The sequence below is a fragment of the Phyllobates terribilis genome, unplaced genomic scaffold (genome assembly GCF_046119375.1).
Source record: "Phyllobates terribilis strain yellow unplaced genomic scaffold, ASM4611937v1 Scaffold_3__8_contigs__length_932513732, whole genome shotgun sequence".
NCBI lineage: Eukaryota > Metazoa > Chordata > Amphibia > Anura > Dendrobatidae > Phyllobates > Phyllobates terribilis.
In genome coordinates this window covers 248,552,710-248,672,923 of record NW_027362763.1, presented here as the reverse complement: position 1 = coordinate 248,672,923, position 120,214 = coordinate 248,552,710, and the positions used below count along the sequence as shown (strand labels likewise).

General features: G+C 43.8%; 2 protein-coding genes across 2 annotated transcripts; one reads left to right on the top strand and one right to left on the bottom strand.

Moving 5' to 3' along the window:
* Positions 1 to 4,611: 4,611 nt before the first annotated feature.
* ERICH6 (glutamate rich 6) lies at positions 4,612 to 92,792 on the top strand. The gene is made up of 14 exons (XM_073674713.1): positions 4,612 to 4,919; positions 10,194 to 10,263; positions 17,184 to 17,236; positions 18,293 to 18,346; positions 19,670 to 19,728; positions 20,246 to 20,371; positions 20,585 to 20,686; positions 42,442 to 42,602; positions 45,402 to 45,469; positions 54,975 to 55,126; positions 69,600 to 69,685; positions 70,784 to 70,939; positions 91,125 to 91,362; positions 92,410 to 92,792. Exons 1-14 carry the CDS (start codon positions 4,889 to 4,891, stop codon positions 92,686 to 92,688), a joined length of 1,635 nt encoding a protein of 544 aa, XP_073530814.1. The 5' UTR covers positions 4,612 to 4,888; the 3' UTR covers positions 92,689 to 92,792.
* A 5,445-nt stretch (positions 92,793 to 98,237) lies between these two features.
* On the bottom strand, positions 98,238 to 101,376 carry GPR119 (G protein-coupled receptor 119). Its single transcript, XM_073673062.1, has one exon. The coding sequence runs from the start codon at positions 100,978 to 100,980 to the stop codon at positions 99,937 to 99,939; it is 1,044 nt and encodes a 347-aa protein (XP_073529163.1). The 5' UTR covers positions 100,981 to 101,376; the 3' UTR covers positions 98,238 to 99,936.
* Positions 101,377 to 120,214: the final 18,838 nt, after the last annotated feature.

Sequence of the window (120,214 nt, the reverse complement as noted above, 5' to 3'; positions counted from 1 at the left end):
GAGCCCGGACCCCAATGTACTGACTGGCCGTGGGGCTCCCAACCTGAGCATGACTGCTTCATATCATTCTATGAGGCTGTGACACTTAGGTCAGGAGACCCTCGGCCAGACCTTTGCATTGAAGTCTTTGCTTGGAAAGTGTTGCATGGACGTCTGCATGAGCCCTAATACAGAGGTCACATTTATTTCTATACTGTGAAAAAGGAAAGCATTTTATTCTTCATCTTCAACTTCTTCTTATCTTATTAAGGAGACAAATCTGAAATATTCCAGGATTGAAAAGGAAAATAATCATGTAAAGATTCAAACCAGAGTTTAGACCTAACCCTGGCCTTTATAGATTATGACATTATGAAGATTGTCCGGTGCATACTGATACCACATTATGGATAATTTCCCACACCAAAGATAAATGGCTAATTACAGCTACTAAAATATAAGATTTCCTGCTGACGAGTAACGCAGCTCTGCACCAGTGTTCCTTACCATTGTCAGCACTTATATATAGATCTTCCATTTTTACCAAGCTGCTTACGAGTAGAAAATTATGACCTACTTATTAACTGGAGTAATTTTACACAAATTAAATTAGAGAACTGTATAATGTTCCTCAGCACAAAGTATCAGTACATCGACAAAACAAACTGTAAATACTGCTTCTGCTTGTAAAAATGATTCTTATATGAACATTGTATTGTCTAAAAAGATCACAACATTAGGAATATAATGTAAGTAACTGTGCAACAATGGAATTGAGACATTCAATGGTGCCTGAAAGTTCTACATCAGATTTTCCCATAAAGTTGTCAGTATGGTGATGTGGAGTGGTCAGTCTGTTGAATGACAGTTCAACTGTCCAATCAGGGTTGGGATGTGCCGGGGCTTCCTCCATGTGTCTGCTATTCGTATGTTAACCTGGCTATTTAGCTGGCTCTCTGCCTCCAATTAATGCCAGTAGTAGTTTAGCTCAAATGGTGCGAGCTTGCTCTGTTCTCGGTGTTCCTGTATTTGATCTTTGTTGCCTCACCTTGGACCTTGCCTTCGACCACCCGTTTGCCTTGCCCTTTTGTCTTGATCCGCTACCTTCCCAGAATTCTGACCTTGAACTGTGACCTGACTATGCCATTGCTTTACCCCTTTGTTTATGATGAGCCCTCTTGGCAACTGACCCCGGACCTCTTGACTACACAGCTTCACAGCTTGTCCCTGAGTAATGAATAGCATCACAAAAAGGTTACAAAACCATTTCTAAAGCGTTCGGACTTCACCAATCTACATTCAGGCAGATTGTATACAAATGGAAGAAATTCAAACCCACGATTACCCTGCCCAAAGTGGTTGACCAACAAAGATCACTCCAAGAGCAATGCGTAAGATAGTCCACAAGGTCATAAAGGAACCGAAGGTAAGTAACAAAAGTTGTCTCTCACATTAGCTAGTGTTAATAATGTTAATGAGTCCACCATCAGGAAGATAATGAACATCAGTGGTGTGCATGGTAGGATTGTAGGGAGAAAGTCACTGCTTTCCAAAAAGAACATTGCTGCCTGCCTGCAGTTTGCTAATGATCACCTGGATAAGCCTGAAGGCTATTGGAACAATGTTTTGTGGACATATGATGTCAAAATAGACCTTTTTCGCTTATATGAGAAGCTCCATCATTGGCCCCTTTCTGGTGTAATGTCCCCCATCCTGTGCCTCTTCCTGGTATAATGTCCCCTGTCTTTGGCCCCTGGCTGTAATAATATCCTCCATTCTGGCCCCTTCCTGTAGCACTGTCCCCATCCAGGTATAATGTCCGGCATTATGGGCCCCTTCTTGGTGTAATGTCCCCCATTCTGGCCCCTTCCTGTAGCAATGTCCCCATCCTGGTATAATGTCCCCCATTATGGGCCTTTTCCTGATATAATGTCTCCCATCCTATAAAAATGTCCCCCATCCTGGTATGATATCCCCCATTCTATAACAAAGTCCCCCATCATTGTATACTGTCCCCCTTCCTGGTATAATGACCCCCATCCTGGGCCCCTTCCTGGTGTAATGTCCTTGATTCCGGACCCCTTCTTGGTATAATAACCACCATCCTGGTATAATGCCCCCCTTCTGGGCCCCTTCCTTGTACAATGTCCCCCATCCTGGGTCCCTTCTTGATAAAATGTCTGTTCTGCCGCTCTTTTCCAACGCATTAAAAAAAAAAAGATTCTTCTTACCTTCTTCCTCTCTCAGACGTGCTCTGAGAGACGTGCCTCTTCTGTAGTCAGCACTGACTTTGACATGCTAGCGATTGGTGGCGCATGATATCACTTCCTCGTGCACTGCTCGTGATGGGCACGCCAACATCAAAGGCCTCCTCTGATTGGCCAGCGATGTGTGTTGCAGTGCAGGGACCCAGCGGGTCCCAGCACCGCAATACACTTCAGCTAAGTGTGCTTCCTCGGATGCACATCTAATTGAAATAGGTGCTGACATCAGCGGGGCCCCCTCCTGCACGAGCCTGATTGAGGTTGCACCCTTTGCAACCTCTATCGTTACACCCCTGGTTAAAGAATAATGAAGTTAAAGGGTTTTTGCCTTTTCATTGTATAGCAGCATATAATACACATGCTGTTTGGATTGCGCTTTCTCTCACACAGTGGTTGTCATATGACCGCTCATATGCGATTTGCATACTGTGGCCAGGCGACAAGCACTTGTGCTTCACTCAAGAGAAAGCACTTTATGCCTCCAGGAAGAGTCCAAACTTGCATAAATTTGTTTTTTTTCAATTCTAGTATTGAAAAAAAATCAGAAGTTTGTAAAATATATATATATATATATATATATATATATATATATATATATACTGTATTTACTGTACAGGTTAATTGTATATTTTGATCATTTTGATAGGCCAGACTTAGGAACGCTGCAATAACGAATACGTTTGTTTTTTTTAATTTCCTTATTATTACCAGGGAAGGAGGGGGGATTCAGATCATAATCCCCTTCTGAGCAGATGCTGGACGCTGACGCCACTGGTACAGCTGCAGTAACCATGGGATCAGCATGACGTGTAAATCCCTGTTAATGTCGGATAAATATATATTGGAGATGGAAGGGGTTAAGGGTGCGTTCACATGAGGTAAATTCAGGGGGGGAATTCCTCTGCTGATTATGCCCCAAATTTACAGCAAAATGCAAAAATGAGTCCCCCCAGGGGGACAGGTTGACATAGAGGTACAGGAAGGCAGAGAAGTACCATAGAGGAACAGGCTGGCATACAGTGACAGGCTGGCATAGAGGTACAGTCTGGCAGAGAGGGACAGGATGGCAGAGAGGGACAGGTGGACAGGCTGGCAGAGAGGGACTGGTTGATATAGAGAGACAGGCTGGCAGAGAGCTACCATAGAGGGACAGGCTGGTAGAGAGGGACAGGCTGGCATAGAGAGACAGGCTGGCAAAGAGGGACAAGTTGACATAGAGGGACAGGCTGGCAGAGAGGGACAGGCTGGCATAGAGCGACAGGCTGGCATAGAGCGACAGTCTGACAGAGAGGTACAGGCTGGCAGAGAGAGACAGGCTAGCAAAGAGGGACAGGTTGACATGGGACAGGCTGGCAGAGAGGGACAGGCTGGCAGAGGTACCATAGAGGTACAGGCTGGCATAGAGGGACAGGTTGACATAGGGGGACAGGCTGACATAGAGGTACCATAGAGGTACAGGCTGGCATACAGCGACAGGCTGGCAGAGAGGTACAGGCTGGTATAGAGTGACAAGCTGGCAGAGGGTCAGGCTGGCAAAGGTACTATAGAGGTACAGGCAGGCATAGAGGGACAGGCTGGTAGAGAGGGACAAGCTGGCAGAGAGAGACAAGCTGGCAAAGAGGGACAGGTTGACATAGAGGTACAGGCTGGCATAAAGGGACAGGCTTGGAGAGAGGGACAGGCTGACAGAGAGGTATCATAGAGGTACAGGCTGGCATAGAGCCACAGGCTGGCAGAGTGGGACCATAGAGGTACAGGCTGGCAGAGAGGGACAGGTTGACATAGAGGGACAGGCTGGCAGAGAGGTACCATAGAGGGACAAGCCGGTAGAGAAGGACTAGCTGGCAGAGATAGACAGGCTGGCAAAGAGGGACAGGTTGACATAGAAGGATAGGCAGGCAGAGAGGTGACATAGAGGGACAGGCTGGCAGAGAGGTACCATAGAGGGACAGGCTGGCATAGAGAGACAGGCTGGCAGAGAGGTACAGACTGGCGGAAAGAGACAGGCTGACATAGAGGTACCATAGAGGTACAGGCTGGCAGAGAAGTACCATAGAGGTACGGGTTGGCAGAGAACGACCATAGAGGTACAGGCTGGCAGAGAGGGACAGGTTGACATAGAGGGACAGGCTGGCAGAGAGGTACCATAGAGGGACAAGCCGGTAGAGAAGGACTAGCTGGCAGAGATAGACAGGCTGGCAAAGAGGGACAGGTTGACATAGAAGGATAGGCAGGCAGAGAGGTGACATAGAGGGACAGGCTGGCAGAGAGGTACCATAGAGGGACAGGCTGGCATAGAGAGACAGGCTGGCAGAGAGGTACAGACTGGCGGAAAGAGACAGGCTGACATAGAGGTACCATAGAGGTACAGGCTGGCAGAGAAGTACCATAGAGGTACGGGTTGGTAGAGAACGACCATAGAGGTACAGGCTGGCAGAAAGTTACCATAGAGGTACAGCCTACAGGCTGGTGGAGCACATATGCCCACACACTGGAGCACTGATCAGAAACACTGCGCACAATCCCTCTGACAACACTGCGGGGCACGGCTCAGGGTGACAGGAGGAGAGTGCGAGCTAGAAGAAGGTAGCGGAGTCTGCGCTGTAGCCGGTTGTCATGGAGACCGGGCGACAACAAATCGCAGCATGGAGGGAGCGGAGGAGGCCCGGGAGCCGGGTGAGTGCTAGCTGCCTCTTCCTGTGGGTCCCGTGTCCGGCTCCGGTCTGTGCAGCACCGGGGGATGCTGGCACCGTGCGGGTCGCGTTGTGTAGACGGCGGCTGGTCAGGATGGCGCCTGCACACAGGGCTGACATAGGCTTCACATCCACATTGTTACAGCTGCTCCTAGTGTCCGATTCAGGGCAGATCCGGGCACCTTTCCTGGGACTATGGGATTTGTTAGAAGACGCATGCGGCTCTGGTATCTCTGCTGACAGCTGCCCTCCAATGAGGAAAAGCACTGTTTATTTTTTTTCAGTCATTATGGACTTTTTGCAGTCATGTTGATTGTTTTTTTTAGCTGAGCATGAACACTATAAGGCAGTTGTGAGGTACACCGTGCACCTACATGGAGATCATGGGTAAACCGTGCACCTACATGGAGTTCAGGGGTAAACCGTGCACCTACATGGAGTTCAGGGGTAAACCGTGCACCTACATGGAGTTCAGGGGTAAACCATGCACCTACATGGAGTTCAGGGGTAAACCGCGCACCTACATGGAGTTCAGGGGTAAACCGTGCACCTACATGGAGCTCAGGGGTACACCGTGCACCTACAGGAGATCATGGGTAAACCGTGCACCTACATGGAGTTCAGGGGTACACCGTGCACCTACAGGAGATCATGGGTAAACCGTGCACCTACATGGAGTTCAGGGGTACACCGTGCACCTACATGGAGTTCAGGGGTAAACCATGCACCTACATGGAGCTCAGGGGTACACCGTGCACCTACATGGAGATCATGGGTAAACCGTGCACCTACATGGAGTTCAGGGGTATACCGTGCACCTACATGGAGTTCAGGGGTAAACCATGCACCTACATGGAGTTCATGGGTAAACCGTGCACCTACATGGAGATCATGGGTAAACCGTGCACCTACATGGAGTTCAGGGGTACACCGTGCACCTACATGGAGTTCAGGGGTAAACCATGCACCTACATGGAGCTCAGGGGTACACCGTGCACCTACATGGAGATCATGGGTAAACCGTGCACCTACATGGAGTTCATGGGTAAACCGTGCACCTACATGGAGTTCAGGGGTAAACCGTGCACCTACATGGAGTTCAGGGGTACACCGTGCACCTACATGGAGTTCAGGGGTAAACCATGCACCTACATGGAGCTCAGGGGTACACCGTGCACCTACATGGAGATCATGGGTAAACCGTGCACCTACATGGAGTTCAGGGGTACACCGTGCACCTACATGGAGTTCAGGGGTAAACCATGCACCTACATGGAGCTCAGGGGTACACCGTGCACCTACATGGAGATCATGGGTAAACCGTGCACCTACATGGAGTTCAGGGGTAAACCGTGCACCTACATGGAGTTCAGGGGTACACCGTGCACCTACATGGAGTTCAGGGGTAAACCATGCACCTACATGGAGCTCAGGGGTACACCGTGCACCTACATGGTGTTCAGGCGTACACCTACATGGAGTTCAGGGGTACACCGTGCACCTACATGGTGCTCAGGGATACGCTGTACAGGTACATGAAGTTCAGAGGTACACCATGGACCTACGTGAAGTTCAGGGGTACACCGTGCACCTACATGCAGTTTAGGGGTACCCAATGCACCTACATGCAGTTCAGGGGTGTTTACGCAGTTTTTTTTATTACATATTTTTTAACACCGATTACGCCCCAAATCCACTTTAAAAAAAAAAACTTCAGATCTGCTTGCAACAAGCTTTCAATCCGTTCAAATAAGAAATTGAACACAATCCTATAGTATACATGATGTTTTTTTCTGCAGGTTTTTTAACTCATATATACAGTTGTGCTTAAAAGTTTACTTACCCCGGCAGAATTTTTCCTTTCTTGGCCTTATTTCAGAGAATATGAATGATAACAAAAAAGCTTTTTCTTCACTCATGGTTATTGGTTCGGTGAAGCCATTTATTGTCAAAACTACTGTGTTTTCTCTTTTTAAATCTTAATGACAACCAAAAACATCCAAATGACCCTGACCAAAAGTTAACATACCCCAGTTCTTAATACCGTGTATTGCCCCTCTAACATCAATGACAGCTTGAAGTCTTTTGTGGTAGTTGTGGATGAGGTTCTTTATTTTCTCAGATGGTAAAGCTGCCCATTCTTCTTGGAAAAAAGCCTCCAGTTCCTGTAAATTCCTGGGCTGTCCAGCATGAACTGCGCGCTTGAGATCCCCCCAGAGTGCCTCAATGATATTGAGGTCAGGAGACTGAGATGGCCACTCCAGAACCTTCAATTTGTTCTGCTATAGCCAATGACAGGTCGACATGGCCTTGTGTTTTGGATCGTTGTCATGTTGGAACGTCCAAGTACGTCCCATGCGCAAGTTCCAGGCTGATGAGTGCAAATTTGCCTCCAGTATTTGCTGATAACGTGCTGCGTTCATCTTTCCTTCAACTTTTACCAAGTTTGCTGTGCCTTTGTAGCTCACACATCCCCAAAAGATCAGCGATCCACCACCGTGCTTTACTGTAGGAATGGTGTTCCTTTCATCATAGGCCTTATTGACCTCTCTCCAAATGTAACGTTTATGGTTGTGGCCAAAAAGTTCAATTTTGGTCTCATCACTCCAAATTACCTTGTTCCAGAAGTTTTGAGGCTTGTCTCTGTGCTGTTTGGCGTATTGTAGGCGAGATACTTTGTGGCATTTGCGCAGTAATGACTTTCTTCTGGCGACTCGAACATGCAGCACATTTTTCTTCAAGTATCTCCTTATTGTGCATCTTGAAACAGCCACACCGCTAGTTTTCATAGAGCCCTGAATTTCAGCTGATGTTATTTGTGGATTTTTCTTTGCATCCCAAACAAATTTCCTGGCAGTTGTGGCCGAAATTTTTGTTGGTCTACCTGATCATGGTTTGGTTTTTACAGAGCCCCTGATTTTCCATGTGTTAATCACAGTTTGAACGCTGCTTTGGATATTTTTTTGTATCCCTTTCCTGGTTTATACAGTTCAACTACCTTTTCCCATAGATCCGTTGACAATTATTTTGCTTTCCCCATGACTCACAATCCAGAAACGTCAGTGGCTGGATGAAAGATGCAAGAGTCTGTCTGGATCCCAGAAACTCACTCAGCTTTTATGTACACACACTGATTACAAGCAAGCAGATCACAGGTGAGGATGTTAACCTTTAGTAGCCATTCAAACCCATTTGTGTCAAATTCTGTGCATGTTATCAGGCCAAAATCACCAGGGTATGTGAACTTTTGATCAGGGTCACTTGGATATTTTTGGTTGTCATTAAGATTTAAAAAGAGAAAACAGTAGTTTGACAATAAACGGCTTCACCAAACCAATAACCATGACAGGAGAAAAAGCTTATTTGTTATGATTCATATTCTCTGAAACAAGGCCAAGAAAGGAAAAATTCTTCCAGGGTATGTAAACATTTGAGCATAACTGTAGGAATGTTCACACAGAGTTTTTTGGTTGTGGATTTTTATGGCTGAAAAAAAAAACACTTGTAATGTACATATGTTTTTTTTGCTGTCTTGTAAAAACATGCAGTTTTGATGCTGTATTGATGTGGTTTTTTATGCCTTTTTAATTGTAATACAAGGAGTAGCATCAGAGTGTGTTTTTGGCACGTTTCTGCTGCAAAAACCTAAACAAAAAATGTGATAAAAGCCGCTGCAAAAATGCACTATTTACACACGGAAAACACATCAAAGATTTGACATGGCTTTTTCTAATACACTTTACTAATGCAAGAACCCCAAACAGGCAATCTGGAAAAAATTCTTAGGATATGTTCACAATTAGTTTTTTGCAGGGTTTTTTGGGGGAAAAAACAACAAACAACAAATGAAGAATCGTTCAGAAAATGCTTGAAAGACTATTTCTATTAATTTCTGTTGTAAAAAGACTTGCTGATCATAAATTCAGGCTTTTGCGTGTCTTTTAAGCACTTTATCTTTCCAAACATGTCAAGCGGTTGAAAGAAGTGACCGGTCCGTTCTTCAGGTATCTTCCTCTCTGCAGGCACTCAATACATTGCAAAGTAAATCAATTGGGAGGAAAAAAAAAACTCTTGAAAGATGTCTTGATGTCTTTTTGTAATGCTATTATTTAATTCCTGACTTAATTGATGCTAAAAAAAAATCTCCAACACCACCCAAACCCACAAAAAGGCACTAAATGCTAAAAAAAAAAATGCTCAGAAAAATTGTTAACAAAACGCATCAGGACAAAATAGATACCAGCGTTTCATCAAGTGGTTTCCACTTGAAAATCTTATGATTTTTGACCACCACATAGATTTTTTACCAGATCCACTTCAAAAATGCCTGAAAAATTACTTCAAAAACTTTTAAAAAACTCTTCCTATTCATTTCTATTGTAAAACCACTTTACAACACGCTTTTTATATGTTCAGTCTTTTGAAATCCTTTTTCCACTTCAGGTTTTGAAAAACACCTGGTGGAAAAATAAGGGAGTACATGTCATTTTTTTTTAAGCGGCTTCTGACGGCATGCACTCGATATTAGGCACTGTCCAATCAGAAGGCTGCAAAAAACTCTTTCAACACGCTCCTAAAAAGCGATGTGCACACGGCGTCTTTTTCAGGTGGATTCTGCCCGGTATCCACCCGCGAAGGCTCCACATAAAATGAACATAGTGCACAGCAATGTCAAAGTGTCATTGCTGTGTACATCTTCCTTCTTTTAACCATTTCAGGGTTCAGAAACGTGTTAAAAGAAGCATCACGCTCATTCTTTGGGCGTCTTCTGCTCTGAAGCCACCTGCACCTGCACTTTATACAGAAAAGTATAGAGTGAAAGCCGCCAACTAAGCCATTCACGGCTGTGCCGGCGCCTGGATGTGTGCACATACCAAAATTTTTGAAAACTCCGTCAGTAAACCTTTCAGAAAAAGAAAAACTCTCGAAAGAAGGAGCGTTTCCTGAAGCTGTCTCCACTGGATAACTCGCCGTTTCTGAACACCTCACAATGACGCTATGTGCCCGTTCCCTTATCATATCACAGCACAAAACAGCGGGCACATCCCATTGGTTATGCTGTAGTCAATCTAGACCGCAGAAATGAAAGGGCTCAGTGGGCACACTCAGAGGTTTGGGAACTTTGCTCAGGTAGTACATACAAAGTATTGTGCGGAAAGTGGACCACCATCAGATGATCACGACTGCGTGTCATTTCATTGTCCTATAGAGATATAGCGCCAACTAATCACGTGGATTTGATGCATTTATTTTTCAGGAGCATCACATTTGACAGTAAGAAGAGAGGGACAATTGCCATCTGTGGAGATGAAGACCCCCCAGACTGAGTAAGAAAGACGTATTAATTCCAATACTCCAGCTGAAAACGGATCTAGGCATCGCTATATTGTAGTCAAATAAAATGTCTGAAAAGAAACACCGACCTCTAATACAGGTGTCTTAAAGAGTGATATATTTAGCTAAACCAGTAATCTGGTGATGTGCAGCCCCATGGTGGAGATGTGAGCTGCCGCCAATACTCCCACAACGTTAAATAGTATAAAAATTAAAATAAAAAAGGGGGTGATAAAAGAAGGTATTTCCTGTGGGTCTGTCATACTCAGCAGTGCTTTTATCACCCACTTTTTTATTTGTTTTTTTATTTGGTCAGTATTTTACCAGGAGTGGAATAGAAACACGTCAGCACTTCTGTATTTATCACCCGCTCTTGGTTTTGGCTTACAAATACTGATGTAAAATACTGACCAAATACTGAAGGTGGGAATGTGGCCTATGAACTATTTCTGCATTATGGAGTCTTTATTCTCATTATAGGTTCACAGTGTTGTATTGTCACCAATGCTAGAACTGATACAAAAATGTACCCTATCTCTTTCGCTAGGGGAATACTTAGCAGTAGAATTTGTTACAGAAATGTACGGGACTTGCAGAGATTTCTCTATGAATCTGAATTTCAGTTGTAGAAATTTCTGCAACCAAGCCATGTGTGAACATACCATAAAATAGCCCCATTTTAAACCTCTGTTGAGGAAGGTCAAGACATTTACAGTTGAGTAAAATTACTGCTTTTCAGCCCTCATTCACATGTCAGTGTCATGGCCAAAAGTATTGGCACCCTTGAAATATTTTTCCCAGAAAATTATTGCAATTACACATGTTTTGTTATACACATGTTTATTTCCTTTGTGTGTTTTGGAACAACACAAAAAAACAAAGAAAAGAGGCAAATTGGACATAATTTCACGCAAAACTCCAAAAATGGGTGTTTTGGCACCTTCAACTTAATATTTGGTTGCACACCCTTTGGAATAAATAACTGCAATCAATCGCTTCCTATAACCATCAACAAGCTTCTTACACCTCTCACCTGGAATTTTGGACCACTCTTCTTTTGCAAACTGCTCCAAGTCTCTCATGTTTGAAGGGTGCCGTCTCGCGACAGCAATTTTAAGATTTCTCCACAGGTGTTCAATGGGATTTAGATCCAGACTCACTGCTGGCCACTGCAGAGCTCTCCAGCGCTTTGTTTCCATCCATTTCTGGGTGCTTAATGAAGTATGTTTGGGCACATTGTCCTGCTAGAAGACCCATGACCTAGAAGGCAAAACCAACTTTCTGACACTGGCCACAACATTGCGACCCAAATCCTTTGGTAATTTTCATATTTCATGATGCCTTTCATACAGTCAAGGCACCCAGTACCAGAGGCAGCAAAACAACCCCAAAACATCTTTGAACCGCTACCACATTTGACTCTAGGTACTGTGTTCTTTTCATTGTAGGCCTCATTCAGTTTTCGGTAAAAGGTAGAATGATGTTCTTTACCAAAAAGCTCTATCTTGGTCTGATCTGTCCACCAGATGCTTATTCACGTACATTTTGGCAAACTGCAGTCTAGCTTTTTATGTCTCTGTCAGCAGTGGGGTCCTCCTGGGTCTCCTGCAACAGCATTTCATTTCATTCAAATGTCAACAGATAGTTCACGCTGACACGGATGCACCCTGAGCATGCAGGACAGCTTGAATTTCTTTGGAACTTGATTGGGGCTGCTTATCCACCATCCGGACTATCCTGCATTGCAATCTTTCATCAATTATTCTCTGCCGTCCACATCCAGGGAGATTAGCTACACTACCATGGGTTGTAAACTTCTTGATTACCGTTTTTGCGGATTATAAGACGCACCCCAAATTTTGGGGAGGAAAATAGGAAAAAAAATGTTTTTACTGAAATGATGGTGCGTCTTTTAATCCGCTTTTACGGTAGCTTACCTGGGGGTGGCGGCAGGAAATGCTACAGACTCTAGGCTGGTAGGAGGTAGTGTTCGATGAAAGTGGGAGTGGGGACTGAAGGAAAATGGCCGCCTGAGGCGGTGCATGCACAATTGAGAACTCAGGAGCTGAGATCTTGGGAGACGAGATCTCGGTGCCGAGATCTCAATCTGCACATGTGCTGCCTCCTGCGGCCATTTTCCTGGAGTCCACCTCATTCAAAATCATAGAATGTGCAGGGGCTCCGGCCTTTCACAAAATGTCGGCGGAGCCCACGCACTGCCGAACACCACCTTCTACCAGCCTGGGGCCCGCAGCATTGCCCCACTCCTTCCGCTGCCAGAAGCTTCCTGCAGCAGCGACTCTGTAACCCTGCTCCATGCAGCCGGGAAGCTACATTCAGATTATAAGACAAGTGAGTTTGAACTAGCATCACACGCTTGAAACAAAGTTACTTACCCACAATTTTGGAAAGGTGCCAACAATTTTTTTTCTGGCCTATTTTTGGGGTTTTGTGTGAAATGATGTCCAATTTGCCTTTTTTTCTCTATTTTTTTGTGTTGTTCCAATACACACAAAGAAAATAAACATCTGTATAACAAAACATGTGTAATTGCAATAAATTTGTGGGAGAAATACTTAATTTTCTGGAACAATTTCAAGGATGACAACATTTTTGGCCATGACTGTATGTCTGCCCTTCTCTGGCTCTATGAAGCAAGAGTTGTCCAATCAAAGAACAGTGTGGAGGTGTAGAGGGAAAACAAGTAGGTGAGAAGGTGCACTTTAATCTTTGATCCTGCCATGATGCACCGAGCGCCTGTACTTGGTTTGAGCAGTCATTCTGTGCTGACATAGTCCCTTTAATGGCTGTACGAACATCAGCTACTACTTTCCTGCCGATCACCACTTCAATCAAGTGTCATGACTCAGACATACAATTACTTGAATGATGAGAACAGATAGACTAGCGATGTGCCAATTATTCTTACATACTCTGTTCTCAGATCCTGCGTTATAAGGAGTAATTGAAAACAAAGTCAGGGCATAAACAAAACTATTAGGATCAGGATAAGTGAGCGTCCGCTGCACTTCGCACAGGACCACCTCTTTGATTTCCAGGAAACTTCTAACAGGGAACTTCAAGGTTGACTTTAGAAGAGCCAGGCTTCAAGCATAGTGATATGCAGAACATACTGTATCCCGCCATCTGTCCTGCCACTAGTACAGGCTCTTGTAACAATAAAACTCCTCAACTAAATAGTTACTAAAGTAAAAATAAATTATGTATGCATTTACTAAAAAGGCAACAACTATCTTCCGCTTTCATAATGTGACAAATAGTCCAAATAAAGAAAGTTAGTATCGGCACTTTAACCAAAAAACATTCCTCCCCGCACACTAGGGTGGTGCTCAGCACAATACATAAAGAGGTAAAAATCCAATATGAAAAGAGAGAATGAATATGCAGCTTAGTTGGTTTAGTTGGCTGTGTTGTAGATCAGGTCTTTGTCCTTTTGTGTGCAAAAGACCCAAAATATTTCCACATGTTCAGTATCAACCACTTTTTCCACTGTGTGCTCTCACCAGTTCAACTTAGTAATTATTATCAAAAAATATTATGATTATTTGTTTATTTGAACAAATTTGACATCCTTTTGATGATAACAGTTGAAACAATGTTTTTTTTTTCTGCAAATAAGAATGAATTGCTAACTAGGTCTCTGTTCACATTTCTCTTGGCTTTACATTCAGTTTACATGATTTTTCTATTCACATCAAGTTTTTTATTTATGTATACAGTAGGTACACTGAAAATTAGAGACGAGAGAATATTTTCGAGTAGAATTAAATTCTACTCGAATATTACAAAAATCCGCATTCAACAAAATGCTAAATTTTTGTAATTCGCTTCCAGGAGGATCAAGCGAAATGGCGGCCAATGGCCATCATTTTTCTGAACTGTAAAGAGCTATCAAAAAGGTTAAAAAATAAATAAGAAATCCTTATACTCACCTCACCTCTCATCTCTCCTGCCACTCCGCTCCTCACCATCACCTGTACTGTCCTCAGAGGCTGGAAAGATGAGCGGTGAGGTGAGTATTAGGATTTTTTTTTACATTAATAAGTTCTGGGGTCTGGAGAGACCCCAGAGCATAATAAGGGACATTACCTTCACCGAGAATAACTCCTCTGCAAATCCAATTTCCTGGGAAAATCTGCGTGAACAGGTGACTTCAAATGTGGCCTGATCTGCTCATCTCTATAGAAAATCTCTTACCATATGCACTGAACATAAAGCCCAAGCATAAAGCACCGTACACCATACAGTTACATATCTCATCCATGTCATCTAGAGACCATTAACTTGTGACCGATCTCAGGTACAGTACTTGCTGGGAGCATTTCCCACTGCATTCCTTTAACATACACACCGAACATCGTGTGAAGATAGTCTGCACAAAACAAGGCACGGGAGTGAGAATGCACAGAAGCAAGGAAGAAAGAAAACACCAAAATTGTCTGTATGCATAGGCTGAGGACACAACTGTATTTGTCTCTTTCATCAAGGCTTCCATTGATGGGGTCAATGAGGCAGATCTGCCACGCAGTCTTAGGCTGGTTTCACACGTCCGTATATTTCCTGTACCGGAAAGACAGGTACCGGAGATATCCTTTTCCCGTGTGTCACCCGTGTGGCAACCATGTGCCGCATCAGGATCACACGGACCGGCACCTGGGAATCAGCGCTACAGTCAGCACTGTTCCCAAGTGCCGGGTGCTGAACGCTGCCCTCATCATGGTTCCTTGCCAGCGCTGTGATCAGCACCAGCAGGGACAATGATGAGGGTAGTAGTAGTCTGCTCCTGCAGTGTCCACCCGTAAAAATAAGAATAAATCCATGTGACCGATCAGCAGAGGAGCTGGGAAGAATGACTTCTACAGAGAGCGGGCTCCGGATCTCTGCTAAGCTCAGGAGCGGTGTCCTGTCACTCACTCAGCACAGCTCCGGGGCCGCTCGCTGGAGCGGCTCATTCTCCCCGGCTCCTCTGCTGATCGGTCGCATGGATTACAGCGGGGGACAATTAGGTGAGTATATGGATTTTTTATTTTATTCTTATTTTTACAGGTGTAGGGCAGCTAGGGTATTTTAAAACATAACCTTTGATTAATTAGATTTGAGAATATACAACACTTAGTAAAACCAAAGTAGGACCTAAACCAAGGTCAATATAGAAGTATAACAATGTCCAAGACAAAAAGTATATGATAATACTCACAAATACAGGGACACTGTTGTACCAAAAAGGACTGAGAGTGAGACTCCAAGGTGAAGAGCAAATTAGCCTATGGAGCTGACTCCTTGTCCCAATAATGAATACTCATATGAACCATTCTCAAACCATTAAACAATGGAAGAGGCATCAATATGCATTTATCTATATATGGAAAAAATGATACAAGGAGTGTGTTTAGTGACCCCAATGTTCAGTGTATCTAACCATGTGCATATCAGTCACTAGACAGAGTAGATATACAGTCTGCATACTATTACCGTTAGGCAAGACAATACACTCCATATAAATCACCCCAATGGTGAATAAGACAAAAAATTAAATATAAAACGGAACGTCCTCACCCATTGTAGTAATCTCCGTGGTAGTTAGTCCTGGGGCTGTCTCAGTGGAGGGAGCCATCATCCATAAGGAAACACAGCAGCATATCAGTGAAGGCATATGGTTCTGCCCCTATTTAGCCCTAAAGGGGAATACTGCTCTGTCCTGTTCCCAAAGGCTCCCGCCCTGACAAGGACATTCCACAGCTACCACTACAATACACAGACCTTGCTTTTGCCCTCAATATGCCTCTCATGCTTCCCAACGCGTTTCATCCTTCACAGGAATCATCAGGGGACATACGTACATGATAAAGCTGGATGCTATGCTATTCTGCTATATTAGGAGTCAATGTGTACTCCACTACATGCTACAAGGGAGTGCTGGAAGGAGTCAGTAGAGGGGATATATATATGCCAACTAGGCAAATTCTGAGCTTTGGCGTAGTGATAGGCTGGCCTTAAGACATGATCTGGATAGCCCCTGTCTCTAAACAATTACCCTTGCTGCCCTACATATATACAGTACAGACCAAAAGTTTGGACACACCTTCTCATTTAAAGATTTTTCTGTATTTTCATGACTATGAAAATTGTACATTCACACTGAAGGCATCAAAACTATGAATTAACACGTGTGGAATTATATAATTAACAAAAAAGTGTGAAACAACTGAAAATATGTCTTATATTCTAGGTTCTTCAAAGTAGCCACCTTTTGCTTTGATGACTGCTTTGCACACTTTTGGCATTCTCTTGATGAGCTTCAAGAGGTAGTCACCGGAAATGGTTTTCACTTCACAGGTGTGCCCTGTCAGGTTTAATAAGTGGGATTTCTTGCCTTATAAATGGGGTTAGGACCATCAGTTGAAAAACCTAGAATATAAGACATATTTTCAGTTGTTTCACACTTTTTTGTTAAGTATATAATTCCTCATGTGTTAATTCATAGTTTTGATGCCTTCAGTGTGAATGTACAATTTTCAAAGTCATGAAAATACAGAAAAATCTTTAAATGAGAAGGTGTGTCCAAACTTTTGGTCTGTACTGTAAATAACGGGTCTTGAGATACTTTGGGGTTATTTACCCTCTTGCTGCAATTGTATTTTTACAGGTGGACACAGCAGGAGCAGACACTACTACTACCCTCATCATTGTCCCTGCTGGTGCAGAGCACAGCGCCGGCATTGAACTATGATGAGGGCAGCGTTCAGCTGAGGAAAGTCCTCATGTGAAAAAAAAATAGCTGCTGCGCGGCTGTCCTGTAGCGTCGGGGCTGCAGGCGGCTCCTGATGGTGGGCACATATTAAGTGTTGTATAACTGTTTTCTGAATCTTCTGATTTGTATCTTTTTCCACAGTACTGAAACAAGTAACACAGTCCAAAATCAAGAGTCCAATCCTGACAACAATGGTAAGTCATTTGACTGATATCTCTAATGAACTTTTAAAAAAAATCTTCTGTCAGCTGCTTTTGACCTAAAATAACAAATGTGCACATACTTTCCCTTTTCAATCATTAGCCGCTTTAGTACTGGCACTGCCATGGTTCCCCGACAGCCTCTGCTTAATTTGCTGGATCGATGACGTGCTGTAATGGCCAGTGCAAAGGATCACTGGCGTCATGTGCTGTCCATACTGACATCACTGTGGGTAGTGATTGACTGCAGTGGTCACAGATCATTGTTGCAAAGGTGTAAACTAAGACCAGCAGGGCATATTGGGGCCATCACCGCTGGACTAGCAGAGGATGTAAATGATTAGTGTCATAGTTTGTGCCTATGTGTTATCTTACACCATAAGCAGCTGATATAAGAGATTTTAAAACCTGGAAAATAGTAATGACAGTAAAATACTAAATACAGTATAGTGAAATTAATGTTTATCCTGTTTTCTAATATCTTCTTTCAAGAGCGCCCAAATATTGAGCTTCCCTTTAATGTAACTAAGAAGATGGAGTAACACAGATTTCTTAAAGCATTGTGTACCTGAACTTCTCTTCAGATGGAAGTAAATGTTGACAGTAGCTTCTTTCCAAGCAGGAAATCTGCTCTGTGTCAGGCAATCTAAGCAGAAGACATTTCTTCTATGTTCTGACATGTTATTAAATTCTATTGATGATCAACGGTATGGGAAGAAATCAGAGCTAAAAGCTAAAGGTGCACAACACTGCCGAATTCATCAGGCCCCTTTGTTATAGTGATCGATGAAGGGTCCCACCTTATGATCTTCTTCTGACACTATCTACTCTCTTAAAGGGAATTTGTCACCAGGTATTTCTACTTTATCTGACATGTTAGATAAAGCTTCGATATAAACCCTATCAAAATAAAAAAACACCAACTACAAAATACTAAAATACAACTGCTTCACAGCGTTAGAAACCTGTTGTCTTTGTTTTTTTTATCAATCTCATCTCGGCAGTTAATTCTGGCACACATGTAGCTTTAAGCATATTTTCCATTTTTAGAGGTTGCTTCCACTCAAACAGTAATTGAATCTGCTGTGACTGAGCAAGACGAAGGTAAGACAATCTAGAAAGTATTTTTTACAGTTTATTTGCAAAACTAGGCAATCTTTCTTAATTTTTTTTAATTAAAATTTCTTATCATTTTGTTGCTGTTGAGTCTGTGTAAATCTTCCACATAGCTGTCTGTTCTGGTGCTTTTGACGTAGATCTGACAGCAAGCTGCCCCTGTGTCAGTTTTCTCTTATCTCTATCTCCCTATTCCCTATATTTATGGTGGCCATACATATATGATAAATGACATTTGACCATCAGCTGTCCTCCCCGACTGCCCCATTTCAATGGGGAGAGCAGAGAAAGCTGCTGCCATTCGGCTCTGGAAGTGGCTTAATTCTCAAACTGTCTGACCCTTATCTTCTTTTATATCATCTGTCAGAGAGTCTGGAGGCTCCTATACACAATAATGGAACTAACTAAAAGGTGTGGCCAATCATTTAAATACACATTCCCACCTTCTTGTTTTCCCTCAATCTCCACCCCCTCTTATTTGATTGACAGCTCTGGGTTTATAGAGCCAGAGAAGGGTGGCGGTAGAGGAAAACAAACAAGGGGGGAGGATGCACCCAGCGCCTGTAATTGCTTGGAATCGGCATTCAGTGCTGACAGAGTCCCTTTACACAGGCGGCTGATTCTGCTAATATCGGTAGGTTCGGCTGACTGTAGATTCATGGGTATGGAGGCCCTTAGAGATAGTAGGGGGAAGGAGGTTGTACACAGCAGACCATGGTGTAGAGAGGAGGTTAGCAGAGGAGAGAGAAATCACATAGTGTAGAGAAATATTTAAAATAGGTGTAAAGATAGGTATTTAGAAAGGACATTTTAGGTACCGGACCAACCCCTTAAGGTTGACAGTTCAGAGCAGCAGCATGGTGGCTCTACCAGTCCAAGCTCAGTGCTCTCCCAGGCTGCTAATATTGGGCATCTTTTCCTCTGAAGCTCGGGAGAAGCGCTGGGGCACTTAGGCTGGGTATATCCAACGATCCTGCCCGCTTCACAGCAGCACTTTCTGGCTCTGAAGCAAAGGGCCTGCTAGCGGCAAACTAGATTAGGTAACCGGCCACTCTGAGACTGCAGGGTTGCCATTTACGTAGGCAATGGACTAACCTACAGAATTACAAATCCTTCTGTTTTTCAGAGCAGAGAGGATGTTTAATAAATGGTAAACTGCAAAGCGGCCTTTTTTTTTACTAGCATTTTGCAATTGTAACCAAGAATTTGTAAGAATTGAGACAGCTGTATTAACTCATGGTTGCCATTAACATTTGTAAAAATATTTTTCCATCAACATCCATAGCCTTTATTATCTTGGATTACTTGCAGACTTATACTCCTCAATATCAGAAGACCTGAGTGAGCTAAGCAATCTTTATGACATGGAGGTAATGGCATTTCATCCTTTCTTAACTTAAAGCACCACCCCAGCATTTGGATTTTTTTATTGCACCGCTGGAGTGGTGTTTTAAATGTAAGTCCCCTGCCCCCTGTCTGATACTCACCTGCCATCACCTTCATCGTTTCCAGCGTCGCTCCCGTCAGTCTTCGGCAAAAAAGGACCTGCCAGCAGCTCCAGTGTTTCAGGGAGCGCGTCGGAGGTCAGTTTTCAATACAAGTCTATGAGAGCCTCATTCTGGCCTCTTTCTGGCTCTCATAGACTTGCATTGAGAGCTTGTGACGTAAATTCTGACTTCTGGCCAGTCAGAAGCTACGCTCACGAGATGGCGCCACGGGACCGGAGCGATGCAGAAAAACGATGAAGACGCCGTCGGAGAGTGAGTATATGACCAGGGGTAGGGGGGCTTACATTTAAAGCACCATTCCACCACTGAAAAAAAACAAATGCCGTAGTGGTGCTTTAAACATTACTGAATCCTTTAATAATGTGATCTTTTCCTGTAGTTCTCTCATGATTATAGGGCGTATTTTGAGAACCACCTAAAGACTTTGCCCAGTGTTGGCCCTCCGACTATCCTGGCATACAAAAGAGAATCCTCAGAAGACAACCGGCTGCTGGCAATGATGAAGGTAGTTAATTAGATCCTTCTTGTATAACTTGCATAAAAAGGTCATGAGTGTGATAGTACTGTGGTGCAATCCTCCCTGGAATCAGGTAATAGAAAATCCTATTAGAACATTTCAGCAATATCTCAGTCGTTATGTGACACGTTATTCACAATGCACATTATACAGGGAGCGTGTTACACTTATTCTCTCCATTGTGCTTCTCTTTTGATGTAGATCCTGCGGGAGCAGTCTGGAAAGGAACTGTGTGAATTCTGTGGAAAACCATTGCAGCCATTTCATCAAGGATACACCATAGATAAAGCAATTTCTAATGAGGTACAATGTTAATATATGAAAGAGGCATTGGGCCACTGTGGGTCAAGGGCATTGTGGGGTTTTGTATTGAGCATCTGTGTTACTGTCTCAAATACTCTACATTTGGTTCAAATCTGTTGTACGTCTAAGCATAAATTGGATGCTTAAAGGGGTTGTCCATTACGTAGGTATTGATGGTCTATTCTTACTGATATGTCATCCATAGCAGATCGGTGACGGTCCGATCCCCAGCACATCCACTGATGAGCTGTTTGCAGCTCCAGTGGTGGGCAGATATAAAACATGTATGAAGCTCCGTATACTGTGGTCGGGTCCTGCGGCTTTAAATCTCACTTGAATAGGAGCGGAGCTGCAGCATTTGGGATCAGCCACTACAGAGTGAATGGAGCTGTGTTGTTCCGGCTCGGTACACTGTTTACATCCAGATGTCGCCGGAGCTGATAGCAGCTGATCGGAGGGGACTGCGGGATGTTGGACCCCTGAGTTCTGATATTGATGATATATCTTTTTAAATGAGTCTTTTTTAAGCAGTGAAGCACAGTACATAGTGAGTCCTTCCATAAATTGTTGACCCACCTCAAAGTGTAGGCCCGGCTACAAGCATTATATCATCATTGTTACCCACTGCCATGCTGCGAATAAAAAGCAACTGATGCAGTGGGCTGCAGAGACACCACCTTTAAAGGGAACCTGTCACGTGAAAAAAACGCTATTAACCTGCAGATATGGGGTTAATCTGCAGGTTAAAAGTGTTCTGAACCTGCCCGGCGCTGGCACTTAGAGCCCCGCTGTCAGGAGGAAATCAACTTTATTCCTCTTGTTTACCGTTCGTGTTGAAATCACGGGGGGCAGTGCCAGGGTTGGTTCAGTAACCACGCCCACAGCACTGACTGACAGCCGCTCAGCAGTAGGGCCGGCTGTCAGTCAATGTCAGGGGCGCGGTTACACCCGCCACTCTCTATACCCCGAGCATCCACAAAAACAATTAACATTATATCGAAAGTTCCGCCTTCACATAGTCCCCCGTGTAGCTGCAATTATTTGTTAGATCAAAAAGAAAAAAATATGTAATGGAATAAAACAGTAACACAACATTTCAGTTGGGCCCAAACGTCCATAAAACGTATTTGCTTTATCCCAAACTTGCTTTATTTGTGGGGATTGTGGGCTCCATTGGAGTACGAGCATAGGAAGAGTCACTGTAGTCAGTGCGCTGTTGATCTCTACATTATGTGGACAATTATTAGGTCATTTGTATTTTTGATGATTTATTTTAATATTGAACCACTTCAGTGCTGTCTGTCAATCCAAAAGGCGAATAAACCTGAATGTTTAGGAAAGTAAAAGAAAGGTTTTTTCTTTCTTAGGATGATATGTGTGCAGAATTATTGGGCAACTATTAACCCCTTCATGACTGGGCTATTTTCCGTAGGGTTTTTGTTTTGTTTCTATTCCTCCCCTTCTTCCAAAAGCCATAACCTTTTTTATTTTTCCGTTGAGAGCTTGTTTTTTGCGGGACGAGTTGTTCTTTTGAATGACACCATTTATTTTATCATGTGATGTACTGGAAAGCGGGAAAAAAATTTCAAGTACGTTGAAATTGCAAAAAAATTACACAAATGTTTTTAGTTTTTTTTATTTACCATGTTCACTATACGGTAAAACTGACCAGGCAATATGATTCTCCTGGTCAGTACGAGTACACAGATATCAAGCATGTAATTTTATTTTTATTTAAATGGTGAAAAAAAATTCAGAAATTTGTAAAAAAAAAAAAATTGTCACCATTTTCCGAGACCCGTGATTTTTTTAGTTTTTGGGATATTGGGCTGTGTGAGGGTTCATTTTTTGCACCCTGAGCAGACATTTTTATTGATACCATTTTTCGGTAGATCTGATGTCTTGATCGCCACTTATTGCATTTTATTGCAAAGTTGCAGCAGCGAAAGAAAACTAATTATGGCATTTCAATTTCTGTCTCGTTACGCCTTTTACCGATTGGATTAATTTATTTTAGATTTTGATAGAGTGGACTTTTACGAATGCAGCAATACAAAATATTTTATTTATTTTTGTTTAATTGTTTTATTTTTAATGGGGAAAAAGGCAGGTTATTTGAACTTTTGTATTTTTTTTTTCATATTAAACCTTTGAAAAATCTGTCTTCAGATATTTCTTTGCCCAGTCTTGATGTTTCAACTTCTGTGTCTTATTCAGTTGTGGTCGTGTTTCAGCCTTCCTTACCTTGGCCAGGTCTCTGAGCACTGAACCCCTTGTACTTCTGAGCTTTCCAAGGAGGTTGCAGTTCTGGAATATGACAGCACTGGAGGATAACTGCTTCCTGGTTCCTTCACGTTTGATTCTTAGCTTTAATATGCATCTTTTTTTATCAACACGTTTTTTGTGATCCTGTTGATTTGCGACCAAACTTTAAGAAGAGAAAGAGGTACAGATCATGTGGTGTGCATAGCGCACCGTGTCAAATTTTGGCCACGCCCCTGGCCACACCCCAATCCACACCCATTTACCATTTCTTTCTCCCCTGGCAGGAGGAGTTGTCAGAGGGGCGCTAGTAATGAGGGGCATTCAGCAGACACCCAAGACTGCAGGGTGCAGACCCAAATCCGGGACTGTCAGCTGTATCCAGGACAGTTGAGACTAGAGATGAGCGGATGGATTCTCGGGTCTCTGGTCCAGCGTCCAGATCAGCATTACCTGGCGTCTGGACAGGAGGCAGTGAATCTCTAATGTTCCGTTGTTCCCAGCGGCTTTTAATCAATCAGGGCAGCGCGACCTCAACTGCGCGCCCTGCTCATCTCTAATTCGGACCTGTGGATTATATTTTGTTCCTTCATTCACAGTCGGAGGCGCCAGAACTTTCTCATCTTTATGTAGCTTCACTATACGACATCTTGCCTTTTTGTGTCTGTAAGGCGTGTTCACATGTGCCAATCCTGGTATGCATGGCCCCCTCATCCCCAATCCTGGCATGTATGACCCACTCATCCCCAATTCTGGCATGCATGGCCCCCTCATCCCCAATCCTGGTATGCATGCCCCCCTCACCCCCAATCCTGGCATGCATGGCCCCCTCTTCCCCAATCCTGGCATGCATGGCCCCCTCATCCCCAATCCTGGCATGCATGGCCCCCTCATCCCCAGTCCTGGTATGCATGGCCCACTCATCCTAATCCTAGTATGCATGGCCCCCTCATCCTAATCCTGGTATGCATGGCCCCTGATCCCAATCCTGGTATGCATTGCCCCCTCATCCCCAATCCTGGCATGCATGGCCCCCTCATACCCAATCCTGGCATGCATGGAACCCTCGTCCCCAATCCAGGTATGCATGGCCCCCTCATTCCCAATCCTGGTATGCATGGCCCCCTTATCCCCAATCCTGGTATGCATGGCCCCCTCATCCCCAATCCTGGTATGCATGGCCCCCTCATTTCCAATCCTGGTATGCATGGCCCCCTCATTCCCAATCCTGGTATGCATGGCCCCCTCATTCCCAATCCGGGTATGCATGGCCCCCTCATTCCCAATCCGGGTATGCATGGCCCCCTCATTCCCAATCCGGGTATGCATGGCCGCCTCATCCCCAATCCTGGTATGCATGTCCCCCTCATCCCCAATCCCGGTATGCATAACCCCCTCATCCCCAATCCGTGATGCATGGCCCCCTCATCCCCAATCTTGGTATGCATGGCCCCCTCATCTCCAATCCTGGTATGCATGGCCTCCTCATCTCCAATCCTGGTATGCATGACCTCCTCATCACCAATCCTGGTATGCATGTCCCCCTCATCCCCAATCCTGGTATGCATGGCCTCCTTATTCCCAATCCTGGTATGGATGGCCCCCTCATCCCCAGTCCTGGTATGCATGGCCCCCTCATCCCCAGTCCTGGTATGCATGGCCCCCTCATCCTAATCTTGGTATGCATGGCCCCCTCATTCTAATCCTGGTATGCATGGCCCTCTCATCCTAATCCTGGCATGCATGACCTGTTATGATCTGCTACAAGAACTAAGGAAAGAAAGGAAATCTGTCCCTACAATAAGACTGAGCTGATTCCCTACGATGCAGCGGGCGACCTGTTCCTTGTGAACAGACCCGCCTTCGTCCTCAGCTAGTCTGAACGCAGACCTATAGAATAAAGGGAGGGGTCCCTAAAATAACTAAGGACTGGGACAAAATTGGACACCTCCTAGCAGATGTTGTAGCGGAGGAAAAAGACAAACAGACAAAAAGTACTTAGAGGTTCAAAGGACCAAACGAACTAGAGAGATAGGTACAAAAGCACCTGGCTAGATAGTCAAATAACACTGAAGTCCAGCAAAGCCAGAGAGTTCTAACAGTACCCCCTCTTCTATGAGGATCCTCCGGATCCTCCAGGCCCAGGCCTATCAGGAAACCTCCTGTGGAACGCTCTGACAAGTCTAGGAGCAGAGACATCATCTGCCCCTACCCTATCCTCGGGACCGAAACCTTTCCAAGCGACTGCAATCTCCCTCTATGTCTTCTGGAATTCAGGATACGAGAAATTTCATATTCGCCGTCCTCCACCACTGGAGGAACTCTGACAGTAGCATCCCTATCCGATACATCAGCCTTTTTCAACAAGGAAACATGAAAAACAGGATTAATCTTCCAGGAGATGGGGACCTCTAACCTAACAGCAGACTGATTAACCACCTGAAGCACCTTAAATGGCCCCACAAACTTCGGACCCAATTTTTTAGAGGGAATCCTCAACCGCAGATTCTTTGAAGACAGCCAAACCATTTCACCCACCGTAAACAAAACGTCTTTACGTTTCCTGTTAAAATACATCTTGGACTTTTTGTTAGCCTCTTGAAGGTTACAACGTACGTCAGTCCAAACTCTCTCCAAATCACCGGAAAAATTCTCCTCCTCCGGCACAGCCGACACCAATTTGGAGAACGAACCAAATGACGGATGTCTCCCAGTACAACAAAAAAAAGGAGAACACCCAGCAGAAGAGGATCTATGGTTGTTAAGAGCAAATTCAGCGAGTGGCAGAAACTCAGACCACCCCTCTTGATTGTCTGTCACAAAACAACGCAAAAACTGTTCAACATCTTGGTTCTTTCTTTCTGTCTGTCCATTAGACTCAGGATGATACCCAGATGAAAATGATAAATGGACTCCCAACCTGTCACAAAAGGCATGCCAAAAGCGAGCCACAAACTGAGGTCCCCTATCCGAAACAATGTCGGTGGAAACGCCATGGAGTCTGACAATTTCCTTAACAAACGCCTTAGCGAGTGTCTTAGCGCAGGGTAGTTTAATGAAAGGAACCAAATGACACATCTTGCTAAAATGGTCCACGACCACCCAGATGACAGTGAAACCCTCGGACACAGGAAGGTCAGTAATAAAATCCATTGCCAGATGCGTCCAAGGAGCACTAGGAACCTCCAGAGGACAAAGCAACCCCGCAGCAGGGGTATGCGAACCATTTGACCTAGCACACACCATACATTGACGCACCCACTTGATGACTTCCTTCTGCCACCCAGGCCACCAAAAACTGCGACTTATAAGTCTCTTAGTCTCAGAAATTCCTGGATGACCTGCCAACCGAGACTCATGATATTCAACAAACAAATCTTTCCTAAAGGTTCTAGGCACAAACAACCTCCCATGGGGAGTGTTAGATGGGGCATCCTCCTGGGCTTTCAGAATCCCATCATCCAAAATGGAGTCCAATGCTGCTACCACAACTCCTTTCTGTAAAATGCTCTCCTCATCCTCGGTACCAACCATAGGAGAAAAACTACGAGATAAAGCATCAGCTTTAACATTCTTGGTACCATGGATGTAAGTAACAGAAAAATTAAACCAAGAAAAAAAAAGTGCCCACCTAGCCTGACGGGCATTCAAGCGCTTGGCAGCATCCAGATAAATCAAATTTTTATGATCAGTGAAAACCTGAACCGGAAATTTAGCACCTTCCAAGAAATGCCGCCAATGTTCAAACGCGAGTTTAATAGCCAGCAATTCCCGATTACCAACATCGTAATTAAGTTCGGTTTCTGAAATTTTTTTCGAAAAAAAAGCACAGGGATATACTCCATCCTTGTTCTCCTGAGACAAAACCGCACCGACCCCCACCGAAGAAGCATCAGCCTCGACCAAAAAAGGCTTGGTCTCATCAGGCTGCATAAGGATAGGGGCAGAACTGAACCTCTCCTTGAGATACACAAAAGCTTCAATGGCCTCAGTAGTCCACTGGACAGAATTCGCACCTTTCCTGGTGAGATCGGTCAGCGGCTTAACAATTATAGAAAAATTCTTAATGAATTTTCTGTAATAATTGGCGAAACCCAAAAATCTCTGTATCGATTTCAAACCAATAGGCCTAGGCCATTCCTGCACAGCCTGAACCTTCACCGGGTCCATCTCAAAGCCCTCGCTGGAGATAATGTAGCCCAAAAAACTAATTTTCTGCACAGCGAACTCACTCCAGCTTAGCAAAAAGTGAATTGCCACTTAATAACTGCAATACCTCACCTATGCTCTGCCAATGAGACTCCAGATCTGGCGAAAAAATCAAAATGTCATCCAAATACACAACCACATTCTTACCAATCAAAGGTCTCAGGATGTCATTAATAAGGTTCTGAAAAAACGCGGGTGCATTGGTAAGACCAAAAGGCATCACCAGATTCTCAAAATGACCTACCGGAGTGTTAACAGCAGTTTTCCATTCATCACCCTCCTTTATGCGTAACAAATTATATGCCCCCCGGAGATCAATTTTAGAGAACCACTTGGCCCCCACTAACTGGTTAAACAAGTCAGGAATTAACGGCAATGGGTAGGGATTGTGTATGGTAATTTTATTAATTTCGCGAAAGTCCAGACATGGACGTAAACCGCCGTCCTTTTTTTCTTTACAAAAAAAAATCCAACAGCCACAGGTGACTTAGAAGGTCTAATGTGACCAGCTGCCAAGCTCGTCTGTATGTATTCATCCAAGGCCTTTCTCTCAGGGATAGTCAGATTAAATAAGCGACTCTTGGGAAGAGTAGCTCCAGGAACAAACTCAATGGTGCAATCATAGTCCCTATGAGGAGGTAAAACCTGCGACTCCTCCTCTGAAAAAACCTTCCAAAAATCCTGAATAGGTACAGGTAATTCCCCTTTTTCCACAGCCGCAATGCGACCATTACAACACTTACCATAGCACTTAGGACTCCATGACTTAATCTCATTAGTAGACCAGTCCAGTAAAGGATTGTGCAGTTTTAACCCAGGCAAACCTAACACTACTGGAGAAGTTAAATTATTTAATATCACCAAATCCAAATTTTCCTGGTGAATACCATTAATAGTGAGGGGAAATTCAACAACCTTGTGAGTAATACATTTCAAAGGAGTGTTGTCAATAGCAGTCACAGAAATAGGTGATGACAAAGGTTTGGACTCCAATTTAAGTTTTTCCAAAAACTCCTTATCAATCACATTAAGTGTTGAACCACAATCCACAAATACCTAAAATTCAATCAAATCTTCTTGCAATAAGGTACTTCCTGAAAGAAATACTCCCTTAGAATTCAAACAAGCAATACGGGCGTAACTGACCTTTTTTTTTTCTTTGCTTAAACGAAGCTCACAGTTCTTAATTAAATGGTCAGATTTACCACAGTAAAAACACAATCCCTTGGAAAACCTGCGGTTTCTCTCCTGAGAGCGGAGTGACATCGCCCCAACCTCCATCGGTTCTCCGCTGTCCGAGCAGACCCTCTGAGGACTAGTAACTGCCATTGCAGGAATTTTCTCATCATTAACCCTGGCACGCAGTCTCCTGTCCACACGTATAGCTAATTGCATAGCCTCTTGTAATGTCACAGGTGCAGGAAATGCAATCAGCAGATCTTTAACACTTTCACTTACACCGGCAAGAAACGAACATTTTAACGCCGAATCATTCCATTTCACTTCTGAAGACCGCCTTCTGAAGTATGTACAATAATTTTCAACATCACCTGACCCCTGCTTCAAATGTCTCAGTTCTGTCTCAGCAGATGAGACTCGATCAGGATCGTCATACAATAACCCCATAGCAGAAAAAAAATCCTCCACTGAATTAAAACACGGATCATTAGGTTGGAGAGAAAAGGCCCACCCCTGTGGTTCCTTGCGCAAAAGTGACATGATAAACCAGTGCGCTGTGATTCATTCTCAGAGGATCTGGGTCTCAAACGAAAATATAATAAACAAGCATTTTTAATGGAAAAAAAATCTTGTTGTTTACCATCAAAAATATCAGGCAGTCCTACCTTTGGTTCCACAAAATGCACTCCAGGACAGCTACTCACGTGTTGCTGGAGATCGGCCACCTCTAGAGACAATCCCTGCAGGCGTTGAGCCAACTCTTGGACAGACATCATGCTGATCCCAGGAATTCTTTCCAAGTTTAGTTTGGGCTGGACTTACTGTTATGATCTGCTACAAGAACTAAGGAAAGAAAGGAAATCTGTCCCTACAATAAGACTGAGCTGATTCCCTACGATGCAGCGGGCGACCTGTTCCTTGTGAACAGACCCGCCTTCGTCCTCAGCTAGTCTGAACGCAGACCTATAGAATAAAGGGAGGGGTCCCTAAAATAACTAAGGACTGGGACAAAATTAGACACCTCCTAGCAGATGTTGTAGCGGAGCAAAAAGACAAACAGACAAAAAGTACTTAGAGGTCCAAAGGACCAAACGAACTAGAGAGATAGGTACAAAAGCACCTGGCTAGAGAGTCAAATAACACTGAAGTCCAGCAAAGCCAGAAGGGCAGAGCTGGAATAAGTAGGCAGCAGGTCATGTGACCAAAATAGAAAAAAAACTAACAGGAGAGTTCTAACATGACCCACTCATCCCCAATCCTGGCATGCATGGCCCCCTCATCCCCAATCCTGGCATGCATGGCCCCCTCATCCCCAATCCTGGCATGCATGGCACCCTCATTTGCAGTCCTGGTATGCACGGCCCCTCATCCCCAATCCTGGTATGCATGGCCCCCTCATTCCCAATCCTACTATGCATGGCCCCCTCATTCCCAATCCTGCTATGCATGGCCCTCTCATTCCCAATCCGGGTATGCATGGCCCCCTCATTCCCAATCCTGGTATGCATGGACCCATCATCCCCAATCCTGGTATTCCTGGCCCCCTTATCCCCAATCCTGGTATGCATAGCCCCCTCATTTCCAATCCTGATAAGCATGGCACCTTCATCCCAAATCCTGGTATGCATGGCCCCCTCATCCCCAATCCTGGTATGCATGGCCCCCTCATCCCAATCCTGGTATGCCTGGCCCCCTCATCCCCAATCCTGTTATGCATGGCCCCCTCATCCCCAATCCTGGTATGCATAGCCCCCTCATCCCCAGTCGTGGTATGCATGGCCCCCTCATTTCCAATTCTGGTATGCATGGCCCCCCTCATCCCCAATCCTGGTATGCATGGCCCTCATCATTCCCAATCCTGGTTTGCATGGCCCCCATCATTCCCAATCCTGGTATGCATGGCCCCCTCATTCCCAATCCTGGTATGCATGGCCCCCTCATCCCCAATCCGGGTATGCATGGCCTCCTCATCCCCAATCCTGATATGCATGGCCCCCCTATCCTGGTATACATGGCCCCTCATCACTGCACACATGAAAAAAAAAAACACTTCTACTCACCTTCCTTTCCTCTGCTCCAGCTACGCTCTGTTCTGCCAGCAGCAGCTCACTTCATCATCTGAGCAGCGCATGACATCACTGTCATGCTTCCTCAGATGCTGATGTGAGCTGCCGGGATATTCACTCCTCTCCACGCCAGGACTATGGGAGTGGAGAGGACTGAGTAGTCATTCTTAGCGCGCACTTTCAGCACGGCCGCGGCTCCTGCTGCTGCTCAGCTATCCTGTGTGCCCGCTACTAAAGAGAATGAATATTCACTCTTCTCCATGTCTATGTGAGTGGGGAAGCGTGAATATTCATTTTCTCTAATAGCGGGCACACAGGATTGCTGAGCTGCAGCAGGAAGCCAGCGGCTGCTATTGACAGTGTGCGCGATTAACTAGAATGAATATTCACTCCTCCCCGCTCCCATGGGTGTGGAGAAGAGTGAATATTCAATTACCCCCCACCCTCCACAGCCAGAATGTATAGAAGCCGTGAGAACAGCTAAGCCGTGATGGGACGTGGGACTGAGCCCTCAAAGCTGGACAGTCCCGCCGAAAACGGGACGGTTGGGAGCTATGGATCTTAGCAATTACCAGAATGGTTCATCCCTCTGTAACAATTTTTGATTTTTCACAGTCAGTTAAATCTTTTTTTTTTTTTGCCTATTTTACCTGAAGATTTAACCTCACATATCCCTTGGTTATCCCATTTTCTTCATTTAAAGCCATTTACACAGGACGATAAATGGAAAATGAGTGTTGTTAGGACTTTCATTCCTATTCCTATTTGTAAACATATGGAATTTTCAGCCAATGAACACTTAGGTCACATGCACACATTGAGTACTGGGTGAGTGTTTTGCTGTTTCAATACAATCAGTGTTTTATCAGCAGAAAATTATCACCAGAGGCCAAGCTGCCTTGTGCAAGGTAGTCCATCCCTGCCCCCAGCACTGATTAGCAGCTCTTTGTCACTATACAATGTACTATACAATGTACACAGAAAACTGTGGTGTGCGCTTGGTTAACAACTGAGCTCTACTAGATCTACAGTAGAAAAATTCCATCATAACTACTTGTTACAGTACTTGTGTAGCTCTGCTGGAATCCAGTGGCTGGAGGAGCACTAGCAAGAGATGACAGGCAGTAGTAGAAGTTCTTGCAAGTAGCAGTAGGACTTGTAGTAACAATCCGTAGAGAAGTGGGAACAGTCTGGGTAAGATAGTTCTCAGAACAAGGACCTGGAGACTGATCTAGACTAAATAGCTGGACACAATACTCAAGCAATGAGTGAGGGATCCATGTGGCTTTCAGTAGGTCCAAACAGGAAACAAGAAGGATTCCACAGGTTCAGAATCTGCCATCTTAGTAAACTGCAATTGAAGGAGACATCAGCAGCCTCTGGTGGTAAGAGGTGAAATTGCAACATAATATCAAGATGAACAATAGCAGCCACTAGTGGTCAAACTGTAGAAGGACAAGAGGAATCCTGACGATACTCCCCCCTTTCAACAGCAACCTCCGGACGATGCTTGACTTGGTTTATGTGGGTATTTTTGGTGTAACACTTTAAGCAGTCGAGGAACATTGATATTTTCTACAGGTTCCCAGGAGATATCTTCAGGGCCGTACCCTTGCCACTTTATTAAGTGTTGCAACTTGTTTCTGAATATTCGGGAGTCCAGAACCTTTTCAACTGTGTAATGTTCTTGTCCATCCACTTCAATAGAATCAGGAGGAGGTAGACGACGCCCTGGAAAAAGATGTGGGCAGTTGAAGGCAAAAAGCTACTGAACTAACTTGTCCAATGATTTTGAAAGGACTAATACATATTTATCCTAGTTTTGGTGAGGGAATATGAAGTTTCATATTCTTGGTGGAAAGTCATACTTCATCACCCACTTGGAAGCTTGGAGAAGGTCTGTAAGATTTATCCGCTGCTTCCTTATCTTTATCCTGGACAATTTTCAAAGTATCTTTTAGTATTTCCAGATTCTGTTGCAGGGATTGTATTCTGTTGGTGACAGCAGGGATAGGCATTTCTCTGGGAAAATTAGGAAGAATACTTGGATGGTAACCCAAATTTGCGAAGAATGATGTTTGTTTGGTTGAAGCATTTTGAGAATTGTTGTATGAAAATTTTGCCATAGGAAGCAAATCAATCCAATCATCCTGGAGATGACAAATGTAGCAGCATAATAATAATAATAATAATAATTACTACTATTATTATTATTATCTTTATTTATATAGCGCCAACATATTCCACAGCTCTTTACAATTCAGAGGTTCATATACAACAGTCATATGTAACATAGCTAAAGATAGTACAATAATTAAAGCAAAAATGATGACGACCCTGCTCGTAAGAGCTTACAATCTACAATGAGGTGGGGGTGACACAAAGTACAATGGCTTATTTACAATGATGGTCCAGCCAACTTGAGGGGATGAGGGATAGATAAAGGCTTCATGAGCTCATCACCAGCCAGTATCTGTAGTGATTTTGGGTTCGGTGGAGACTTATGTTTGGAGAAATAAGGGATGATCTATAAGAATATTAAAGGACTTCGATTAGGGAATGTGATATGCCGCCCTAAACAGGTGTGTTTTTAGGGAGCGCTTAAAACTGTGTAAGTTGTGGTTCGTCCTAATTTCTTGGAGTAGAGCATTCCAAAGAATGGGTGCTGCTCGGGAGAAGTCTTGAAGCCGGGAGTGGGAGGTACGGATTAGTGCGGATGTTAGTCGAAAGTCGCTTGCGGAGCGTAGAGAACGGGTAGGCCGATAAACAGAAATGAGGGAAGAGATGTAGGGGGGTGCCACAATGTGGAGAGCTTTTATGGGTGAAAACAAGCAATTTAAAATTTATCCTATAATTCATGGGCAGACAGTGCAATGACTGGCACAGAGCAGAAGCATCTGAGTAACAGTTAGCCAAATAGATGACACTGGCTGCAGCATTAAGGATGGACTGGAGAGGGGAAAGTCGAGTGAGGGGGAGGCCAATTAATAGAGAGTTACAGTAGTCGAGGAGGGAGTGGACCAGGGCAACAGTGAGGGTTTTTGTTGTTTCCAAGGTGAGAAAGGGGCGGATTCTAGAGATGTTCTTCAGGTGCAAGCGACAAGAGCGGGTAAGAGATTGTATATGGAAGGTGAAGGAGAGATTAGTGTCAAACACAACGCCCAGACAACGCGCCTGCTGGCTCGGCATTATTGTGGTGCCACACACGGAGAGAGAGATGTCAGATTTAGGGAGGTGAGTAGACAGCGGGAGTAGAAGAAGTTCAGTTTTGGAAAGGTTGAGTTTCAGGTAGAAAGCAGACATGATGTTAGAAACTGCGGCCAGTCACTGGTGTTCTGTAGTACAGTGGGGGTAAGGTCAGGGGATGAGTTGTATAGTTGTCTTTCATCAGCATAAAGATAGTACTGAAAACCAAATTTGCTGATGGTCAGTCCAATTGGGGCTGTGTAGAGAAGAGAAGAGGGCCAAGGACTGAACCTTGAGGAACCCCAATAGTGAGAGGAAGAGGGGAAGAAGTGGAGCCAGCATACGATGCACTGAAAGAGCGGTCAGATAGGTAGGAGGAGAACCAGGAGAGAGCAGTGTCCTTTATGCCGATTGAGTGGAGCATAGAGAGTAGGAGGTGGTGGTCAACGGTGTCAAAAGCTGCAGAGAGGTCATGAAGAATGAGCAGAGAGTAGTCACCATTACGTTTTGCTGTCAGAAGGTCATTAGTTACTTTGATGAGTGCAGTTTCTGTAGAATGTAGGGGGCGGAAGCCAGACTGTGATGGGTCTAGAAGAGAGTGAGTGGAGAGGTAACTGGTAAGGCTGGAGTAGACCAGGCGCTCCAAGAGTTTATAGATGAAGGGGAGATTGGAGACTGGTCTGTAGTTGTTTGTGCAGGAAGGGTCAAGGAAGGGTTTTTTAATAATGGAGTAATGATGGAGTGTTTGAAGGAGGAGGGGAAGATACCAGAAGAGAGGGAGAGGTTGAAGATTTTAGTTAGGTGAGTAGTGACAACTGAAGAAAGAGACGGGAGTAGATGTAAAGGGATGGGGTCAGTGGTGCACGTAGTGGGATGAGAAGAATAGAGGAGCCTGGAGACTTCTTCTTCTGTGACTAGGTCAAATGTGAAGAGTGATCCAGAGGGGATGTGGGGAGGGATGGGAGTCACGGCACTTGGTGGCTGGGAGCTGATTTCCTGACGGATGGTGTCTATTTTCTCTGTGAAGTAGGAGGCCAAGTCCTCAGCACAAATGTCCGTGATGGGGGCCTGGGCTTTAGGACTGAGGAGGGAGTGAAAGGTGTCGAAGAGTTTTTTGGGGTTGTTGGATAGTGAAGAGATCAGGGTGGTGAAGGAGGTCTGTTTGGCGAGGTGAAGGGCACAGTTATATGTTTTTAACATGAATTTATAGTGGATAAAGTTTTCTAGTGTGCGAGTTTTCCTCCATAGGCGGTTGGCACTTCTAGAGCATCGCTGGAGAAATCGGGTTTGCGGTGTGAGCCAGGGTTGTTTTACTCTGTGTTTGGAGGTTCTGAGGGTGAGGGGCGCTACTTGGTCCAGTGTGCTTCTGAGAGTGTCATTGTAGTGGTTTACAGCCAGATCAGGACAGGACAGAGAGGAGATTGGAGACAGTGATGAGTGAAGTAAGTCTGTAAGTGTAAGAGGGTTAATGACTTGTAGATTTCTGAATGTGTGATAGGTAGGAGTGTGCTGGGGCGGGGGAGGATTTGTGAGCGTGAAGGAGAGAATGTTATGATCAGAGAGGGGAAGAGGAGAGTTATTTAGGTGGGGGGATTGAACAAAGCCGGACAAAAACCAGATCAAGGGTGTTTCCGTCTTTGTGTGTCTCAGAGGTTGAAAGCTGTGAGAGGCCAAGAGAAGTGGTTAAAGATAGAAGCTGGGATGCAGATGAGGAGGTGGTGCTGTTTATGGGGATGTTGAAGTCTCCCAGGATAAGGGTTGGGAAATCTGAGGACATGAAGTGCAGCAGCCAGGCAGAAAAATGGTCAAGGAACTAGGTGGTGAGCCTTGGGGACGGTATGCGACCGCTAATCTGAGGGAGAGGGGGTGGAAGAGCCTGATGGTGTGGACCTCAAAAGAAGGGAAGGAGAGTGATGGAACTGGGGGGATGACCTGGAAGGTGCATTGTGGGGACAGGAGTATGCCGACTCCACCATCAAATCTGTTCGCAGGTCTCGGGGAATGGGAAAAATGCAAGCCGCCTTGAGAAATATTGGCAGGGGAGACAGTGTCAGAATCGTGAATCCAGGTTTCAGTGAGGGCCAGCAGATTGAGAGAGTTGGTCAGAAAGTAATTGTGCAGGAAAGGAAGCTTGTTGCATACAGACCGTGGATTACACAGTGCACAATTGAAGGAGAGAGATGAAGGAGTACAACTGATGTTAATAAGTTTAGCAGGGTTTCGATGTGAGGTGGGGGAGAGGTTGAGGTTGGTGGAGGGTGGACCGGGGTTAGGAGAGATATCTCTTGAAATGAGTAGTAGCATTAAAAAGAGAAAGTACAGATAGTTTTGGAATTTGTGACATGGTTTCTTGTGAAATACTTTTGGATAAGTTAGAGTGAGATTTTTCTGGAAGTTCAGAAGAGCATAGGAGCTGTACATGGGAGAGGGAAGGAGAGAGGGGCAGATATGGATGAATGGTGATAGAGAGGGGATGGGGCGGTGAACGTGGATGAAAAAAGCACTCAGAAATATGGACGCAGGAATAAAATACATAGTTAGCAGAGAGTACAAAGTGTGGGTTACCTGACTCCTGCCCTGAATGACTGCCATTGAAATGACTGTCAGACACTTGTCAAATAGGACACTTTGCTGAAGGGGACACGTGCATGCACCCCACACCACGTCTGAGATATTGCTCTATGCAGGGCTGCCACCATAAATTTCAGGGCCCAATACTGGCAAAATTTTCGGGCCCCCTTGAGGCTCCGCCCAGGCTCCATCCCAGTTCTGCCTCCACCCCTCGAACCTTCCACAGTCCCACCCCCACTCTTGGAAAAACTCCACTTCTGCACCAATCACACATTAACAGTTCCCATCGAACACCATATCACACACATAGCCATCAGCTTTTGTTTTGGCCAAAAGATTTTTTAAGCTGCCACCACAACAAGGTAGACTCTTCTGGTCGGGCCCACTCTACTCTACCTTTTAAACATTTCTTAAAATATCCAATACTTTTTTGAGGTATATTTTTATTTATTTTTCTTTTAGGGAATGTGTCACATACATTTTTAAAAATGACCAATAATATCATATACAAGGGACAAACATCGGCACACCATGACCAGACCACATATTACCACCACATAGTGACTGAATAATACCACATACAAGGGACAAATACCACCACACCGTGACCAGACCACATACTACCACCACATAGCATAGTGACCAAATACTACAATACTGATCATTAATAAAAATACACAATACTAATATTACCACAAGGGCCATTATACACAGGAGCTCTGTACATAGTATACAGTGTATAGTGTCAGTATACAGGTAATACAGTGATCACCAGTGACATTATACACAGGAGCTCTGTACATACTGTCTGTGTACAGATAACACACTGACTCACCAGTGACGTCTCTAGTTGAAGTCCTTCATTTTCGCTTTTCTTCTTCATCTAGCGCAGACCACCATCACTTCTTCCAGCCAGGACTCCTCTCTGCATAAAATAACACGGTAATCTAGAGCACATTCCCCAACTTCTACACTACGCAGCGGAATACAGACGTGCACCCACCATTGATATATAATAAGTTATTATACAGCCCACCATTCCAAATACAAATTGTAATCCTCCACTGTGCCCCCACTAACTGTAAATAGCCACTTTCCCCACCTAATAAATATATAAATTAATTAGAACCTGTACTCTTTCCCCCAATTCATTACCAGTCACACTCCGTCATCCTCAACGCCCTCCACTCTCCCCATTCATTATATTTACATTCCCCCCTCTGCCCTAATTCATTTTGTCATGTCCTCTGTCTCTCCCATCCCCACTTCATCATCACTCTCCCTCACCCCCAATTCATCATCATTTGCACTAGCCCACCCTCAATTCATTATTTGCTCTTCCCACCCCGCATTCATCATTTGCTCTCCCCCCACTCCCAATTGTCATTTGCACCACCCACTCCCAATTCATGATTTGCTCCCCCCACTTCCAATTCGTCATTTGCTCCCACCACCCCCCACTCCCAGTTCATCATGTGCTCTCTCCACTCCCAGTTCATCATGTGCTCTCCCCACCCCTACAAGACCATTTAATTAGTTATATTAAAGAGGTGAAATTGCAACATAATATCAAGTGAACAATAGCAGCCAATAGTGGTCAAACTGTAGAAGGACGACAGGAATCTTGACACTACTGCACCAAGTAAACTAAGTGATACATTGCTGGAGTCAGGGTCTCTGTCCCTACCCAATGCTGCTGTCGGATTACAAAGCAAAAACCTGCAGTCAAATTCCATTTAACAACCTACAACGTATGGCCACCTTGGAAATATACATTTGAAAGGTCAAATTGAACAAAAACCCGCTATTTTATTCATTCCGAAATTTGCCTGAAGTGTTACTTAATGCAACTGTGTTACAACATTGCAAACAATTATGTTTAACTGTGCAACATTTCATAACAGTTTTCACTAAGAATTTAATGTTTACCTAAAGCCAAACACCTGGAGAACCCAGAGGAAACTCACGCAAACAAGGGGAGAACATACAAACTCCTTGCAGATGTCCTGGGTGGGATTTGAACCCAGGACCCCAGTGCTGCAAGGCTGCAGTGCTAACCACTGAACCATCTGACCTACTGTTTTTATGTTTTTTACTTTTTCTTTAGAAAGGCCTCCCACATGCTAAAATGATGTATAAACAACTCTTTATTAGCTAATAGAAACTGAAGGACAACATCAAAAAACTTCAGAACAATAATTTGTTGTAATAAAGACTTCAAGGGGTTGTTCCATAAAGACAACCCTGACCATATTCCCGTCTATGAGACAGACCCGGGAGCGGCTATGTAAGTGCAATGCCCGCTCCAATAGGTTATTTGGGAAATATGGTGTACGGACGCCCTGTGCTGGTTCTTGCATAGATAATCCACATGTAAGAAAAGAGTATAATCTACAACAACAAAAAGATAACTATGCAAACTTCTGCTTTATTTGAACTCCAATAAAAAAAGTATGTTTTAATTTTTATTTTTGTTGGTGCTGGGTTATATTTTTTTCTTACATGTGATATATTTAAAAATCCCAGAATATAATGCTACAACCCCTGGCAAAAATTATGGAATCACCGGGCTCGGAGGATGTTCATTCCGCTGTTTAATGTTGTTATAAAAAAGCAGATCACAGACATGGCACAAAACTAAAGTAATTTTAAATGGCAACTTTAGGGCTTTAAGAAACACTAAAAGAAATCAAGATTAAAAATATGGTACTCAGTAAGGGTAATTATTTTCAGACCAAGCAGAGGGAAAAAATGATGGAATCACTCAATTCTGAGGAAAAAGTTATGGAATCATGAAAAACACACAAAAGAACACTACAATACATCACTAGTATTTTGTTGCACCACCTCTGGCTTTAATAACAGCTTGCAGTCTCTGAAGCATGGACTTAATGAGTGACAAACAGTACTCTTCATCAATCTGGCTCCAACTTTCTCTGATTGCGGTTGCCAGATCAGCTTTGCAGGTTGGAGCCTTGTCATGGACCAGTTTCTTCAACTTCCACCAAAAATTTTCAATAGGATTGAGATCCGGACTATTTGCAGGCCATGACATTGACCTTATGTGTCTTCTTTCAAGGAATGTTTTCACTGTTTATACTCTATGGCAGGATGCATTATCATCTTGAAAAATTATGTCATCATCCCCAAACATCCTTTCAATTGATGGGAAAGGAAAACTGTCCAAAATATCAATGTAAACTTGGGCATTTATTGAAGATGTAATGACAGCCATCTCCCCAGTGCCTTTACCTGACATGCGGCCCCATATCATCAATGACTGTGAAAATTTGCATGTTCTCTTCATGCAGTCATCTTTATAAATCTCATTGGAACGGCACCAAACAAAAGTTCCAGCATCATCACCTTGCCCAATGCCGGTTCGCGATTCATCACTGAATATGACTTTCATCCAGTCATCCACAGTTGCTTTTCCTTAGTCCATTGTAACCTTGTTTTTTCTGTTTAGGTGTTAATGATGGCTTATGTTTAGCTTTTCTGTATGTAAATCCCATTTCCTTTAGGCGGTTTCTTACAGTTCGGTCACAGACATTGACTCCAGTTTCCTCCCATTCGTTCCTCATTTGTTTTGTTGTGCATTTCCTGTTTTGGAGACATATTGCTTTAAGTTTCCAGTCTTGACGCTTTGATGTCTTCCTTGGTCTACCAGTATGTATGCCTTTAACAACCTTCCCCTGTTGTTTGTATTTGGTCCATATTTTAGACACAGCTGACTGTGAACAACCAACATCTTTTGCAACATTACGTGATGATTTTCCTTCTTTTAAGAGTTTTATAATCCTCTCCTTTGTTTCAATTGACATCTCTCGTGTTGGAGCCATGATTCATGTCAGTCTACTTGGTGCAACAGCTCTCCATGGTGTGATCACTCATTTTTAGATGCAGACTAGCGAGCAGATCTAATTTGATGCAGGTGTTCGTTTTGGAAATTAAAATTTACAGGGTGATTCCATAATTTTTTCCTCAGAATTGAGTGATTCCATAATTTTTTCCCTCTGCTTGGTCTGAAAAAAATTACCCTTACTGAGTACCACATTTTTAATCTTGATTTTTTTTTAGTGTTTCTTAAAGCCCTAAAGTTGCCATTTGAAATTACTTTAGTTTTGGGCCATGTCTGTGATCTGCTTTTTTTCAACAACATTAAACAACTGAATGAACATCCTCCGAGCCCGGTGATTCCATAATTTTTGTCAGGGGTTGTATATTCCTATATGTTCAACCAGCTGGAGCTTCCCCATGCAGTCACAGCTATTAGTCAATGAATCTAGGAGCCTGACTCCTGGCAACTGTTTACTGTCAGATATCCTTAGACAATTAACCATTTAATGCAGTTTTAAATGCTTTCTCTTTTCAGTATTCTGTTTACTCAGTTTCTGTTGTTTTCCATTTGAGTTCTACCCTAGCAACGTGTCTTTGCTGTCAAAGAGTTTGAAATATGAGCAGGGCTGAACTAGCCCTCTGGCAATTCTGGCAAAAGCTAGGCGGGCCTGTTCGGCATTGTTATGCTTCAGCCAGCAACAGTTTTAACACAATTGGCATCCTCAGGGCGCCGATACTGTTAACAAGTATAGTGGAGCTAGGAGTCATCGGCTCACTGCTCCGCCTCTTTAGTCTGGCAGGCCACCTAGAAAGAGGCCGGCGCCACACCGGGGACATCAGGCGGCATGATGGCATCAAGTCACTGTATGCCTGCATCGGCCCAGAGACTGAAGTGGACAAAGAGAAGGATAGCATCAACATTCAGCATGAGAGTATTAGTGTATTTGTATATCATTTGGCAGGCACAGTGTGGTACACAATGAGGAGTTAGTATTTAAAGGAGACATGATATGGGGTGATTTTGTAATAAAGGCATAATGAGAGGTGATTATTAAAAAAGAGATACAATTTGGGGGCCATTAAAAAAAGAGGCAAAATGGCAGAAATGATTAAAAGGAGGCACAATGAGGGGTCAATATTAAATAGAGGCACAATAATAATCGCACCGATTATGAAAAGGAGGCAAATGGGAGATGATTTTTACAAAAGAGGTACAACAGGGTGATATTTAAAAGGAGACACAATGGGCAAGGAATCATTATTATAAAAAGGCACAATGGGAAATCATTATTATAAGGAAGCACAATGGTGGGGTTATTAATTATAATGAGGCACAATGGGGGGTCATTATAAGGAAGCACAGTGGTGTGGTTACTAATTATAAGGAAGTGAAATGGGAGTCATTATTATAAGTAGGCATAATGAAGGGTCAGTATTAAATAGAGGCACAATAGGTGTGATTATTAAAAGAGGCAAATGGGAGGTGATTTTTACATAGGAGGCACAATGGGGGAATGTTTATTAAAAGGAGGTACAACAGGGTGATATTTAAAAGGAGACACAATGGGTAAGGAATCATTATTATAAAAAGGCACAATGGGGGATCATTATTATAAAGAAGCACAACAGTGCGGTTACTAATTATAAGGAGGCAAAATGGGAGTCATTATTATAAGGAGGCACAATGGTGGGGTTACTAATTATAAGGAAGCACAATGAGGGGTCATTATTATAAGACAGAGAGAAGGATTATTGTTATTTAATATATATTATTCAAGGAAGCACTGAAGGACATTATTACTATAGGCTGTAAATCTGAAAGGAGACACAGGGGTAATTCCTACTATAAGGAGGCACGGGGGAGGGGGAGCATTATACAGTTAACTATAAGAAGGCACAGGGGGCACAACTACTATAAGGAGGCAAAAAACTGATTATTACTATGAGGAAGCCCTGATATCTACCATTACATGGTCACTGTGTGGTGGAAATATCAGTACTAGTATAGTGGTTTTACTTAGTGATCAAATAAAACCTAGTATATCAAAAGATATACTGGGCATAGCATGTAGCCCCTGCATACACCTTCCAGGAGAGGGCAGGCTACGTGATGGGGAAATGCGGTGTCTACTGTATGCAGATTTTAAAAACATTTTTAAAGCTGTTATAAAGTATTCTAATTTACTGAGATAATGACTTTTGTGTTTTCATTGGCTGTAAACCATAATGATCAACATTAATAGAAATAAACACTTGAAATAGATCACTCTGTTTGTAATGACTCTATATAATATATGAGTTTCAGTTTTTGTATTGAAGAACTGAAAAAAATAACTTTTTGATGATATTCTAATTTAGTGAGATGCACCTGTATATTTTTTTCCGGAAATACAGGGGCACAGTCAGTTTCAAGCCAATAAAACTAATACAAGACACTTTCAGATTTTTTGCTGCAGGCAATTTATAAACATGTTCCAGTATCTGCTAAAAGAAGAGAAGCGACTGCTTCAAAAAGATGAAATCCAGTTAATCTCGGTGGCGCCTCATGGACCTTATGGAAGTGAAGTTGAGAGACAAAAAGCAAAAGAAAAAACTGCACAGAGGTAAAGTCCTATCTGCACCGATCTCTCCCAACTGTTATTCTAGGAGCTCCTGAAACCCGGTAGACTAATGATGAAGTGTTGTGTATATGGAAATACATGTCATGAAAAAATACTCGCGTCTAGTGGAAAATATACCGTAAATAAAATGACCTGGAATATTTCCTAGTGACATTGTATTTGTAAAATATTCATTTCCTATCAAAATTCACATTAACTCTTTCAGCACAATACAACGGCAAAATGTCTATCCTCACTTAGAGCTAGACGATTGTTATTCCTCTCTGTGCTCCATTTAAAGATGTCATTTAATGGTGTCATATTGCAAATGATAAGCTGTGGTTCCACAATTTTTGCAGCATTGACATGAATTTCCACTTTTTATGCAGATAACAATGACAAAGGCCATACGGCCGAAACGTTGGATATCATCTGACTCGTATTACTTTGGGCTCAATAAATCCACGTATATCTACTATTAATTATTTGTGCCGAAGGTTTTTCTATATAAGTTATCTATTTTCCGGTGGCACTATACTATTGGAGTGGCGTGGATCCCTTTATATAAATTTTATGAATTTCCACCAGCCACCAGATATGTTTAATCATTGTTTTGGAACTATTCATTTTCCTTAAAAGAAATGTCTGTAATCTCCAAAATCTGGAGATTTACCATTACCAGACGTGGGCATTCATGGGCAAGGCTGGTTGGTAGGTTACTTGGTGTCCTGTACAATACCTTCTACCAACGCCATCCTATATGTAATGTATAGTGCCCAAATAGGACAATCATTTAATGCTCCAGTAACAATGCTAGAAGGTGCTCGAATAACATGACCAAACAGTTGTCTAAGTAACACTGCCAAATAAGTAACCCAGTGAATGTGGCTGCACCCGTACAACTAGCTGTCCTAAGGTTGCGCCCGGGCACTACTGGGAGTGCAAGTACAAGTTCAGATTCTCAGGTTGTTATGGGCAGAGACAGCCCTTACCAGTTAGGGTAGATGTGCCTTGTGCAGGCACGCTGTCTGCTCACCTATAAGGCCAGCACTATTCCTGGGGATGATATTTAGATGATCCTTCTCTAATACTCTCAATCGTTAAATATATTGTATGCCCACAGGTATTACATCGACATGTGCTTTCTGAACATCTGGCCTCTGAGGTGATAGATGAGAAGATACAGATGCCCTCCACTCCCAGTTCTGGGCTCCTCTTCTCCGCTCTACACTTCATTTTAGGACACACAAGAATTTAACAAAGCAGAATCTATTTGTAGACCTAATGAGTAGTACTTGTGAAGATGTGAAACTATGCAATATATGTTAATTGCAGAAAGTTTCATCCTATTTTTCTATAGCTGCATATTCTATGTAATTCTCCAGTAACCTGCCCAGTTCCTCCCAAATGTGCCATAAAGCAGTAAATAGAAGAGGCGAATGCAACTGCAGGTAAATGAAGTCTTGCACGATTGCCCAACATAGTTGTGAGCACTTTGCCATCTCAGACAGAAGGGCTACCTGTAAAGTGGCAGAACCATGATGTGTAGTACAGACAACAGGGATGTAGCGTTGACTGCCCACAAGAGAAAATGGTCTATAACAAATGGACACAACACTGAGATAATGTGAGGAGGCATGTAAGCCGGGTGGTTACAATAGTATGATGCTTGAACAGGTACACAACAGAAAACAATGTTGCCAAATACATAGGGTTGCGGTTGCCATACTTGCAGCTTAGTTGCTTAGAACTCATTTAACACATTTAACTGCACTCGCTTTTGCTGGATAAATCGCTGGGAGCCCCCCTCTAAATCTGTCTCTGGCACAGGCCTCTCCAGGGTGAGGCCTTCAGACCCCCCTTCAGCTCCAGAACTGACTTTATAGTCTTTACAGGAAGACAACAAGACTGTCATAATTCCACAACTCAGTGTGCCTGGGATGCAGTTACTGTCAGCTCAGCCGTCCAATCTGGTACAGGGGCGTGCTGAAGCTGTCAGTGTTTTGATTGACAGCTCAGCCATCCAATCTGAGACTGGGAGGTGCTAGCTGTCTCCAGGTGTTCCTTGTCCCAGGTGATTACCGAGCTACTTAGCTGAGCTGTTAGTCCCAGTTCACTGCCAGACGTAGCTTCAGCTAAGTGTGGTTGGTTTTCTCTGTGCCTAGTGTTTTGCTTGATGATATTTTGTTGCCTGACCTTGGAGCTTTTTTTTGACCCACCATCTGTTTAACCCCTTTTGTCTCATCCGCTATCCTCCTGGTATTTTGACCTTGGACCATTACCTGACTACATCTTTGTTTCTTCCCTCTGTTTATGACGCACCTTCCTGGCTTTTGACCTTGGACTCCCTGACTATCCTGACTCACGGCTTGTCCGTGAGAAGTGACTCAATGCCACAAAGACAACTAGGAGCCCACTACAGCCATCACTCAACAGTGGAGGGATTGACATGCACTTATTGCAGAGATCACTTCAGCATTAAGGACCACCGTTGAAGCCTCTATGGGAGCGGTGCGCAGCATTAGACCTTCTATTTTACAGTGATGGAAATTATAAAGCCCAACACAAAGGCATGTTATAGGTCTGCTACCCCGTGCTGTCAGCAGTTTGCAGGATCAAAACTGCTGCTGGACTCCTAGAACAAACATCAGTTACCAATGGGTCAGTGTTCTTATCATGTTATATGGAAAAACTTGAGATAAAAGAAAAGGAAAATATGAAATAGTTCAATTCTCATTCCTCATGCTTTCACTGATTAGAAATAAAGGGTAAATGCCTAAAATATGTGTTATTCTTCCTCAGGTTAAGAGAAAGACATATGGCAAAAGTTTTTGAATCAGTTGTGACAGAGCCAACAACTTTTAATGAATGTAAGTGCAAGGGAAACAAAATAAAACATATATCTATATATTGTATACATCTTATACTGATATCATTGGGTTATCTGTCTGTCTATATTTTATGTATTTTATGCACTTATATAACGCCATTAATTCCATAGCGCTTTACAGACATTATAATCACTGTCCCAACTGGGGCTCACAACCTCTGTTCCTGATCAGTATGTCTTTGGAGTGTGGGAGGAAACCGGAGAACCTGGAGGAAACCCACGCAAACACGGGGAGAACATACAAACTCCTTGCAGATTTTGTCCTTAGTGGGATTTGAACCCAGGACCCCAGCGCTGCAAAGTCACTGTGCTTTCCTATGCATTCACCTCTCTGTTATCTATTCATGCCTATCTGACATCTGCCGATGTATATTGATATATAGTTTCTTTGCTTTACAGAGTAGGATAGCCGGTCAGTACGGACCAGCTCCCACATAACACACTGTTGATACAGTGACGTTTCCGTGTGCAGCCCTATAATTAGATATGTTTTAAGCCGTGACATGTCCAGGAGCCGTGTGTGCCCAGCTGGAGCTGTATTTACACGCTGCCTCTATTTCAGACTATAAAAAAGCTTTATCCTCAGGATTACATGACTATTACTAGTAGGGTCCGGGTATAATGGACTGTACACTGCAATATTTATTGTGTTTGGATGGCTGATAAATTGCACCGCTGATTCGGGTAAATGAGGAAGAGTCAGTGCTTTATTAGGGCCAGAATGCACTCATTTGCTTTATATTGCTTTTATTGTGCAAGTACCTGATACAATAAGCTCCTTCATTTTGAGCTCAGCTCATTTTTCTATATATAAGATAATCAGCCTGAATCCCCTCTATGTGATGTATGGAAATTGCTCGTTCTGGTCAATACTGATCCCATTGTACTCATTTATTTGCTTTATGGTGCTTCGGGGCGTACAGTCACTATGTCATCTGAAGAGATTTCACAAATGCACCATTGTGACTAAACCGTAGCCTTAGTAATGTGAATACTGTTCAAGAGTAACAGCCCCAGTTTAACCCTGTAGTTCCAGGCATATTGTTTGGTCATTGTCAATGTGGTGTACAATGTCCATTCAGAAGAGAGTACAATCTACAAGTTGGATGCAGGCAGTGTTAGGCGGGCTGCGCTGCGGAAATGACGAGCCTTGGGATTCCAGAACAATTTTTATTAACATCAACGTATTTCTGCGCCAGATGGAAGCCTTTCTCAAGGAATAAAAACCACTTGACTTGATCTTTATAATTTGAGAACGGCGCTGGTCTGGCTCAGAAACGCGTTGGTATTAATAAAAGCAGTTTTGGAATCCCAAGGCTCTTAATTCCACAGAGCAGCCCACCAAAATGTGCCAGCATCCATTTTTGCCATTATACATCTGGAAGAACCATTTCCTTCAGCCACGTGGCAGTAGCAGCAGATTTCCACGCATTTACAGGTGTTGGGCCTGCACCCAACACCTTCAGGTGAGCGCTACCATCGCTTATACCTATCCTTTATCAGACGGTATTGCCCTATTTTGTGTGTGCTTCTGTCCCTCTCCAGATCTTCTCAACAATCTAAAAGTTGTCAGACAACGAGAGACCGGACAATGAAATTCCAGTCTTGTTAAAATCTTTATAAATATGTTGCCCAAATATCATATCAAAATTAAAGGGGTTTTCCACCACAATTATATTAATGACCTATCAACAGGATAGGTCATCAATATCAAAAAGGGGTTTATTATCCGGCACTCTCACTAATCACTTGTTACCAGCTCTGAAAGTATTCAGATGAAATGGCAGCTGATCTGCAGTACCTTGGAATGGCCACTAAGCAGTATATGGAGCTGTGCTGCTCCGCTTCCTATGCTGCTTACATCCAGCCATAACCAGAGCTGCTAACAGCTGATTAGTGGGGGTGTCGGGTTTTGACCATCATATATCTTGTAAGGATAGGACATTATTATCAATGTAGTTTAAACACCATTTATCGTTGTTAGTATTAATGGATGATGAGAAACAATTGAAGTTTTACTCTGGAGCCACTGTGAATATCATATTAAAGAAGTGCATTATCAGCCATAATGTAATATATTGTTATAATTAGAATGTGTTCCATAATCTCCAAGGCCAATCTGCTAATGACATTTAAGGGCTGCTGGAAACGTCTACTTCTATCAGCGGAATGGATGCACAATGGATGGAAGCCAGTAGTCAGTCAATGGACCTCTCAGAGAAGTTGTGCCATTGCGGTCAGAGATTATGGCTTGTTATTTACCTCCATTAGGTATATTAATATCCAGGAGGTATATTAGGATTATTAGCAAAACGTACAAACATTCTTCGGTCCGCAATAAATCAAACAAGGGCAATTTAAATACAAATTCAACACAACATGCAACTTTTTATGACTTTATTATTCAGTTCCATTATGACAAGCATTTTTAATATTTAGTAGAGCACCTTTTGGCTGTTATGACCTGCTGCAAACATGATACATAACCAGACACCAGCATCTGGCCACATATCTGATGAATCTTAGCCCATTCCTCATGGAAAGAGGCCTGCAGTTCACTAATAATTTTGACTTATCATGAGAATGGTCCAAAAAGTTAAGAGACAAATCATTGCCTTGTAAAAACAAGGAAAATGATACAAAAAGATAGTAAAGACCTTGAATGTTCCTAGAGATACAAGATCAAAGCTATAAGAACACTGGTTACACTACTGACTCGCCCCCAGGGCCGTGGGGTACTCGGCAGCCGGGCCTATGGATGCCGATGGGGGATATCACGGTGGCTGGCCCGGTCCGTGGCCCAGGGCGGTCAACAAAAAAGGGAATATTTATAGGGGATTTGTAAAGTGTTCGTGACGCCACCTGTGGAATGCGGCTAAAGGGAGCCGCCGCTGCGGAGCAGTCCTCTGGAGCTGGTGTTACGGTAGCAGGGATAGTGTGGATCTCCACAGGTAGAGCAAGCTCCAGGGCAGTGTAGGTAGTGTGAGTTGCGCTGGGCATTGTAGTGCCGGGAGGCAAGAGGGCGCAGATGAAAGAATGGACGGAGGCAGTACGGTGCAGTCATCCGAGTCTTTACTCTTTACTCTTATGACAGTTCCACTGGTGCACTGTACGGTTGCCAGTCTCCCACGTCGCGCTGGGGTACAGCTCTTCCTCAGGTAGATTAGGAGCACCTGACGGAACCCCACTTTCTTGTGTTCCTAGCTAGACTGTCTTCACGCTGGGTCTTTCTTCCTCCTGCCCTGCGCTTCCCCACTCTCAATCCCGCTCGGGTGCTCTGAGGTCCCTCCTGTCTTACTGGAGTTCACGGAGATTAGAATAAGGCTGCGGCAACTGGTCTATGAAAGCTAGAAGCCTCTGGTTTTTCCAGCCGAGACTTGGAGTTACACGACTGGTCCAGGGGCCGGTCCCCTTCTTGCGGCCTACGATCCCTCTGTCTTCTGACAGATTTGGGGCGTATGTGTGCCGTCCTGCACTCACCGTACCCCCTAGGATCCCTTCTTTAGATCGGAGCCTACTCCTCTGCTCCCCTCCTGGGCCTCTAGGACTGGGCCCTACTTGTGGAGCAGAGCTCCTAAAGAGACTCTGCTCCCTGACTGTCTTCACTCTCTCCTCTCACTGACTTATCTGCCACCCTAAGATGGCTTCCCTTTTTATATCTCACTCTATAAGTGCTCCCATAAACTACTTCCTCCACCCACACCCACTACTGGTTCCACCTACCTTTGGGTTGCCCCCACCCCAGCCAGGGTCAGGGCTCAGCAGAAAACTACATTGCGTCTTGCCCCTCCTGCTGGCCTGGGGTAGTGTAGTGTTGGATGTAGGTGTTGGGGTCCTGTGCAGCACTCCCTCCTTACCTGAGAGAACGGGAGACACCACACCTCTGGGTGAGGTGCAGTACCTCTGTGGCGACCGAACCCTCAGGGGCGCCACATTCCCCCCTGTAAAAACACAGCACGTCCGCGGGCTGGAACAAAGCAAAACATGGAATAAATGACATGCAAAATTTTTGAATGCATTCACATATAAGACAATAAAAACATTCTTCCCTTTATGGGAGGCACATCACTTTTAAACGTTACATTATGAAATATCATAAGAGCACTTATTCCTATAAAACACTTTTCATATAAAACATTTTCAAGAGAGTTTCTGCACCAGGGTGCAACAGCAGCAGAATGAGGGACCCATCCGCAAACCCTCAACGTGGGCCCTGGGCGTGGCTGCAGGGCATGGATGATCCAATCCTGGACGTCGTCTTCCGCCACGCCAAACGGGTTTTTGTTCTGAGGTAATGATTGCACTTATTAAACCAATAGGGTGCACTTTCAGAAGTGCTAAACTATTTATAATGGAAAGTTTGTAGGGAGATCAGCGTCCTCGTCCCTATTGTCTCTATACCCTTACGGGTACTTAGGTGAACACACAATTAAACAAAACGGCAACACAGCAACTAATCCCAATACTGCTCCTAGTACTGGGGACCCCGCCTGGGGTACTCCTCATTTTTCCCTTACCCAGCCAGGTCACGAGGGACTTCCTGCAGCGGTGCGTCCTTGTTGGCATGGTACACTTGCAGGGCATACCAGCCACGTTCATCATGGTGCCGGGTGAACGTAACATGGTCTCCCGGATACAGGTTCCGGTCGGGATGGCCTTCCTCCAACTCAGGCTCCACATCCCACCAGTTGACAAAGATGTCCCTGTTGAATTTGGGACTGCGGATAAAGCCCCACCCAGCTTTTAAATTGAATTTCATGATGAGGCCCTCCTCACGGGGGCTGGGGTGGGCTCTCTCCGCCTGGCGTACTTGCGCCTTGGTTGCCTTGTCAGGGGCCTCCAGGTGTTCACTGCTCGCCTCCCGCGCGCGTCGCTCCCTCTCCAATTGCCGGAGCTCCCGCCTGCAGAACTCCTTCCTCTGCAGGGCAGCGGACTCGGTTTCGTAAGAGAGCCCCATCAGGTCCCCCCCCCCGGTTGTCCCAGCATAACTCCTCTCCGCCGGGGCAGGCAACAACCGGGGGCGCTGGTATTGGGAGGAGCGGGCACGGCTGCTGGTCTTCAAAGCGGGCGGACCAGTCAAAGACCAGGGCGCCGTAGAGCCACTCTAGTGCCGGAGGCGGAGGTGATGGGAGGGCTCCCAGTAACAGGTCCGCAGCTTCAGCGCCCGGGATCAGAGATTCCGGAAGGACACTGTATGGGGGACCCTCCGGTGCAGCGCTCAGAGGTGGGGGTTCCGGAAAGGCTCTAGGTGGGGGGTTTTCTGGTTCCGCGCCCGGGAGTGGAGGTTCTGGGCTGCACAACGGTTCCAGCCAGAGCACGGCAGCATATGGCGGGGGCTGGGACAGGAGGCCCAGGGGCAGGTCGGCGCTGGTGGCGCCCGGGACTTTGGATTCTCTCCTACCTGCTCCTGTACTCCACACGGCCTCCTGGTCTTCTGCGAGCTCCGCCGGGGCTGGTGTGCGGCTGCTGGCATCCGGTTTCACTTTCCGGCATGCTGACAATTTTTCCAGCAGCTCGCATTTCCATCGGGCGACCGCTGCCTGCTGGGCTTGCTCCACTTGCTGGCCCAGCTCGAGGACCTCGCTCTCGAGGAACTCCATGTCCTCCGGGGACAACTTCTGTATATCCCCCTCCATGGCGAGGGGGGTGACTTGGTGCTGCGGAAGGCCAGAGGCAGAGGCTGGGTTTTTGCTCCCTTCCATCTTGGCTGCCGGGTGAGGTCTCGCTAGACGGGTTGAGACCACACCCTGTCTCCATTCCTTTTCTCCTCCTCCTCTCTTCTTTTTGGGGCGGTCCCATGCCTTCCTGCCTTGACAGACACATCTATGCGGACAGTGACAGTTGCAAGGGGCAGGGTATGCTTTTGGTGCCATTCTGGGACCCGGCCCACGATGGGAGGTTCCATATTGTTGTCTTTGATCACGCACATAATGGCGCCTGTTCTTCTTGGGCGGGCGCCACATTCAATGTAGTAAAACAGTCCTTAGGCACAGAATACCCGCTGATAACGGGCTGGTCACGCATCCTGTTTGTGACGCCAAAGATGACTCGCCCCCAGGGCCATGGGGTACTCGGCAGCCGGGCCTATGGATGCCGATGGGGGATATCACGGTGGCTGGCCCGGTCCGTGGCCCAGGGCGGTCAACAAAAAGGGGAATATTTATAGGGGATTTGTAAAGTGTTTGTGCCGCCACCTGTGGAATGCGGCTAAAGGGAGCCGCCGCTGCGGAGCAGTCCTCTGGAGCTAGTGTTACGGCAGCAGGGATGGTGTGGCTCTCCACAGGTAGAGCTAGCTCCAGGGCAGTGTAGGTAGTGTGAGTTGCGCTGGGCGTTGTAGTGCCGGTAGGCAAGAGGGCGCAGATGAAAGAATGGAAGGAGGCAGTACGGTGCCGTCATCCGAGTCTTTACTCATAGTTCCTATGACAGTTCCACTGGTGCACTGTACGGGTGCCAGCCTCCCACGTTGCGCTGCGTTCGCCAGGCAGGGGTTCAGCTCTTCCTCAGGCAGATTAGGAGCACCTGACGGAACCTCACTTTCTTGTGCTCCTAGCTAGACCGTCTTCACGCTGGGTTTTTCTCCCTCCTGCCCTGCGCTTCCCCACTCTCAATCCCGCTCGGGTGCTCTGAGGTCCCTCCTGTCTTACTGGAGTTCCCAGACCTGCTTGACCCTCATGGAGATTAGAATAAGGCTGCGGCAACTGGTCTATGAAAGCTAGAAGCCTCCGGTTTTTCCAGCCGAGACATGGAGTTACACGACTGGTCCAGGGGCCGGTCCCCTTCTTGTGGCCTACGATCCCTCTGTCTTCTGACAGATTCGGGGCGTACGTGTGCCGTCCTGCACTCGCCGTACCCCCTAGAATCCCTTCTTTAGATCGGAGCCTACTCTTCTGCTCCCCTCCTGGGCCTCTAGGACTGGGCCCTATTTGTGGAGCAGAGCTCCTAAAGAGACTCTGCTCCCTGACTGTCTTCACTCTCTCCTCTCACTGACTGATCTGGCACCCTAAGATGGCTTCCCTTTTTATATCGCACTCTATAAGTGCTCCCCTAAAAAACTACTTCCTCCACCCACACCCACTACTGGTTCCACCTACCTTTGGGTTGCCCCCACCCCAGCCAGGGTCAGGGCTCAGCAGAAAACTACATTGCGTCTTGCTCCTCCTGCTGGCCTGGGGTAGTGTAGTGTTGGATGTAGGTGTTGGGGTCCCGTGCAGCACTCCATCCTTACCTGAGAGAACGGGAGACACCACACCTCTGGGTGAGGTGCAGTACCTCTGTGGCGACCGAACCCTCAGGGGTGCCACACTACTTGGGCGTGGCAGAAAGTGGAGGTGATACCCTCCAGATTCTGAGGAGGTAGGAGCTCAAAAACCCTCAAGTGACTGCAAAAAACCTACAATAAGACTTGTTGGCAGCAGCCATTGAGGTTTCAGTTTGCTGAGTAGGGCGCATACTAAATTAAATTATGAAAGTCTCAATGTCTAGACTCCAAAACCAACACCTCTACTGACCCAAGAACACTAGAAAAGTCAGCTTCAATATGCTGAAAGCCATATAAATAAGGGGTTTGGGAATTCTGTTCTGTGAAACAGTGAAACAAAACTGGAACTTTTGAAACCTATGGATCAGCGTTAAAGGGAATCTGTTACCCCTTGGGCGATATCAGACCTCTACTATGGCCATACAGGGTATAGAAAAGTATATCTAAACTTACCTGTATGGCCCATAGTAGAGGTCTGCAGAGAAATCTGGTTTTACAAAGTCTGTTTTCTAGAGGCTTGACGTCCGGGGGATGCCAAGCAAGCCCCTCTTATCTGCTTGCTATTTTCCTAAATTACCGCCTCATGTGCAAAGCGCCCGTCCCATGGAGAGAGTACACTGCCAAACGGGGCCGGAGGGAAACAAAGCACGCTCCATGTGAGCGCCGCTTTGCACATGCACAGGAGGGGAGGCAGAGCAGGGCACGTCACAGGGCCTGTCACAGGGCCCTGTGACATGCAGGGGAGTGGGGAATATTGTAATTTAGCACAGAGGCAGCAATTTAGGGGAATAGTAAGCAGATAGGAGGGTTTGCTTGGCGTCCCCCGGACGCAAAGCCTCTGGAGAACAGACTTTATAAAACCAGATTTCTCTGCAATCAGACCTCTGCTATGGGCCATACAGTTAAGTATAGATTTGCTTTTCTATCACCTGTATGGCCATAGTAGAGGTCTGATATCACCCAGGGGGGTGACTGATTCCCTTTAAGTCTGGAGGAGGAAGAATGACGCATATGCTGAAAAGAACAACCTGTCTACAGTGAATAATGGCGGTGACTCTGTGATGCTCTGGGGCTGCTTTGCTTCTTGTAGCGCTAGAAACCTGCAGCGCGTGGAGAACAAGCTGGATTAAATCTAGTATCAGGGAATCCAAGGAGAAAGCATAACCCTTTTGCAAGGAAGCTGAAGCTTCATTAGACGTTCCAGCAGGACAATGATCCCAAGCATACCCCAAAGTCCATCAAGGCTTGGTTTCAGAAGAAATCATGGAAAATTGTGGAGTGGCCCTCAAACACCTGATTTTCACCCCATAGAAAATCTTTGGTGGGCTTAAAGAACGATGTTGGAGTACGCAGCCCAAGAATATCAGTGAATTGGAGGCTATTTCCCAGTAGGAATGGGATGATATGTCAGGAACGCTGCCAGAAGCTGATGTCTGACTATACATCACATTTGCCGCAGGTCATAACAGCTAAAGGGTTGCTTACTTAGTACTATAAACTCTTATCATGAAGGGTTTGAATAATTCTCAGACTGCAGTGTTCATTACTAGTGGAATTGTGTGATGAATTTGGAGAAACCACTTTTATTCGTTGTGTTGCACTATTTAAACTAAACCAGGAGTGGGTGATAAATGCAGAATTGGTGACTTGTTTCTATTATACCTTTTCTCTGATTGTTCCTCACCTGGTTTTGGCTCCCACTCCTGAGAAAAAATACTGACTGAATACTGACCAAATACTGATAGTGGGGTCGTGGCCTTTGATTGATTTATTGTGAAGAAAAAAAAAATGTGATTTTGCTAATAAACCAAATTTGCATTGGGGGTTGAATGATTTTGATTGCAACTATACATCTGAGGACAGCGTAGGAGAGAGATGATGCCACTGAGGTAGGACTTACTGTAAAATGTTGATTATGTGATTTCAAGGGCGAGCTATCCATGACTCTACTTTGTGAACTTAGACAACATTTCTATAACTTTTTTATTATCATATAGTATTAGTGTAAAACTACATATGCCTGTTTTCTATAAACCCCTGCACCACAAACTGCCTTTAGATAAGACAAAATAAGAAAAGTTGACTTTTGTCAGTATTCAGACATGAGCAAAGAGAACCATTTAGTTATAGAACCTGAAGAAAAGTTATCTTCACTTATTAATAAAGGTATGTATGTCTTATATAACAATGGATGCACAGTATTTGATGGTCTACCTTTAAATGGCAGATGGGAGGCCCATGAAAACCATTTCCTACCAGTTGTCCAATGCCCCTCCTGCAGGAGATAGCTGGACTGTTCCTCCAGATAATGAAGAAGCATTTTCTGATGCGGAATCTTTTGACCAAGAGGCAACCTTATACGACTTCACTAGTGATATGGTAATTCTTACTGTCTACAACTATGTCCTTCCATGTTTAAAAGTTCTCCATTACTTTGTAGTATTAAAGGAAATCTGTCAGTAGGATCAACTCTCTTAAACCGTCTATATAGGCATGCAGGTCATAGAAAGTTGAATAAAATTATATCTGCAGTTCTAAGACTTATTCCAGAGAAATCCAGATTTTTCTTAATATGTAAATGAATTGTTAATAACTATGGTCAGGACATAGATCTCCCTGAGAATCTGCCTGCAGAGCTTATTTTAACTGAAAGGGGTCATTATTAGTGTGAGACATGTAAATCAGGAGAGCAGACTGTCAGTCATTACATGTCTCACACTGGTAATGCCACCTTTCATGTAAAATAAGCTCTGAAGAGATTCTCTGGGAGATTTGTGTCCTGCCTATAGATCTTAACAGCTCATTTACATATAAGAAAAACACAGATTTCTCTAGAATAAAACTTTGGGTCGCAGATATCAATGTACCATTTTATTCATCTTCCTATGACCTACACACCCATATAGATGGCATAAGAGGGTTGATCCTACAGTAGATTCCCTTTCAAGATATGCTGTACTCATTAAATAATAGATTTAACCCCTTAGTGACCACCAATATGTCTTTTTACTGACCTGTGATATAAGAGACTAGCATCCCCTGACAGGTGACAATCCAGCAGCTATCAGCTGTACACTATAGCTGACACCCTGCTGCATCAGCCATGATCAGTGTTGGTCGTTTAACCATTTAGATACTGCTATCAATAGTGACTACAGAATCTAAATAGTTAACAGAGTGTGAGGGCTCCCTCTTTAACCCCATTGGCACCCTTTGATCTTCATTGTGTGGTCCTGATGTTTGCCATGGCAGTTCATGGCCAAATAACGGCCTTAGAGTCTGCCGACTATAGCGGCCTGTTCAGAAGTTATCAAAATTTAGGTGGTAAAAATTAACGTTTTCATTCTTGTCATGCCACTTTGCATTAATTTCTGCAAAGCACGTGAAGTGTTAATTAACTATCTGGAAGCAGTTTTGAATACATCGAGGGGTGCGGTTTTTAAATTGGTATCACTTTTGTGTGGTTTCCAATATGTAGGTCCCCCAAAGTCATTTCAAAACTGAACAGGTCCCTATAAAAATAAGTTTTGTAAATTTCCTTAAAAAAAATGAAAAATGACTGCTACATTTTTAAACCTTCTCAAATGCTAACAAAATAAAACAACATTTTACAAATGATGCTGATGTAAAGCAGACATGAGGGAAATGTTATTTATTAATGTTTTTGTGTGGTTTGACTATTGGGATTAAAGGGATAGTCATTCAAAATATGAAAATTGCAATTTTTAAAAAATTTTTGTCAAATTTCTGAAATTTTTATAAATAAGTACAAAACATATCAGCCTAATTTTACCATTATTATAAAGTATAATGGTTCATGAAAAAACAACCTCAGAATCACTGGGCTATGTTGAAGCATTCCAGAGTTATTGCCATATAAAGTGACACTGGTCAGATTTAAAAAAAATTGTTCTGGTCACTAAGGGGTTAAAACAATGTGTTGACCCAACATCTTATAATTTACATAAAATGGTTCTTCAATTAAACGGGTTGTCCACTACTAGGACAACCCCTTCTTAAACTAAATGTTCGGCCTCAATAAAATAATAAAGCCTATACTCACCTCCTGTACCAGCTCCACTCCAGCGGTGTCAGCACTCGCGGTCCCAGGCCTGTAACGCGGTGGAATGACACGTGATGCCCCGCACCCAATCAGCACTGGCGTCACTGTCTCCGCCTTTGGATAAACTGAACATGAAGAGGAAGCCAGGTCTGCAGCTGATACCGGATTTCCTCTTCATGTTCAGTTTGTCCGAAGGCAGAGACAGTGACGCCAGTGCTGATGGGACGCCGGGCATCACGTGTCAATCCACCACATCACAGCCCCGGAACTGCGAGTGCCGACACCGCTGGAACGGAGCTGGAATGGGAGGTGAGTATAGGTTTTTCTTATTTTATCAGGGACGAACATTTAGTTTAAGATGAGGTTGTCCTAGTTGTGGACAACCCCTTTAATGATGATGACTATTGTGTTAAAGCATACCTGTCATTTCAGGTACATTTTCAGAATAAGCTGTCATGTGGGTATGTGCATGAGGAATAACACTATTCCCTTCTACAGACTCTCATCTAATTTTTAGTTGTTTCTGAGTTAGAGTTAGGAGATTTGGGGTGAAATAAAACGTTTACTAGAAAGCAGCAGGGCCTATGTGTGTCTTTCTTCCTCTGTCTCTCGCTTCGCTCCTCTACAATGTTGCCCTCTCCATATGCTGCAATAGGTAGCTGTAAACTGATACCTAAGTGAAATGTGAGTCTGTCTTGTCTTGAGCAGGATTTTAGCTGTTTTTCATAGTGAATGATGAAGTTAGGAGGTAGATAGTGGAGAAGAAGTTTCATAAAGAGAGATATAGATATATACTCTGATAAGATATATTAAGGGGTTATCCAGGCCTATTTTATGTTTTTCTTACAGGCAGTTTTTTCTGTCTGGCACAAACTATCTGTCTATCTCTGCCAGCTCAGAGTGGTCACATACCGCTCCTGCTGGTGATTGTGTGGCTTCCGTTAAGGTTACATCACATCAATAGCGCAGCTGCTTCTCTTCTGCTCTACTCTGTTCACAGGGTATGATTGCTGATGTAATGCTCTCTGCTGCCTAACTGCGGGGAGCTGGATGTCAATCAGCATGATATCGGCAGTCACGTCCGTTGCCAGAGCAGCCTAGAAGTGGTAGAGCTGCTCTGTTGACATGAGGTCAAGGGAGCCAGGCAGAACAGGCATGTAGTTAGGAACTACCTGCCTGTCAGTTCTTAGCCCCAAAAGAAAAGAATAAAATAGACACAGATAACTTCTTTAAATAGTTTTCTATGTTTTCTAGTACTATTGGATGTACTGTACTGTTATGCAAAGTTTGTTGAAATGACAATGATTTAACTTTTCATTCCTATATTGGGTTAATATAACCAATAAAAACAGATCTGTCTCACTATTAATACTATTGATACCAATTAGAGTAAAAAATGGAAATGCAATATATTTTTTTTAGGGAATTAAATGAACACAGAAAGTGATGTGCATTTAATAAGCAAATTATGCTCAAAAGTTTACAAATCACAGACAGTATTTGTAAGTTGAGCACCATTTTCAGACAGTTTAATAGGAAAGTGATCTATCCATTTATGTATTATGTTATTGTACATCACAGAACAGCCTATTCATTAAACAAAGCAAATGAATAATTGAAATAATAAAATGCACCTGGTCAGAAGCTTATACACTGTTAGACTTTATTCACACATCAGTATGTCATCAGTATTTCTATACCATAACCAGGAGTGTCTCCAAAACACAGAATAGGTGTCAATCGAACCAGGGGAGGAGTCCTGAGGAGACAATTTGCATATTCTCACTGCATTTTGGGATAAGTGAAGAGTCTCCGCGAGCTCAAAGAACACTGTATTTTGGCCATTGGAGCTTTTTTCACTGTTTTCATAACATATCAACAATAAGAACATGCAAGAGTCCAGGAGCCATTTGGTGAGCTGCATATCCTGCTACATGTTCATAGACTTGCCAGTGGAAAAGCCAAACTTCACATGCCAGAAATGCAAGCTTGTGTCCCTGTTGGAGGAAAAGTTGCGAAATCTAGAAGAGAGGTTAACTACATTTAAAATCATTAAGGAAGGTGAAGAGTTCTTAGACAGAGCAGAATTATCTCTTCATGATACAGAAAGAGAAGAAATTCGAACTGCACCTGACAAAACAGAGAAATGGAAGCATGTGACCCAGAGAAGTAGGAGGATCAGGAGGCAGTCAGCACCCATACTGCTCAGGAACCAGTACCAGGCTCTCACGCAGGAGAACCATGAAGAAATACAGCAAGATAAGACTTTGCCCACAGTGAATAACCTTGTAAGCCCTCAGAATCTTCCTGGATGGAGAAAGAAAAATGGTGTGAAGAAAAAACGGAGAGTGATGGTCATGGGGGATACCCTGTTGAGAGGAACAGAGGCCGCTATCTGCAGACCAGACATAACCGCAAGAGAAATGTGCTGTCTTCCAGGAGCAAAAATTAAAGATGTGTCTGACAGGATATCAAGACTCTTCAGACCTACAGATCACTACCCTTTCCTGCTAATACATGTGGGGACAAATGACACCGCAAGAAAGGACCTGGAAACCATCTGCAGTGACTTTGAAGACTTAGGCAAGAAAGTGAAAGAATTGGGAGCGCAGGTGGTCTTTTCATCCATCCTCCCAGTGGATGGCCATGGAACAATGAGGTGGAATAAGATTCTACAGGTGAACAACTGGCTACGTCGATGGTGCTGTCAACAAGGATTTGGATTTCTGGATCATGGAATGAATTACCTATATGATGGACTACTTGCTAGAGATGGGGTGCACCTTACGAGGACTGGAAAACGTGTATTTGGAAGTCGCCTTGCTACACTCATCAGGAGAGCTTTAAACTAGAACAATGTGGGAAGGGAAACAAAAGGCCAGAAAAAGCCATACAGCTGACAAATACTATTGAGATCTCTGCTACTGGAAGTGGAAAGAAAGAACAAAGACAAAAAAATCTAAATAATAAAAATATGGGAGGAAGAGAAACCAATCACAAACTAAAATGTTTTTATACAAATGCACAAAGCATGGGCAACAAACAAGGAGAATTGGAACTACTAATGCAGGAAAAGAAATATGATGTCATTGGAATCACTGAAATTTGGTGGGACGATACACATGATTGGAATACAAGGCTAAAAGGATACAATTTATTTGCAAGAAACCGACTTGATAAACGAGGAGGAGGTGTCGCATTGTATGTTAGAAAAGCGTATATCTGCACAGAGATTGAAGCTTCAGAGACTGGGAGTTCTGTGGAAACTGTTTGGGTAAGAATACAGGGAGAGAACAATGGAAAGGACATCATTGTAGGCATTTACTACAGGCCCCTGGGCAAGCTGAAGATATGGATGAACTCTTTATGTATCAAATGACCAAGTTCTCCAAAAAATATGACGTAGTGGTCATGGGAGATTTCAACTATCCAGACATTTGTTGGGAATCTCTCTCAAGTAAAACTAACAGGTCAAGCAAATTCTTATCCTCTCTTGCTGACAACTTTATTTTCCAAAAGGTAGGGGAGAAAACAAGGGGATCTGCTACTTTGGATCTAATCCTTATAAACAGGGAGGAAATGGTTGAGGACGTAAAAGTGGCTGGGACCCTCGGAGGCAGCGATCATGCTATTATAGAATTTTGGATAACTAGAGGAGGAAGACGTGAAGACTCAAACTTCAAGGTTAGATTTCAGAAAGTCAGATTTTAAGCGACTCAGAAAGAGAATAGGAGGGATCCAATGGCTGGATGTCCTTAAGGACAAAAATGTCCAGGAAGGATGGGAAATTTTTAAAAATGAGATTCTCAAAGCACAATCGTTAACAATCCCGAAAAGTAGGAAGAATGGGAAGCATTTAAGGAAACCAGGATGGATGAACACAGAACTTAAACACATGCTAAAAAGAAAGAAAGAAATGTTTATCAAATGGAAAGAGGGAGGCATATCTAAAGAAGATTATAATGCAGTCTGAAGATCCTGCAGGGCACGTATCAGGTTAGCTAAAGCTGACAATGAATTAAGGCTTGCAAGAGATGTCAAAAGCAATAAAAAAGGATTTTGGGGGTATGTCAAAAGTAAAAGAAAAGTCAAAGATAGTATAGGATTTTTACAGGATGAAAATGGTGAAATGGTAAGAAAAGATGTTGAGAAGGCTGAACTTTTTAATTCCTATTTTGCATCTGTTTTCTCTCAGAAAGAAAATGTAACATCAACTGATCTTCACTGTCCTATTAAAGGAATAGAAGAATCCAAGTTATCTGTAAACAGAGAGATTGTGAGGGAATATTTAGCTAACATAAATGAGTTCAAGTCTGCAGGTCCAGATGAATTACACCCCAGAGTACTGAAGGAGATCGTAGAAAAAAAATTAGAACCACTCTCCATAATCTTTGAAAATTCTTGGAGAACAGGAGAAGTCCCAGAAGACTGGAGAAGAGCAAATGTTGTTCCTATCTTCAAAAAGGGGAAGAAGGTGGACCCAGGGAACTATAGGCCGGTGAGTCTGACTTCTATACCAGGAAAGATCTTTGAACAAATTATTAAACAACATGTATGTAAGTACCTGGATAAGAATGAAGTGATTAACCAGAGTCAGCATGGGTTTGTAACTAACAAGTCATGTCAGACTAACTTAATTTCCTTCTATGACAGAATCACTGACTGGGTGGATCAGGGAAATGCTGTAGATACAGTATATCTTGACTTCAGCAAAGCATTTGACAAAGTATCTCACACCATCTTTATTGAAAAAATTACCAAGTATTGAATGGACAAGGCAACTGTTAGGTGGATTCATAACTGGCTTAGTGATCGGACTCAAAGAGTGGTCGTAAATGGCTTCACATCCAGTTGGATGAATGTCTCAAGTGGGGTACCACAGGGCAATGTCCTGGGACCTGTATTGTTCAACATCTTTATCAATGATTTAGATGAAGGAATTGAGGGTAAACTGATTAAATTTGCTGATGACACAAAAGCTAGGAGGGATAGCTAATACTAGAGAAGAGAGAGAGAGGATTCAAAAAGACCTAAATAAACTGGAGCAGTGGACAGTAAGTAACAGTATGGTTTTTAACAGGGAAAAATGCAAAGTACTACATCTGGGCAATAAAAATGAAAAAAGCATATACAGAATGGGAGGAATAGAGCTAAGCAACAGTACATGTGAAAAAGACTTAGGTATACTAATAGATCATAGACTGAACATGAGTCAACAGTGTGATGCAGCAGCAAAAAAGGCAAATACAATTCTGGGATGTATTAACAGAAGCATACAGTCTAGATCACATGAAGTCATTATCGGACTTTACTCCTCTTTGGTCAGACCTCATCTGGAATACTGCATCCAGTTTTGGGCACCACATTTTAAAAAAGACATCGACAAACTGGAGCAAGTTCAGAGAAGAGCGACCAGAATGGTGACTGGTCTGCAAACCATGTCCTATGAGGAACGGTTACAGGATTTGGGAATGTTTAGCTTGCAAAAAAGAAGACTGAGAGGAGACTTAATAGCTGTCTACAAATATCTCAAGGGCTGTCACATTGTAGAAGGATCATCTTTATTCTCATTTGCACAAAGAAAGACTAGTAGCAATGGGATGAAACTGAATGGGAGGAGACACAGATTAGATATTGGAAAAAACTTTTTGACAGTGAGGGTGATCAATGAGTGGAACAGGCTGCCACGAAAGGTGGTGAGTTCCCCTTCAATGGACGTCTTCAAACAGAGGCTGGACAGATATCTGTCTGAGATGATTTAGTGAATCCTACTTTGAGCAGGGGGTTGGGCCAGATGACCCAGGAGGTCCCCTCCAACTCTACCATTCTATGATTCTATTCTATGATCTTTCAATCAAACCAGAAAGATTCAAGTTTTTCTCTGTAATTTCCACTCCTGACTGATACAAAAAAACTAGTCAAATACTGACGTGTGAATAAACCCTTAAGCTCTGATTCATAAAAGTGATTATGCCAGAACTATGGCATAAATTGCTTTGAAAAGTCACAGAAATTTTTGTGCAAAAATTGTACAACTTTCAATGTTTTCATGCTAATTTCGCTAAGTTCTGCCAAAATGGGTGGAACTGGGGCGGAGGTGTGACACCACACGTCATCTAATTAATGACAAGCGGCGGCGTTTCTTATTGCTTACTACATGACTAGAGTAAAATTTGTGTTGAGAACGATGTACCGTCAAGAACGATGATCTTTTGCACTAAACAAAAGATAATTTCACCCGATGAACAGAGATTTTTCTCATTCATCGACTGATCGACAGCCTGTTCAGAAGGCAAAATAATCATGAAAGAGCGTTTTTAACAACGTTCACGATTATCTTGCAGTGTAAATGCCTCTTTAGTTCTCCCAGGGAATAAAAGCCAGATCCTTTTCTCCCCTGTCATCATCTGTAGTGTTAGTAGGCCTCCACCCACGTCCGAATCATCCAAATTTAGCCAAATCTGTATGGTGGCCCTTACTAATGTGTATTCCTTAATTTTGGATGAATTAGCATCTGAGGTATTTTTTGAGAGACGAAACCCTTTATTTTTTTATCTACAAAAAGCCTACAAATCCTAATAATTCTCTGTAGTCTAGAGTTAAAGGTGCATTTGAGTTCTCCCCAAAGTGGTTCAATGATCTTGAGGACTGGAGACCAATGATGGCCACGGTAGAACCTATAGAGTATTCGCTTTCTTATACTGCAGCCACTGAAGGGTCAACTTCAAGCATAAGTCCAAAAATTGTACAAGCAGGGAAGCTCTGGAGGAGGATTTAGTGTCCCAAGCCTTTGGAAATATTTTATTGCCTTGCAGCTTAATCATCTTAAAGGCTGGGACAGCAATAATCCTCTTGACATAGTTCACTCTTTATGTCAGATTTTAAGCAGTAATTACAATAATCTTTATGCTCTCGAGGCCGAGGGGGAAGAACGATGGGTATATTGCTTACTATATCTGATTTATTATGTCTGGAATGCCTTTAAATGGGAGCATTGGAATTACACATACCTGTATAGTATTTAGACACCTATATGAAACAATAATCAGATCCCAATTTTGAAAATTGTTTATCTGAAGCAAAGAAAAATTTAGTCCATGTAAAAATGTTTTTTATAAAATATGTTTAATTAAAACCCACAATTTTCAAACAAAGTGTAAGATATGAAACAAAAAATTGCCAGGTTTCATTTTAAATGCCCCTACAAATGGTTCTAAGGAAATACATTTCCCACTACGTCAGACAGAAAATGTGTTTTTTTCCCCAAAAGGATTGTAGATTGTGGCATTAATAATTTGAAATCATCAGAATTAGACAAAAAGATATGTAGGTGTGTGTATCTAAAATCAGTACAGTCGGTAAGGGGGCAATGCTCTGCCTGCTAGAAGTAGTTCAGCTGATGTTATTTGTGGGTTTTCTTTGCATCCCGAACAATTTTCCTGGCAGTTGTGGCCGAAATTATTGTTGGTCTACATGACCGTGGTTTGTTTTTTACAGAGCCCCTGATTTTCCATTTGTTAATCACAGTTCGAATGCTGATGACTGGCATTATCAATTCCTTGGATATTTTTTTGTATTCCTTTCCTGTGTTATACAGTTCAACTACCTTTTCCCGTAGATCCGTTGACAATTCTTTTGCTTTCCCCATGACTCACAATCCAGAAACGTCAGTGGCTGGATGAAAGATGCAAGAGTCTGTCTGGATCCCAGAAACTTACTCAGCTTTTATGCACACACACTGATTACAAGTAAACAGGTCACAGGTGAGGATGTTAACCTTTAGTAGCCATTCAAACCCATTTGCGTCAAATTCTGTGCCCGTTATCAAGCCAAAATCACCAGGGTATGTGAACTTTTGATCAGGGTCATTTGGATGTTTTTGGTTGTCATTAAGATTTAAAAAGAGAAAACACAGTAGTTTGACAATAAATGGCTTCACCCAACGAATAACCATGAGTGGAGAAAAAGTTTTTTGTTATCATTCATATTCTCTGAAACAAGGCCAAGAAAGGAAAAATTCTGCCGGGGTATGTAAATTTTTGAGCACAACTGTATTTGGGAAAAAGAACCTGTCTCATTGAGACATCATCAGCAAGTAGCTGAGGGTGAGGAAAATATTGTATGGATAGTCAAGGGGCATCAGTACCACCTAGATAGTATTTTGTAACTCCTTTCCTGTGATAATGAGCAAAGTGAGGATTTGTGCGTGAGAAGAAGTATTTTGGAACATTCTTTTAACAAGAGGTCTTTCCAACTGTTCCTTTCATCTTGCGAAGGAGAGGTTTTATTAGAAGTCTGGTCATCCTAAAAGATCCCATACAATAGCGAGATGGTGTGATCTGGAGGATCCTTCACTAGGCAGAGACTTTCAAAGGTTGTGAGAGGCCTAAAAATATTGGTTTGTGGTGACATAGACCTTATAAAGCTCCTTAATTGCTCAAAGAAAAAACATGAGTCTGGGGGTATACTAGAGTTAGGGAAAAATATGTGAGGGTCTAGAGCAGGGATAACACAAAAAATCGTGTATAATAGAGCGTTGGTCTTTGGATTTGTTTCTGAAGGTTAGTGTATTGAGGCCAGCTGGAAATGAGGGATTATCATAGAGGGGAGTCAAAGGTCCTGGAATAAAGGAAAGGTTTATTGCCTCGCTTGAGGAAAGCAAAAGCTTTTTGTGAGGAATAGGAGGGTATTAATGTCTATATGAGTAGTGATTGTTGTCCGTATTGCTGCAAGAGGGTTATATTTGAATTGTAAAGTTTCTATTTCAACCTATTTCTTGGTCGTATTATGATGGAATAAGTCTAGGATGCATGTGCCTAAAGAAGCATATCTATAGAGGAGGAAATCTGGAAGGATCACCCAACCCGACAAACTGGGACTTTTATGGGCCCACATAAATCTAGTTATAGCAGTTTTAAGATGTAAAAAGAGGGAGGCAGGCAAGTAAAGGGCTTTGGTCTGGAACAAGTATTTTAAGCAGGGTAGGAAGTCCATTTTAATTGTGTTGATTCTTCCAAACCAGGATAACTGGAGTTAATTCCATTTTTCAAGATCCAATTCATCTTTATATAACGTGCAAAGAAAATTGGCATTGGATAAATGAGCAGCATCTGGTGTTATTTTAATACCTAAATAAGTAAGGGAATCTGTTGCCAACGAAAGGGAAAGGGAGAACGCAACTGGGCAACTAATGTTGAAGGAAGTGAGATATTGAGCATTTCAGATTTGTGGGCATTTATCTTGAAATTGCTAAGGGAACCAAATTGTTGTAATTCAGATATAATATTTGGTAAGCTAGTAATAGGGGAGGTTATGTAGCGAAGAAGGTCATCAGCAAATAAGGCAAGTTTGTGTTCTTTTGTTCGGATTAGGATGCCTTTAATCAAAGTGTTACTAAGCAGAGCCGTAGCTAGATGTTACAATAAGGGGGATAGAGGGCATCCCTGGTGAGTGTCATTATGTATTTCGAAAGGATGGGAAAGTGATCAATTGACTCTAACTTGAGCCGAGAGAGAGGTATAGAGGGCAGATATTCTGTGTAGCATGAGCCCTTGCAGACCAAGGCTCCGAAGAGCCTGAATCATGACTTCTCAGTGCACCCTGTCAAAGGTTTTCTCACCATCAATTGACAGAATACACATGGAAAGACCAGATCTCCTAGTTGTATCTATTAGAGATATAGTCCGGCTGGTGGTATCTCTGGCTTCATGGCCAGGCACAAAACCCACCTTGATTTACCACCAAGAGCAAGAGGGACCATAGCCTATTTGAGATCAACTTTGCATACAACTTGATATTCATATTGATTAGAGATATCAGGCGATAGCTGCTGCACAGGGAGGGAAGTTTCCCAGCTTTGGGAAGAGCTGTAATATGTGCCATAAGGGCTTGGGGTGGGAATGAAGCCCCTGAAGAGATATAGTTACATATTGATAATAGTAAAGTACTGAATGAATCTGAAAATAATTTATAAAATCTGGCTGTATAACCATCTGGGCCTGGGCTCTTTTCAGGTTTCAACTCCAATGATTGTGGCCACCTCCTCCAAGGTAAAATCTTTCTCATGACTCATCAGAGCCTCAGTTTGTAAGAGGGGGAGCTTATGTGTGAGAAGATATGATGTTATTTTGTCCTGAAGTTGGGGCATAGGAGATCACTAAATTATTACTAACTTTAGTAATATTACTAATATTATAGAAAGATTTGTAATAATCACTAAAGCCAGAAAGAATATTCTGAGTGCTATGTAACTTTTCCCCCTCTGAATTATTAATAAAGGGTATGTAGGTGGTTAAAGTGCATGGGTGGAGTACTTTTGATAGTAATTTGCTACTTCAGTTGCCTAGATGGTAGAAGCGACTTCTAATGCTTTCTTTTATGCACCAGGATTTCTGGTCTAGAATGGCCAGGGGTTTATAGCGGGTATCAGAGAGTTTGGCGTAAGTAGAGGGGGACAAATGAAATTTACATTGGAGTCCTAATACAGTAATTTGAGTTGAGAGAGAGAAGCAATCTCCACAACATGTTCTTTCTTGAGGCATGTGCCATGTGAGATAAGAATACCTCGCAGAACACTTTTAGGCACCTCCCATTTGATCGAAGGTGAGGTAGGGTCTCCATCATGATAATATAAAAATTTGGATAGATTGTTTGAGATCTGTGATGCAAAGAGTGTCTTGGAGAAGATTCTCGTTCAGGAGCCATATATAGCTGTCCCTCAAGTGAGAACCTAGTTGCATGGAGAAGTATATAGGGGCATGATCTGACCATGATATGGACCCTATCTCCGCCTTGGGCTGAAGGTAAAGAAATGAATGAGAGATAAAAAAATGTATCTATTCTGTTGTATACAGAATGGGCTTGTGAATAGAAAGTATAATCATTGGTTTCTGGGTGAAGGATCCTCCAAACATCAACCAACCTCATGTTGTGTATTTGTCATTTGATTCCCTGTATGGATGAAACAGAATGAAAGGACCCACCTGTAGATACATCAGTCGATGTGTTAATAAGAAAGTTGAAATCATCGCCAAATATCACAGGAGAGGAACTAGCAAACTCCTGCAGGAACTTCCGACGTTCGGAGATAAAAAAGCTGGGCTCCTTACCCCTTGAGCCCTTGTGCGGTTGCAGAGTGGCGTACCACAAATGGCGACAGTCCATGCCACTGCTATGGGGCTCGTGAGTTGGGGGGGCCTGGTGTCAGCACCTGCATCGAGCCACCCCTCTGCCCATTAGCGCCTACACAGGGCCCACCTTCGGCCGTCAACATGATGATGGAGGAGGGAGCGTCAGCAGACGCTTCCACTCCCATCATTCTGCATCTGAGGTGTCAGAGCAGCGGGCATGATGACATCATTACAGCGCACCTGCTGTTCTGAGATGTGCGACACCTCACACCACAGGAGGCCGGAGCATTGGGTGGAAAGAGGAGAGGTGAGTATTGTATTTATTTATTTTTTTAAATCACTGGTGGCCAAAATAGAGTATGGAAGGGGTGCATTATATTGTGTGGAGGACCATGGGTGGGGTGGATTATACAGTATGGAGGACCATGGGGGGGTGCATTATATTGTATGGAGTACCGTGACGAGTGCATTGTATTGTATGAAGGACCATGGGGAGTGCATTATATTATATGGAGGACCATGGGGAGTGCATTATATTATATGGAGGACCATGGGGGGGTGCATTATAATGTATGGAGGAACATGGGGTGTGCATTATAATGTATCAAGGACCATGGTGAGTGCATTATATTGTATGGATGACCATGGGAAGTGCATTTTATTCTATGGAGGACCATGGGGAGTACATTATATTATATTATATGAAGGATCATGGGGGTGCATTATACTATATGGAGAATTATGGGGGGTGCATTATACTATATGGAAGGCTATGTGGGGCCATTATAATATGTGGGGGGCCATTATACTGTATGCAAGCAATTATACATTGTTAAGGTTTGTGTGGTGTCCATCATACTGTGTGGGGGTCACAGTTGGGGGATCATACTGTGTTGGGATCACCATACTTTGCCTTGGGAGTTGAGGTGGAGTACAGTAGAGTTATCATACTGTGCATGTGGAGGAATTCACCATGGGGGTATCATACTGTGTTTGGGGGCTCTTTTGTTGGCATCATACTTCATGGGGGCAATGAAAGAAGAATCTAGGTCTTCAGCAGGAGGAACATTACTATGTAAAGGCTGGAAAGTTGTGACATATGCTCTTCTGTGACCCCAACAATTATTTATTTATTTTTTTGGGTGGGTGGGGGGCAATTAGAACTTTTGCACAGGTTGTGCTAATGGTATGTCCGCCCCTGAATGTATATACATATTTAAAAGGAAGAGTGTGAACATAACGTAGTCCTCTAGGGAGTTGATGAATCCCAAAGTACCTGAAACTAAAGGTAGGCCTCCATTTTTAATGACATCTATTTTGAATAGTGGTACATACAGTATTTGTAGTTCTGCATTCGTCAAGTTGGTGCAGATCTGTAGTGTAGTACACTGCAAAATCTGGACAGTTAAAATATATAAAATATATATAAAAAAAATAATAATAATATATTTTTGTCTAATCTATGTAGGATGCGGTGATAATGGTGGTGAGAAGAGCCAACAAACTATATAATATAACATGAGAAAACTGAAATACTCTATACCACAATTACAGTTATCTTGTAGATGTCACATTCATGGCTCTTGTGCAGTTGTGCCAGTTCCTGAATATGAAAGCTAGATGTGTTGATACTGTTACAATACTTCATGCTTTATTTCAGATAATCCCGGGAAGATTTATCGAAAAATACTACAGGACAGGAAGGAAATTCCTCACAGTTTTTACAGATGGAAGTGCACAAATTTTGTATCCTTTGTACTTCAAGCTTTACATTCTTTATTATGATAAATGTCTTATTAGTGTCTAGAGCCCTCGTTTCTTCTCTGATATGTCTCATAATGGGCATGAGCATGACGCCATGTGAGGAATAAAGACATAGAGCATTATTCATATTTGTGCTGTGACTTTGCTCGTATGGTTTCATTTTTTTCTAATTTTTTAGATACATTTTTTTCTTTTAATGACAATTGAGAAAATAGGATGCAGTCATCGTGGCACCGCCATGGGCCTTTTTTTCTGCCTTATTGCCGACCTGTGTAAAAAACCCTCTGTAGGTTTTTCACCGCTTATAATAGAGAGAGGTGTCATAAAAGAATTAAGTACAGTACATATAAGCTCCAGTATTTTACCTCGCCAGTTAGGGTTTTTTAACAGCTTATCCTTTACCCCATTAAGGACCAAGCAATTTTCACTTTTTAAGCTTTCATTTTCTATAGACAAGTCTATGAGGAAACACTTGATCAAAGGACATGTCTAAAGGATGCTGCATTTTGAGGGGAAAAACACCCGAAACATCCTGCTAACAGTCATGGATTTCCCAAGGCTTGCCATGATTTCAAAATTAGTCGTCGCAAAGTCAAAAATTTTCCTGGGATGAAAAGGAGTGGAACTTATTTAAAATTGGGGTATTTTGGGGTGAAGATGCAATTGGTTTATTAAAATTTTTACAAGTGGGGGGTCCATGTTGGGAAGGGGGACATTCCTTGGTGGGACTAGAGTTGTGGCTTAGCGTCCCTAAATATCAACAACATTGTTGGTAACTATGCCAAAATATGCACTTAAATTGAGGGAAAAACATCATATAAAAGGCCACTATTTGTAGAGTGTTTCATGTTTCACTACTTGCAGTTATTATTTTGCAGCAATGTTTGTGGCAAATAAACATGTTTTTATTTATTTTTATGTGATTGGTATGTATAAAATAATTATTACATGCTACAAGCTGGGAAGCACAGCAGCAGAAAAATCTCTCCCGCCAGCCCAGAGGCTGTATAGATTATCTGTGTAGCATGCAGTCACAAATATGTGGCAATAAGATTACTGGTTATTGGCCTTATCTTGCAGCTATCCTTCGGGTAATCTGGCTATTATTATTGTTCCAAGTAAAGTAAAAGAATCAATCTGCATTGTTCAAGAAGACAGAGAGCACACCGCAGACATCATGGCAGTATTTGGATCTTCTGGGAAAGCTACCTGCTACCACCCAAACAAGAATGTATGGTATGTGCCACCCTGCTTTTACCTAATGGCCCATACTGTCCTATCAGGGTTATGATTCTTTCCAGTTAGTAGGGCATGATGTAATGAAAGTCAATAGACCAGTGTGCTAATGCTAATCTGCTGAGATATTGATAGGAGCCAGATCCCTGCTGGCTGCTGCAGATCAGCACATTCACATCTCTGCTGCTAATATTAACTGAGCTGGCCATCTTCCAAAGCCCAGCGCGCTTGTTAACATAGCTGTTAACTCACAGATTGTGGTGCGCTGTTGATGATCACAAAAATAACATTTATTGGAAGTCAACAAGATGTAAGCAGTAAAAAACATCCACATACTGTGTATATACATATTATATATATATATATATATAATATGCACAGACATATACAGTTAGGTGTCCGAATCTTCATTATTTGGGCTCTGCATGCCACTATTTTGGTTTTAAACTGAAACAACTGAGATGCAATTGAAGTGTAAACTTTCAGGTTTAAGTAAAAGGGTTGAACAAATATATCCTGTGAAATGTTTAGGAATTGCAGCCATTTTTCTACAAAGCCTCCTTACTGAACATTAATTGGACAAATTAACTTTACCGTAAATAAAATGTTCTTTATTAATACTTTGTAGAGAATTCTTTGCAGGAATTGACTGCCTGAAGTATAGAAGCCATGGACGTCACCAGACACTGGGTTTCCTCCTTTGTGATGCTTTGCCAGGGCTTTACTGCAGCTGACTTCAGTTGTTGCTTGTTTGTGGGTCTTTCTGCTTTAAGTTTTGTCTGAAGCACGTGAAATGCTGCTCGATGGGGTTGAGATCTGGTGATTGACTCGGCCATTGCAGGATATTCCACTTCTTTGTCTTAAAAGCTCCTGGGTTGCTTTCACAGTATGTTTTGGGTTATGTCCATCTGTATTGTGAAGCGCCGTCCAATCAAACTAGCTGCATTTAGTTGTATCTGGCAGAAAGTATTGCCCTGTACACTTCAGAATTTATCCGGCTGTTTCTGTCTTCAATCTCATCATCAATAAACATTGGAAGCCATGCATGCCCATGCCATCACATTGCCCCCATCATGTTTTACAAAGGATATGATGTGCACTGGATCTTGAGCTGTTCCAAGCCTCCTCCATACTTCCTTCTTCCTGTATTCTGGTACAGGTTGATCTTAGTTTGATCTGTCTAAGGGTATGTGCACACGATGCAGAAATGGTCAGGATTTTTTCCTGAGCGTTTCTGCATCTCTCTGGCAGGAAAAAACGCATGCGGATTGTACATGCGGTTTCCTGCCAGGGACATGCGGAAATGAAGCGGTCTTCACTTTCATTTCCGCATGCGGGTTGACAAGCGCTTCCCAAGCGATTTTAGCATCACTTGGAAAGTGCTTGTCAACTTTACACTATATAAATCCATGCAACCGGCATGGATTTATATAGTGTGTGAATGTCAAAAAATAAAAAATAAATATATACTTTACCCTCTGATGGCCCCCGGTGTCCTGCTTCGCTCGGTCCCGGCTGCCGGCAGTGAAGACTTTAGGACCTTCCGACGTCAGCGTCACGTGACCCGTCACATGACTCTGACGTCAGTGAAGGTCCTTCTTCATTCAACCCCGAAGTGCCGCGAACCAAGCAGGAGCGCTGCGCGGGCCGTCAGAAGGTGAGAATATATGTATTTTTTATTTTATTCTTTTTTTTTTAATGGTACCTGGGTCTGGATGAGAGTCCACACCCGGGTACCATCCGCACATTAGACCGCATGAAAAGCGCATCAACATATACAGTGATGCCGATTCCATGCGGTCTAATGCAAGTCAATGGCAGCAAAAGAGCAGCGTTTCCGCAAAATTAATTGACATGCTGCGGATGTCAATTAAAAATCCGCATCATGGGCACAGCACATGCGGATTTCAATTGGGGAACATTGCTGCCCTTCTACCATGCGTTTTTCATGCGTTTCCGCGGCACTTACGCAACTGCAAAAACGCCGCGGAAACGCATTAAATACGCATCGTGTGAACTCAGCCTAATAAATGCTTTTCCAGAACTGATCTGGCTTCTTTAGATGTTTTTTGGCATAAATTTAATCTGGACTTTCTATTGTTAAGGCTGATTAATGGTTAGCACCTTGTGGTGAACCCTCTGTATTTGCTCTCATGAAGATTTCTCTTTATGGTAGACTGAGGGTATGTGCAGACCATCCGGAGCCGGCTGTGGAGAAGCCGCCTCCGGCTTCCGCTCATTATGCAAATGAGCGCCGGCCTCTTTTTTTTTTTCTCACAGGCGGGCTTTCCCCATAGAGATTAAGTCTATGGGGAAAGCCTGCATGCGGACCCGCAGGAGAAATAGACATGCTGCGGTCTGGAAAGACACGCCGCATGTCAGATTCCGCGGGTGTGCTGCAAACGCATAGTAGACATGGGATGTATAAATCCCATCCACTATGCTGTAACATCTGGCCGCTGCGGATTGCACGCAGCCCACTTGTGCTGCGTCCAATCCGCAGTGAACACTGATCGTGTGCACATACCCTTAGATCCTAAAACACCTACTTCCTGGAGAGTGCTCTTCACTTGGTTGGATGTTATGAAGGGGTTTTTCTTCACCATTCAAATGATTCTGCGATCATCCACCACTTTTGTCTTGCGTAGATATCCAGGCCTTCTTGAGTTCCCAAGCCCATCAGTTCGCTCTTTTTTTGGCCGTTGATTTGGCCACTCCTAATATTTTTGCTATCTTTCTGATGGATTTCTTTTTTTTTTCAGCCTAATGATGGTCAGTTTCTCTTCTATTGAGAGCTCCTTTGACTGCATGTTGTGGGTTCATAGTATAAGCTTCCAAATGCAAATGCCACCCCTGGAATCAGCTCCAGACCTTTTACCTGTTTAATTTATTATGGATTTATAACGGTATAGCCCATACAGACCATTAAAGAGCTTTTGAGATAATTGTCCAATTACTTTTGGTCCCTTTAAAAAGAGGCAGCTACATATTAAAGAGCTGTAATTCCTAAACCCTTACTCCAGTTAGGATATAAATGCCCTCAAACTAAAGCTGAGAGTCTTGACTTTTGGTAAACAGCTAAAATACCAATATTTGTGGCACTGTTCAAATATTTCTGGACCTAACTGTACATTATATACATACATACATTATATACTATCTACTCATATGTCAAAGCCTGTTTCTCCAGGCTGTGAGTATTAAACTTGACCTGCTCTTCCAGTTAGTTCTTACAGGGAAACCATCTGTAAGATCATGACTCCCAAATCTTATATCTGAGCTTTCAGGTTTTAAAAATTGTAAATCAATTGATACCTTTATATCTTCAATATTTCCCTACATTCCTGGGAAATTAGCATTTTCATTCATATGCAAATGATGTAGCAAGTTCTCTGAGTATGCCAGAGCATTTCCCAAGCTGCTGCCTCCTGAGCTTGTTTCCCTGCCGGTACCAACCTCTTTAGCTTGATTGACAGCTCACTGTATGTGACATCAGGAATCAGACAAAGAAATCAGACAGCGCGCTTGCAATCAAGCTAATCAGTTTAGTGCTGGACAGCTAAACTACCTGGGAAGACAGTGTTCTGTCACACCCAAAGCACTTAACAACTCATTTGTATATAAATCAAAACACAAATTTCTTGGAAATGCTCGAACAGATAGAAGGTAAAAAGGTGCTGATGGCTTTACATTCCAAAGACCTGTGTGCCCATATATGCAATTTAAGAAGGTGATTAATCTTAATGACAGATTTAATTGAATAAGTTTAATTAGACAATTCAAGCCTGGACTATCTGGATAGAGTGGGAGAGCACCGTTCTCTCACCTTTCCAGCGGCCAGGTCATTTTCTGATATTTGCATCCAGCCAAGTACAGAGCAATGTGGGCTTCTCTGCTGCTTATACTATATGGTTGCCTTATCCATCTATTTATCTATCTATACACTCCTCAAAATTGAAATTGTAACACTAAGAAAAATGTTGTGGAATTATGGAAATCACAGGATCGATAGTCATATTAACTATATAAAAATGATCAAAAAATGGAAATAAAATTTCTAAAGCATCTCAATTTATTCAATATCAAATATCAGTGCAAAACTATGTTCACTTGCACGCCTTGGCTGCTATCAGTGAGGTTATTAATGGTTGTCTGAGGAATGCTCTGCCATGCTGATTGTGCTTGGTCACGAAAATCATCAAGATCCTCTGCTGGCTGCTCCCTTAGCAATTGCCAACCAATGACGTCCCAGAGGTGCTCAATCGGAGATAAGACCGGAGACACAGCAGGCCACACAGGCTACTCACAGTAGCACCAGCAGCATTCAGCCTGACATTGTCACATTAAAAAACTGCTCATGGGACATTTTGGATAATTGGCCTTACCGGTGGTTTCACGACCATTCCAGGTACATTAACAGGTTGGCGTTACATTGATTTGAAGACTAGAAGGGTCTGACTACCCTACTTTATGCAGCTTACACCATAATCCAGTCAATAGGACTGGACTCGTGCTACGCCAGTTCTCTGGAATACACTACCCCAGACGTTCCGACTGATGCCTAGCCCCCATGTCTTCAAGCGCGCTTTAAAAACCCATCTCTTTAAACAAGACTACCACCTTAACTACTCAGTAAATTAACTTTCCCCTGTCCCCTCCTTCTAAACATTATTCAGAATCTGCACCCTACTAGTCATCTGTCTCCACACCCTCCATGCACAAGATAACTGCACTCGATACTTGAGTATTGCACTTAAACATACTGGCTGATGACCGGATCATACAGCTTTATATGAAAATCCTTATTTATTATAATTGCCAGACCTGAAATAACAAGCACTTTTCACCTATTATGTCCCCCCATTTCCTTGTAGAATGTAAGCTTGCGAGCAGGGACCTCACTCCTAATGTAACTGTTTAAACTGTCTTACCTTGTATTGAATTTGTCTGTACATGTCCCCGCTTAATTGTAAAGTGCTGCGGAATATGTTGGCGCTATATTAATAAAAATTATTATTATAATAGGACGTTTCTCTGTGAAGGTCTCTTGATGGTGTTGCTCATGTGGTTTCCACACCAATCTCCAGCTATCATTTCATCCAGTACTAAAGCTGGACTCATCGCAGAAGAGGATAGACCTCTGTTCCAGCGTTCATTGCTGTCATGCTCTGCATCATGATAACCATTGAGAGTTTTGGTGTGAAACCAATAGAGCACCTGTAGCAGGTTGTGTGGCACATTGCTCAATGTCATGCAAACACCTTCTGATGATTTGTGTAGACACAGTTTGATGCTTTAGGCTTGGTATGTGAAATACAATTTTACTTGCAATACAGAATAAATCAATCGTCAAAACAGTGGTACAGCCATTTCTCCATAGAGTCCTAATAACCATTTTCTAACTCGACAATGCCAGGCCACATGTTGCTTGTGCTGCTGTGAACACCCTGCAGGGTCTAAACGTGGTACCATGGCCTGCAGCTTCTCTGGACTTGTCTCCCTTTGAGCACAACGGAGACATCATTGGTCGGTAATTGCAAAGAGAGCTGCCAGCAGCGGATCTTGATGACTTATGCCCAAGTGCATTCAGCATGGCAAAACATTCCTTAGACAACCATTACTAACCTCATCGATAGCAACCAAGACTTGTAAGTGTGGGTATTTTTGTGTGTGGCCCTCATTCTTGATACTGAATAAATTGAGAGGTTTTGAAAATGTTGTTTCTTTTTCCTCATAATTTGGATATCATTAACATATCTAATGATCCTGAGATTTCCTTGACTCCACAGCTTTTCCTTCTTGGTGCTGCAATTGTAGTGATGACGAGTGTATATAATTCTTAACGGTGGTCTTGTTTGTGTGGTGGTCAAATCACTGCCACTTATATAGTATATAGTTTGCATCAGAGCTTGTATCATACAGTAAGACTATATATAATGATTGTGTAAGTGAACTATACACTTGTCTGGTCACTTCTGATAATTAATGAATACTGAAAAATGAAATATGAGGCATAGCGGAATCATGAGGCGAGTGTTCATCTGACACTCTCGGCTTGGAGATAACCAGCTCCAGTATCAGTGAGTTCTGCAGAAATGTAATCCTGTATCACTCACTATAATATACAGTCTGTCATCTGCAACATTTCTACCTAATACTAAGATCATTTTACAGTATTTTTAGAAAAGTGTGAAAATCAAGATTCCTATCTTTTGACTGCAATATGAATATAAAACAAAAATGAATATCTGTCTTGGTAAATTCTATATGCTTAGAAATAAAGCAATGTCAGAGCTATATACTATATGTAAATTCATGCTGCATGCACTCAGTGTGACTGCATAAAACATGATCCCCATGAGTTAATATCTTCATGAAAACAATTAGCTTATCCATAGCCCTGAAGAGTATTATCGCTAATGCCTTATATTATTTATAGACATCTTGAAGCTATTTAAAGAGAATCTATCAGTAAGATCAAGCCCTCCAAACTACACATATGGACATTCATTGACACCTTCACACTAAGTGCACAATTATTAGGCAAGTGAGTATTTTGACCATATCATCATTTTTATAATGGTTTTCCAACTCCAAGTTGTATAAACTTGAATGCTTATTGGTTTGAAGAAGATCAGGTGATGTGCAACCTCCCTTGTGTGCCCAGAAGTACAAGGTGTTCAGTGCTCACAGACATGGCCAAGGAATGGAGGGCTGAAACCTGACCACCATTGAACACGACACAGAAGTGGAAACGTCAAGACTGGACCAAGAAATATCTAAAGACAGATTTTTTCAAAGGTTTTATGGACTAATGAGATGAGAATGATGCTTGATGGACCAGATGGATGAGCCTGTGGCAGAATCAGTAACGGGCACAGTAGACCTCCACTTCGACTCAGACGCCAGCCAGTTGGAGGTGGTGGTGTTATTAAAGATGAGCTAGTTGGACCTTTTATGGTTGAAGATGGACTCAAAATCAACTCCCAAACCTACTAACAGCTTTTAGGGCTTTTAGGTGACACTTTCTTCAAGCAGTGGTGCAGTGCAAAGTCTTTACCTTTCAAGAAACCTATGATTTGTATGTTACAATACTCCATTGCATGTATTGAAGTACTCTGCTGCTTGGCTATTCAGTAAAGGCATTAAGGATGACAGAATAATAACATGACCCCTCCTCACCTGACCTTAACCTTATTGAGAACTTCAAAGAAAAAACCTGGGAGTCTGAACTGAAACGTAAATTGATGTGCATGCAAAATGTAAGTGCATGTTCACATAAGGCCACTAGACAGAGAAAAACCAAAGACAAGCAAAATACTCAAATATCTGGAAGAAAATGGGTAAATCGTACAGTGCAAAAATAATGATAAATAATAAAGGGTATTTAGTTAACATAATTTTGATCAAAATAATGTAAAAGTCATCCCACCACGTCACGGTAACCCTTATGGGACAGTCCTAACTGTAATATTATAACCTTACCATTTGTCAAGTGACATACATATGGATAAGGGCAGAGAGACTGAACCCCTAGTAGAAACATAGACCTGTGAGGCAGAATGAACCGTGACGTAGTGGGATGGCTTTTACATTATTTGGTTTCTACTAGATTTTTCTCTGTCTAGTGGCCTTATGTGAAAATGCCTTTACATTTTGCATGCACATCAATTTACGTTTCAGTTCAGACTCCCAAGTTTTTTCTTTGCAGTTTAGTGTGCTTTAGTGCATATAAAGGGTGTGGCCGCCCTTTGTCTGAGCTGAAAGGTTCATTCTGCCTCACAGGTCTATGTTTCTACTAGGGGTTCAGTCTCTCTGCCCTTATCCATATGTATGTCACTTGACAAATGGTAAGGTTTTAATATTAGAGTTAGGACTGTCCCATAAGGGTTACCGTGACGTGGTGGGATGGGTTTTACATTATTTTGATCAAAATTATGTTAACTAAATACCCTTTATTATTTATCATTATTTTTGCACTGTGCGATTTACCCATTTACTTCCAGATATTTGGGTATTTTGCTTGTCTTTGGTTTTTCTCTTATTGAGAACTTGTGGGCTCTTCTTAAATGGGAGCTTTATGGTGAAGAAAACCAGTACACCTCTCTGAGCAGTGTCTGGGAGGCTGTGGTTGGTGCTGCCCAAAGAGTTGATCATCAACAGAATAAGAAACTGGCAGACTCACTCCATGGATGGAAGGCTTATATCTGCAATTGCAAAGAAGGGTGGCTATATTGGTCACTCATATGTTATGTGAAATATACAAATGAGGTGTTCAGTAAGTGCTCTGTGAAGGACAGAGCACTTCCCAAGCCTCTGCCTCCTGAGGTTGTTTTCCCACCCAGCACCAGCCTCTTTAGCTTTAATCAATGAACTATCAATCAAGCTAAAGAGGCTGATGCTAGGTAGGGAAATAACCTTGGGAGACAGAGTCTCGGGAAGTGCTCTATCACGCTAACAGCACTTAATGCCTTATTTTCATATGAATTAAAAGGCTAATTTCTCAGGAATGCAGCAACAGATAAAAGATATAAAGATGTCCATGCATTTAGCTGTTAAATAGCTGTTTGCCCATATATGCAGTTTGGGCTGGGATGATCTTACTGACAGAATCCACTTAACGCTGGTGCACTGCATAAACAATGTTTCTGTCTCTGTCTCGGTGCATTGTACGTCATAGTTATCAGCATAGTGTCTGTCATCTTGATGAACATGGTGCAGAGGGTAATCAACATTAGGATGGACCTTTTCTAAATAGAAAGATAAATGAGTTGCACATAATGTACACATTAAGTCCTACCTTCATATTTCCAACACATTTAATCCCTGTTATAAATATGGTGTCTGGCACGGCAAAAGGGTTGAAATTATGGCACAGATTGCTAAAAAAAAAGTGCTTTACATGGCTTCCCCAAATTTTTAATGCATTTTAGACCTTTTTTACGCTTCCCTTTACCGTGAGAAAGAGAGATAAAAAAGAATGTGGCTAACAGGAATGGTAAGGATAATTTATATAAAAAAAATTTGGAGCAAAATATTGGTGTGAGGCAAGAGGTGGTGTAAGGAATAATGCCGAACATATCTAGCAATGTATCTTACATAGTGCACAATTCTGAAACAATTGCCACGTTTTCTGCCTGTCTAATGTGGTTTTATCCTGCCTAGCCTTAGGACAGCAGTAATCAATCTGCCCCATATTTTCACTGTATTTCCATCTTAAATATATTGTTCCATCCACCCCATTATCCATAATTATTATCTTTTCTGATTAGACCTCTCATTTTCTTATTTAGGCCGACTTTAGCTAATAAAGTGGGAGATTTGTTAGTCGCCAGGTAAAGCTGAATTAATTGAATTTGTGCTTTATTGTACAAGAATTGTATTGGAAGTTTACATAAGAACATGATTTGAACTCCAGGGCGTAATGTAATTGATCACATTATAAAGCAGGAGAATTAAATCTAAGAATTATTGTATGATAAACTCTGCTGCCTTATTTTATAATACCTGAAAAATAAGGACTTTGTGTGTTTGCGGGTTGTATGGTAAATGTCATGGGGAGAGACGTCATTCTTATCATACATTAATTAACAATCCATTCTTGGAAAGGGAGCTTACATTTCTTACAGACATTAGCCGTAGAGTACAAATAACTGCTATGGTTAGACAAATAGGCCGTAATCATTAAATTGACGTAGGCTGCTTGTTTGGGTATACATCAGAAATATATTAATCTTGATGACTTAGAACATGGTCAGTTTCATCAATGTGTGGACACTTCAGGAACCCTTCAGACTTAGACTTCAGAAAATGTATAACATATCCCTGTTACAATACAGACATCTCTAAGGCCGGGTTCACACACGCATATAAAAAAGTGATTCGCGTTTCATCCTGAAAACTCGGATGAATTGCAATTCATATGCAATCTCTGTGCAATCCATTTCTATACAGCAGCAGTTATTAAAAATTTACGAGACTAAATGTAATTTTCTATATTAAAGAATTACAATGTATCCGTAAAAATCTATACTGTGTTATTATACTGTTGCTCCATATGGCATTTTTTCTTAAAGAGAATCTGCCAGCAAGTTTTTGCTATGTAATCTGAAGACAGTAGGAGATAGAGGTTGAAACACAGAATACAGTGATATGTCACAGTTGTTTACTAACTGTGAAGAATTTATCATAGAATCATAGAATGGTAGAGGTGGAGGGGACCTTCAGGCTCATCTGTCCAACCCCCTGCTCAATGCAGGATTTACTAAATCATCTCAGACAGATGTCTGTCCAGCTTCTGTTTGAAGACTTCCATTGAAGGAGAACTCACCACCTCTCGTGGCCGTCTGTTCCACTCATTGATCACCCTCACGGTCAAAATGTTTTGTCTAATAGCTAATCTGTATCTTCTCCCTTTCAGTTTCATCCCATTGCTTCTTTTGCTTCCATGTGCAAATGAGAATAAGGATGATCCCTCTACACTCTGACATCCCTTCAGATATTTGTAGACAGCTATTAAGTCTCCCCTTAGCCTTCTTTTTTGCAAGCTAAACATTCCCAAATCCTGTAACCATTCCTCGTAGTGCATACTTTGCAGTCCACTCACCCTCCTGGTAGCTCTTCTCTGAACTTGCTCCAGTTTTTCAATGTTTTTTTTAAAATGTGATGCCCAGAACTGGACGCAGTATTCCAGATGAGGTCTGACCAAGGAGGAGTAGAGAGGGATAATTGCGTTTCATGATCTAGACTCTATGCTTCTCTAAATACATCCCAGAACTGTGTTTGCCTTTTTTGCTGCTGCATCACATTGTTGACTCATGTGAAGTCTGTGATCTATTAGTATACCAAAGTCTTTTTCACACGTGCTGTTGCTTAGTTCTATTCCTCCCATTCTGTAGATGTAATTTTAAGTTTTCTTGCCCAGATGTAGAATCTTGCATTTCTCCCTGTTAAATACTATTCTATTAGTCGCTGACCATTGTTCAAGCTTATCTAGATCCTTCTGAATCCTTTCTCTGTCTTCTCTAGTGTTAGCTATCTCTCCTAGGTTTGCATCATCTACAAATTTGATTAGTTTACCTTCCGTTCCCTAATTTAGATCATTTATAAAAATGTTGTACAACACTGGGACCAGGACAGAGCCTTGTGGTATCCCACTTGAAACACTCTTCCAATTGGATGTGCAACCATTTATTATCACTTTTTGTGGTCAAGCCTTGTCAATCCCATACCTGGTTATTTTTTCAATAAGGATAGTATAAGTTACTTTATCAAATGCTTTGCTGAAGTCGAGATATACTATACCTACCGCATTTCCTTGATCCACACAGTCAGTGATTTCATCATACAAGGAAATTAGATTAGTCTGGCATGACTTGTTTGCTACAAACCCATGCTGGCTGTGGTTAATTACTGTATTCTTATCCACGTACTTACGTATATGCTGTTTAATAATTTGTTCAAAGATCTTTCCTGGTATAGAAGTAAGGCTCACTGACCTGTAATTTTCTGGCTCCATCTTCTTTCCTTTTTTGAAGATACGGACAACATTTGCCCTTCTCCAATCTTCTGGGACTTCTCCTGTTCTTCAGGATTTTTTAAAGATTCTGGCTAGTGGTTCTGCAATTTCCTCTGCTATCTCTTTTAGTACCCTAGGATGTAATTCATGTGGACCAGGAGATTTAAATTAGCTAAGTTCCCTCGCCATCTCTCTGTTTATAGATAGTGTGGATTATTTTATTCCTTCAAAAGCACCCTGAAGATCAGTTGATGTTCTAATTGCTTTCTTAAAGCACACAGATGCAAAATAGGAATTTAAAAGTCCGGCCTTCTCACTGGGGGTGTTTTCACACTGCGTTCAAGCACCCATTCAGTGGCTCCAATCAGGGCCCCGTTGGTGCATATGTCTGAATTCCGTTTTGCAGGGTGTTCAAATGTAAGCCCCAATGGGAACTACTGAACGGGTGCCTGAACATAGTGTGAAAGCAATGCCCCCTCCCCCTGTGAAAAGCCATTCACTGTCTATGGACATTGTACACAGAGAGCCTGGTGTGGGCGGGGTTAGCTTTCTCAGCTCTGCTGCTGTCTACTTCTAAGAACTCTGATTGTGTCACAACTGCTGCAACCAGTAAATGAAGTGATACATCATTGGACTCCGCTTCTCTTTGCCTTCATTATTCTGCTTTCAGATGAGGTAGCAAAAACCTGCTGACTAGTGTTGAGCGATACCTTCCGATATCAGGAAATATCGTACCGGATTGGATCGGACCGATACCCAAAAAGTATCGGATATCGCCGATTCCGATACCGGAAACCAATGCAAGTCAATGGGACACAAATATCGGAATGAAAATAAACCCTTTCTTTCCTTGTAGGTTAATTCTACATGAAGTAAAACAACTAAGAATAATGTAGAATGTATTACATGAAAAGCCGGCAATTCATCAGCGGCATACACCGGTACCCGACAATTTAGAACAGAAAGAATAGAGCTTCACACATAGATTAGATAGATAGAAACATGTCAGTCACATATATATGAAGTACAGTGACAGTGTTGCTTACTGTACTTGTCATTTAGTGTAAAGGATTTATTTAAAAAAATAATTGTGTTTTCATGCACCGTCTCTTTAAAAAAGCCGGCCGGCAATTCAGCAGCGGTACCCGACAATTTATAACAGACAGAATAGAGCTTCACACATAGATTAGATAGATAGAAACATGTCAGTCACATATATATGAAGTACAGTGACAGTGTTGCTTACTGTACTTGTCATTTAGTGTTAAAATAAAGGATTTATTTAAAAAAAAATTGGCGTGGGGTTCCCCTTAATTTTAGTCTCTAGCGGAGGTTAAGCAGACGGCTGGGGCAGATGTTTGAAGCCTGGGAAGGGGGTAATACCCACGGAGCTTCCCAGGCTACTAATATGAGCCCCCAGCTGAATACATAGCCTTTACTAGCTATTAAAATGGGGGACCCCCTCAAAAAAATGACGTGGGGTCCCCCCTAATTTAATAGCTAGCAAAGGCTAGGCAGACAGCTGGGGGCTGACATTAATAGCCCAGGAAGGGTACCATGAATATTGGCCCCCTCCCAGGCTAGAAACACCAGCCGTCAGCCGCCCCAGAAATGGCGCATCCATAGGATGCGCCAATTCTGGCACTTAGCCTCGCTCTTCCCACTGCCCTGTAGCGGTGGCAGTGGGGTAATAGGGCTGGGGTTGATGTCAGCTTATAATGCCAGCTGACATCAAGCCCAGGTTAGTAATGGAGAGGCGTCTATAAGACACCCCCATTACTAACCCCATTGTCAAAGTTAAAAAAAAAACACAAACACCCAGAATAAAGTCCTTTAATTGAAATAAACACACAATTCTTTATTGTTCTAAATTAAACTCTACTTACCATCACGCCCATTCCAGCTGAAGCCAACGATCTCCTGCAATAAAAGAAAAATGATAAAGCAACCTCATCCTTTCCTTTCCATGGTTCCCAGGACAGCTTCAGCTCTGCTACATCGAGATGACAGGCTGGACCGCAGCAGAACGCTGCCATCCAGCCTGTCATCCCGCAGACACTGAGAAGCGCAGGCATGCTTGCGCTCCTCAGTGTCTCTCTGTGACGGCATCCAGATGAGCCGAGTTCATGTCCAATGAACTCAGCTCACCTCATGCACGTCACTGACAGCGTGGGAGAATTCTCCTGCACTCAGCGCTTCAGCGTGAGAATTTTCCCACGCTGTCAGTGACGTGCATGAGGTGAGCTGAGTTCATTGGACATGACCTCACCACATTCACGTCACTGACAGCGTGGGACAATTCTCACGCTGAAGCGCTGAGTGCAGGAGAATTTTCCCACGCTGTCAGTGACGTGCATGAGGTGAGCCGAGTTCATTGGACATGACCTCGGCTCATCTTTATGCCGTCACAGAGAGACACTGAGGAGTGCAAGCATGCCTGCGCTTCTCAGTGTCTGCGGGATGACAGGCTGGATGGCAGCGTTCTGCTGCGGTCCAGCCTGTCATCTCGATGTAGCAGAGCTGAAGCTGTCGTGGGAACCATGGAAAGGTAAGGATGAGGCTGGTTTATTATTTTACTTTTATTGCAGGAGATCGTTGGCTTCAGCTGGAATGGGCGTGATGGTAAGTAGAGTTTAATTTAGAACAATAAAGAATTGTGTGTTTATTTCAATTAAAGGACTTTTTTCTGGGTGTTGTGTTTTTTTTAAATACTTTACTAGAAATTCATGGTGGTCATGTCTAATATTGGCGTGACCCCATGAATTTCGGGCTTAGGGCCAGCTGATAATGCCAAGCTGGCCTTAACCCCTTTATTACCCAGTGAGCCACCGCACCAGGGCCCTGGATGAGTTGGGTACAGCGCCAGAAGATGGCGCTTCTATGAACGCGCCATTTTCCGGGGTGGCTGCGGACTGCAATTTGCAGCGGGTGGGGCCCAGAAAGCTTGGGCCTCCCTGCGCTGCGGATTCCAGCCCCCATCTGCCTAGTTGTACCTGGCTGGACACAAAAATAGGGCGAAGCCCCACGTATTTTTTTTTAAATTATTTCATGAATTTCCTGAAATAATTAAAAAAAAATTGACGTGGGGCTTCGCACTATATTTGTGTCCAGCCAGGTACAGCAGGCTGGAACGGGCTGCCCCCAACCACCAGCTGCCTATTTGTACCTGGCCGGACACAACAATATATGGAAGCCCTTTTTTTCTTTATTATTTCATGAATTTCATGAAATAATTAAAAAAAAAAATACGTGGGGCTTCTCCCTATTTGTGTGTCCAGCCAGGTACAACTAGGCAGCTGGGGGCTGGAATCTGCAGCTCAGGGAGGCCCAAGCTTTCTGCCCCCACCCCCCCCCGGTGCAAATTGCAGTCCGCAGCCACCCCGGAAAATGGCGCGTTCATAGAAGCTGGATGCTGTACCTGGCTGGCATACAAAAATATGGCAAAGCCCACGTCAAAATTTTGGGGAAAAATTAATTAAAAAATAAATAATAATTTAGGGACTGCATCTTTATTAACTCCTCAAATGTAATTTAGTGTTAAAATAAAGGATTTATTTAAAAAAAAATTGGCGTGGGATCCCCCATAATTTTAGTCTCTAGCGGAGGTTAAGCAGACAGCTGGGGCAGATGTTTGAAGCCTGGGAAGTGGGTAATACCCACGGAGCTTCCCAGGCTACTAATATCAGCCCCCAGCTGAATACCTAGCCTTTAATAGCTATTAAAATGGGGGACCCCCCCCAAAAAATGACGTGGGGTACCCCCTATTTAATAGCTAGCAAAGGCTAGGCGGACAGCTGGGGGCTGATATTAATAGCCCAGGAAGGGTGCCATGAATATTGGCCCCCTCCCAGGCTAGAAACACCAGCCATCAGCCGCCCCAGAAATGGCGCATCCATAGGATGCGCCAACTCTGGCACTTAGCCTCGCTCTTCCACGCTGTCCTGGTGCGGTGGCAGGGGGTAATAGTGGTGGGGTTCATGTCAGCGCCAGCTGCCATGAAGCCCAGGTTAGTAATGATGGGCGTCTATAAGACACCCCCATTACTAACCTACAAAGTGTTAAAAAGAAAAAACACACTACACCCAGAAAAAAATAATTTATTTGAAATAAAACACACAATTTTATTTAATTAAAAATAGTTACCTGTCCACGTTCCTACGCTGATCTCCCATGCACAGCTGTCACATCTGGAGATGGTGACAGCTGTGCATGGCTGCTGTAAGCTCACACTGCCGGGAACATGTCCGCTCCCGGCAGCAGGAGCCACTGACTGAGGTCACCGGAGTGCATTCAGGCAGCGCAGCTCCGGAGACCTCCTTTACGGCACTGCTGTACCGTGGGAATTTCTCACGATACAGCAGGGCCGTAAAGGAGCTGACCGGAGCAGCGCTGTCTGAACTCCGGCGAACCCGCTTATGCAATGACGGGGCTGCTTTACGGCCCCGTCATTCTAGCGGCGGCAGCGGTTCAGAGCGGTCACATTCTATGTGGCTGCTCTGAACTGGAGATCTTCGTGGGACACTCGTGGACTACTACGGAGGGGTAAGGATAAGGTTGTGGTTTATTATTTTATATTTTATTACAGGAGATCGATGGCTTCGGGGAATTAGGTGTCTAGGTGAGTATAGGTGTAGTTTTTTATTTTTTACTTTATTTTAGGTGGCGATCGGCGGGGACAGGTAATGTATGAACTAATTTATTGTAGGCAACCACTGGCCACCAATGACATGTATTTAACATTTATTGGGGACACAGTAGGGCAATTTAAATAGCAGGATCAGGCTGATGGGAACTACTGCTTCCATCGAGCTGATCCTGCTGGCACGAGTGGACGGGGGACAGACATAGGCCGATGGGAGTAGTAGTGTCACATCAGCCTATGTCTGCCTGCACGCACACACCCGCTGACATCGCACAGACACCGCACACACTCACAGACACACGCACAGACACCCCGCACACACTCGCAGACACCGCGCACAGACACCCACACACACCAATCATGACGGGCTGATCGTCTGGGAGGTGAGGCTGACCTGTGCGGCCGTGGGAAAGTTCATGTGAGTTCATGCAATGCAGTCAAGCATGAACTCACGTGAACCCTCTGAGGGCACCGCGGCGACTTCAAATGAACAGCTGATCAGCATCACCTGATACCTCAGCTGTTCATTTGAAATAACCGGCGGGAGAGTGCAGCACAGAACGGGAAAGCCGGCGGTGAAGTCTTTTCACTGCCGGCTTCCCCGCCAGGGTCCTTCGCTCCCCGCTCCTTGGTGTTGCGCTCCCCGCCCAGTCCTAACTTACGATCGGGATGGGAGGTGGCGAGGGGAGCGGAGGATCGGGGTGGTAGGCTGCGGGGAAGCAGTATGGGGCTGTGTGATTGTTTAAAAGCCGGCGGCTTTTTACCGCCCGCCGGCTTTTAAACAATCAGGAGAATTCTCTCACGCTGGGATGGCATTCTGATGACAGGCTGGATCGCAGCTGAGCGTTACCATCCAGCTTGTCATCCTTCAGAGACACTGCAGAGCGCAGGCATTATGGGAACTTCCGATTCCGGTATTCGATACTGTAAAAGTATCGGAACTCAGTATCGGAATTCCGATACCGCGAATATCAGCCGATACCCGATATTTCAGTATCGGAATGCTCAACACTACTGCTGACAGATTCCCTTTAAGGATCTGTAAACTTGAATGGGCGAGTCTCACCCAACACACGAAGAATCTAGTGCATGCTGTGATTTATTTTCATGCACAAAATCGCTCAAATGCACTGCCACTGGATAACATTTGTCCTAAAGCTGTCCATGCTATGGTCCTTTTTTCATGGGCCACATTTTGCCAAAAAGATACGTTGATGTGAACCTACCTTTTTTCTTCTCGTACATAGGAATGGATCAACTCCTTATTAACAAAAATGTTATTTTGAAAATAGTCATCCACACTCCATTGACTGATGGCCAATGTGTTACTATCACTAATTAATTCTTACTTAAACAGGACCTGTCATCAGGTCAAAAGTGGACGGTTTTTGCTCTTATTTCATTCCCGCTGCTTTCGTGAGTATTTGATTTTTTTATATTTGCAGTTTGCTTCCAGAGATATGGGTCTTTTTATTTACTGAGCCCAAGATGATAATTCTTATGGTCTTTACCAAAGTAAAGGGTAATAACACAGAGCGAAAATCCAGCATAGGACCAATAATCAAATATTGAAAATGGTGCCCCAAGTAAAGTTTTTTTTTTTTAAGTTTCCCAATGTTTTTCACCATTAAAATAATCTAAACAACTGGACATATTTGGTATCATTGTGATTGTACTGACTTGGAGAATCATATTGCCTGCCCATTTTTACCATACAACGGACACTGTAAAGACAAAATGCAAAAAACAATGACAGACTTATAAGTTTTTATCACAATTTCACAGCACTTGGAATTTTTTTCCTGCTAACCAGTACATTGTTTGGTAAAATGGTGTCATTCAAAACTACAACTTGAGTCACAAAAAAACAATATGTCTATATTTATGGAAAAAAAATTAAAAATGTATGGCTCTTGGAATGAAGACAGGAAAAACGAAAGTGCAAAAAATGAAAAATTCCTGGGTTCTTGAATGGGTTAAATGAGAAATGGTGCTGAATTAAGCAGATTCTGCCCTGAAAAAATAAGTCCTTTGTGTAGAAAAAACCTGCTCTACACTATATTGTGGAAACCAATGATATCGTTAGTGATGTCACTGCATCCTTGTGTTCTCAGCATTTCTCTGTACTGTGTAGTTAACAGGTAACATTAATATAAAGACCACATCACTGTTACCTAAGACCATATTTTCGCTACTACTAGAGAAAAGCAAATCGATCCACTGCGAATTGACTTCAAGTCAAGTTTCCTGAAATTTGCAATTCTCATTGAATTTGAACGGTCTATAACTCGATTCGTGAGATTCACAACAAGAAAAATACCCTGAGTGATTGCACTATATACTGTATATATATGAACTGCCCCATACAAAGTTATTATTGAGCTTTTATACATTGTTTTTGCTACCCCATCTGAGAGCAGCATAATGTCGGGGCAGAGACCCTGAATCCGGAGATGTGTCACTTACAGGGCTGTTTGTTGTCATTTTGATAAAATCCCTGTTTTATCTGCTGCAGATCTACTGGACGCTGAGCTCTGTATAACCCCGCCCACACCACTGATTGGCAGCTTTCTGCCCACGTGCATTGTACATAGAAAGCTGCCAATCAGTGGTATGGTCAGGGTTATACAGAGCTCATGAATTATGCTTGACTACCTGGCCGCAGGTTTACTAGTCCTCAACTCTGGCTAATAAAACTGTGATTTTATCAAAACTACAGCAAGCAGCGCCTCTGCCACTACGTTAAGCTGCTTTCAGATTAGGCGGCAAAAACTTTGTGACAGATTCCCTTTAACACATGAGGTGTATAATTTTGTAGTAAATGGTGTGTGCCACAATAATTTTATGGGTTCTGAACACATCTAGCAGTTTGGATTATACACTCCACTTTTTGATATTTTTGCTTAATTTTAATAAATATGAATCAGTAGGCTCCATGCTTTTTACTTTTAAATGCATGAATCTTACAGCACTAGTGATAGATGCCCCCCCTTCCCCCACAAGAAAAAAATATATCTCCTATCCATTAATGGAAAACTTTCTTATCATTGGAGGTCCTGCTGGGACTCCTAGTGATCCCGAGATTGGGGCTCGGCTGAAATCGCTGGAAAAATCAAGTGCTGCACTCCTCTGTTTCATTCAAGACTGGCCTGCTGAGCACCATTCTCAGGGTTCGAAGACCCTGATCTCGAGATCACTGGAGTCCCTTTGAATTGGGTATAACTTGTTTTTTTTGGGGAATAACTTTTTAATAACTAAGTAATAAACCATTTACCATTATTACCCTCCAAGCCATGTCACATTTTCAGTCTGGATGTCCCACGATGATGATAAACTGCTCTGGGTCATTTATAGAATTATTCTACAAAAAAAATCCATAGTCATAAAAGACAATGCAGAAAAATGGGAAATAAAAAGAAAAATTACACTATATTTGTTCTATGTCAAAACCAGTATCCCCTCACAGGGTATTAAGTAAATTCCTCTTATCCTCCTCTATGGATCTTATTCTGTTTATAACTGAAAAAAAGTGCATCACAAAAGTTGCACCAGATCTGTTGTGTGTGAACAAGGTCTAAGGATAATAGCAAAAATCAGAATATTATTTTCACACAAGAACGGTATTAGTGAGAGACTTTGGGAAAGTCAGCTATATCCATTCTAATATTCTTTTGCTGCAGTCAGGAGGCTGCGTACGAGCTGTATATAAGAATCTGTCACATGTAGATTCCTGTTTCTGCTAATAAATATCACTGATAACAGAATTGTCATAATATAAGAGCTGCTCTGAGCCTCTTCTGACAAGTGTCTGCTGGATGTTCCACTGGTGTAAGGTGCATGTAAGGAAGTATGAAAATTACTTGAGATAATAATACAGTCGATCCAATGCATTGTCCTACATGCTGCACATAAATAGTTAAATGCGATTTTTCTTGTAATATAGAATGTCAGTGGTAAGAAGCTCTTTTACTGATTAATTCACTGACAGATGGATGAAATGCCGTATTGTGTTCTTAAATATCCAGGATAATTCTGAATCCAGTAGGAGGACAATCCTCGGACTGCACAGGCAGAAGAGTACGGCGATGGCGGTGGAAGAGCCCTGACATTGCCAGTCCTTGCGTTGAGTTCAAACCTATATTTATAGCCTTGAACCATCAAGTGGGCGTCAGAATATTTGAGAAAGAGCGGATTTACGTCACATTTTTGGCAATGGGGAAACAAGCAAAATTCAATGTTGGAGCAAGAAAATTGACATCACAGGTAAATGAGCACAATTGGAAAGCAAGAACATGACCACTTGTTGGGGGTGAAGGAAAGGGATGTACAGTGCAAATTCATCCTTCTTTTGTTTCTCCTGTGTGAAAATAGAGGATGGCTGCACAATCGTAGTTATCCCAACAGCTTGTAAATCCTGCACAAACTATGGGCAACAAGCGGTAGCACGAGAAGCTGACAGCCTGACTTTTGTAGGAAGACTTTCCAGATGTATTTTGTACATTTCAATCCCTGCTCATCCTGGGCATAGGGGTCTACCTGCTGATCTCCCTCAATGTTTGACAGATTTTCTTGTGTAAGTGTGAATACTCAGCTGTCAATCACTGATTAGGGCCGCCCACTGGACTCCTAAGCCCACTTGACTCCTAAGACTAGTGAGTTCTAAGCAGGGATTTCAATGAATAAAATACAAGTTTTACTAAAACTTTTTCTACAAACCAATGTATCAATCTGTTCATCTCCCCCTGCAATGTTACATGCTGATGGCAGGTCAGACTGATTATTGCTTTACTGTTTAATTGTATGATTGAGCTAGTTGAGACCCAACTTCATTTGGATTGCTTACCTTCTCTGCTTCCTGACCTTGCCTACTTTGATTTCATTTAGTTTGTGCCCCCTTGCTTTGCATTTTCACTCTAGTTCTCCATTCCAACCCAGGGTAGTTTTTGGCTAAACCTTTGCTTTGGCGATACATTGGACTGATTTATCCTGTTCCTACTAAATGACTATGTAGCCCATGGCCCATGGTAACGTAGGTCCAAGACCACAACCAAATTGCAGGACAAGTCGTCCTAGGGATAAAATATGCAATTCCTTTTAACACTTTCTGTAAATATGTCAGAACAATGCCTGTTAGGACTATGGAGGTAGACATATGTGTTGTGCATACCAGATTGCTCAGCATTGAACTGTAGAAAATCACTTTTATTGTCGAAACAGAAAATTTGATTATTAATTTAAATGAACAACTTCATGAATAATGTTCTTAGTACGGCTTTCCTTCACGATTTTACTATTACTTTTAATTGAAAGGTGGTGCAAAGAGATGGTGATTTACAGATGAAATCAGCGGAAGATGAGTTCATGCTTCTCGCCATGAAGATCAGGTTCCTGAGTTTGCTGAATAAATGTCACGAATGTCTACATTTCCGGTCTAAAAAGCAGTGGGACAGAGTCAAGCCGTCTTCATTTCTGGTGGCTCAGGCGCAGAGGCTGATCTACCTCTGCAGTGTCTGTCACGTTCACAAGGATGTCTGCTCATCAATCCAGGATATCTTAAGTGATTATGTACCCTGTGACGTACCCAATTAGAGATAGTTCACATCCTCGTCACATGCTGGATTCCTGACATAAATCATACAGTGTAATATTTATTGTAATTTTTTAGGCAGATTTTCAACCATTTGTAGTAATAATAAAAATTTCATTTATTTCTTTCCTATTATTTGTATTTTTTTTATCACTCTAAATAAATTGTTATCGCTCACAACCATCCCAGTTGAGCTCCATATCACACATAGACCAGAGCGGAGGTGAAACTGTAGTACACAGAGGAAACTCATGCAAACATACAAGTTCTGGGCAGATGTCGCCCCTGACCGTATTTAGCCCCAGACCCCATGATGACTAAATCATTTATATGTCATTTACTCATTGTGGCACCAACAACAGGACTTCACCCATTTGGCCACTTTTCCAGAATTATTTTTTTTTAGTTCAAGGTTTATGATTATATGAAAGGTACTTAAAGGGAACCTGTCACGTGAAAAATGCTACAACCTGCAGATATGGGGTTAATCTGCAGGTTAATAGCATTCTGAACCTGCCCGGTGCCGGCACTTAGAGCCCCACTGCCAGGAGGAAATGAACTTTATTTGTCCTGGCAGCGTTTGGGTTTCAGTCACAGGGGCTGCGCAGGTTCAGTCACCTCTCTGTGTATAGAGAGCGGCGGATGTACAGTACAGACCAAAAGTTTGGACACACCTCATTTAAAGATTTTTCTGTATTTTCATGACTATGAAAATTGTACATTCACACTGAAGGCATCAAAACTATGAATTAACACATGTGGAATTATATACTTAACAAAAAGGTGTGAAACAACTGAAAATATGTCTTATATTCTAGGTTCTTCAAAGTAGCCACCTTTTGCTTTGATGACTGCTTTGCACACTCTTGGCATTCTCTTGATGAGCTTCAAGAGGTAGTCACCGGAAATGGTCTTCCAACAATCTTGAAGGAGTTCCCAGAGATGCTTAGCACTTGTTGGCCCTTTTGCCTTCACTCTGCGGTCCAGCTCACCCCAAACCATCTCGATTGGGTTCAGGTCTGGTGACTGCGGAGGCCAGGTCATCTGGCATAGCACCCCATCACTCTCCCTCTTGGTCAAACAGCCCTAAGGCTGTGTGCCCACGATGCATTTTAAGCGTTTCCGCAGCGGCAAAAACGCTGCTGAAACGCTTAAAAAACGCATGGTAGAATGCCTGCCATGTTCCCCAATGATAATCCGCATGTGCTGTGCACATGCTGCGGAAATTTCTGCTGCGGATTATCATTGCGGAAAAAAACGCAGCACTACCAATTATTTTGCGGAAGCGCTGCATTTTCGCCGCCATTGACTTGCATTAGAATGCATGTATTCCGCTTCACTAGATAAGCACATGCGGAATACATGCGTTCAATGTGCGGATGGTACCCAGGTCTAGAGTAGAGGAGACTCTCCTCCGGACCCGGGTACCACAGAAACTGTAAAAAAAAAAAGAATAAAATAAAAAATAAATATTATACTTACCTTCTACGGCCCCCGCTGTGCTCGTCCTCCCTTGCCGGCAAATCGCGATGGACTGGAGGACCTGCGCTGACGTCATAGTCATGTGACAGGTCACGCGACGCTGACGTCAGCAGGTCCTTCAGTGTAGTGTACGGCGATCTGCCGGCAGCCAGGACGGAGCGAAGCAAGACTGCGGGGGCCATCAGAGGGTAAGTATAGATTTATTTTTTATTTTTAAACATTCTTTCGGGCACAGTATATAAATCCATGCCGGTTGCATGGATTTATATAGTGTGACCAAGTTGACAAGCACTTTCCAAGTGATGCTAAAATCGCTTGGAAAGCGCTTGTCAACCCGCATGCGGAAATGCATGTGAAGAACGCTTCACATCCGCATGTCCCTGTCAGGAAAAAAGCATGTACAATCCACATGCGTTTTTTTCTGCCAGGGAGATGCAAAAACGCTCAGGAAAAATCCAGAGCATTTCTGCATCGTGGGCACATAGCCTTACACAGCCTGGAGGTGTGTTTGAGGATATTTGTCCTGTTGAAAAATAAATGATGGTCCAACTAAACGCAAACCGGATGGAATAGCATGTTGCAGCAAGATGCTGTGGTAGCCATGCTGGTTCAGTATGCCTTCAATTTTGAATAAATCCCCAACAGTGTCACCAGAAAAGCACCCCCACACCATCACACCTCCTCCTCCATGCTTCACGGTGGGAACCAGGCATGTAGAGTCCATCCGTTCACCTTTTCTGCATCACACAAAGACACGGTGGTTGGAACCAAAGATCTCAAATTTGGACTCATCAGACCAAAGCACAGATTTCCACTGGTCTAATGTCCATTCCTTGTGTTCTTTAGCCCAAACAAGTCTCTTCTGCTTGTTGCCTGTCCTTAGCAGTGGTTTCCTAGCAGCTATTTTACCATGAAGGCCTGCTGCACAAAGTCTCCTCTTAACAGTTGTTGTAGAGATGTGTCAGCTGCTAGAACTCTGTGTGGCATTGACCTGGTCTCTAATCTGAGCTGTTGTTAACCTGCGATTTCTGAGACTGGTGACTCGGATAAACTTATCCTCAGAAGCAGAGGTGACTCTTGGTCTTCCTTTCCTGGGGCGGTCCTCATGTGAGCCAGTTTCTTTGTAGCGCTTGATGGTTTTTGAAACTGCACTTGGGGACACTTTCAAAGTTTGCCCAATTTTTCGGACTGACTGACCTTCATTTCTTAAAGTAATGATGGCCACTCGTTTTTCTTTACTTAGCAGCTTTTTTCTTAACATAATACAAAATCTAACAGTCTATTCAGTAGGACTATCAGCTGTGTATCCACCAGACTTCTGCACAACACACCTGATGGTCCCAACCCCATTTATAAGGCAAGAAATCCCACTTATTAAACCTGACAGGGCACACCTGTGAAGTGAAAACCATTTCCGGTGACTACCTCTTGAAGCTCATCAAGAGAATGCCAAGAGTGTGCAAAGCAGTCATCAAAGCAAAAGGTGGCTACTTTGAAGAACCTAGAATATAAGACATATTTTCAGTTGCTTCACACTTTTTTGTTAAGTATATCATTCCACATGTGTTAATTCATAGTTTTGATGCCTTCAGTGTGAATGTACAATTCTCATAGTCATGAAAATACAGAAAAATCTTTAAATGAGAAGGTGTGTCCAAACTTTTGGTCTGTACTGTATATGTTTAATTACAAAATCAATTCACCCAACTCCATTCTGGTTGCAGTAAATTATAGTGAGCCTGATATTAAAGGGGTTGTCCACTACTCAGACAACCCCTTCTTAAATATTATATTCCCAAATATAAAATAAAAATACTCTATACTCACCTCCCGTACCAGCGCTGTTCCAGCAAGGTTGATACCGGGGCTCACATGACATTGTTGTTATGCGAACCTTGCAGCCAATCAGTAGTCGCTAATAGGCAGTTGTGCTTTCACTTCGTTTGCAGTTCTGAGGTACATTCAAAGTGGGAGCAGAGCAGCTCAATAGTGACCACTGATTCACTGCAGGGCTCACATGGCATAAGAATGTCATGTTTGCCCCGGTGCTGACATTGTTGGAACGCCACCGGTATGGGAGGTGAGTATAGGGGTAGTTTTATTTTACATTAGGTAATATAGTATTTAAGAAACGGTTGTCAAAGTAGTGGACATCACCTTTAGGGCTTTACCAAAGATGTCTGTTGGGAGGTGTACTTCTTTCTTTACATGAGGTTAACTAATCATAAGCAGGCAGCAACACACAGGGAAAACTAACAAGTCCTCCTCACTGATCTCTGCAGCTCCTGTGTAGCGGTACATCATAGCTCAGTTATGTATCATTACAAACACTTCCAGATCTCATCTCACAGCAGTCAGTTTGGGGAGAAGGTGAGAGCTGACAACATTGTGAGATGAGATCTGGAAGTGTTTGTAATGATACATAACTCTGTTCCGCTGTTTCTCTACACCAGTGGTCTCCAACCTTTCTTAACTTGAGAGCCACATTCAGCTCTGAGAGATGGTTGGAAACCACACCCAGAGCCCCTCCACCACACAATAGTGACACCCAGAGCCCCCGTTATACGTATAATAACATACAAAGCTTCTCAACAGAAAACAAACCAAGACCTTGTGTCCCCGTTCTTTGTAGGCAGCTTACTTACATCCAGGAATTCCGACTCCATTTGGTATTCTCTCATCTAGCACATTCACCCAAAAATTATATCCACCTTCAAGCACCCCTCTAACTTGGCAGTATCATCCTATATCCAGCTTACCATATTTATCTCTTCTCCCAGTATATGCGCATCCAGATCTTCTTTTCCATGCAGGGCTATTCAAAAACGTCACCATTCCTTTTTTTCATAACTGCTTGCACTAGACCTGATGATAATGCACCAAGCTGGCAGGCAGCTACAAGCCACACTACAGGCCCACAAGCCACTTGCGGCTCCCAAGCTACAAGTTGGGGAACACTGCTCTACACAGTAGCTACAGAAAGGAGAGAAGGGCTTGTTCTTTTTTCCCCTTTGTGTCGCAGCCTGCTTATGATTGGTCAACCTCATGTAGGCGAAGAAGTACACGTCCCCAGAGACAAATCTTTGGTAGTGAAGGTGGCTTCAGCATCCAATAAAGACAAAGACCCAGACCTATACTAGGGTCGCAACATTGCTGCAGTTGCTTTATTTGTGATAATAAAGCAAGTTGATCATTATTCAATTCTGATGCCACCTTCTTTTACTTGGGAAAAAATTATCTCACTTTTGTCTTTCGCGCATCTAAATGGTATTGAAGCTTGATTCTGTCTCAACACCACAATTATTAAATTTCTGGTAACATCCAGATGAACAATAACATAAATGATAACTTAAGCTTTACTAGCTAATGTCTCCGCACACAGAGGAGAAATTAAAAAATAAAAACTGTTTTACTCAGCTCTGCAGCCATTATTCCCTGATGTGGCCAGTTTAACATGCTAAAACTGATGAAAGGTCTTCTTCAAGCTTAGTGGCCAGAGTGAAAATTTCAAGATTTTAAGATGTTTTTTTTTTTAAATCAAAATAGTGAAATAAAAACCATGAAAAATAACAGGTAATTTTGTGATGACACATTATAATAAAAGTTTCAGAAAAAAACCTCTATCAATCCTTATTATACTACAGGCTGATTAATTATTGCCTTTTTTTGTCTAGTTTTCACAGTTTTACAGTTTTCCGCCTGTTTTTCATTTGCGCCTTGTTCTATTTTTAATTTGCGCCTTTTTTACATTGTATTTTTTGTGTTTCCACCTGTTTATTTTAAAGATGTTTTGGGCTGATTCATCAAATAATACTTTTTAAAACATTTCTAATCTTTTGCACAAATGTACTCCAGCCTCCCCTAGAGTGAATTTATGTACATCAGAAATTTTGCAACACGCTTAATGGGCCATGTGACAGGTTAAAGACAAAAAATAAAGACCATTTTTTATTTTGTTCAAAATTCATGAATCACGTGTTCCATTTTGAAGAACGTCAACTAATACCACAAGACAAAAAAAAAAAAGTAAAAATGATTTTAATAAAAACACAAATAATGACTTGTACCCTAAGTCTTTTCTTTGAATTTTTCCCTCTTATCTGTCCCCCCTGGGACGCTTATAAGCTATTACTATGGGCATACAGGTGAAAGAATTATTAAAATTGTACCTGTATGCCTCATAGCTGCTGTCTTGTTGCTGAGAAATAGACTTTTATTCTTTTATGTTAATTAGTTCTTCCAGGCTTTGGGGCGTGCGGTGCCTGGAAGTAACCTCTGCCTCCGGTGATCATTTGCGCACCATTCCCCTCCCTTGCATGTCACAGTGCCCTGTGACGTTCAGTTGCGGTGCGGGAATCCCACGCCTGCGCTCTGCACTCGCGCAATTATACTTACCTCTTCCACCCTGCTATGGGTTCTTTTGCGCATAAATTATAATGACATTTTTGGGCTTTGCTTTGTCATTCTCTCTTTACTACAGCTCTTTCCACTTTTTAAAAAGTTGGTGAATCAGGCATAAAAGCGTCAAAGTTTCAAGATTTTTGTGCAACTATTAGTGCAAAAATTTCATAACGTTTCTAACCGTTTTACACCAGATTTCTGGCGCAAGAAGTTTGATGAATAGGCCCCTATGTGTACACAGGAGAAATTACATCAAGGCTAGACTCTATTATTAAATACCAGCTCGTCAATTGAATAGCCTTCCATGTTCTGTTAGTGGCTTTTTCCCGGCTTATATGAAAGGATCCAAACAGGCCCCCCCTCTACGATGTCTGCATACCCTAGTAGGACAGACATGTTTACATGATGGCAATAAAATCTGGATCAATTTATGAATCCAATTTTTTTTATGTGATTCAAACTGACGATAATATGTATCATCTTGCATGAGCTATTTTTACAAACCTTCAAAAAGCACAACATACACTGGATGCTCACCGGTGGTTTGTATATGTGACTAATGAACCTCATCAGTTTAAGTCTCATATATATGTAAAGGAGGAATAGATATCTCTATTTTTTTCTATATTAAAAAAACTATGTGTACAAAGACTTATATTGTCTTTGGTAGTTTAAAAATTTATATCTGATACAATCCATCATCTTACCGTTATGCCGAAATACTGCAGAAACATATAGAAATTGGACAGAATACACAAAGACCCCCAAGTAAAATACTGGTTGTTTGTCAACGGTGTATTTCATAGATGAATAAAATAAAATGAGATAAAACATTTGCATTTTTTTTCCTGTGTTCAGACAAGTCCTGAAAACACATAGTGACATTAAAAACGTAAATATATCAATAGAAAAAAACAACAATATATACATATATATATATACACACAAAACCTAGAACATGGATTTACTACAGCTATGAAATAAACTGTAACTTGCAAAATGTGATTCCTAATAAAAGGAATGCAGAATATTAACTAAAAAAATGTCCTAAGATTTTAGAGTTGTTTCCCGCTGTAAATATCGGCAGCTTGATATCCGAAAAAGGGCTAGTACATTTTAGCACAGAAATACACTACATTACAAGACTGGACACCCTGAATATTGCAAGTCTATAGCACCAGTACTAATGCCGAGGTGGGCAACCTGTGGCTCTAGGATCAAGATCAGGGCATGATATGTTCCCTGCACCAAAAGTATTGTAGAATCACATAATGTCTCACAGCCTGCAGTGAAGAATCTTGGGCTTTCCTTTAATAGTCAGAGGGCTAATCAGACTGTAGGCTATCACTTTTATTATTTGCCACGCTTCAGGGTGCGTCCTTACAATAGTCACCATTGCATGTTAAAATTGATAGGTTATGACCAGTGTCTCCAGATATTTGGGCCAGTGTAGAGTTTTCATGGATGGCTGCTCCTCCAATATTGGTGAACTGGACTAATGCTAGCCCCTGAGGCTTCACCTTCCTTCTTCTGCAGATAATATGCTGGTATAGGTAACTTCTTATGTCGCTACAATAGAAGGTATAGATGATAGGGTTAAGAAGGGAGTTTGCTTCCCCCAATACAAATAAAAAATCCTTGAGTAAGTCCACAAGCTTGCAGGAGGTGCAGGTGGCTTGGATGATTCCAGTGATATAGTAAGGACTCCATGAGAGGGTGAAGCAGACAATGACTATAAGAACTGTCCTTGCTGCCTTGAAGTGTGATGAATGTGCTGGGTGGTTGCTGGGAAGACCACTAATAGCCCTTGTCCTTTGGATCCGTCTGTGGTGGAAATAGGCTATCCTTCCAACAGCAGTGTGGAGACACACAATAGTCACTAAGGCTGGCAGGAAAATAACAAAGCACAGTACATACAGGTAGTCACTTTTTGCTGCATAGAAGAGTCCACAGATTCCAGTGTAATTGTCGTGCTGCAGTGAGGGGGCTATTAAGGGCATGTGCCCAACAAAGAAGGAGACCACCCACAATACTGCCAGAGAAATGCCAACACACTTACCATTCATGATCTTGATGTAGTATAGTGGCATCTTCACAGCCAGGTATCTGTCCAAGGAGATTAAGAGTAGAGTCAGCATGGACCCAATGCAAGGGGTTACTGTGAAGCATAACCTCAGCAGACAGAAGAAAAGGTTCTTGTCAAAGTCCCCATCATAGATGTCATCTAGGGCTTCCATGATGCACATGAGTCCCACCAGCAGGTCTGCAGCTGCCAGGTTCAGGATGAAGATGTAACTCTTGCAGCGCTTTTTCTTAAGCAGCTTGGACAAGATGACAATGACCGGAATATTGGCAGCTGGGATGAGGATACTGAGCAGAATGTGGAGAGCAGCATAGATGGAGCTGGACATCTTCTGAGACAGGTGACCTAAGAACCCTACAAGTCCTTTCCATCTCCCATCTTCACGTTAACCCTACCTGTGCTGCCAGTTTTTCTTCTTGATGCATCTTTCTCTAATAGTGTAGGGGGCACCCAGCAGACACTGGTGGTGGGAGCTCTGGTTGGATGGAAGGGGCTCTGCTTGGCTTCCATTTCTTGGTTCCCTTTTCTGTGGCTTGTTTAGGTGAGCACTGTCCCATTACTCTGTAATCCCTGTTAGTAGAAAGCTGCAGAGCAGCTGTGTGTAGTCAGAGCAGAGGAGTGGTTTATAGGACTGTGGCTGCGGGGGAGTTCTGCTTCCTGCAGAGAGAGAGACAGGACCAGGCAGAGATACAGGAATTAATCCAGAAGGAGAAGAGACAGGAGAAATGTCTGCAAATGTCCTCAGTGACATCCCCCCAGCCTCCTGCCTCCCACCCTGAGCTGTGTACTAATGGCTTCAGAACCCAGGACAGCACCTGCCAGCACTTCTGGTGGAGCTAAGCATGCCTGGGTGTATCATTATAGGATGACAATCAAGTATTAGATTCCTGCATTACTGGAAACTGTCTAATATAGTCCGATACTGGAATCCATCACATATAGTTGCAGTCAGAATGTTTGCTGCTTTTGTAGCCCATGTGCCACGGATAGTTCATTCACCATGTAAACTACCTTGGGATCTGAAGGGACCCGCACCTACCATGAATCATTTTTCCTACTGTTGTCATCTTATGCAGCAAGGGACCTTTGTTCAGTAGCGTAACTTGAAGATCATGGGCCCCAATGCAAAATCTCCAACAGGGCCCCCAACTATCACAGGTCATTAATAGAAGTAGTCTTTTCATATGGGCCAAATGATCCTTTTGGGACCCCTAGGCTCCAGGGCCTGTGTGCGATCTCAATCCCTGCATCTACTATAGTTACACCCATAGGCGGATTATTATGAGGGCAATCTGGGCTACCGCCCAGGGGGCCCGGGTCGTCCATGGCCAGATTGCCCTCATTATAATATGTGCGGAGCCAAGGCACATACCGGTAGTCAGAGGCGGGGGGCCCCCCAGACCGCTCCCCCAGCAGCGGCGCACCGGCGCTGCTTCTTCTTCGGCCAGGCCAGCACTGCACCTGTTAACTTCCCTGTCTGCTGGCCCGGCCGCGTCACAGCTAGGAGGCACGGCCCTGTGCGCGGCCGTGTCTGCTAGTGTGACGTCACACAGTGCGCGCCCTGCACTGCTACTTACCACCGGAGAGGAGCTGGACAATGGGAGCCGGCGGATGGTGAGTGTGTGAGTGTGTGAGTGAGTGAGTGTGTGTGTGTGTGTGTGTGTGAGTGAGTGTGTGTGCAGATATCATTGTGTGATGTCTGTTTATATGTATTTTTGTGTTTCAAATGTGTTTATGCGTGTATGTATATGTCTGTATATGTTTGTGTGTGTGTGACTGCGTGCGGCCTCCCGCTGTCTCTGGGGGGGTGCCGTGCGGCCTCCCGCTGTGTATAGCTGGTGCCGTGCGGCCTCCTGCTGAGTATAGTTGGCACCATGCGGCCCCCTGCTGTGTATAGATGGCTACGTGCGGCCTCCTGCTGTGCATAGATGTCACCATGCGGCCTCCCGCTGTGTATAGATGGCGCCGTGCGGACCCCTGCTGTGTATAGATGGCGCCGTGCGGCCTCCCGCTGTGTATAGATGGCGCCATGTGGCCTCCTGCTGTGTATAGATGGTGCCGTGCGGCCTCCTGCTGTGTATAGATGGCGCCATGCGGCCCCCTGCTGTGTATAGATGGCTAAGTGCAGCCTCCTGCTGTGTATAGATGGCACCGTGCGGCCTCCCGCTGTGTATAGATGGCGCCGTGCGGATCCCTGCTGTGTATAGATGGCGCCGTGCGGCCTCCAGCTGTGTATAGATGGCGCCGTGTGGCCCCCTGCTGTGTATAGATGGTGCTGTGCGGCCTCCTGCTGTGTATAGATGGCGCCGTGCAGCCCCCTGCTGTGGATAGATAGCTATGTGCGGCCTCCTGCTGTGTATAGATGGCTACATGCGGCCTCCTGCTGTGTATAGATGGCTACGTGTGGCCCCCTGCTGTGTATAGATGGCTACGTGCAGCCTCCCGCTGTGTATAGATGGCTACATGCGGCCTCCTGCGGTGTATAGATGGCTACGTGCGGCCTCCCGCTGTGTATAGATGGCTACGTGCGGCCTCCTGCTGTATATAGGTGGCTACGTGGGGCCTCCCGCTGTGTATAGATGGCTAAGTGCGGCCTCCCGAGGTGTATAGATGGCACCGTGCGGCCTCCCGCTGTGTATAGATGGCTACGTGTGGTCTCTCGCTGTGTATAGATGGCTACGTGCGGTCTCCCGCTGTGTATAGATGGCGCCGTGCAGACCCCTGCTGTGTATAGATGGCGCCGTGCGGCCTCCCGCTGTGTATAGATGGCGCCGTGCTGCCCCCTGCTGTGTATAGATGTTGCCGTGCGGCCTCCTGCTGTCTATAGATGGCGCCGTGCGGCCACCTGCTGTGCATAGATGGTGCCGTGCGGCCTCCTGCTGTGTATAGATGGCGCCGTGCGGCCTCCTGCTGTGTATAGATGGCACCGTGCGGCCCCCTGCTGTGTATAGATGGCGCCGTGCGGCCCTCTGCTGTGTATAGATGGCTACGTGCAGCCTCCTGCTGTGTATAGATGGCACCGTGCGGCCTCCTGCTGTGTATAGATGGATACGTGCGGCACCCTGCTGTGTATAGATGGCTACGTGCGGCCTCCCGCTGTGTATAGATGGCTACATGCGGCCTCCTGCGGTGTATAGATGGCTATGTGCGGCCACCCGCTGTGTATAGATGGTTACGTGCGGCCTCCCGCTGGGTATAGATGGCTACGTGGGGCCTCCCGCTGTGTGTAGATGGCTACATGCGGCCTCCCGCTGTGTATAGATGGCACCGTGCGGCCTCCCGCTGTGTATAGATGGCTACATGTGGTCTCCCGCTGTGTATAGATGGCTAAGTGCGGCCTCCCGCTGTGTATAGATGGCACCATGCGGCCTTCCGCAGTGTATAGATGGCTACGTGCGGCCTCCCGCTGTGTATAGATGGCACCGTGCGGCCTCCCGCTGTATATAGATGGTGCCGTGTGGCCTCCTGCTGTGTATAGATGGCTACGTGCGGCCTCCTGCTGTGTATAGCTGTCAGACCTGTGTGAGCGCAGGGAGCATACGTTGTACACACTGGGGGAGGGGAGTTGAGGGGACCTCTTACATTGACAGGCACTGTGCATGCTTGGCCAGCTGATCGACCACTGTGAGGAAGAAATGAAATAACGCCAGAGGGCGCCAGAGAGCATACTTCAGCAGATGAAAACTTGTTATCTTTTGGATGGAGCATGACTTTTAATAACTGTAAATTACAAAAACATTTATTTCCACCTTTTCTGCTTAGTTAAATGTATTTTTTATCGTGGTACAACCCCTTTAAAGGGTTGTTCAACTATGATATCAATGACCTATTCTGAAGACAGGTTATCAAATATCGGATTCATAGGCTCATTATAATGAGGGCAATCTGGACTACCGCCCAGGGCCCTAAGCTCCGGGAGGCCCATGGCCAGATTGTCCTCATTATAATGATTTGTGCACCGCCGATGCGGAGCACATATCCTGGTGAACAAGGGCGGGCTGGGTTGGGGGGCCCCATGCCTCTCCCCCAGCAGCTGTGCAGGGCCACCTGCTTCTTCTTCAGCCGGGCCAGCACTGCACCTTTAAATTTGGTTGTGTGCTGGGCCGGCCGCGTCACAGCTGGCAGACGCAGCCCTGTGCGCGGCTGTGTCTGCTAAAGTGACATCACGCAGTGCGCCCTGCACTGCTGCTTCCCACCGGAGAGGAGATTGACGGGAGCCAAGCCGGGGGAAGGTGAGTGACGTGTGCTGCTTCACAATGTAAAAATACCCCTAGTGTGTCTGTATGTGCATATATGATTGTGTTATATATGTAAGTCTGTGATATGTCTGTTTATATGTATGTTTGTGTATGTCTTCAAATATTTTAGGTCTGTGTCTTTGTATATGTCTGTATGTTTGTGTGTGCACATTTCTGCACATTTATGTGCAAGTCTGCATTGTGTATAAGTGACTGCATGTGCATAAGTGCGTGACTGCATGTGAATGATCGTGTGTGTGTGCATGCCTTATGGTGTCTGACTGCGTGTGTGCGTGACTGCGTGTGTGTGTACAAGACTACATGTGTGTATGACTGCATGTGTGTGTACAAGACTGCGTGTGTGCATGATTGCATGTGTGACTGCATGTGTGAGTGACTGCGTGTGTGTGCGTGACTGCATGTGTTACTGTGTACAAGATTGTGTGTGTGCATGATTGCATGCGTGACTGCATGTGTGAGTGACTGCATGTGTGCGTGACTGTGTACAAGACTGCGTGTGTTCATGACTGCATGTGTTACTACGTGGGTGTACAAGACAGTGTGTGCATGACTGCGTGTGTCCACAAGACTGCGTGTGTGCATGACTGGATGCGTGATTGCTTGTGTCTACAAAACTGCGTGTGTGCGTGACTGCGTGTGTGTACAAGACTGCGTGTGTGCGTGACTGCATGCATGCCTGCGTGCCTGGACAGGACTGCGTGTATGCACAAGACTGTGTGTGTGACTGCATGTGTCTACAAAACTGTGTGTGTGCGTGACTGCGTGTGTCTACAAGACTGCTTTTGTGCGTAGGTGCATGAGTGACTGTATGTGTGCATGACTGCATGTGCGTACAAGATTGCATGTGTGCGTGACTGCATGTGTGTACAAGACTGCATGTGTGCATGACTGGATGTGTGATTGTGTGTGTGTACAAGACTGCGTGTGTGTGTGACTGCATGCATGACTGCGTGTGTGCATGACTGCATGTATGATTGTGTGTAGAAGACTGCATGTGTGTGTGACTGCATGCGTGACTGTGTGTCTATAAGATTGTGTGTGACTGCGTGTGTGTACAAGACTGCATGTGTGCATGACTGGATGTGTGATTGTGTGTGAGTACAAGACTGTGTGTATGCGTGACTGCATATGCATGAATAAGACTGCGTGTGTGCATGACTGCATGCATGACTGTGTGTACAAGACTGCGTGTGTGCATGACTGCATGTGTCCAGAAGACTGCATGTGTGCATGATTGCGTGTGTCTACAAAACTGCGTGTGTGCGTGACTGCGTGTGTATACAAGACTGCATGTATGCGTGACTGCGTGTGTGCACAAGACTGCGTGACTGCATGCGTGACTACGTGTGTGTACAAGACTGTGTGTGTGCGTGACTGCATGCATGCCCGCGTGCCTGCAAAAGACTGCGTGTGTGCACAAGACTGTGTATGTGCGTGACTGTGTGTGTCTACAAGACTGCATGTGTGCGTGACTGCATGCGTGACTGTGTGTGTGCGTGACTGTGTGTGCGTACAAGACTGCATGTGTGTGTGACTGCATGTGTGTACAAGACTGCATGTGTGCATGACTGGAGGTGTAATTGCGTGTGTGTACAACACTGCATGTATATGTGACTGCGTATGCGTGTACAAGACTGCGTGTGTGCGTGACTGCATTCATGACTGCGTGTGTGCGTGACTGCATGTGTGATTGCGTGTGTGTACAAGACTGCATGTGTGTGACTGCATGCATAACTATGTGTGTATAAGATTGTGTGTAACTGCGTGTGTGTACAAGACTGCATATGTGCATGACTGGATGTGTGATTGTGTGTGAGTACAAGACTGCGTGTATGTGTGACTGCATATGCGTGTACAAGACTGCGTGTGTGCGTGACTGCATGCGTGACTCTGTGTGCCTACAAGACTGCATGTGTGCGTGACTGCATGCGTGACTGCGTGTGCGTACAAGACTGCATGTGTGCGTGACTTCATGTGTGTACAAGACTGCGTGACTGCATGCATGACTGCGTGTGTCATCAAGACTGCATGTGTGCATGACTGCATTCGTGACTGCGTGTATGTACAAGACTGCGTGTGTGCGTGATTATGTTTATACAAGACTGCATTTGAGCGTGACTGCATGCTCGCCTGTGTGCGTGTACAGGATTGCGAGTGTGCACAAGACTGTGTGTGTGACTGAATGCGTGACTGCATGTGTGTACAAGACTGCATGTGTGCGTGACTGTGTGTGTGTGACTGCATGTGTGTGTATATCCATGACTACGTGTGTGCGTGACTGCGTGTGTGTATGTGCGTGACTGTGTGTCTACGTGTGCATGTGGACCAGTTTACAAAAAACAGTAAGGATTATCAATAACTAGCTAACAAATTTATCCACTTAAAAATTCAAAATTCATTCAGGCTCTGCGAGGGTTCATACTGTATCTAGGGTGCTATGTGTGGGGCTCATACTGTATCTAGGAGGCTATGCAGGGGCTCATACTGTATCTAGGAGGCTATGCAGGGGCTCATACTGTATCTAGGAGGCTATGCAGGGGCTCATACTGTACCTAGGAGACTATTCGGGGGCTCATACAGTATCTAGGAGGCTATGCAGGGCTCATACTGTATCTAGGAGGCTATGCAGGGCTCATACTGTATCTAGGAGGCTATGCGGGGACTCATACTGTATCTAGGGAGCTATGCAGGGGCACATGCAGTTTCTAGGGAGCTATGCGAGGGCTCATACTGTATCTAGGAGGCTATGCAGGGGGTCATACTGTATCTAGGAGACTATTCGGGGGCTCATACAGTATCTAGGAGGCTATGCAGGGCTCATACTGTATCTAGGAGGCTATGCAGGGGCTCATACTGTATCTAGGAGGCTATGCAGGGGCTCATACTGTACCTAGGAGACTATTCGGGGGCTCATACAGTATCTAGGAGGCTATGCAGGGCTCATACTGTATCTAGGAGGCTATGCAGGGGCTCATACTGTATCTAGGAGGCTATGCGGGGACTCATACTGTATCTAGGGAGCTATGCAGGGGCACATGCAGTTTCTAGGGAGCTATGCGAGGGCTCATACTGTATCTAGGAGGCTATGCAGGGGGTCATACTGTATCTAGGAGGGTATGTGGTGGCTCATACTGTATGTAGGAGGCTATGCGGGGCCTCATACTGTATCTAGGGAGCTATGCGGGGCACATATTGTATCTAGGAGGCTGTGCGGGGGCTCATACTGTATATAGGAGGCTATGCAGGGGCTCATACTGTATCTAGGAGGCTATGCGGGGCTCATAGTGTATCTAGGAGGAAAAAAAAAGTAGGTAGTTCAGCACCCAAACGTGGAAAAATCAGGAAAAATTAAAAAACAACCTTTATTCCAAAATTGATTAAAAGTTCATGTTAGATAAAAACAAGCGCTATATCAGATGCATGCAATACTAGGAGTAAGAACTTTTTCAGTCCGAAATGCGTCAGTGCATGCATCTGATATAGCGCTTGTTTTTATCTAACATGAACTTTTCTTTTCTTGTATCTAGGAGGCTATGCGAGGGCTCATACTGTATGTAGGAGGCTATGTGGGGGCTCATACTGTATCTAGGAGGCTATGCGGGGGCTCATACTGTATCTAGGGAGCTATTCGGGGACTTATACTTATACTGTATCTAGGGAGCTATGTGGGGGCTCATACAGTATCTAGAGAGCTATGCGAAGCCTCCTACTGTATCTAGGAGGCTATGCGGGGGCTCATACTTTATCTAGAGAGCTATATGGGGGCTCATACTGTATCTAGGGAGCTAGGTGGGGGTTCATACTGTATCTAAGGAGCTATGCAGGGGCTCATATTGTATCTTGGAGACTATATGGGGGCTCATACTGTATATAGGAAGCTTTATGTGGGCTCATACTGTATATAGAAGACTATATGTGGGATCATACTGTATCTAGGGAGCTATGTGTGGGCTCATACTGTATGTAGGGGCTATGTGGGGGCTCATACTGTATATAGGAGGATGTCAGCATACTTAATTGTGCTCAATATTAAATCATACAATTAATATAAAAAGGAATTAGAATTAATATGTTAATATTGAGCAGAATTAATTTCAGCCTATTTGCCCCTTGGGAAAATTAATCTCCCATCCCTGCTCTATTTTATATAGCGCTATGTTATGTATAGTGCTGTACACAAGGGAAAAATTATCTCTGTGTTTTTCCATCTACAGATGAGCACCTGTGTGTTACTCACATGATTTATCACGTGATTTATCAAAGTTTAGTTGTTAGTCCAAAAAAACAATACATACTAGCTTATGTTTTATATCCATAGCACTATGGATGGCATGGTTCTAATTTTTATACCATGGAAGAAAGTGGTCAGTCAGAAACTCTATATACTTTGTTGAGGTTATTTTAAAATCTTCAGGGACCCTAAAGGGACCTATCAGCTCTCTCCCTATGATTCAAGCCCAAAACATGACTCTGCCACCTCCTTGCTGATGTTGCAGCCTTGTTTGGACATGGTGACCATCCACTACTCCATCCATCTAGACCATGTATGTCTGGGCCAACTGCAATGGTTTCTGCTAGTAGTTTTATACACATCTGCAAACCTCGGAAGAATCCTACACTTTGAGGTTTGCGGGACTTCAGAGGCATCAGCAGCTTCAAATACCTGTTTGCTGCTTTGTAATGGTATTTTAGCAGCTGCTCTCTTAATCCGTTGAATTTGTCTGGGAGAAACCTTTATCATTATGCCCGAGATGCAAAAACAAATAAGTTGGTGTAAATGCAACATGTAGGCGCGTGTTCATACTGGCCACTAAATAGACAAACCTAAAATAAAAAAATACCCTACAGCAGTGGTTCTTTAGAGGTGATTAAGAGTGATTTCAGTGATCCAAAGGGTCCCGAGACACAAACCATCCATGAGTTTACTTGAAAAACAAAAAGTTACATCTTTATGACACTTGAATCCAATTTGTATTATAATTTGGAATGCGGGGGGGGACATATTTTTATTTCCCAAAACTACATTTGGTGGAAAGCGTAAGCGTTTCGGGTGCTTATATAAATTTATACATATCATTCTGCAAGCTCTGGATACAAAGAGCTCTGACTAGTGGTGGCTGCAGTTCTGACTAAGAAACAGCACTGTGCATAGTAGTCATTATAGTCAGTTATAGATAGAATGTATTTCTTATTTTTACAGTGCTCTTTTATGCCAGATCCATGAGTTATCATAAAATCCAGTAAGATCACATGTTCTGACATAGTATCTTGGCTTGGTTTATCGGCCGTTAAGCTGGGCATGACTCCCTTTACAACCTGTTTTTTTTTATTATTTCTTTTTATATATATTTCGGTAATTATTTAATGATTTTTTTTTCAATTAAAGCCCATGAATACACACGAGTGATAAGTCTTTTTTTAACTATAACTAAGAAAGCAGAAACAGTAAAGCTCTAAATAACAAGAAAGCAAAACTCTTTCCCCTATGAAGATTAATTGTGCAGTTGCTAAAATGATGTTGGCACAGATAATACAACAAAATGAAAAATTGCATGAGCTGTTCATATAGCCATATTCTCCATCAGCATTAAGTATAAAACAAGCATATATTATATGTTATATAATGGCATTAGCAGAATTGTTCACAGTAGCTGAGGGAGACGCACGATAATAATAATGTCAATTAGCCCACATTGGCCGTGTATACAAATCAGTATAATCCAGGTTGTATTACGGCATCCTTTAAGAGTCTCAATTTACACTATGTGTTGCTGTTAGTGTGCGGCAAGGTCTGTAAGACAAGCAGACAACTTCACACAGCTCTGCATGTTATTCTAGTGGTAACAATACATTAGGAATTTGCTGTATATTAGAGATAATCGATTTTATCTGAGACAAATCGACTTTGAGTCAAATTTCATGAAATTCGCAGGTCCCGGCTAATTCAAATAATTTGCAATTTGATTCACGCAGATCTCTTAAAAAAATGCCTGGTGCCATTTCACACATTGACGAAGATTGCATCCGCCAGAGATTACTGTGAATTGATCTGAGATATACTGACGTCCAGCACCTTAATAACACCATTTTTTTTTTCATTCTTGATGTAGTACAGTTTAAGTCCTCAGCGCTTGATCCTGATTTTCCAACTGAAAAAAAATACTGAAACCAAGGCTTGTCTGTGTGTGCTCCTTAGACCACATTCACACGTTCAGTACTTGTTCAGTATTTTACAGCAGTATTTTTAAGCCAAAATCAGGAGTGGAACAATCAGAGGAAAAGTATAATAGAAACACGTCACCACTTCTGTATTTATCACCCACTCCAGGTTTTGGTTTACAAATCCAGTAGTGTTCAACGTAATAGCAGTACAATATGACTAACCACATTAATCATTGTTTCTGGTATAAATTATATTACCACATGTCAAACAATTTACCAGTTGGTGCAGTAGATTCTAGGAAAACCAACAGTCTCAGCATTCATGATCTGCATGTTTTTGAGTCTGTGTAATTGAATAATTAATTGAAAGGGGGTTTGTTCAAAATAATAGCAGTGTGGAGTTCAATTAGTGAGGTCAATCATTCTGTGAAGAAACAGGTGTGAATAAGGTGGCCCTTATTTAAGGGTGAAGCCAGCACATGTTGTACATGCATTTCTCCTTGAAAGCCTGAGAAATATGGGTCGTTCGAGACATTGTTCAGAAGAACAGCGTACTTTGATTAAAAAGTTGATTGGAGAGGGTAAAACTTATAAAGAAGTGCAGACAATGCTAGGCTGTTCAGCTAAAATCATCTCCAATGCTTTAAAATGGAAAATAAAACCAGAGAGACGTTGGAGAAAACGGAAGACTACCATTCGAATGGATCTCAGCACAGGAACATTTTATTTAAACACATCCAATTGTGGAACTTATTATCATTCCAAGATCTATAGATTAAAATGAACTTTTGTTTGTAGGAAAACCCCTATAAGCTTTTGAGCCATCATGTGCACACTAGCTAGCATTTCTGTTGATTCCATATTTTTCCAGGTTTGGATGAGTGTGATCAAATACTTTTATAAACTTCCAATTAATGTCCATAATCTATGGTAAACGAAAAAGTGGCACTGGCAAATGAACGTGTTTGTGTGAATGAGAAAAAAATATATACCACAGCTAAAAATATTGGAAACGCTAGCAGCAGCACTGCTGGCTCTGCTTCCATCAGTCGTACTGGCAGTAGTAGTAACTAGTGTTGAGCCACCCCCGTAGTGTTCGAGTTCGGTTCGGTTCGTCGAACACCCGTGTGTTCGCCGAACTGTTCGTCGAACACCTTCGAACACCGTTAAAACCAATGGCAGGCAAACAAAAACACATAGAAACACATAGAAAACACCTTCAAAGGTGTCCAAAAGCTGACAAACTGCTCAGAAGACACAACTAACACATGGAAAAGTGACAAGTACATATAGTCATGCGAAAAGAAAAGAGGTGGAGGAGTAAAAGGAGGGGGAGACACAGATATAGGCATGTCATGCCCTTCTAAAATCCAAAAAGTGAGAAGCTGACACGTTCAGTCCGCTCCTGCCCGTGCCACCTCCGCGTCGCCGGGTTTGTGCCAGAGCCGCGGTGAACCCTGACGGCCAGCCCCCCTCTCCCAATACTGGTGCCTGTCCGCTGGTTGGTCGAGCGAGCCCCCCTGTGGTGGAGGCAGCTCTAAGCTTTTTAATTTAAATTGTCTCTCTAATTTGAATGAATACACTTTAAATCCATTTACAAGGATCTATTGGAGGGCAAGTCTCATGCCAGCAGCCGCGTAATTCCAGCTCCAGTAGGGTCCACTAAAGCTGCTGCAGTTAAAAAGCTTTTATAAGGATCGAGCTCGGCTGTCCACCGCAAGGCATCCTACTGCCAGTCCCAGCCCCTATGCCTTGGGGTGCCTCCTGATGCTCTTCACTGAGTATCCCGTGGTCCCGAAGCATTTCCTTTGAAAAAATTAAGTGTCCAAACTACAGGTGGTGTAGCTTGCTTAACAGCCGGGATAATCCGCTGACTAGCAGACACTGCTACTAGGCACAAAGTATTTCCTGGGCTAGATGCAGTTAAAAATTTGTAATTAGATACTCTCGTTGGATGCTGAGAAAGCATTCCATAGAGTCTCCTGGCACGCCATATATGATTCTCTTAAAAAGCTTGGGGTAGGGGTCTAGGGGACCCTTTTATAGCCAAAATCACGGCCCTGTGTCGCAATACGTCACCTAGGCTGAAGATAAATGGAACTGTAGCACCCTGAGGGCTCGGTTGCTATAGAGGTATTGCACCTCACCCAGAGGTGTGATATCTCACTCTCAGGTAAGGATGTAGTGTGGATCAGGACCCGACACCTGCATGCATTACACCACATTGCCGTGGGGCAGGGCGACCAATATGCCCCTGAGATGGGAATGACAGTCCCTGTCCCTGGCTGGAGTGGGGGGAGGGAACACTGAGGAAGGGGAACCCTGTAGTGCAGGAGCAGGGAGGAAGCAGTTACTGGGTGCATTGAGAAGGGAGTATAAAAGGTGGGCACCATCTTAGTTCAGTGCAGAGAAGTCTGAGCAGAAGTGGCAGGGAGCAGGGGCTCTGCATGAGCTCTGCTCCGGAGGCGGGCCTAGTAACAGAGGCCCAGGCCTGGAAGAGGGAGAAGGAAGGAAGAGGAGCGGAGAAGGCTCCAGGAACGAGGAACGAAGGGATCCCAGGGGTGCGGACGGGCGAGTCACCACCGCACGCCCGAATCCACCTGCGTGGAGGGGTCAGGCCAAAGGGGGAGACCGGTCCCCGAAACTAGTGGAGGCAGGAAACGACCCTCAGCTAGAAACAGGAGGCTGTGACATTTTATGTGGCGCAGCCCCTCGCTACACCCGCTAGGAAGGCACCACATAGGGTCAGGGAAACTGGCGCCAAGTTTACCAAGAGGAGGCCCGAGGCAGCCGGACAGAAGGGTTGGTAAGAAAGGCCAGACAAAGGACACACAAAGGGGGTCCTGTGAAGCGCTCCAAAGTTATCTGGGAGTTGTCTGAGCCCCTCACCTAGTGAGCACAGTACGACGTGGGCAGCCGTTACCTGCAGACGTGGTCTGGATAATAAGAACTGTGAGTAAAGGCCCTGGACTGCATCACTGACTCCGTGTCGTTACTGCTGCTGCCCTGCACCATCACCCCCATCCTCCGCATACACTGCCCTGAGGCTATACTCCTCCCGTGGGGAGTTATGCTACGCTCTGCTGCACCCACAACACCAGCCTCAGCGGTCTGCCCTGGAGCGGCGGTTCACTCTGACCGCAATCCACGGGTGGCGTAGTCGGACATTTAAACATCAAAACTACATAAATAGTTCCGCCACTGGTTTGACCGCCCTGAGCCACGGAACCGGGTCGCCGCCACGGAGACTACAACCACCAGCATCCACCAAAAAGGGTCCGGCTCCGGGTGTCCCAAGGCCCAGGGGGCGCGTCAGAACATTTTCATCACCTTTCACAATCACCAATGGGACAAGGCAGGGATGTTCTCTGTCCCCTCTCTTATACATCCTAGTGACGGAGCACCTGCTCTCATCAATTCGCCATAACCCCAATATTAGGTGGATTGAGGTGGGAGGCACCGAGTACAAGTGCTCTCTATTTGCTGATGATGTCCTAGTATATATCACTCAATCACATATATCCATCCATGCTGTTATGGCTGAAATAGATCACTTTGTTACATGGTCAAATTTTAAAATCAATGCAGCAAAGTCTGAGGCCCTCGATGTCTCCCTCCCCAAATCCATATAGGATTCCATCCAGTCCAACTTTCCCTTTGCCTGGCCCTCACAGGGTATCAAATACTTAGGAATTCCTATTCATAGAGACCTCTCCCATCTATGTTATCTTAATTTTGGGCCCTTTATTGAACAACTCCATACAGACCACGGTTGGCAAGTTAGAACTGTAAGATTCACTACGTGAACCACTGGTGTTTTGTGGAAAAGCACATGTACACTGTGTTCCAAATTATTATGCAAAAAGTGTTTAGGAGTGATAAGGGAAGAATTTGTTTGTTTGTCAGTTAAACTCATTGATGGTGATGTGTATCAGGGCTCTTTATATCACTGTAAGCAATTGCAGACACCTGTGCTAATTAGTTTGGCAGGTGTGTCCAATGAAAGGCAAGACTACTTAAGAAGGCTGTCTCACATTATTAAGCAACCTACATTTTCTGCCAAAATGGGAAAGAAAAAGGATGTGTCGGCTGCTGAGAAGCAACAAATTGTGGAGTGTTTAGGTCAAGGCATGACTACAATCAACATTGTACGATGATCAGGATGAAGTGTCTTGGCAATCAAGAAGTATGTAGCTGATTCACAGTACACACGTGTGCGTGCTGATAAGGGCAAATTGAGGACTCTTTCCTACAGGCAATTACGTCAGGTTGAAAGAGCAGCGGCAAAAAAGCCTTGTCATAGCAGCAGACAAGTTTTTGAAGCTGCTGGTGCCTCCAACGTCCCCCGAACAACAAGATGCAGGGTCCTTCAGAGGTTTGCAGCTGTGCATACGCCATCCTGTCGACCTGCTCTATCCACTTCACACAAGCAGAAACGGCTCCAGTGGGCCAAACATTACATGAAGACTGATTTCAAAACTGTTTTGTTCACGGATGAGTGCCGTGCAGCGCTCGATGGTCCAGATGGATGGAGTGGAGGATGGCTGGTTGATGGACACCCCACGCAAACACGGCTACAGCGCCAACAAGGAGGAGGTGGAGTAATGTTTTGGGCTGGAATCATGGGGAGAGAGATTGTCGGCCCCTTTAGGATCCCTGAAGGCGCTAAAGATGAACTCCATAATGTATGTGGATTTTCTCAAACAGCACTTCCTGCCATGGTTCAAGAAGAAGAACCGTGTATTTCACAGCAAGATCATTTTTTTGCATGATAATGCACCATCTCATGCTGCACATAAAACATCTGCATCTCTGGCTGATATGGGCATAAAAGGGGACAAACTTATGGTGTGACCCCCATGCTCCCCTGACCTCTACCCCATTCAGAACCTTTGGAGCATCATTAATAGGAGTGTCTATGATGGCGGGAGGCAGTTCACATCTAAGCAACAGCTCTGGGAGGGTATTCTGTCCTCATGCAAAACAATTGAAGCAGAAACCATCCAAAACCTTACAAATTCAATGGACGAGAGAGTTCAGAAGCTCCTTTCGAACAAGGGGTCCTATGTGAAAATGTAACATCACCTAGAATAAAGTTTTGAGTTGAAAACTGTTTGATTTCAGTTTCTAACAACCTGCTAATGCTTATAATTTCAAAAATGACCATTTTTTTGGTCTTTATTAAAATGAAAAGGTTGATCGAAAAGTTTGGGGGATCTAAGAGTGTGGCAACCCAGTAGTCATGACTACTTCGAATTCTGACAATATGAGGGTCATGCTGCAGGTAGTGCAGCAAGAAGGCACTTATGTGTCTTGCGCATCTCGGAGCCCCAAAATTATTTTCCGGGCTAGATGCAGCTAAAAATTATTATTAATTTTAAATCTGGTGAAGCTTTAGTATAGATGGCCTAATAGGATCAGTGCTGCACACTGCTACAAAGCCCAAATTATTTTCCAGTCAAGATACAGATAAACATGATTAGTAATTTTAAATCTGGTGGAGCTTATTATAGATGGCCTAATAGAATCAGTGCTGCACACTGCTACAAAGCCCAAATTATTTTCCAGCCAAGATACAGATAAACATGATTAGTAATTTGAAAGCTTAAAACGGTTGGTAGGGTGATTTTAACCAATCATCAAGCTTTTACTCTCCCCAGGATGACACAGGGGTAGAAAAGTCGTTTCGGATCCATGATTTGTTCATCTTTATGAACGTGAGTCTGTCTACATTATCAGTGGAGAGCCGCGTGCGCTTATCTGTCAGCACACCACCAGCAGCGCTGAACACACGTTCAGACAGAACGCTGGCTGCGGGGCATGACAAGATCTCCAAGGCGTAAGTGGCTAGCTCCGGCCATTTATCCAGATTGGAAGCCCAAAAAGAGCAAGGGTCCAGTGACACAGTCATGGCTTCAATGTTTACTTGGAGATACTCCTGTACCATCGTCTCTAGGCGTTGACTATGTGTCAGACTTCTTGTCTCCTGTGGCCTTGCAAAGGATGGGCTAAAAAAGTGGTGAAATGATTCCGCAAAATTGATGTTACCAGCAGATACTGTGGTTCTGTTACGGTTTGAGTGCTGAACACTTGACGGTCCCACGGTTGGCAAGTTGGAACTGTGAGATTCACTACGTGCACCACTGGTATTTTGTGGAAAAGCACATGTAAGATTCTGCAACAGTCTCTGCTGATACTCCTGCATGCGTGCATCCCTTTCTATGGCAGGAATAATTTCTGCAAATTTACTTTTGTACCGGGGATCTAACAGTGTGGCAACCCAGTAGTCAGGATTATTTCTAATTCTCACAATTCGAGGGTCATGTTGCAGGTAGTGCAGCAAGAAGGCACTCATGTGTGTTGCGCATCCAGGAGCACCAAGTCCCTGTTGTGTTGGTGGCGAGGTAACAATCATGCTTCCTTCCTCTGTCCTCTCCCCCCAACCTCGCACAACAGAAATGTGATCAAGGTCTCCCTCATCTGATGAGTCTTCCATCAGTTCGTCCTCCACTTCTTCCTGGGCTCCTGCACCTTCCTCACTAGTTTGGCTGCTACCATGCGCCCTGGTAAAACCATCTCCCCCACCCTCACATGCCTGCCGCCTTGGTGCTGCCGACCGTCTGGACCTTGCAGATGTTAGCCCTTCCGCATACAACTCCTCCTCCTCTACTTCCTCCACCTCCTCTTGTGCCACCACCTGACTCCGAATTCTGTTTAACATGTGCTCCAGCATGTAAATCACCGGAATAGTCATGCTGATAATGGCATCATCAGCACTAAACATCTTCGTCGCCATTTCAAAACTGTGCAGAAGGGTGCATAGGTCTCTGATCTGAGACCACTCCTCCAGCGTGATTTGCCCCACCTCTGGATCTCGTTGGCCCAGGCTATACGTCAGAACGTATTGCACCAGGGCTTGTCGGTGCTGCCACAGTCGCTGCAACATGTGCAGAGTTGAATTCCACCGGGTAGGCACATCGCATTTTAGCCGGTGAAGTGGCAGGCCCAACGACTTCTGTAGAGATGTAAGTCGCTGAGCTGCGGGATGCGAACGGCGGAAGTGAGCACACAGCGACCGTGCCCTCTGCAGAAGGCCATCTAGTCTGGGATAGTGGGCTAAAAATTGCTGGACAACCAGGTTCAACACGTGAGCCATACAAGGCACGTGTGTGACATTGCCCCGGCGAAGGGCCGCACCCAGGTTTGCAGCATTGTCGCACACGGCATTCCCTGGTTTCAGGTCCAGTGGAGACAACCATTCATGAAATTGGTTCTCCAGAGCTGACCACAACTCCTCAGCTGTGTGACTCATATTTCCCAGACATTTCAATGTAAAAACCGCCTGATGACGTTGAGCCCTACTGCCAGCATAGTAAGGAGGTGTGCAGGATCCCTTCTGCGCAGTTAGAAAGCTTGTGGCATGACCAGACAGGCTTTGGGTGCAGGTGGAAGACCGAGAGGAGGTTGAGGAGGCAGAAGCAGTGGAGGAACTTTGACATAAAGAGGATTGACGCACAACTCGTGGGGACGGCAAGACTTGGACAGCAGCCCCTTGTCCTGCTGTCACCATAGTTACCCAGTGCCCAGTCAGCGACATGTAACGCCCCTGTCCATGCCTACTCGTCCAAGTGTCTGTGGTGAAATGCACCCTGTCACACACAGAGTTTCTCAAAGAAGCGGTGATGTTGTGTGCGACATGCTGGTGGAGCGCAGGCACACCTTTCTTTGAGAAGTAGTGCCGACTGGGCATCTGGTACTGGGGCACTGCGACGGACATAAGGTCTCGAAAATCCTCTGTGTCCACCAGGCGGAAAGGCAGCATTTCTGTAGCCAAGAGCTTGCAGATGGTGAAATTCAACCTCTTAGCTTTCTCATGGCTAGGAGGAAATGGTCTTTTACTTGTCCACATCTGAGGGACCGAGGGCTGGCTATTGTGCTTAGACGGGGTTGATAAGGGTGTCCCCGGCAAACTGCCGGTCTGTGAGGAAGATGCAGGCGGACATGTTAGGTTGCCTTGATCCAAAGGTGGTGCTATCGATGTCGGACAGCGCTCAACACCAGCTGGTGTTACCACCTCCAAAGAAAATGATGACCTGCCAATCACGCTGGCTGTTGCGGGTAAAGAGGTGGCAGGTCTGCGCCCCAAAACAGGTGTGACTGCTGTCCCCCCAGTCACAGAGGATGAAGAGGCCGCGGATGCACAAGATATGGCAGACGGTGGTTGGCCCGGCCGGCTAGGCCGCATTGTAGCACACTGAGCTTCCCACTGCAACTTATGCTTCATGTCCATGTGCCGGTTCATGCATGAAGTACTCAAACTATGTATTTTTTGGCCTCTACTTAGCTTTTGCTGACAAATGTTACAGATAACACGAGTTGGGTCATCTTTATCGATCTGAAAAAATGCCCAGGCTATGCAAGGCTTAGCACCCATGCGACCTGAAGAGCCACCACGACTTGTGGTGAGAGGCAGAGTTGTGTTTGAGGATGCAGTTGTTGACGTGCTTCCAGTACTACGTCTCTGTCCAGGAAGGCGCAACCTGACCTCGTCGTCACTAGCATCTTCCTCCACCTCCTCTGCTGACCTCATCTCTTGGCTGACTGTGGGTTGACAGTAAGTGGGATCTCCAACCTCATCATCATCACCCTGTGCGTTATCACACCCGTCGTCCTCAGAGCCAACCTGTTCCTGCCCTGACAAAAAACTAAAGTTGTCGCTCCAATCAGGTATTTGAGTCTTATCATCGTCTTCCTCATTGTCTCCACCAACAGGAGTTACAGTTTGGGAATGAGGGTCTACATTATGGTCAGAACCTTCTGCGTCTGGTCCTGGATCCGACTCATAAAGATTCTGGGCATCAGTGCAGATCATTTCCTCGTCTGGATTCACAGAAGCGCTGGAGTCGACCTCTGATTCCCAGGCTATAGTATGAGTAAACAGCTCTGCAGACTCAACCATCTGTTCTACCTCATACTCAGACGGGCAGCTGGAGATTTGGGAGCTGTGAGGAAGCAAGTGCGATTGGGGTGACACCTTTGAGGACTGGAGTATTTGTGATGTTGAAGTTGATGTGGAGGAGAGCCCACTTAAAGGAGCACTTGATATCCGTTGAAGCACCTGCTGTTTTTGTGCCTCATCTG

What these genes read in the sequence shown, in the direction of transcription:
- ERICH6 (XM_073674713.1), top strand. Translation starts at nt 4,889, where the DNA reads ATGGAGGGAGCGGAGGAGGCCCGGGAGCCGG. An exon ending in GTCCAATCCTGACAACAATG is followed by an intron (nt 17,237 to 18,292) that starts GTAAGTCATTTG and finishes TTCCATTTTTAG; the next exon opens with AGGTTGCTTCCACTCAAACA. An exon ending in GCAATCTTTATGACATGGAG is followed by an intron (nt 19,729 to 20,245) that starts GTAATGGCATTT and finishes CTTTTCCTGTAG; the next exon opens with TTCTCTCATGATTATAGGGC.
- GPR119 (XM_073673062.1), bottom strand. Translation starts at nt 100,980, where the DNA reads ATGTCCAGCTCCATCTATGCTGCTCTCCACATTCTGCTCAGTATCCTC.